Consider the following 121,592-nt stretch of genomic DNA (forward strand, 5'->3'; position numbering starts at 1 on the left):
AAGATATAAAACTGTATTTTTTTGTGAAGAATCAACAACAAGTGGGACACAATCATGAAGTGGAACGACATTAATTGGATATTTCAAACTTTTTTAACAAATCAAAAACTGAAAAATTGGGCGTGCAAAATTATTCAGCCCCTTTACTTTCAGTGCAGCAAACTCTCTCCAGAAGTTCAGTGAGGATCTCTGAATGATCCAATGTTGACCTAAATGACTAATGATGATAAATACAATCCACCTGTGTGTAATCAAGTCTCCGTATAAATGCACCTGCACTGTGATAGTCTCAGAGGTCCGTTAAAAGCGCAGAGAGCATCATGAAGAACAAGGCAGGTCCGAGATACTGTTGTGAAGAAGTTTAAAGCCGGATTTGGATACAAAAAGATTTCCCAAGATTTAAACATCCCAAGGAGCACTGTGCAAGCGATAATATTGAAATGGAAGGAGTATCAGACCACTGCAAATCTACCAAGACATGGCCGTCCCTCTAAACTTTCAGCTCATACAAGGAGAAGACTGATCAGAGATGCAGCCAAGAGGCCCATGATCACTCTGGATGAACTGCAGAGATCTACAGCTGAGGTGGGAGACTCTGTCCATAGGACAACAATCAGTCGTATATTGCACAAATCTGGCCTTTATGGAAGAGTGGCAAGAAGAAAGCCATTTCTTAAAGATATCCATAAAAAGTGTTGTTTAAAGTTTGCCACAAGCCACCTGGGAGACACACCAAACATGTGGATGGAATAAGGTGCTCTGGTCAGATGAAACCAAAATTGAACTTTTTGGCAACAATGCAAAACGTTATGTTTGGCGTAAAAGCAACACAGCTGAACACACCATCCCCACTGTCAAACATGGTGGTGGCAGCATCATGGTTTGGGCCTGCTTTTCTTCAGCAGGGACAGGGAAGATGGTTAAAATTGATGGGAAGATGGCTGGAGCCAAATACAGGACCATTCTGGAAGAAAACCTGATGGAGTCTGCAAAAGACCTGAGACTGGGACGGAGATTTGTCTTCCAACAAGACAATGATCCAAAACATAAAGCAAAATCTACAATGGAATGGTTCAAAAATAAACATATCCAGGTGTTAGAATGACCAAGTCAAAGTCCAGACCTGAATCCAATCGAGAATCTGTGGAAAGAACTGAAAACTGCTGTTCACAAATGCTCTCCATCCAACCTCACTGAGCTCGAGCTGTTTTGCAAGGAGGAATGGGAAAAAATGTCAGTCTCTCGATGTGCAAAACTGATAGAGACATACCCCAAGCGACTTACAGCTGTAATCGCAGCAAAAGGTGGCGCTACAAAGTATTAACTTAAGGGGGCTGAATAATTTTGCACGCCCAATTTTTCAGTTTTTGATTTGTTAAAAAAGTTTGAAATATCCAATAAATGTCGTTCCACTTCATGATTGTGTCCCACTTGTTGTTGATTCTTCACAAAAACATACAGTTTTATATCTTTATGTTTGAAGCCTGAAATGTGGCAAAAGGTCGCAAAGTTCAAGGGGGCCGAATACTTTCGCAAGGCACTGTACATGACATTGCAACAACATTTCCCCATGGAGACAATAAAGTCAGTAAAGTATGTGAAGTACGTGTGTGCAATAACTCAATTCGCCCTTGCACTCTTTCTAAACAATGCATTTTTTTTTTAAACAGTAAAGTCTACAAAACTTAGTCCATTCTGTTCGTAGCAGATTCTTGTTTTGGGACAGAAACCCGTATTGAGATTAAATGTTTCATTGATGAGAAAATTTGCAGAATGTCGGCCCAGTTCCATCTCGCTTCATACTCTCCCACTGCCAACCACTGGCCTTCCTCTCTTCACCATTTGGTGGTGAATGGAAATTTAAACCGGATGCTTCAGATTTAAATATCTGGTGAAACATCTGTCTCCTTGTTCTATCTGTGCCTTAACTGTCACGCCAAGAGGTCTGAACCTCTTGACGATGTCACTAGTTTAAGGTCACTACTTTACACCCTTTTTTTTGGGATCCCCTCGCTTCTCTATACCAAGTCCCTCAAGGGCACCATCCCGCTTCTGCCACCAATGTAGTGAATTCGAGGTTCCAGTGATTTTTTTCAAGCCAACACCTTAACTGTTAGCCCTTGACGAGGTTGCTAGGTGTTGGCTTAAGATCGCTACAATGTTTATTTTTGTATTTTTATTTGACCTTTATTTAACTAGGCAAGTCAGTTAAGAACAAATTCTTATTTTCAATGACGGCCTAGGAACAGTGGGTTAACTGCCTGTTCAGGGGCAGAATGACTGATTTGTACCTTGTCAGCTCGGGGATATGAACTTGCAACCTTTTGGTTACCAGTCCAACGCTCTTTCAATTTACCAAAGAGGACAGATAATTGACATTCATAGATTGGTCAGGAGATTAATGACAATGGGACAGACATTATAGAATGGGGAAATGAAATAGCACAATCAACTTATTGTTGAGATGACAAGTGTTTTTTCCCATATAGCCAAGGACACACCGAACAACATTGCCTATAGTTTATTCAGGCTATATGAAATCCTGATCACCTAAATAGAACAAGACAGTATGTAACTGAACTAATGAATAGCATTCACATTTTCTGGCACTCTCACAATTTCAAAGGTTGAGGTTTTCGACCTGTGAAAGTCCTCTTTACATGAACAGCTGATGCTCATAGGCCATGCTTGGGGTGAAATCTGCTGAATTGGCTGCCCTTGTCTAGGTCTGTGTGTGAGGATAGGGACCTTGTCACAGGTCTGTCAAAGAAGCCTAGAGGCTGACCTGAAGCATAGGCTACAACCATTACATTTACACCCTAGTTCTGAATCAAAAATATTACAAGGACAATTGAACACAACTCGTGCACAACTTAGAACAAAGTGTTAGTCTTTAACAGCTTTATCAAGAGGAAGGGATAAATAATGTATATCTAAATCAAAAGTAGGATACGTTTTTTTAAATCCAAGAGTAGCCCCTGGTTTATATTAGTATGGCCATTCAAGGAAGCTTTTGATAGGGAACCTACGTGGTTGTGGAAAATGTAGAATCACAGCTTTAAAAAGCATATTCCGACTTATCATTCCATCCTGAGCTGAATTTCTATTAGCTATTAGACTCTTACCCTCAATATAATGGGAACAGAAAAATGACAAGAGACAGTTCTAGGAAGTGGTATAATATGATCACAGAGAAATTAATGTAAAGTGTCTCGCCTTCTAGCGATGATTAAGAGGTGCCCTGATCCCATTTTAAAAGAATGCACTATATTTGGCTCCAAGTGGCCACCTGGGTGCCTCTTTGGCCCCACCCTTTCCCTTTACCCAGCCCAGTATTGTGCCTAGGATTCAGCCTAGGTCCCACCCCCTCTGTTCACCCGACCAACCAGAACTGGATGTGTCTGAGCTGAGGTACTCCATGGTGATTCATTAGTTAATTATGGCATATTGTGGGGTCACCATGGCAACGGCTGCTATAAGGAGTCAGCGTAGATGTTAGAGTCCCCTTCAGCACAAGACATGTCATTGTAACTGAGCAATGTAGAGACTAGCACCAGTGCCCTGGCACCCCTCCCCCAAACCCCTCAGAGAACCCCTTTCTACTTACACACACACCAAGTGCAGATCAGATAATTTCTCAATGATTCAAAAGGCCTCCTCAGCTAGACCTGGCAATGATCATTACAAACATGTCATGGACTCAAACTCAATTGCAATGAGCCAACTTCTAGATTAGAGCTGTTAAGCCCCTGGCACAATCTTACACATGTTTCTGAATTCCCCTCCATTAACGATAAGCAGTAGTGTCAAAGCTTCCGTCTGGAGAGAATACTCCACTAGCTAAAAAGCATCTTCTGACAATGTGGATTCACTTTGATCTTTTAATGTGCACTATGCCTCATGTTCTTGAATAATGGTGTCTTAAAGCAGGACTTTTGATGACTAGTCATGTGAATTAACTATTAAATAAGTACTGATTTGTAATTTATTTTAATTAACCCCTAATCACGATCCTTGAAATGTCATACTGTGGCATGAATATTTAGCTGCTTAACTCACTCAGACATTTAACATGATTTTCACTGGATGAATTCAGATTTTGGTTGAATAAGCTACAGGAAAACTAGCCAGAAATAATTGAGTATCCTCAAGAAGGCGTACATAATGTTTGTTACCATTGAGATCAAACATAACCTACCCACTGAGTCTTACACATTAGTGAAATGCTACACCTGAGATGAGTGAAATGTGTGATACCCTGAGGTGAATTTCTGTCCCAACATAGACACTTACATGGGGACCAGGACCATACAGATCCAGCTAATGACATGCATGACTGACTTTGTTAATATTCCTTTAAAGGCAGAACAACGAGAGGTCGAGGTCACTTTTTGTACCCTATGACCTATAATTAAGGTATTAGGAACCCAAAACCTTCAGTAAGACCTTCAGAAATAACCTTAGACTATCTGAACAGGGAGGAAAAAGGACCTTGATATTGTCCTCAGCTCTTGCATGTCATCTTCGCTTTTGGCTCTGGCGAGTCTGACACCCCCGTGGACACACACTCGGTTCCCAATCTGTGTAACCAGACCTGCCAGTGCAAGCTACAACTCCCGGCAATAAGGAGGAGAATGCTCAGGCTAATCACGTTAGCTCTGTATCACTAGCTTATACCAGCCGCCTGACATTGAATGTCTACAAACAAAAACCTGTGCCATATTGGGTTAGGTGCTCCACCCTAACTGGTGTAGTGGTGAATTTGTTGTAAGAACTGATCTGGAACTATCTACAGTCAACATCTTGAGTGCTGTGGTTTGGAAATTGCTTTACAGTGGTGCCAAATTTAACAGCAAGGCAATGAGGGAACCAAAGAGTAATAAGAAAAAGAATGGAGGTGTAAAAGATGCATGCTACTATAATATTTTAATTTAAATGTACACCAAATGCAGCCACAGCCCATCACTAATTAATGATATTTGTCATCAAATCAATCAACCCAGTAGAAAGTGAAAATCCAACAATACAGTTTTTTAAAACTCACACTCACACAGTCATAGATATCATCACACCAGCATTCCCTAGCGACAGAACGCCTCCAGTTTTGGTATAAGATTACTATCCAGGTGGGATCTGCAGGTGCCTGTGGCAATGGAGGTGTTTTTTGTCAGGAGAAGAATACACATTCCTGATGCTGCATCGTTACCATGAGTAAGCCCATACAGTGGGGGGTCTTATTCAACCAGACAGACACCAACCACCAAAATCAAACATTGTAGGAGAGAAGATCCCTGTACTGATTGCAGGTTTTGTCAGGAGAGAAGCGCCTTTAACTTGACTTTGATCCCCGCAGCTCTTCTCCCGTAATTCTCCATTCACTATTTCTCATGATTGTTTTGGATGGTGTGTGAAACAAATAACTTTGTTAGGGATTTTCATGGTGACTGACTGCAATCAGTAAGTAATCAAAGCGAGTGAGATGGGGGAGCATTGTATTCTGTGATCTTAATGATAGGGAGTTCTGTGCAGGCAGCTATGGAAACCAGTCACACCTCAGGCAGTGTTTCCCCTAGGAAACAACTTCGTAAAAGGGGGAAATGAAGCGGTCTTCTGGTCAGACTCCGGAGACAGGCACATCGTGCACCACTCCCTAGCATTCTTCTCGCCAATGTCCAGTCTCTTGACAACAAGGTTGATGAAATCCGAGCAAGGGTAGCATTCCAGAGGGACATCAGAGACTGTAACGTTCTTTGCTTCACGGAAACATGGCTCACTGGTGAGACGCTATCGGAGTCGGTGCAGCCAGCTGGTTTCTCCACGCATCGCGCCGACAGAAACAAACATCTTTCTGGTAAGAAGAGGGGCGGAGGCGTATGCTTCATGGTTAACGTGACGTGGTGTGGCCACAACAACATACAGGAACTCAAGTCCTTCTGTTCACCTGATTTATAATTCCTCACAATCAAATGTCGACCGCATTATCTACCAAGGGATTTCTCTTCGATTATAATCACAGCCGTACATATTCCCCCCCAAGCAGACACATCGATGGCTCTGAACGAACTTTATTTGACTCTTTGCAAACTGGAATCCATATATCCGGAGGCTGCATTCATTGTAGCTGGGGATTTTAACAAGGCTAATCTGAAAACAAGACTCCCTAAATTGTATCAGCATATCGATTGCGCAACCAGGGCTGGAAAAACCTTGGATCATTGCTATTCTAACTTCCGCGACGCATATAAGGCCCTGCCCTGCTCTCCTTTCGGAAAAGCTGACCACGACTCCATTTTGTTGATCCCTGCCTACAGACAGAAACTAAAACAAGAAGCTCCCGCGCTGAGGTCTGTTCAACGCTGGTCCGACCAATCTGATTCCACACTCCAAGACTGCTTCGTCAGACAACAACATTGACGAATACGCTGATTCGGTGAGCGAGTTCATTAGAACGTGCGTTGAAGATGTCGTTCCCATAGCAACGATTAAAACATTCCCAAACCAGAAACTGTGGATTGATGGCAGCATTCGCGTGAAACTGAAAGGGTGAACCACTGCTTTTAATCAGGGCAAGGTGACCGGAAACATGACCGAATACAAACAGTGTAACTATTCCCTCCGCAAAGCAATCAAACAAGCTAAGCGTCAGTATAGAGACAAAGAATCTCAATTCAACGGCTCAGACACAAGAGGCATGTGGCAGGGTCTACAGTCAATCACGGATTACAAAAAGAAAACCAGCCCCGTCACGGACCAGGATGTCTTGCTCCCAGGCAGACTAAATAACTTTCTTTGCCCGCTTTGAGGACAATACAGTGCCACTGACACGGCCCGCAACTAAAACATGCGGACTCTACTTCACTGCAGCCGACGTGAGGAAAACATTTAAACGTGTCAACCCTCGCAAGGCTGCAGGCCCAGACGGCATCCCCAGCCGCGCCCTCAGAGCATGCGCAGACCAGCTGGCTGGTGTGTTTACGGACATATTCAATCAATCCCTATCCCAGTCTGTTGTTCCCACATGCTTCAAGAGGGCCACCATTGTTCCCGTTCCCAAGAAAGCTAAGGTAACTGAGCTAAACGACTACCGCCCCGTAGCACTCATTTCCGTCATCATGAAGTGCTTTGAGAGACTAGTCAAGGACCATATCACCTCCACCCTACCTGACACCCTAGACCCACTCCAATTTGCTTACCGCCCAAATAGGTCCACAGACGATGCAATCTCAACCACACTGCACACTGCCCTAACCCATCTGGACAAGAGGAATACCTATGTGAGAATGCTGTTCATCGACTACAGCTCGGCATTTAACACCATAGTGCCCTCCAAGCTCGTCATCAAGCTCGAGACCCTGGGTCTCGACCCCGCCCTGTGCAACTGGGTACTGGACTTCCTGACGGGCCGCCCCCAGGTGGTGAGGGTAGGCAACAACATCTCCACCCCGCTGATCCTCAACACTGGGGCCCCACAAGGGTGCATTCTGAGCCCTCTCCTGTACTCCCTGTTCACCCACGACTGCGTGGCCACGCACGCCTCCAACTCAATCATCAAGTTTGCGGATGACACAACAGTGGTAGGCTTGATTACCAACAACGACAAGACGGCCTACAGGGAGGAGGTGAGGGCCCTCGGAGTGTGGTGTCAGGAAAATAACCTCACACTCAACGTCAACAAAACTAAGGAGATGATTGTGGACTTCAGGAAACAGCAGAGGGAACACCTCCCTATCCACATCGATGGAACAGTAGTGGAGAGGGTAGTAAGTTTTAAGTTCCTCGGCGTACACATCACAGACAAACTGAATTGGTCCACCCACACAGACAGCATTGTGAAGAAGGCGCAGCAGCGCCTCTTCAACCTCAGGAGGCGCAGCAGCGCCTCTTCAACCTCAGGAGGCTGAAGAAATTCGGCTTGTCACCAAAAGCACTCACAAACTTCTACAGATGCACAATCGAGAGCATCCTGTCGGGCTGTATCACCGCCTGGTACGGCAACTGCTCCGCCCACAACCGTAAGGCTCTCCAGAGGGTAGTGAGGTCTGCACAACGCATCACCGGGGGCAAACTACCTGCCCTCCAGGACACCTACACCACCCGATGTCACAGGAAGGCCATAAAGATCATCAAGGACAACAACCACCCGAGCCACTGCCTGTTCACCCCGCTATCATCCAGAAGGCGAGGTCAGTACAGGTGCATCAAAGCTGGGACCGAGAGACTGAAAAACAGCTTCTATCTCAAGGCCATCAGACTGTTAAACAGCCACCACTAACATTGAGTGGCTGCTGCCAACACATTGACTCAACTCCAGCCACTTTAATAATGGGAATTGATGGGAAATTATGTAAAATATATCACTAGCCACTTTAAACAATGCTACCTAATATAATGTTTACATACCTTACATTATTCATCTCATATGTATACGTATATACTGTACTCTATATCATCTACTGCATCTTTATGTAATACATGTATCACTAGCCACTTTAACTATGCCACTTTGTTTACATACTCATCTCATATGTATATACTGCACTCAATACCATCTACTGTATCTTGCCTATGCCGCTCTGTACCATCACTCATTCATATATCTTTATGTACATATTATTTATCCCCTTACACTTGTGTCTATAAGGTAGTAGATTTGGAATTGTTAGCTAGATTACTTGTTGGTTATTACTGCATTGTCGGAACTAGAAGCACAAGCATTTCGCTACACTCGCATTAACATCTGTTAACCATGTGTATGTGACAAATAAAATTTGATTTGATTTGGATTTATTTTCAGCAGTTGTGGCAAAGTTACAGGGCAAGGGCTTTGGTAGTGGGCGTGGCCAAGTGCACAATTTTAGAGGCCTTCCTCTTGGCCGCAGAGTCAAAATGTTGCTGTTTTAAAGAAAATATATATTTTAGAGCTTGCAATAAAGGCACTACAGTGTGCTTGTGCACGTGATATTAAAACTTTTAACTTTAAACATTTTACAGTTTATAGCTAGTTTCCTGCAATTCTACACATTTGTCATGGGGCTGTGAGAAAAATTGCAGTTTAAAAGCTAATTACCAGCAATTTGACACATTTTGCCATGGGTTGAGAGAATTTTCCCTTTTAAAGCTTATTTCCTGCAATTATACACATTTTGCCATGGCTTATGCCTTGTTCTTATGCTATCGGAGTGACTCAAACATAACAAAATCAACATTTTTGGAATTTCAGATCTCTCTGACTGTCTAGTTTTTATTTTGGTCATTGTTAGTTCTGAAAGATGATCTTATTAAATAATGTATTTCTCCATTATCTTTTTTACATACTTTACATCTGGTTTTAGTCATTTAAGTTTACACTGAAAAAGTTTTACCATCTTGAAAATGACCCCCCCCCCCCCCCCCCCCAAAAAAAAAAGAATAGTTGTTGCAGTGGAAGCCACGATTTAGCAGCGGCAGGGGCCTCAGGGCTACTCCTAATCCTCTGTTGGTTCATCTCTCCCTCATGTCCTCCACATCGTCAGCACCCACCCAGTAAGCCCAACGGGAGTGGATTTGTCATATGATACTAGGGTGAGGAATAGAGATATCATGTGTTTTGTGAATGTGATGATTAGTCATAACGGTCATCATTCTGGTCTTTGCAGAATATGCATTACATTAATCTAGCAAGATAATGACTTTTTGTCAACCATTCTACAAAAATATGTCCAAGAAACAGGAAAGCACAAATACTGTGTGTTTTTGACTGAGTTTCAACCTCTTGTTAACCTGTCTGTTTCAGACTAAATAATTAATTGATATGAGGTATCCACCCAGCTGTACTTTGAAACCCATTTTAATGAAGTGACAACATGCTTTGTCATAGTGATCTTGACTTGTTCATGAGACACTTGTAGTTGAGTCGACAAAAGTCCTGCTTGTCTTTCCAGACCACAATCATTCTGGAAAAGTCAACTTGGAGACTTAGCGAGAGTGTGCAGATCATCTGAACTGGCACCTGTCTCTTGGTAAAGTAATTTGTGTGTGTTAATGGTGTTTGACCATTAAATCCTTACTGTCACCCCCATCTCTCCCCACCCTGTTTGCTCTCCGGTGACACAACAGTGTGAGAGACAGATGGGAAACTGATACAAATCAAATGTTATTTGTCATATGCTTTGTAAACAACAGGTGTAGACTAACAGTGAAATGCTTAATTACTTATAACAGGGAGAGAGAAAGAGAGACAGAGCAAGAGCAAAAGGTACAATCAATTTGAGATAGAGAAAATGAAATGTAAGCATGGAATCGTCTTTTTCTGCCTTCTCTCTATCACATGGAAAATAAAGTATTTGGGGCTCTGGGTCCACATCAATGGCATTTTCTCATTTGCTTCAGACTTGCCTTCTCTGCTCTATAGTCTGGACTTTACTGTACCCCGGCCTCAAGGGACTGTGCTACATGCTGCCTTTGTGACCTTCTTTCTAAATCCACTGGACCAGATTTAGCGCACTTGCAGGGGTGGTAGAAATGTCAATTCCTACTGTGTACAGTGATGACTGTTTGTACCCGCAGGTGAACACACCCACATGGGGTAATGCATGCAGAGTGTGTGATGGATGCAGGTGACCTTGACTACACTGACAGTGTGGTACCTGTAGAGACCATTTTGTAAGCAGAAATGATTGAGTAAAATATTAACACTAATTGTTCACCATTGTTTCTGATGTGGTCCTTGTTAGATTTGGAAGTCTAAATATACCACCATTGAGGAGATTGAATGTGTAATTCACCAAAAAGAAAACATATTGCCGAACCAGATATCCTGCACAACCTAAAATAATGTAAAAACAGAACATATGTGTCCTGTTACATCTATTGTTCATCATAGCTCAACGTAGCTCTATAACTGCCACTGTTTTTTTATTTCACCTTTATTTAACCAGGTAGGCTAGTTGAGAACAAGTTCTCATTTGCAACTGCGACCTGGCCAAGATAAAGCATAGCAATTCGACACATACAACAACACAGCGTTACACATGGAATAAACAAAACATAGTCAATAATACAGTAGGAAAAAAAAGTCTATATACAGTGAGTGCAAATGAGGTAAGATAAGGGAGTTAAGGCAATAAATAGGCCATGGTGGCGAAGTAATTACAATATAGCAATTAAAACACTGGAATGGTAGATGTGCAGAAGATAAATGTGCAAGTAGAGATACTGGGGTGCAAAGGAAAAAGATAAATAAATAAATACAGTATGGGGATGAGGTAGGTAGATAGATGGGCTGTTTACAGATGGGCTATGTACAGGTGCAGTGATCTGTGAGCTGCTCTGACAGCTGGTGCTTAAAGCTAGTGAGGGAGATATGAGTTTCCAGCTTCAGAGATGTTTGCAGTTAGTTCCAGTCATTGGCAGCAGAGAACTGGAAGGAAAGACGACCAAAAGAGGAATTGGCTTTGGGGGTAACCAGTGAGATATACCTGCTGGAGCGTGTGCTACGAGTGGGTGCTGCTATGGTGACCAGTGAGCTGAGATAAGGTGGGGCTTTACCTAGCAGAGACTTGTAGATAACCTGTAGCCAGTGGGTTTGGCGACGAGTATGTAGCAAGGGCCAACCAACGAGAGTGTACAGGTCTTCATGTCTGCCCTATGGGTTGATCTTACATCCATTTGTAACCGTATATCTCCCTGCACTGTGTCCCAGGCCCGGCAGCCTTGCTCTGGAGCACCTCTCTGCTGCAGCTGTTAGCGGAGGTGACAGTCAAGTGATGAAAACAGCCGAGGTCATTAACGACCTGCAAGCTAAGACGCTCCGGAGAATCCCTTTTTCTAGGGTTGAGAGTTGGGGCCACTACTGTGTTTACAAGGGCACATAAAAAAAAAAAAAGTTATTTACAATGACGGCCTACTCTGGCCAAACCCCGACGACGTTGGGCCAATTGTGCACCGCCCTATGGGACTCCTAATCACGGCCGGATGTGATACAGCCTGGATTGGTGGACATGGCATCTCTTCCAATATTCTTCCAATTTACAGTAGGCTATTTCTTTACCTATCGAGAACAAAGGGTCATGTAAATAGGATAGAATGTTAATTCCTTGTTCAAATCCTTTTATGTCATGGCATTACCTTATTGGAATATTACATGAGCTGATGATATTCATGCTAAATAAATCATAATCATATAAATCATATTTTCTCATTTCATTTATCAGTCCTAGTTCGTGATACAGCCACCCTATTGTGAATGTAACCAATGTGAACTGGCTAGGTAGTTAGCGGGGTGGGTAACGATGCTTCGAGGGTAGCTGTCGTCTATGTGTGCAGAGGGTCTCTTGTTCGAGCCCAGGTAGGGGCGAAGAGAGGGACGAAAGCTATGCTATACATAAAGATAGCAAAATGAGATACCGTGTTAGCCAATAGGTGTTATTCCAGGCATGATGTAAATTTACCATCCATAATAGATACAGTTTTTTTCTCCCAAGAAAAAAACTCGTGTTTCTCACTAAATACAAAAGGGAAGGGGGAAGGAATTTGGAAATCCAAAATGTTCTCCTACAGACAGTACAATAGAGTAGACGACAGACCTTTTTCTGCAACTCCACGCCCTCACCCCTCCCTCCCTTGCTCGCTTTCCTTCCCTACAGTCCAGACTGGCTTGCGCTCTCCTTGCGCGGCAAACGAACTAGTTTCATTCTAAAGACTGGATAAGACGAGAGAAACAGCATGGCTTTCCCAAAGAACTCGTTCATATTGTTGTTTGTTCTTATTTGTTCCCTCAGTTTGAATGGTAAGTAAGACAAATACAACCATTTTGCTTTGTTTTTGATATTGGGAAACTTTTCTCGAGGGGTTGACAAATGTTTACAACGGGGAGAGTTTGAATGCACTTCGGCATGCATCCCGACTGAGTGAGGGATGGATGCTGTAGCAGCCCAAAATTAGGCTGTTTTGAATGTAAAGTTTCATTTATTTCAACACAGTCACATTAAAACCAAATAGATTTAGACTTTTTTTGAAGCCTTGGCCATAATAGACACTTTGAGGCAAGATTTTGTAGCGTATTTCCAGATTCGGAGAAGCAAGTGCCAGTGTGAAAATATTGAAACGTGAACGGTTGGAGCATACCCCGAGTGAACAACGTAATATGAACACCTGCTCGTTCTATGACATAGACTGACCAGGTGAATCCTGGGGAAGGCTATGATCCCTTATTGATGTCACTTGTTAAATCCACTTCAATCAGTGTAGACGAAGAGGAGTTAAATAAGGGGTTTTAAGCCTTGAGACAACTGAGACATGGGTTGTGTATATGTGCCATTCAGAGGGTGAGTGGGCAAGACAAAAGATGTAAGTGCCTTTGAACGGGGAATGGTACTAGGTGCCATGCGCACTGTTTTGAGTGTGTCAAGAACTGCAACGCTGTTGGGTTTTTCACGCTCAACAGTTTCCCGTGTGTATCAAGAATGGTCCACCACCTAAAGGACATCCAGCCAACTTGACACAACTGTGGGAAGCATTGGAGTCAGCATGGGCCAGCATCCATGTGGAACGCTTTCGACACCTTGTAGAGTCCATATTACGGCCCAATGAATTGAGGATGTTATAAGGGCGAACGGGAGTGCAACTCATTACTTGGAAGTTGTTTTGGGGAAATAAAAAATCGTCCATATTTCCAAACGAGTAAAAACCTGCCATAGACAGAGTTAACTGTACATTTTATTGACGTCTCAATATTAACATGGTAATTTAAGTGGCCTATTCATTAGGTATAGGCTAAGATTTGAAATCACGTTGCCAATTATCACAGCAAATATCCATGCAGTGTCCATTCTGGAATTCTGGGTAAACCTTGATGTGTTTTTGCATTATAAACACAATTTTCTTACCAATATTATCATAGGATATGTGTTGGACCGCCAAAGTCCATGGTGCTAACTGTTGGACACCCCTCTCCAACGACCAAGAGGTTTACATTGTTTAATCAAGAGCTGACTGCTGTCAATGGAATATCTCTGTTTTTCATCTCCTGGACCAGGGGCCTTCTTTTAAGTATAAACTATGTTAGGTGTTCACTGTGCCTGTTTTGATAAAAAATCATAAGACCAGGACCATAAAACCAGGACAGAGTTCTGCAGATAAAATATCAGGCATAAGTCAGGTATTAGTCACATTTTGAATCCATTCTTTTCCCACAGTTGTGACTGAAAATGCATAGGTTTGGGTTACTGTGGTCATATGAATGTAAAGTTAGGATATGGTCACCTGACACTGTGTTGTAAATACTTTGCATGAGTAGGCCTACTTGTGTGTATCTACATTATTGTGTGTGCATGTTTGTGCACTCTAAACTAGGATGGGTGGAGGTTGAGTGTTGCTTTTACTAAGTGCAACTCCCATTAACAGTGTGTGTGAGTGTCGTTTTCATCGTCTGACCCTGCTGGTCACAAGGCACAACGTTTCCTCTCCACCCACTAAATCCTCCACTCATAGTTCAGCGGACACTCCCTGTTCATTTAACTATCTCTGAGTATGGTGTGGCATTCCCTCTCCTCCTCCCCATGTCCTTCTCTCCCTCCATCACTTCACAACAGGACAACACTCACTCTGCCCTGGCCTTATCCCTAATTTAGCCTCCAATCCCTGTTTTTTCCTCTTTTAACCTTGTCTTAATTGGGTCACCTCCACTTAATCCTCAGCTCCTCCTCATCCCCCTGGGAGATGGAGTAAAGCTGTCTGTTTTGGGATTATTGACTAGAGATAGAGACCCTTGGCCCATCTGGAGCCTCTAAACAGAGACTGTTGTGAGTATGATACCCCTCCTCATATAGGCATTTTGAAGGCACTTGTATCTTAAATTCTTAAAAGTAGATAACAGCATTTCCATATGAGGAATTCAACAAAATACTTGAAATTATATTGAGCATGCATGCCTAATCTATTCCTGCCTTTTACTGTAACTCCAAAACATGAAGGCATTTCACTACTAACCATCTATAATCAGGCTCCTGAGGTTGGAGATTCTCTAATCAAGTTTTAGAGAACAAAATCATCCCAAAAAAATGAAAGTAGTGCTGCTCCCTGAGCAGAGAAATCAGGCCTGGCTTTCTTTGAATGACACAAACACTGCCATTATTTATGAGGTTGCATTATATCTCTCCATATTTCTTGATGCATTGGCCCATTCCCCGCATACATTTTTATATTAATTCAGATTAAGGAAATAATAGACTTCAAATTAAGCCTTCATTTGAATATGGAAGTATATTACTGTCCCCGTCCATCATAGGAGCCTCAGTAGGCCTATGCCCACTCAGTGAGCAGCCCACTTCCTGCTTGATGGAGCATCCCCTGACCTCTGCTGATGGAAGCACAATGGGATGCTGTTCCCTCTCAGAGACCAGTCTTTGCACATTGCTAGGTTCATCAACAATGGAGCCCTGCTTTTCCTGCAGCTTAATATTCAGAAGTATTACAGTTCTTTAAGTATGTATTCGGGACTGAACTCAGATGACCCAAAATATTAAATTAAAGAAGGCATCTGAAAGGAAGCTTTTAAAACGACTGAAGGAAATTCTATGGACATATTTTAAGCATCTTTGGTAGAGGAAGATGTTCTCTTCACATCTTCAATGATTTCCTCTTCTAGAAAGAGGGGGAGGGAACGAGAGAGAGAGAGAGTTTTTCAAGACTGAATATAACCTTAGTTTTGGCAGTCATTATTTTACTGAGGAACGGAGCACTCAGCCCTTCCTAAAAATCTATATGAAGAGCTCCCCAGATTACACACTATTCATCACGAATGGAAACATTCATGGCATAATAATACACAGTTGCTAGTGGTTCTCTGACATGTGCATCTAGATAAGATGTAATGCCATTAACCAGAGCCCCTGGCTGAGATATCAACCTGTCACTTACTGATGGGGGAACTCTGCATGCTCATGAGAGTATAATGCAATTGAATGTTAATCATCACTTGTATATGATGATGTAATGTCATAGACCTCCAACAGGGGGCAGCAAGAGGGTAAATTATTATGGATGGTCTATTAAATGGATAAAAATGCTTAATCCTAAAGCAAACTCTCAGGCTCCCAGCAAAGCTTTAGATTAATTATTATATTCAAGCCATGCTTTCTCGCAGAGGAAAAACATATTCTATAAAATTAAATATTTTTTTTGAGGCCAAGACTGAAAGAACAGAAGTCTGGCTGAACAATAGTATTCTAGCTCCAGCAGCCAGACACTTCTCAATACCATGAGAACATACTGTACCCATAAGCTCATACCTTTTGTGACTTTCCCCCTCTTTTCTTCACAACTCCTCCGTTACAGAAGTGAGCAGCTGTGGAAATGAGGTGGATTTGCCGTGTGACGGTCCAGAGGCAGCTGGGATGTGTGCAGCTGCGGGCCTCGTCCATACTGTTAGTGCATGAGTGACAGCTAGCCACGGCACATACTCAAACATACTGACTCTTTGTGTTCTTTAGAGAGAGGGTGATAGCTGAGCCCAGAGGCTTAAAATAGGGCCTTGAAATAGTGCTGATGATTTTTATTTGAATCCCCATTAGCCGACACCAATGGCGACAGCTAGTTTTCCTGGGGACCGACACATAACGAAAAAGACAATACAGACAAAAATACTTTATAATTTGCATACATTTAAAACATTAACATAGAAATTATAGATGTATATACAGTTGAAGTCGGAAGTTTACATACACCTTATCTAAATACATTTAAACTCAGTTTTTCACAATTCCTGACATTTAATATTTGTAAAAATTTCCTGTCTTAGGTCAGTTAGAATCACCACTTTATTTTAAGAATGTGAAATGTCAGAATAATAGTAGAGAGAATAATTTATTTCAGCTTTTATTTATTTCATCACATTCCCAGTGGGTCAGAAGTTTACATTCACTCAATTAGTATTTGGTAGCATTGCCTTTAAATTGTTTAACTTGGGTCAAACGTTTTGGGTAGCTTTCTACAAGCTTACCACAATAAATTGGGTGAATTTTGGCCCATTCCTGACAGAGCTGGTGTAACTGAGTCAGGTTTGTAGGCCTTCTTGCTCGCACGTGCTTTTTCAGTTCTTCCCACAAATCTTCTATAGGATTGAGGTCAGGGCTTTGTGATGGCCACTCCAATACCTTGACCTTGTTGTCCATTTTGCCACAACTTTGGAAGCATGCTTGGGGTCAATGTCCATTTGGAAGACCTATTTGCGACCAAGCTATATCTGATGTCTTGAGATGTTGCTTCAATATATCCACATAATTTTTCTTCCTCATGATGCCATCTATTTTGTGAAGTGCACCAGTCCCTCCTGTAGCAAAGCACCCCCACAACATGATGTTGCCACCCCCGTGCTTCACGGTTGGGATGATGTTCTTCGGCTTGCAAGCCTCCCCCTTTTTCAGACCAGAGGACATTTCTCCAAAAAGTACGATCTTTGTGCAGTTGCAAACCGTAGTCTGGCTTATTTATGGGAGTTTTGGAGCAGTGGCTTCTTCCTTGCTGAGCGAGCTTTCAGGTTATGTCGATATAAGACTCATTTTACTGTGGATATAGATACTTTTGTACCTGTTTCCTCCAGCATCTTCACAAGGTCCTTTGCTGTTGTTCTGGTATTGATTTGCACTTTTCACACCATATTACGTTCATCTCTAGGAGACAGAACGTGTCTCCTTCCTGAGCGGTGTGACGGCTGCGTGGTCCCATGGTGTTTATACTTGCATACTATTGTTTGAACAGATGAACGTGGTACCTTCAGGCGTTTGGAAATTGCTCCCAAGGATGAACCTGACTTGTGGAGGTCTACAATTTTTTTTCTAGGCAGATTTTTTTAAATTTTCCCATGATGTCAAGCAAAGAGACACTGAGTTTGAAGGTAGGCCTTGAAATATATCCACAGGTACACCTCCAATTGACTCAAGTTATGTCAATTAGCGTATCAGAAGCTTCTAAAGCTTCTGGAATTTTCCAAGCTGTTTAAAAGCACAGTCAATTTAGTGTATGTAAACTTCTGACCTACTGGAATTGTGATACAGTGAATTATAAGTGAAATAATCTGTCTGTAAACAATTGTTGGAAAAATTACTTGTGTCATGCACAAAGTATATGTCCTAACCGAGTTGCCAAAACTATAGTTTGTTAACAAGAAATTTGTGGAGTCGTTGAAAAACGAGTTTTAATGACTCCAAGCTAAGTGTATGTAAACTTCCGACTTCAACTGTACACTGAGTATACTGAGTGTATATATTTACACTACATTGCCAAAAGTATGTAGACATTCTCGTCGAACATCTCATTCCAAAATCATGGGCATTAATATGGAGTGGGTCTTCCCTTTGCTACTATAACAGCCTCCACGTTTCTGGGAGGGCTTTCCACCAGATGTTGGAACATTGCTGCGGGGACTGTGTGTGTGTGTGTGTATGTATGTGGACACCCCTGCAAATGATTGGATTTGCCTATTTCAGCCACACCTGTTGCTGACAGGTATAAAAGATTGAGAACACAGCCATGCAATCTCCATAGACAAACATTGGCAGTAGAATGGCCTTACTGAAGAGCTCATTGACTTTCAACATGGCACTGTCATAGGATTCCAACAAGTCATAGGGTTCCAACAAGTCAGTTCGTAAAATATCTGCCCTGCTAGAGCTGCCGCGGTCAACTGTAAAGTGCTGTTATTGTGAAGTGGAAATGTCTAGGAGCAACAAAGGCTCAGTTGCGAAGTGATAGACCACACAAGCTCACAGAACGAAAAAATCGATATTCCTCGGTTGCAACACTCACTACCAAGTACCAAACTGTCTCTGGAAGCAACATCAGCACAATAACTGTCCATCAGGAGGTTCATGAAATGGGTTTCCATGGCTAAGCAGCCGCACACAAGTCTAAGATCACTATGCGCAATGTCAAGTGTCTGCTGGAGTGGTGTGCAGCTTGCCACCATTGGACTCTGGAGCTGTGGAAACGTGTTGTCTGGTGTTTCTTTTTTTCTTTTATTTATTTTATTTCACCTTTATTTAACCAGGTAGGCTAGTTGAGAACAAGTTCTCATTTGCAACTGCGACCTGGCCAAGATAAAGCATAGCAGTGTGAACAGACAACACAGAGTTACACATGGAGTAAACAATTAACAAGTCAATAACACAGTAGAAAAAAAGAGTCTATATACATTGTGTGCAAAAGGCATGAGGAGGTAGGCGAGTAATTACAATTTTGCAGATTAACACTGGAGTGATAAATGATCAGATGGTCATGTACAGGAAGAGATATTGGTGTGCAAAAGAGCAGAAAAGTAAATAAATAAAAACAGTATGGGGATGAGGTAGGTCAAATTGGGTGGGCTATTTACCGATGGACTATGTACTATGTTTCCTGAAGTCCACAATCATCTCCGTAGTTTTGTTGACGTTGAGTGTGAGGTTATTTTCCTGACACCACACTCCGAGGGCCCTCACCTCCTTCCTGTAGGCCGTCTCGTCGTTGTTGGTAATCAAGCCTACCACTGTTGTGTCATCCGCAAACTTGATGATTGAGTTGGAGGCGTGCGTGGCCACGCAGTCGTGGGTGAACAGGGAGTACAGGAGAGGGCTCAGAACGCACCCTTGTGGGGCCCCAGTGTTGAGGATCAGCGGGGTGGAGATGTTGTTGCCTACCCAGGAAGTCCAGTACCCAGTTGCACAGGGCGGGGTCGAGACCCAGGATCTCGAGCTTGATGACGAGCTTGGAGGGTACTATGGTGTTGAATGCCGAGCTGTAGTCGATGAACAGCATTCTCACATAGGTATTCCTCTTGTCCAGATGGGTTAGGGCAGTGTGCAGTGTGGTTGAGATTGCATCGTCTGTGGACCTATTTGGGCGGTAAGCAAATTGGAGTGGGTCTAGGGTGTCGGGTAGGGTGGAGGTGATATGGTCCTTGACTAGTCTCTCAAAGCACTTCATGATGACGGAAGTGAGTGCTACGGGGCGGTAGTCGTTTAGCTCAGTTACCTTAGCTTTCTTGGGAACAGGAACAATGGTGTCCCTCTTGAAGCATGTGGGAACAGCAGACTGGTATAGGGATTGATTGAATATGTCCGTAAACACACCGGCCAGCTGGTCTGCGCATGCTCTGAGGGCGCGGCTGGGGATGCCGTCTGGGCCTGCAGCCTTGCGAGGGTTAACACGTTTAAATGTCTTACTCACCTCGGCTGCAGTGAAGGAGAGTCCGTATGTTTTCGTTGCAGGCCGTGTCAGTGGCACTGTATTGTCCTAGCCAGACACCTAGGTACTTATAGATGTCCACATATTCTAGGTCGGAACCATCCAGGGTGGTGATGCTAGTCGGGCGTGTGGGTGCAGGCAGCGAACGGTTGAAAAGTATGCATTTGGTTTTACTAGCGTTTAAGAGCAGTTGGAGGCCACCGAAGGAGTGTTGTATGGCATTGAAGCTCGTTTGGAGGTTAGACAGCACTGTGTCCAAGGAAGGGCCAGAAGTACACAGAATGGTGTCGTCTGCGTAGAGGTGGATCAGGGAATCGCCCGCAGCAAGAGCAACATCATTGATATATACCGAGAAAAGAGTCGGCCCGAGAATTGAACCCTGTGGCACCCCCATAGAGACTGCCAACTCTGTCTGCAAAGTAGTTGGTGAACCAGGTCCAGGGTGTCTCCCCCTTTGAAGAGGGGATCCTTGGGGATCTCAGACGATATGAAAGAGAGGTTGAACAGGCTGGTAATAGGGGTTGCGACAATGGCGGCGGATAGTTTCAGAAATAGAGGGTCCAGATTGTCAAGCCCAGCTGATTTGTACGGGTCCAGGTTTTGCAGCTCTTTCAGAACATCTGCTATCTGGATTTGGGTAAAGGAGAACCTGGAGAGGCTTGGGCGAGTAGCTGCGGGGGGGGGGGGGGGGGGGGGGGGCTGTTGGCCAAGGTTGGAATAGCCAGGAGGAAGGCATGGCCAGCCGCTGAGAAATGCTTGTTGAAGTTTTCGATAATCATGGATTTATCGATGGTGCCGTGTTACCTAGCCTCAGTGCAGTGGGCAGCTGGGAGGAGGTGCTCTTGTTCTCCATGGACTTTACAGTGTCCCAGAACTTTTTGGAGTTAGAGCTACAGGATGCAAATTTCTGCCTGAAGTATTGGTTCCTGACTTCCCTGAACAGTTGCATATCGCGGGGACTATTCGATGCTATTGCAGTCCACCACAGGATGTTTTTGTGCTGGTCGAGGGCAGTCAGGTCTGGAGTGAACCAAGGGCTATATCTGTTCTTAGTTCTGCATTTTTTGAACGGAGCATGCTTATCTAAAATGGTGAGAAAGTTACTTTTAAAGAATGACCAGGCATCCTCAACTGACGGGATGAGGTCAATATCCTTCCAGGATACCCGGGCCAGGTCAATTAGAAAGGCCTGCTCACAGAAGTGTTTTAGGGAGCGTTTGACAGTGATGCGGGGTGGTCGTTTGACTGCGGATCCGTAGCGGATACAGGCAATGAGGCAGTGATCGCTGAGATCCGGGTTGAAGACAGCGGAGGTGTATTTGGAGGGCCAGTTGGTCAGGATGACGTCTATGATGGTACCCTTGTTTACTGATTTAGGGTTGTACCTGGTGGGTTCCTTGATGATTTGTGTGAGATTGAGGGCATCTAGCTTAGATTGTAGGACTGCCGGGGTGTTAAGCATATCCCAGTTTAGGTCACCTAACAGAACAAACTCTGATGCTAGATGGGGGGCGATCAATTCACAAATGGTGTCCAGGGCACAGCTGGGAGCTGAGGGGGGTCGGTAGCAGGCGGCAACAGTGAGAGACTTATTTCTGGAGAGAGTAATTAAAAAAATTAGTAGTTCGAACTGTTTGGGTATGGACCTGGAAAGTATGACAACACCTCCCCCTTTGGCAGTTCTATCTTGATGGAAAATGTTATAGTTGGGTATGGAAATCTCCGAATTTTTGGTGGCCTTCCTGAGCCAGGATTCAGACACGGCAAGGACATCAGGGTTAGCAGAGTGTGCTAAAGCAGTGAGTAAAACAAACTTAGGGAGGAGGCTTCTGATGTTGACATGCATGAAACAAAGGCTTTTTCGATCACAGAAGTCAACAAATGAGGGTGCCTGGGAACATGCAGGGCCTGAGTATACCTCCACATCACCCGCGGAACAGAGAAGTAGTATGAGGGTGCGGCTAAAGGCTATCAAAACTGGTGTGATGAATTATGCTTCACCATCTGGCAGACCGACGGAGGAATCTGGGTTTGGCGGATGCGTATCCTGCCCCAATGCATAGTACCAACTGTAAAGTTTGGTGGAGGAGGAATAATGGTCCGGGGATGTTTTTCATGGTTTGGGCTAAGCCCTTACTTTCAATGAAGGGAATTCTTAACGCTACAGGATACAATGACATTCTAAACGATTCTATGCTTCCAACTTTGTGGCAACAGTTTGGGGAAGGCTTTTTCCTGTTGCAGCATGACAATGCCCCTGTGCACAAAGCAAGTTCAGTACAGAAATTTGTTGAGCTCTGCTTGAACTAATAACACACAAACAATTATATGTTTTCATGTCTTTATTGAACATACCGTGTAAACATTCACAGTGCAGGGTTGAAAATGTATGTAAACCCTTGGATTCAATAACTGGTTGACCCTCCTTTGGCAGCAATAACCTCAACCAAACGTTTTCTGTAGTTGCGGATCAGAACTGCACAACGGTCAGGAGGAATTTTGGACTATTCCTCTTTACAAAACTGTTTCAGGTCAGCAATATTCTTGGGATGTCTGGTGTGAACTGCTCTCTTGAGGTCATGATGTTGGTGTGCTATGACTTTTTCCCTCCACACATAGTCTTGTGTGTTCCTTCCAAACAACTCAACTTTAGTTTAATTTGTCCATAGAATATTTTGCCAGTAGCGCTGTGGAACATTCAGGTGCACTTTTGCAAACTTCAGACCTGCAGCAATGTTTTATTTGGACAGCAGTTGCTTTTTCCGTGGTGTCCTCCCATAAACACCATTCTTGTTTAGTGTTTTATGTATCGTAGACTCGTCAACTGAGGCGTTAGCGTGTTCCAGAGATATCTATAAGTCTTTAGCTGACACTCTAGGATTCTTCTTAACGTCATTGAGCATGCTGTGCTCTTGCAGTCATTTTACGGGATGGCCACTCAGTGCTGAACTTTCTCAATTTATAGACAATTTGTCTTACCGTGAACTGATGAACATCAAGGCTTTTTAGAGATACTTTTGTAACCCTTTCGAGCTTTATGCAAGTCAATGATTCTTAATCTTAGGTCTAAGATCTCTTTTGTTCAAGGTAAGGTTCACATCAGACAATGCTTCTTGTGAATAGCAAACTCACATTTTGTGAGTGTTTTCTATCGGGCAAAGCAGCTCTAACCAATGTCTCCAATCTCGTCTCATTGATTGGACTCCAGGTTAGCTGACTCCTGACTCCAATTAGCTTTTGGAGAAGTCATTAGCCTAGAGGATCACATACTTATTCCAACCTACACAATGTTTAAATTATGTATTCAATATAGACAAGAAAAATACAATAATTTCTGTGTTATTAGTTGAAGCACACTGTGTGTCTATTGTTGTAACTTAGATGAAGATGAGATCAAATTTGATGACCAATTTATGCAGAAATCCAGGTATTTCCAAAGGGTTCACATATGTTTTATTGCCACTGTATGTATTTGTGTGTGTGTGTATATATATATATATATATATATATATATAACACTTTTCTGGTTACTACATGATTCCATATGTGTTATTTCATAGTTTTGTTGTCTTCACTATCATTTGACAATGTAGAAAATAGTAAAAATAAAGAAAAACACTTGAATGAGTCGGTGTGTCCAAACTTTTGACTGGTACTGTATATTACAACTAAAGAGAAACACAAAATAAACAATACAGCTTAAGAATAATATTGTGTGGGGTGTGTGTACATACAATTACTGATGGAAATACTGACTAAAAGGTATTGGTGGAAAATATGCTCTTGAACTGATATTCGATTTAGAGTAGAGCTTAAAAAGTATAATCTGTTTGTACCGTGTCTCAGTAGACCTTTTTGGCCAAGCCATGCAGTTTACATTCCCAAATACTTTTTGCTTGGTGCTGGGACTCCCAACTTTACCAAAACATTAATTGAACCTTTAAACTTCCGGATCATTTATTCTGATTGACCTTAAACGTCCACAGCCCTGACAGCTGCATTCAGGAGCTCAGACGAACATGACACCTCTCATTCTGGAGGCTCATTGATCAAGGCCAAAGAGCCATGGAGTTAGGTCCTGAGCCTTGCTGTGCTAAGCCCCCTTGAGCAATGATGAGGTGAGACAGGACCACAGGGCCCGAGGGAAGTGCCAAAACAGTCCACCCCCCTGCACCATTTGAAGTTGTTCACTGAAGGGTGGACCAAAACAATGAGTAGGGGCTTATATGGGCCCCAGGTTGCTCCATCCAGGCTTTGATTAGAGGAGGGGGGTCTTCCGAATCCGAAGTGTATCTAGACCTGTATATAGGGGGTCTAGAGGCTGTGCTGATCTGAAGAAAGTCTCGGTTTGTTTTGATTCAGTTTCTTTAGTGGAGCTCTTTCATTGATTATGGTTACATACCCATGGCTTTAGATTTTGGTTGGACGTCTTTGCCACGTTGTTAAAAAAATAAACCAGGCACAGACAGTATATCAAAGAGGCATCCAGCAACCAGTGCATGAGCAGGCATCCACCCTGGGCCTGAGCTGAGGGCTTTGCCATACATACAGTATCTCCTGACTGTGGATTATTAATCTTAGTGTGGGTTTTCATATTGAACAGTTGGTCTATATAAAGTGATTAGAATTATTCCTGCCCTCTTGGAGGGAATTCCTCAGCATTGACTTATTCGTGCCAGAAAACAGAAAAAAACCCTCTTGAGATTAACAGTTTTATTCAGGGCATCTCTTTCATCAGAATGGAATGTGTTAGACCCAGGGGAGAATGACTGCTCCCTCTCATTGAAGCGCGGAAGTTCAATGCCGACCGTTGTACTGCAGTCATTGTTTGCAGAAAGCAACATCCCCCATTATAGGGAATGGGATCTTGGATGGCAATCCTCTTGTAAAAAGATAAAGTAATTAAAAGTGAATTATGGTACCAATAATTGCTTTTAATACACCAGATATACAGTGGGGCAAAAAATTATTTAGTCAGCCATCAATTGTGCAAGTTCTCCCACTTAAAAAGATGAGAGAGGCCTGTAATTTTCATCATTGGTACACTTCAACTATGAAAGACAAAATGAAAAAAAGAATCCAGAAAATCACATTGTAGGATTTTTTATGAATTTATTTGCAAATTATGGTGGAAAATAAGTACTTGGTCACCTACAAACAAGCAAGATTTCTGGCTCTCACAGACCTGTAACTTCTTCTTTAAGAGGCTCCTCTGTCCTCCACTCGTTACCTGTATTAATGGCACCTGTTTGAACTTGTTATCAGTATAAAAGACACCTGTCCACAACCTCAAACAGTCACACTCCAAACTCCACTATGGCCAAGACCAAAGTGTCAAAGGACACCAGAAACAAAATTGTAGACCTGCACCAGGCTGGAAGACTGAATCTGCAATAGGTAAGCAGCTTGGTTTGAAGAAATCAACTGTGGGAGCAATTATTAGGAAATGGAAGACATACAAGACCATTGATAATCTCCCTCGATCTGGGGCTCCACGCAAGATCTCACCCCGTGGGGTCAAAATGATCACAAGAACGGTGAGCAAAAATCCCAGAACCACATGGGGGGACCTAGTGAATGACCTGCAGAGAGCTGGGACCAAAGTAACAAAGCCTACCATCAGTAACACACTACGCCGCCAGGGACTCAAATCCTGCAGTGCCAGACGTGTCCCCTTGCTTAAGCCAGTACATGTCTAGGCCCGTCTGAAGTTAGCTAGAGAGCATTTGGATGATCCAGAAGAGGATTGGGAGAATGTCATATGGTCAGATGAACTCAAAATGTAACTTTTTTGGTAAAAACTCAACTCATCGTGTTTGGAGGACAAAGAATGCTGAGTTGCATCCAAAGAACACCATACCTACTGTGAAGCATGGGGGTGGAAACATCATGCTTTGGGGCTGTTTTTCTGCAAAGGGACCAGGACGACTGATCCGTGTAAAGGAAAGAATGAATGGGACCATGTATCGTGAGATTTTGAGTGAAAACCTCCTTCCATCAGCAAGGGCATTGAAGATGAAACGTGGCTGGGTCTTTCAATATGACAATGATCCCAAACACACCGGCTGGGCAACGAAGGAGTGGCTTCGTAAGAAGCATTTCAAGGTCCTGGAGTGGCCTAGCCAGTCTCCAGATCTCAACCCCTTAGAAAATCTTTGGAGGGAGTTGAAAGTCCATGTTGCCCAGCAACAGCCCCAAAACATCACTGCTCTAGAGGAGATCTGCATGGAGGAATGGTCCAAAATACCAGCAACAGTGTGTGAAAACCTTGTGACGACTTACAGAAAACGTTTGACTTCTGTCATTGCCAACAAAGGGTATATAACAAAGTATTGAGATAAACTTTTGTTATTGACCAAATACTTATTTTCCACCATAATTTGCAAATAAATTCATTAAAAGTCCTACAATGTGATTTTCGGGATTTTTTTCCTAATTTTGTCTGTCATAGTTGAAGTGTACCTATGGGGAAAATTACAGTCCTCTCTCATCTTTTTAAGTGGGAGAACTTACACAATTGGTGGCTGACTAAATACTTTTTTGCCCCACTGTATGTCCTTGAACCAATTATTTTATAATCACACACAGAATATATTTGAGTTTAGTTTCTAATAATTTAGTTGCTAATGGCAGCCTGCAATACCGCGGTCGGCCTTCAACTGGAGTTACTCAATGAGAGGAGGCAGCACTGAGCTAGCCTGCAACATCACTTCCTGGAGTAGCTCAAAATGCGCATATTATGTCTGCATGAGTCTTCATATTAATAGACTTCATTTGAGCTCCCAAGTGGCACAGCGGTCTATGGCACTGCATCACATTGCTAGATGCGTCACTACAGACCCTGGCTCTGATTCAGAGGGGTTGGGTTAAATTCAGAAGGCACATTTCAGTTGAATACATTCAGTTGGACAACTGACTATGTATCCCTCTTTCCCTTTGGTTCGATCTCGGGCTGTATCACAACCGGCAGCTGCCGTCGGTTCTATAGGCCAACGTGCAATATTGGAAAAATAAAATCGATGACCTACGATCAGGATTATCCTACCAGCGGGACATTAACCTTTTCACACGTTCCAACACACTGGTGTGAGTGATCATTCTACAGTGGTCCCTGTAGGGTACGATCAAACCGGTGTGATTAGAATGCTTATTTAGAACTGCCTGTTTCAAATGACGCAACAATCAGCTTTTGAGCTGGCCACACAGTTTTTTCAGAAACATTTTGCACAAACACAGTCCTTACAAAGTTATGTCCAGAATGTAAGCTGTTAATTTTTTGATGCAATGTTCAGACATTCACAGAAGTATCTACAGCATAACACAGAAAAATGTAGGCTACATTTGTCCTAGTGCTATCTGAGGAAAGATTGACGTAACACAAGCGGTCATATTTTTAGAACTCTTGGCTGACATAAACAACAATATGAATGAGCTATTACTATTTATAATGAATCACATCACGGGTGAGCTCACCATTGATCAAAATAATTGAATAAAACACTCTAGAAATCGAAAGTAATTTGTTGATGGGCAGTTTTTGCACCGCTGCCATGCTTTTCTCTCTCTCACAGAAACCAAAGATAATAAGAGAAGACGAGGAGTTTGGTCTGTTTATAGTATGCATGTTGAAGGGGGTGTGTCGTCTACCATTGTTCACATCCCACCATTCACTTCCGGAAGTTCGCAAAAAATTAGTGAACCCTTACTCACCTCATTTTGTTATTACATCTTTGGTCCAACAGACGATTACGTGAAACCCAGAATGCATTGTATGTCAACAAACATGGCTCCACACACAGCTGGAATTAGCTTAGCTCATCATACAATCAGTACAACCTTCAAAAAAGTATTTTACACACATAATATGTGCCCATTACAATCTATGCAAGAATCGGAATGCATGATTTGTCACCGGTACTTGAAAACATGTGAATAAAACAGTAAATATATAAATAATTCCCACACAAAATATTTTCTGATAGTGATTTATTGATACAAGTGGCGCTTGCTGGCAGTCAATCAAAATAAAATCAAATCAAATTTTATTTTATTGGTCACATACATATGGTTAGCAGATGTTAATGCGAGTGTAGCGAAATGCTTGTACAGTTGAAGTCGAAAGTTTACATACCTCAGCCAAATACATTTAAATTAAATTTTTCACAATTCCTGACATTTAAAATGTCCCTGTCTTAGGTCAGTTAGGATCACCAGTTTATTTTAAGAATGTGAAATGTCAGAATAATAGTAGAGAGAATGATTTATTCCAGCTTTTATTTCTTTCATCACATTCCCAGTGGGTCAGAAGTTTACATACACTCAATTAGTATTTGGTAGCATTGCCTTTATATTGTTTAACTTGGGTCAAACGTTTTGGGTAGCCTTCCACAAGCTTCCCACAATAAGTTGGTGAATTTTGGCCCATTCCTCCTGACAGAGTTGGTGTAACTGAGTCAAGTTTGTTGGCCACCTCGCATACACTTTTGCAGTTCTGAGCAACACATTTTCTATAGGATTGAGGTCAGGGCTTTGTGATGGCCAGTCCAATACCTTGACCTTGTTGTCCTTAAGCCATTTTGCCACAACTTTGGAAGTATGCTTGGGATCATTGTCCATTTGGAAGACCCATTTGCGACCAAGCTTTAAATTGATGTCTGATGTCTTGAGATGTTGCTTCAATATATCCACATAATTTTCCTACCTCATGATGCAATCTATTTTGTGAAGTGCACCCAGACCCTCCTGCAGCAAAGCACCCCCACCACATGATGCTGCCACCCCCGTGCTTCACGGTTTGGATGGTGTTCTTCGGCTTGCAAGCCTCCCCCTTTTCCTCAAAACATAACGATGGTCATTATGGCCAAACAGGACATTTCTCCAAAAAGTGTTACCTTTGTCCCCATGTACAGTTGCAAACAGTCTGGCTTCTGTTTTGCTCAGCGGCCTTTCAGATTATGTCGATATAGGACTCTTACTGTGGATATAGACACTTTTGTACCTGTTTCCTCCAGCATCTTCACAAGGTCCTTTGCTGTTGTTCTGGGATTGATTTGCACTTTTCACACCAAAGTACGTTCATCTCTAGGAGACAGAATGCGTCTCCTTCCTGAGTGGTATGATGGCTGCGTGGTCCCATGGTTTTTATACTTGCATACTATGGTTTGTACAGATGAACGTGGTACCTTCAGGCGTTTGGAAATTGCTCCCAAGGATGAACCTGACTTGTGGAGGTCTACAATTATTTTTCTTGGCTGATTTTTTTTTTTGATTTTCCCATGATGTCAAGCAAAGAGGCACTGAGTTTGATGGTAGGCCTTGAAATACATCCACAGGTACACCTCCAATTGACTCAAATTATGTCAATGAGCCTTTCAGAAGCTTCTAAAGCCATGACATCATTTTCTGAAATTTTCCAAGCTGTTTAAAGGCACAGTCAACTTAGTGTATGTAAACTTCTGAAAAAAAATACTTGTGTCATGCACAAAGTATATGTCCTAACCGACTTGCCAAAACTATAGTTTGTTAACAAGACATTTGTGGAGTGGTTGAAAAATGAGTTTTAATGACTCTAAGCTAAGTGTATGTAAACTTCCGACTTCAACTGTCATCGCTCACTCCCACTCTGAGCCATTCAGTGTTGTTGCTTATGTATGTAGCTAGTGAGCTAAGCTGTAGCATTAGCAATGTCTTTCAAAAGGAGACAATGCGGAAATTCTGGAGATTTTTTAAAATTCTGACAATGAGTCTGAGAATGAAAGTCCGGAATCAGATTCTGAAAGGGACAGTGAGGAGCTGCCCCTCATCTTGTAGCCATTGAGAACCACGAATCTGAGGACCCCTTGTCCACTGACGAAGTCCCAGGTCCCTTCGAAGATGCTGGTGGTGAAGGAGGCAGACCGACAATCAATCTAATGTAGTCTCCCCTATTTTCCTCTCTGTTTCCCTATTTTTGTTCTCCTTTATCCCTGTCATTATGTTCCTTTTTTGCTAAAAAATTTTTTCCCCAGTTTCAAACTTGCACAATACCAAAAGTTTTCAGAAATCTAGTGTGACCGATTGCATCACTGCCTGGTATGGCAACTGCTCGGCATCTGACGTAAGGTGCTACAGAGGGTAGTGCGTACGGTCTAGTACATCACTGGGGCCAAGCTTCCTACCATCCAGGACCTATATACTAGTGGGTGTCAGAGGAAAGCCCCAAAAGTTGTCAGACTCCAGTCACCCAAGTCACAGACTGTTTTCTCTGCTACCGCTTGCCGTGCAATTTTTTTTTTTTTGATTTTCCCATGATGTCAAGCAAAGAGGCACTGAGTTTGATGGTAGGCCTTGAAATACATCCACAGGTACACCTCCAATTGACTAAAATTATGTCAATGAGCCTTTCAGAAGCTTCTAAAGCCATGACATCATTTTCTGAAATTTTCCAAGCTGTTTAAAGGCACAGTCAACTTAGTGTATGTAAACTTCTGACCCACTGGAATTGTGATACAGTGAATTATAAGTGAAATAATCTGTCTGTAAACAATTGTTGAAAAAAAATACTTGTGTCATGCACAAAGTATATGTCCTAACCGACTTGCCAAAACTATAGTTTGTTAACAAGACATTTGTGGAGTGGTTGAAAAATGAGTTTTAATGACTCTAAGCTAAGTGTATGTAAACTTCCGACTTCAACTGTCATCGCTCACTCCCACTCTGAGCCATTCAGTGTTGTTGCTTATGTATGTAGCTAGTGAGCTAAGCTGTAGCATTAGCAATGTCTTTCAAAAGGAGACAATGCGGAAATTCTGGAGATTTTTTTAAATTCTGACAATGAGTCTGAGAATGAAAGTCCGGAATCAGATTCTGAAAGGGACAGTGAGGAGCTGCCCCTCATCTTGTAGCCATTGAGAACCACGAATCTGAGGACCCCTTGTCCACTGACGAAGTCCCAGGTCCCTTCGAAGATGCTGGTGGTGAAGGAGGCAGACCGACAATCAATCTAATGTAGTCTCCCCTATTTTCCTCTCTGTTTCCCTATTTTTGTTCTCCTTTATCCCTGTCATTATGTTCCTTTTTTGCTAAAAAAAAATTCCCCAGTTTCAAACTTGCACAATACCAAAAGTTTTCAGAAATCTAGTGTGACCGATTGCATCACTGCCTGGTATGGCAACTGCTCGGCATCTGACGTAAGGTGCTACAGAGGGTAGTGCGTACGGTCTAGTACATCACTGGGGCCAAGCTTCCTACCATCCAGGACCTATATACTAGTGGGTGTCAGAGGAAAGCCCCAAAAGTTGTCAGACTCCAGTCACCCAAGTCACAGACTGTTTTCTCTGCTACCGCACGGCAAGCGGTACCATAGCGCCAAGTATAGGACCAAACGGCTCCTTTAACAGCTTTTACCCCAAGCCATAAGACTGCTGAATAATTATTCAAATCACCACCGGACTATTTATATTGACACACCCCCCCCCCCCCCCCCTCCATTTGTTTTTACACTGCTGCTACTTGCTGTTTTATCTATGCATAGTCACTTCACTCCTACCTACATGTACAAATGACCTCGACTAACCTGTACCCCCGCATATTGACTCAGGACCGGTACCCCTCGTATATAGCCTCGTTATTGTTATTTTGATGTGTTACTTTATTTTTTACTTTAGTTAATTCTTTCTTGAACTGCACTGTTGGTTAAGGGCTTGTAAGTAAGTATTTCACGGTGAGGTCTACACTTGTTGTAGTATTCTGCACATGTGACAAAGTTTGATTTGATTTAAGATTTGATTTGATATTAGCCATCCTGCCTGTCTGTACTGTATGCCCCCTCATATTGGGAGCGTCCGTCTGTGGGACACATGACACTCTCTTGGGCCAGGATCCGGGATAACCAAAAGATGTGTGGAGATCAAAAACTGCTGCCAGTAATGCTGCTTACGTGCCAAGTGTTACCCCTGTCTTCGACCCTTTAAGAGTTATATATTAGTAAGCAGGTTTACCTTAAAAGGTGACAGTATCTTTGTAATGACGATTCCAAAGGGACTCTAAGAACCTCTCTGATGTTGTCTTTGCTGAAACTTCCCCCCCGTTCTTCTTCCTTTGCCCCAAACCTCTCTATTCCTCCGAACAAAAAAGTTCAACAAACAGCAGCTGCACACACCTGGCACCCAATTCACAGACAAGGCAGATTTTTGTGGGGGAATGGGCAGAGGTTGGGGTGCTACACTGCTCAGGTTACACAGAAATCTTATACTACAACGCCCCCCCAATCCTAGCCACCGCCATTCTTCTCAGTTGAAAATGTGTCCTCCCACACCTCTCTCATGCCTCCCCCCTCTCTTGTGGCCACTGTCGACCCCCCCCCCCCCCCCCTTGTCTTTGTTTGACTGGTGGATTGAGCCTGAGACTGCCAGGCCTCAATGTATTTCTGTTTCTGTAGGAAACTGTATTTATTAACATAGAAATACCAATAGCAGAATAAAACACCAGTGATTTTTAGATACAGGGAGAGACAGGGTGGAAGTGTGGGGCAATGTGCAGTCCTGTCAAAGAAAGATTCATTGTTGATATGAATTGTAATTTTAAATCCTGTCATTTATTCAGTCTATTCAAGGCCATTTATTTTCTACATGGCACTTTCAGGTTGTTTTGGCCCGGGATTATTACTCCATCCCTTTGTACTGTGAATGGATAGAATAGAGAAGATACAGTGCCTTGCGAAAGTATTCGGCCCCCTTGAACTTTGCGACCTTTTGCCACATTTCAGGCTTCAAACATAAAGATATAAAACTGTATTTTTTTGTGAAGAATCAACAACAAGTGGGACACAATCATGAAGTGGAACGACATTTATTGGGTATTTCAAACTTTTTTAACAAATCAAAAACTGAAAAATTGGGCGTGCAAAATTATTCAGCCCCCTTAAGTTAATACTTTGTAGCGCCACCTTTTGCTGCGATTACAGCTGTAAGTCGCTTGGGGTATGTCTCTATCAGTTTTGCACATCGAGAGACTGACATTTTTTCCCATTCCTCCTTGCAAAACAGCTCGAGCTCAGTGAGGTTGGATGGAGAGCATTTGTGAACAGCAGTTTTCAGTTCTTTCCACAGATTCTCGATTGGATTCAGGTCTGGACTTTGACTTGGCCATTCTAACACCTGGATATGTTTATTTTTGAACCATTCCATTGTAGATTTTGCTTTATGTTTTGGATCATTGTCTTGTTGGAAGACAAATCTCCGTCCCAGTCTCAGGTCTTTTGCAGACTCCATCAGGTTTTCTTCCAGAATGGTCCTGTATTTGGCTCCATCCATCTTCCCATCAATTTTAACCATCTTCCCTGTCCCTGCTGAAGAAAAGCAGGCCCAAACCATGATGCTGCCACCACCATGTTTGACAGTGGGGATGGTGTGTTCAGCTGTGTTGCTTTTACGCCAAACATAACGTTTTGCATTGTTGCCAAAAAGTTCAATTTTGGTTTCATCTGACCAGAGCACCTTCTTCCACATGTTTGGTGTGTCTCCCAGGTGGCTTGTGGCAAACTTTAAACAACACTTTTTATGGATATCTTTAAGAAATGGCTTTCTTCTTGCCACTCTTCCATAAAGGCCAGATTTGTGCAATATACTTGTATAGATTGTTGTCCTATGGACAGAGTCTCCCACCTCAGCTGTAGATCTCTGCAGTTCATCCAGAGTGATCATGGGCCTTTTGGCTGCATCTCTGATCAGTCTTCTCCTTGTATGAGCTGAAAGTTTAGAGGGACGGCCAGGTCTTGGTAGATTTGCAGTGGTCTGATACTCCTTCCATTTCAATATTATCGCTTGCACAGTGCTCCTTGGGATGTTTAAAGCTTGGGAAATATTTTTGTATCCAAATCCGGCTTTACACTTCTTCACAACAGTATCTCGGACCTGCCTGGTGTGTTCCTTGTTCTTCATGATGCTCTTTGCGCTTTTAACGGACCTCTGAGACTATCACAGTGCAGGTGCATTTATACGGAGACTTGATTACACACAGGTGGATTATATTTATCATCATTAGTCATTTAGGTCAACATTGGATCATTCAGAGATCCTCACTGAACTTCTGGAGAGAGTTTGCTGCACTGAAAGTAAAGGGGCTGAATAATTTTACACGCCCAATTTTTCAGTTTTTGATTTGTTAAAACAGTTTGAAATATCCAATAAATGTCGTTCCACTTCATGATTGTGTCCCACTTGTTGTTGATTCTTCACAAAAAAATACAGTTTTATATCTTTATGTTTGAAGCCTGAAATGTGGCAAAAGGTCGCAAAGTTCAAGGGGGCCGAATACTTTCGCAAGGCACTGTAGGCACTGTAGGTCCTGATCTTGCGATTCATCAGAAATTCAGAACATAGTCTGTGTGACAGGCATAGGCAAACACCTTGAATAGATTGTCTTACTGTCGGTTTAAAACGGAAAAATCAAATATTTGATTTGTCACATGCTTCGTAAACAACAGGTGTGGACTAACATTGAAATGCTTACGTATGGGCCCTTCCCAACAATGCAGAGAGAAAGAAAATAGTTAAATAGAAAAGTAAAACACGTAATAATAAAAGTAACAATAGATACACAATGAGTAACAATATCTTGGCTATATACAGGAATACCGAGTTGATGTGCAGGGGTAAGGGGTAATTGAGGTAGACATATACATACAGTGCATTCAAAGTATTCAGACCCCTTGACTTTTTCCACATTTTGTTATGTTACAGCCTTATTCTAAAATGGATGAAATAAAAACATGTCCTCATCAATCTACACAAAATACCCCATCATGACAAAGACATGTTTGTAAATGTAAATGTACATTTTTAAAGAAATCCTTATTTACTTAAGTATTCAGACCCTTTGCTACGAGACTCAAAATTGAGCTCAGGCGCATCCTGTTTCCATTGATCATCCTTGAGATGTTTTTACAACTTGATTGGAGTCAACCTGTGGTAATTCAATTGACTGGACATGATTTGGAAAGGCACACACCTGTCTATATAAGGTCCCACAGTTGACAGTGCATGTCAGAGCAAAAACCAAGCCATGAGGTCGAAGGACTTGTCCATAGCCCTCTGAGACAGGATTGTGTCGATGCAGATCTGGGGAAGGGTACCAAAAAATGTCTGCAGCATTGAAAGTCCCCAAGAACACAGTGGCCTCCATCATTCTTAAATTGAAGAAGTTTAGAACCACCAAGACTTCCTAAAGCTTGCTGTCCGGGCCAAACTGAGCAATCGGTGGAGGACATTTTTCAGGGAGGTGACCAAGAACCCGATGGTCACTCTGACAGAGCTCCTGTTTTCCTCTGTGGAGATGGTTGTCCTTCTGGAAGGTTCTCCCAACTCTGCAGCAATCCACCAATCAGGCCTTTATGGTAGAGTGGCCAGACGGAAGCCCCTCCTCTGTAAAAGGCACATGACAGCCACTTGGAGTTTGCCAAAAGGCACCTAAAAGACTCAGACCATGAGAAACAAGATTCTCTTGTCTGATGAAACCAAGATTGAACTCTTTGGCCTGAATACCAAGCGTCGCGTCTGGAGGAAACCTGGCACCATCCCTATGGTGGTGGGGGATGTTTTTCAGCGTCGGGGACTGGGAGATTAGTCAGGATGGAGGGAAAGATGAACGGAGCAAAGTACAGAGAGATCCTTAATGAAAACCTGCTCCGGAGTGCTCAGGACTCCGGACTGGTGCGGAGGTTCACCTTCCAAAAGGACAATGACCCTAAGCACACAGCCAAGACAACGCAGGAGTGGCTTCGGGACAGTCTTTGAATGTCACAGCCAGAGCCCGGACTTGAACCCGATCAAACATCTCTGGAGAGACCTGAAAATAGCTGTGCAGCGACAGAGCTTGAGAGGATCTGCAGAGAAGAGTGGGAGAAACTCTCCAAATACAGGTGTGCCAAGCTTGTAGCATCATACCCAAGAAGACTCGATGCTGGAATCGCTGCAAAAGGTGCTTCAACAAAGTACTGAGTAAAGGTTCTGGATACTTTGGTAAATGTGATTTTCAAGTTTTTAAAATATTTTTAATACATTTGCAAAAACATTCTCAACCAGTTTTTGCATTGTCATTATGGGGTATTGTTTGTAGATTGAGGGGGAAAAAACTATTGAATCCATTTTAGAATAAGGCTGTAATGTAACAAAATGTGTAAAAAGTCAATGGGTCTGAATACTTTCCGAATGCACTGTATAACTAGGAATAAAGTCGTGCCTTGCGGTTGGTGAAGGGGCTGTAATGTGAGCTTGATTTGACTTATACACGCACATAGCTTCACCTATTGTCCTTAAAGGGTAGGAAAATAGAAATTGAGAAATAGTGCATTGTAGGTAGTTAAAAAACCCCAGAAATAAGTAATGAATAAATATGTAAAAATACTGAAACATAATTATGTTTTTAGTAACCAGATCGTGACTACAACTAAGTTACTAAGTCTCTGACCACACTATGTTGTTACTTTGGTTAGTAAAAACTCATGCTTCCTACCTTTTAATGCTCAAGGGACACACTTGAGGAATGGTGAAATTCTAACAAGGCAATATGTCATAAGATTGAAGTTCTACTTTCATCTTTGGTCTGGACTCTATATTGTAACAGATATGGTAATGTTTCGTCATAGAACAATGCAACTGCCAACCTTCTTCTCTGAATGCTCTCTCTGAACATACCCTCAAACCTTATCAATGACTTGAGGAATGTGCCTTTGCTAACTCCTTTTGTTCTTGGGCTTATGTCAAGATGACAGTTTAACCAATGACTCACTTTCTTTCACCTTTGAATGTGCTATCAGATTCGCAAATAGTCTCCAATTCCAATTTTAGAACAGTATTTGTTTGAGTATTTTTACCAGAAGTTGCTCGGCTCAAAATGCTGAATTTTCTCTCCCCGGTTCATTGCAGGTTTGTACTTCATGAATATTCTATATCTGAACATAGCCCTGGCAGTGGTTTTCCTCAGTTCTGCACTCAAAAGGCAGTTTTTCAAATAAACATTAGGAAATCTGCTGAACTTTGATTTGATTTATTAGGATTCCCATTAGCCAACGCCAATGGCGACAGCTAGTCTTACTGGGGTCCGACACATAACGACGAAGAAATGACAGACAAAAGACTTTACAATTGACATACATGTAGTGTGTGTGTGTGTGTGTGTGTGTGTGTGTGTGTGTGTGTGTGTGTATCAGTTACACATACATCAGTACATACACACAACCTAAAGTCACAGAACTCACAGAAATTGCCCACTTTTTGATATCGCCAGCCAAACCAAACTTAGAACTCTATTCAGCAAGGGTACGGTGAGTTGTCAAGAACCCCAGAGGGAAGAGTTTTGTAAAGGCTAGAATAACAATAACCATGCTAACCTGCTTCTTAGATGCTAGCTGGCTCCGTCTTAAGCCCTTGGTAGATTGGCTGTCGGTGCAGAGCCTGAGCAGAGACAAATGAGGAGGAGAAGCCAATTGGTGAAACATATTATGCTTTTTCTGGCACCATGCCAACCTCCTGCCACTAGCAGCTCTCATCCCATGCATTCACATGCATCCCATCTAATTAAAATGAGTCCCTGGTGAGTATGTAATGGCAGCTTTGGCAGCAAAATTAAAGATGGGCATAAAGGCTGTGCATATGCACATAAATATTCATGTTTACGCTGGCTCTTTGAAGAAGGCCTACTGTCCTTACCATTGACAAGATGATTAGGGTTATGGTGTTTGGTGGGTGGCCCCTTAGGAATGATGATATGAAGTGACCTTATTCATTGGAATGAGACTGCAGGACACCTAGAATCTGACATACTGTATCTTAGTGACGGAATGTTTGGGGATAGGGTGCCAATTTATGAGATGCTCCATCGGTTCCTTTGTTGTCAGAGATGGGATTGGTCTGTTATTAGCAAATGCTGCTTATAGTACATTCATTACAGTCATCTGTGGAATGGTGTTGCCTCAAAGTGACTATTTGTGACAGCAGAGGGATCGGTTTTCCAGAAGTAAAAAATTGGACATCCACCATGATCTGACACAAATGGTCAAAATAGTTAAATCATTCAGTGTCTGCAATAGATTTGCTTGTTCAACACAACTTGTATCCTGGTAGACCATAATATATTGTTATGTTATGTATGTAATAGAGCAAATTATCCTTAAATAGTGGAACAAATGGCACAACATGACACTAACTACAGCAGGACAAGTTCAAAGAGGGTTGTGCAGACTCTTGTAGAGGAACCACCTACCCTGATTCAAAGGTAATTGCAGCCTGGATTGCACTTGCATGCCATGCAATCATGGGCAGGAAGTAAAAAACAGCAGCACCGTGGTGGTTAGATGTTATTGCTAACTCTAAGGTTGCCCTATGGTTTCTTGACTAGCACACATGCAGTGAAAAAGGGCAAAATTAGGCTGAACAACTTTTTGTTTTGTGTGTGCCTTTACCCTTCAGGCGGCTCATGGGATAATTATTCAAGGACTGGCTGGGTGGACGTTCTATGAGTTTCAGGGCATTTATTCATCCACCATGTCATTGGCTCAGGCACCCATGGGAAAGACCTCTTTGTTTAAGTGTGTCACAAGAGGCTCATGAGAAAGAGGACAGAGATGGGGTAGGATGGAATAAGAGGGGGGGGGGGGGGTGTTGATGATTAAGTAATATCATTAATTCAAAATATTACTGCACTCAGTAATTTGTTTGTGTTTATACACTAAAGGTCAAAAGTTTTAGAACACCTACTCAGGGGTTTTTATTTATTTAGACTATTTTCTACATTGTAGAATAATAGTGAAGACAAACTATGAAATAACACATATGGAATCATGTAGTAACCAAAAAAGTGTTTTAACAAATCTAAATACATTTTAGATTTGAGATTATTCAAATAGACACCCTTTGCCTTGATGACAGCTTTGCACACTCTTGGCATTCTCTCAACCAGCTTCACCTGGAATGCTTTTCCAACAGTATTGAAGGAGTTCCCACATATGCTGAGCACCTGTTGGCTGCTTTTCCTTCACCCTGCTGTCCAACCCATCCCAAACCAACTCAATTTGGTTGAGGTTGGGGGATTGTGGAGGCCAGGTCATCTGATGCAGCGAACAACTCTCCTTCTTGGTAAAATAACTCTCCTTCTTGGTAAAACAGCTCTTACACAGCCTGGAGGTTATCCCAGAAACCCTAGACCCACTCCAATTTGCATACTGCCCCAACAGATCCACAGATGATGCAATCTCTATTGCACTCCACACTGCCCTTTCCCACCTGGACAAAATTAACACCTATGTGAGAATGCTATTAATTGACTACAGCTCAGCATTCAACACCATAGTGCCCTCAAAGCTCATCACTAAGTTAAGGATCCTGGGACTAAACACCTCCCTCTGCAACTGGATCCTGGACTTCCTGATGGGCCTCCCCGAGGTGGTAAGGTAGGTAACAACACATACGTCATGCTGATCCTCAACACGGGGGCCCTCGGGTACGTGCTCAGTCCCCTCCTGTACTCCCTGTTCACTCATGACTGCACGGCCAGGCACCACTCCCAACAAAACCATTAAGTTTGCCAATGACACAACAGTGGTAGGCCTGATCACCAAGAACGATGAGACAGCCTATAGGGAGGAGGTCAGAGACCTGGTCGTATGGTGCCAGGACAACAACCTCTCCCTCAACGTGATCAAAACAAAGGAGATGATTGTGGACTACAAGAAAAGGAGGACCAAGTATGCCCCCATTCTCATCGACGGGGCTGTAGTGGAGCAAGTTGAGAGCTTCAAGTTCCTTGGTGTCCACATCACCAACAAACTATCATGGCCGATTAATTAGGGCCGATTTCAAGTTTTCATAACAATTGGAAATGTTTTTGGACACATTTGGCCATTTTTTAATATATATATATATATATATTATATATATATTTTACACCATTATTTAATCTTTATTTAACTAGGCAAGTCAGTTAAGTACACATTCTTATATTCAATGACGGCCTAGGAACGGTGGGTTAACTGCCTCGTTCAAGGGCAGAACTACAGATTTTTACCTTGTCAGCTCGGGGATTCAATCTTGCAACCTTACAGTTAACTAGTCCAACGCTCTAACTGCCTGCCTGTTACGCGAATGCAGTAAGCCAAGGTAAGTTGCTAGCTAGCATTAAACTTATCTTATAAATCAATCTTATAATCAATCAATCATAATCACTTGTTAATTACACATGGTTGATGATATTACTAGTTTATCTAGCGTGTCCTGCGTTGCATATAATCGGTGCGTATTTGCGACAAAGGAATGTCGTTGCTCCAACGTGTACCTAACCATAAACATCAATGCCTTTCTTAAAATCAATACACAGAAGTATATATTTTTTAACCTGCATATTTAGCTAAAAGAAATCCAGGTTAGCAGGCAATATTAACCAGGCGTCACGCCCTGACCGTAGAAAGCGTTTTATGTCTTTATTTTGGTTTGGTCAGGGTGTGATTTGGGTGGGCAGTCTATGTTCTATGGTTTTCTATTTCTATGTGTTTGGCCGGGTGTGGTTCTCAATCAGAGGCAGCTGTCTATCGTTGTCTCTGATTGAGAACCATACTTAGGTACCCTTTTCCCCCACCTGTTTTGTGGGAAGTTAACTTTGACTTTGTTCAGGGCACATAGACCAAAGCTTCACAGTTTGGTTTTGTTCTTTGTTTTGTCGCCGTCATTTTTAATAAAGACAAAATGTACGCTTACCATGCTGCACCTTGGTCCAGTCCTTCAGGCAGCCGTGACACCAGGTGAAATTGTGTCACTTCTCTTGCGTTCATTGCACGCAGAGTCAGGGTATATGCAACAGTTCGGGCTGCCTAATTTGCCAGAATTGTACGTAATTATGACATAACATTGAAGGTTGTGCAATGTAACAGGAATATTTAGACTTATGGATGCCACCCATTAGATAAAATATGGAACGGTTCCGTATTTCACTGAAAGAATAAATGTTTTGTTTTCGAGATGATAGTTTCCGGATTCGACCATATTAATAACCTAAGGCTCGTATTTCTGTGTGTTATGTTATAATTAAGACTATGATTTGATAGAGCAGTCTGACTGAGCGATGGTAGGCACCAGCAGGCTCGTAAGCATTCATTCACTTTAGTGCGTTTTGCCAGCAGCTCTTCGCAATGCTTCAAGCATTGAGCTGTTTATGACTTCAAGCCTATCAACTCCCGAGATTAGGCTGGGGTAACCGATGTGAAATGGCTAGCTAGTTAATAGCGTTTCAAACGTCACTCGCTCTGAGACTTGGAGTTGTTGTTCCCCTTGCTCTGCATGGGTAACGCTGCTTCGAGGGTGGCTGTTGTCGATGTGTTCCTGGTTCGAGCCCAGGTAGGGGCGAGGAGAGGGACGGAATCTATACTGTTACACTGGCAATACTGAAGTGCCTATAAGAACATCCAATATTCAAAGGTATATGAAATACAAATGGTATAGAGACAAATAGTCCTATAATTCCTATAATAACTACAACCTAAAACTTCTTACCTTGGAATATTGAAGTCTCATGTTAAAAGGAACCACCAGCTTTCATATGTTCTCATGTTCTAAGCAAGGAACTTAAACTTTAGCTTTCTTACATAGCACATATTGCACTTTTACTTTCTTCTCCAACACTTTGTTTTTGCATTATTTAAACCAAATTGAACATGTTTCATTATTTATTTTAGGCTAAATTTATTTTTATTGATGTATTATATTAAGTTAAAAGAAGTGTTCATTCAGTATTGTTGTAATTGTCATTATTACAAATACATTTCTAAAAAAAAATTGGCTGATTAATCGGTATTGGCCTTTTTGGTCCTCCAATAATCGGTATCGGCGTTGAAAAATCATAATCACTGCCTGGTATGGCAACTGCTCGGCCTCCAACCGCAAGACACTACACTACACTGCGTACGGCCCAGTACATCACTGGGGCCAAGCTTCCTGCCATCCAGGACCTCTATACCAAGCAGTGTCAGGAAAACCCTAAAAATTGTCAACAACTCCAGCCACCTTAGTCAGACTGTTCTCTCTGCTACCGCATGGCAAGCGGTACCAGAGTGCCAAGTCTAGGTCCAAGAAACTTCTTAACAGCTTCTACTCCCAAGCCATAAGACTCCTGAACAGCTAATCAAATGGCTACCCAGCATTTCTGCATTGTACACTGCTGCTACTCTCTGTTTATTATCTATGCATAGTCACTTTAACTTTACCTACATGTACATATTACCTCAATTACCTTGACTATCCGGTTCCCCAACACATTGACTCTGTACCGGTACCCCCTGTATATAGCCTCGCTATTGTTATTTTACTGCTGCTCTTTAATTATTTGTTACTGCTATTTTTTACTTAACACTTGGTTTTTTTAACTGCATTGTTGGTTAAGGGCTTGTAAAGTAAGCATTTCACCTGTTGTATTCTGCACATGTGAAAAATAAGATTTGATTTGATTTGTTAGGTCATTGTCCTGTTGTAAAACAAATGATAGTCCCACTGAGCCCAAACCAGATGGGATGATGTGTCACTGCAGAATGCTGTGGTAGCCATGCTGGTTAAGTGTGCCTTGAATTCTAAATAAATCACACAGTGTCACCAGCAAAGCCCCCCCACACCATAACATCTCCTCATCCATGCTTTACGGTGGGAAATACACATGCGGAGATCATCTGTTCACCCACACCACGTCTCACAATGATACGGCGGTTGGAACCAAACATCTCTAATTTGGACTCTAGACCAAAGGACAAATTTCCACTGGTCTAATGTCCATTGCTCGTGTTTCTTGGCCCAGCAAGTCTCTTCTTCTTATTGGTGTCCTTTATAAGTGGTTTCTTTGCAGCAATTCAACCATGAAAGCCTGATTCACACAGTCTCCTCTGAACAGCTGATGTTGATTTGTCTGTTACTTGAACTCTGTGAAACATTTGGGCTGCAATTTCTGAGGTGCAGTTAACTATAATGAACTTATCCTCTGTAGCACAGGTAACTCTGGGTCTTCCATTCCTTTGGCGGTCCTCATGAGAGCCAATTTCATCATAGCGCTTGATGGTTTTTGCGACTGCACTTGAAGAAACTTTCAAAGTTCTTAATGTTCTGTATTGACTGACCTTTCTTGTCTTAAGGTAATGATGGACTGTCGTTTCTCATTGCGTATTTGAGCTGATCTTGCCATAATATGGACTAGGTCTTTTACCAAATAGGGCTATTTTCTGGAAACCCCCTACCTTGTCACAACACAACTGATTGGCCCAAGCGCTTTAAGTAGGAAATAAATTCCGCAAATTAACTTTTAACAAGGCTCACCTGTTAATTGAAATGCATTCCAGGTGACTACCTCATGAAGCTGGTTGAGAGAATGCCAAGCTGTTGTCACGCCCTGACCTTAGAACTTTTATGTCTCTATTTTGGTTTGGTCCGGGTGTGATTTGGGTGGGCATTCTATGTTCCTTTTTCTATGTTTTTGTATTTCTTTGTTTTTGGTCAGGTATGGTTCTCTATCAGGGACAGCTGTCTATCGTTGTCTCTGATTGGGAACCATACTTAGGTAGCTTTTCCCCACATGGTTTTTGTGGGTAGTTCATTTCTGTTTAGTGTTTTCACCTTTCACCTTCACTGTTTTGGTTATTCTCTTGTTTATTTTTGTTATAGTGTTCAGTTTTAATAAAACAAGCATGAACACTTACCACGCTGCACTTTGGTCCGAGGATTCCTCTTCTTCAGACAATGAATACCGTTACAGCTGTCATCAAGGAAAAGGGTGGCTATTTGAAGAATCTCAAAATATAAAATATATTGATTTGTTTAATACTTTTTTGGTTACTACATGATTCCATATGTGCCATTTCATAGTTTTGATGTCTTATTCTTAGATGTCTTAGAAAATAGTATAAATACAGAAAATACCTTGAATGAGTAGGTGTTCTAAAACTTTTGACCGGTAGTGTATATTGAAGTCTGTCCCTAAAATCTGTAGGAGTATGTAAATACATGAATTCTAGACAGGCTTCCAGTTCCACAATGTTTGCTGACGTGTTTTGTGTGGTTCTTTTTAGACCTTTCCTGTAGGTATTCCATTCAGCATTTGGTGACATTTAGCATGTGACGCGTTGATGAATATGGGACAATGCACCCTCTTATCCATCCAGTGCAGCTGATTTTCCAAGGGGAACCAGAATCTTACATCTTATAATCAAAATATGCATTCATTCATCCCACTCATCCTAGGGAAGTAATTGATAAAATACCAGCAGAAATACCACACTATTTGGACCTAAACAGACTTATAGTGGCAAAAATTGAAGGAAAGGAAAGAATGAAATAGGATGAAGAAAATAATTGATTATTTTCAGAATTTAGCCGCACACTGTCTCTCAGATGCAAATTATTTATTGAAAGTCAAAACACAGATACGGCAGCCACCTGCCTTCGTGAAGGTTTCCCTGTGTTAGTCAGTTCAGAGCTCATCCATGACCCTTTACTGATAATGTATCCTAGTGTATTTCCAATTACATTATGGAGTCCATGTCACTAAGTGTGAGGTGGAGTCACTAAAACTTAGCTTTTAGAGAAGACTTTATGTAACCATATTAGTAACCACTTTAGGTTATGACAGACTTGGTAATGTGTTGTATAGTATGGCGTTACTAATGGAGTTTATGTAGACAACTGTTCAGGGGTGCTTCAGAGGTTCTGTGCACAAAACTACTCTCAACTCAGCCAGTTTGGAGTAAACTTGAGGGGACATTTGCCATCCAAGTGTGTCTGTTTTTCTTCAGAGTTCCATTTAAGTTTAAAGTTTTTTGAAGTGTTCAGGAAATGTTATAATAAACTGAGGCAGGTGGTCTTAACAGATTAGGCCTAGACACAGAGAAGCAGCCTGGAAGTGACACATGGGTTTTGTTAAGCAGATGGAACTTAGTGCATTCGTAAAGTATTCAGACCCCTTTTTCCACATTTTGTTACATTACAGCCATATTCTAAAATGTATTTAAAAAAATAATCCTCATCAATCTACACACACTACTCCATAATGACAAAGTGAAGACAGTATTTTTTTGGGGGGGGGCAAATTTATATAGAAAAAAACATACCTTAATTACATAAGTATTCAGACAATTTGTTTTGAGACTCAAAATTGAGCTCAGGGGCATCCTGTTTCCATTGATCCTCCTTGATGGCACATGTTATGTTTGTTCCTTATATAATGACAAACCGGGGTGTAGGTTTAACTACTTTTAATGAACATATACTTCAGCTAGAAAACTCCTTGTTTAGCCATGCAAGGCATTCTTCAACCACCTGCCCCGCCCGCATTTCAACAAATCAAGCTTTTCACATGCATTGATTCCTAGAATAGGCTGTACACTCTTTTCCACGATCATCAGCTGTGCTCTGAATGGTTTTCCTTTGTGCTGTAAAGTTACTATGCAGTTTCCTTTGACTGGTATGTTCTCCCCAGTATAACCAGTAACCTTAATTTTCACCGGGTGTATTTTGCTCTTCACCTTCAGTGTTTTGTAGTCATCCAGCGACAACAGGTTAACCTGAGCTCCAGTATCAAGCTTGAATGGTATTATAGTTTCATTCACAGTCAATGGCACACTCCATTCTGCTTTTACTGTATTTCATATTTCCACAGAATCAAGTAAGAATTCTTCAATCTCCTCCTTGATTGTGTGAACCTTTTTCTTTGTAGCCTCAGCGTTGCAGCATTTTGATAAATTATTATTTTTTCCACAGTTGTTACATCATCTGCCATATTCAGGGCATTTTTTGGCTTGTGGACAAATCCACATTTTCCACATGTAGTGTTTTGATTTCTCTCTTTTTCTTGTTTTTGTTTTGTAAGGCGTTGTGTGTGGTGCTCCTCTCTTTTTATTGCATGTACAGACATCTCATCCCTGCGCAGCTCTTTAGCTTGTGCTCTGGTGGTTTCAGCTGCTCGACACATATTCACTGCTTTATCCAAAGTTACATCTTGCTCACGCAGCAATCTCTCCTTGAGTCCATTATCAAGTATGCCACAGACTATCCTGTCTTTCACTAGGGAATCTTTCAGATTTTCAAATTCACACGTTTTGCTCAGTGTGTTCAGCACAGCCAAATACGGGTCAAAACTGACTCCCTGTTTCTGATCGTGTGAGAAAAACTTGTATCTCTCAAACGTGACGTTCTGGCTTGGTACAAAGTACTCCTCAAATGTAGCCATTAGCACAGTCAATGTCAAGTTTGCCTCGTCTTGCTGAAAGCTATTGTAAATGTCCAATGCGTCCTCTCCAATAACATGCAGAAAAATGGAAACTTTCAATTTGTCATCATCTCCCCCTGCTCCACTGGCTGCTAGGTAGATATTGAATCTCTGCTTGAAACGTTTTCCAATTGTCAGCTAGATTGCCTGTTAACTGCATAGGAATAGGAGAACTAAGCCTATCCATGACGGAGAACAGGAACAGTGTCAATTTCTCTTACTTCAGTATGTTGCTCATCAACTTGCTCGTCAATCAGATTCCAATGCAGCCTCGCTCTCACTGCTGTCACTCTCGCTGCTGCGGCTCGTTGCCCTCGCTCTGTCAAGCTAGCATCTTCGACTACTCACTTCACTTGACTTGTGGTAGAATGTTACATTTTCATCGCGGAAATTTGCAGAGTTACTCCTTTCTTTTCTCTGTCTCATCATAGTGACTACCAATCTGACACCATGTTATGTTTGTCAACTACTTTTAATAAACATATACTTCAGTTAGAAAACTCCTTGTTTAGCCATGCAAGGCATTCTTCAACCACCTGCCCCGCCCGCATAGCCTGCTGGGTAACATAGTCTAAATGTTATTAACACATAACAACACAGTTCACCTGTCTATATAAGTTCCCACAGTTGACAGTGCATGTCAGAGCAAAAACCAAGCCATGAGGTCGAAGGAATTGTCCGTAGAGCTCCTAGACAGGATTGTGTCGAGGCACAGATCTGGGTAAGGCTACCAAAACATTTCTGCAGCAGTGAAGATCCCCAAGAACACAGTGGCCTCCATTATTCTTAAATGGAATACGTTTGGAACCACCAAAACGCTTCCCAGAACTGGCCGCCCGGCCAAACTGAGCAATCGGGGGAGAAGGGCCTTGGTCAGGGAGGTGACCAAGAACCTGATGGTCACTCTGACAGAGCTCCAGAGTACCTCTGTGGAGATGGGAGAACCTTCCAGAAGGACAACCAACTCTGCAGTACTCCACCAATTAGGCCTTTATGGTAGGGTGGCCAGACGGAAGCCATTCATCAGTAAAAAGGCAGCCCGCTATGACAGCCCGCTATGAGTTTGCCAAAAGGCACCTAAAGGACTCTCAGACTATAAGAAGACAGATTCTCTGGTCTGATGAAACCAAGATTGAACTCTTAGGCCTAAATGCCAAGTGTCATGTCTGGAGGAAACCTGGCACAATCCCTACGGTGAAGCATGGTGATGGGAGCATCATGCTGTGGGGATATTTTTCAGCGGCAAGGACTGGGAGACTAGTCAGGATCAAGGGAAAGATGAACGGAGCAAAGTACAGAGAGATCCTTGATGAAAACCTGCTCCAGAGCACTCAGGATCTCAAACTGGTAGTCTCTGGAGAGACCTGAAAATAGCTGTGCAGCGACGCTCCCCATCCAACTTGACAGAGCTTGAGAGGATCTGCAGAGAAGAATGGGCGAAACTCCCCAAATACAGGTGTGCCAAGCTTATAGCGTCATACCCAAGACTAGAGGCTGTCATCACTGCCAAAGGTGCTACAACAAAGTACTGAGTAAAGAGTCTGAATACTTAGGTAAATGTGATATTTCGTTTTTTTTATTTATTGTTTTTGCAAATAAAAATGAACAACCTGTTTTTGCTTTGTCATGATGGGATATTGTGTGTAGATTGATGAGAGAAAAATGTGGAAAAAGTCAAGGAGTCTGAATACTTTACGAAGGCGATGTATATACTTGGCTTATTCTCAAATATACCTAAGTTGCTTATGGACCTGAGGCACTTCTCATTGGTACTTTTGGAAGACCAGTCACCTAAGAGGTAATTTAATTTATCCTGCAGGGGACACCTGAATTTGTCATAGAAACGGCTTACGTCCTAAATGAATACGTTCAATAGTGCATTTTTGAAAGCAGAGACCAATACTTTGTGGTCACCAGACGCTTTGTATCCATTTGTCTTTAGCAATGCAAGCACTCACTGCTTGGAAATACAATGCTTCTAAGTTCCAATGAGAACTGACAACTTCAATCAGTTTATTTGGTTTCATGTCATAGCTGCTTGATGTATTTTACCTCTGTGTCTTTTATAATTTGGAATGAAAATAGATTTGCATGCTGCTTGAACAGCAAAGGTAAAACATACGTTTACAATTTTTTGGGACTTAGAGAGAGCAGCTCCATGTAACTGATCTTGAGTTTCCTCCCAGCGGTCTCCCAGATTTCATATCTGGCTTGTCTTTCCTGACAACAGGACTTGAAGGGAGGTCTTGTTTTGCTGCGGTGGGTCAGGGCACACTGAGGGAGTGTGGCACTTAATCACACACTCAAGCCCGCCTTGTCAAACTTATGAACGGCTTCACACGTCTCTTAAGTACACATATCAGAATACACATACAAATCAAGCCCAGGTCTTAGGAGATGCATATACATATAGCCTACATTCAGTAAGATGTTGGCATGTCTACTTATCACTGTGTGACGTGATTAATGTCTGACGCTGTTGCAGTCCGTCTAAATGTGGACGACGTATTAGTACTGTATGTCCTACATGTATGTTTTAGGCTTAGTCACACAAGTCTCATATGTCTTTGTTAGTATAAGAAGGTTATCAGTTAAAACATCTTGTAGTAATGTTTCAAAACATTTAAAAGGAAAATGCAGACTCAGTATAGTTGTTTTTAAACAATGCCAATTGCATTTTTAAACAACTATACTGAACACAAATATGGGACCAACATGTAAAGTGTTGGTCCCATGTCTCATGAGCTGAAAAAAGATTTCATAAATTTCCAAAAGCACTAAATGTTTCTCTCAAATTGTGTGCACAAATGTGTTTACATCCCTGTTAGTGAGCATTTCTCCTTTGCCAAGATATTCCACCCACCTGACAGGTATGGCATATCAAGAAGCTGATTAAACAGCATGATCATTACACAGGTGCACCTTGTGCTGGGGACAACGAAAGGCCACTCTAAAATGTGAAGTTTTATCACACAACACAATGCCACAGATGTTTCAAGTTTTGAGGGAGTGTGCAATTGGCATGCGGACTGGAGGAATGTCCAACAGAGCTGTTGCCAGAGAATTTAATGTTCATTTCTTTACCATAAGCCACCTCAAATGTATTTTTTGAGAATTTGGCAGTACATCCAACCGGCCTCACAACCGCAGACCACGTGCAACCACACCAGCCCTGGACCTCCACATCTGGCTTCCTCACCTGCGGGATCGTCTGAAACCAGCCACCCTGACAGCTGATAAAACAGGTGTATTTCTGTCCGTAATAAAGCCCTTTTGTGGGGAAAATCTCATTCTGATTGGCTGGGCCTAGCTCCCCAGTGGGTGGGCCTATGCCCTCTCAGGCCCACCCATGGCTGCGCCCCTGCCCAGTTATGTGAAATCTATAGATTAGGTCTGTGTGTGGCAGACACGGAGAGGGAGAGAAGAGATAGACGTGTGATTGATAGGGATAGTGCAGTTGCTTCGCGAAGTACAGTATCTCTACCTGAAAATACATGATCTAAGTGATGGATAGGTGGTATTCATCTTGTCATAAAAGTATGCCTTTTTTTTTAACTATAAATAAGAACTACTCAAATAGTGATTTTGACAGACAGCATAGGAAACAGCTCTATAGAGATGACATGATCAAATCAAATTGTATTTGTCACATGCGTCGAATACAACAGGTGTAGTAGACCTTACAGTGAAATGCTTACATACGATGCAGTTTTAAGAAAATACCTAAAAAATAAAAAATAAAGAAAAAAGTAAGATGATAAAAACAAATCATTAAAGAGCAGCAGTGAATAACAATAGCGGGGTTATGTACAGGGGGTACCGGTACAGAGTCAATGTGTGGAGGCACCGGTATGGAGGTAATTGAGATAATTATGCACATGCAGGTAGGGTTGTTAAAGTGGCTATGCATAGATAATAACAGAGAGTTGTAGCAGCCAGGGGGGGTGCAAATATTCTGGGTAGCCATTTAATTAGCTGTTCAGTAGTCTTATGGCTTGGGGGTAGAAGCTGTTTAGAAGCCTCTTGGAACTAGACTTGGCGCTCCGGTACCGCTTGCTGTGCGGTAGCAGATAGAACAGTCAATGACTAGGGTGGCTGGAGTCTGACGATTTTTAGGGCCTTCCTCTGACACCCCCTGATATAGAGGTCCTGGATGGCAGGAATCTTGGCCCCGGTGATGTACTGGGCCGTACGCACTACCCTCTGTAGTGCCTTGTGGTCGGAGGCCGAGCAGTTGCCATACCAGGTAGGGATGCAACCCGTCTGGATGCTCTCGATGGTACAGTTGTAAAATCTTTTAAGGATCTGAGGACCCATGTCAAATCTTTTCAGTCTCCTGAGGGGAAATAGGTTTTGTCGTGCCCTCTTCGCAACTGTCTTGGTGTGCTTGGACCATGTTAGTTTGTTGTTGATGTGGACGCCAAGGAACTTGAAGCTATCAACCTGCTCCACTACAGCCCCAACGATGAGAATGGGGGTGTGCTCGGTCCTCTTTTTCCTGTAGTCCACAATCATCTCTTTGCTGTAGTCCACAATCATCTCTTTCCTGTAGTCCGCAATCATCTCCTTTGTCTTGATCACGTTGAGGGAGAGGTTGTTGTCCTTGCACCACATGGGCAGGTCTCTGACCTCCTCCCTATAGGCTGTCTCATCGTTGTCAGTGATCAGGCCTACCACTGTTGTCATCAGCATACTTAATGATTGTGTTGGAGTTGTGCCTGGCCGTGCAGTCATGAGTGAACAGGGAGTACAGGAGGGGACTGAGCACGCACCCCTGAGGGGGCTGTGTGTTGAGGATCAGCATGGCGGATGTTTTGTTACCTACCCTTACCACCTGGGGCCGGCCCGTCAGGAAGTCTAGGATCCAATTGCAGAGGGAGCTGTTTATTCCCAGGGTCCTTAGCTTAGTGATGAGCTTTGAGGGCACTATGGTGTTGAACACTGAGCTGTAGTCAATGAATAGCATTCTCACATAGGTGTTCATTTTGTCCAGGTGGGAAAGGGCAGTGTGGAGTGCAATAGAGATTGCATCATCTGTGGATCTGTTTGGGCAGTATGCAAATTGGAGTGGGTCTAGGGTTTCTGGGATAATGGTGTTGATGTGAGCCATAACTAGCCTTTCAAAGCATTTCATGGCTACAGACGTGAGTGCTACGGGTCGGTAGTCTTTTAGGCAGGTTGCCTTAGTGTTCTTGGGCACAGGAACTATGGTGGTCTGCTTGAAACATGTTGGTATTACAGTCTCAGACAGGGAGAGGTTGAGAATGTCAGTGAAGACACTTGCCAGTTGGTCATGCTCGGAGTACATGTCCTGGCCCAGCGGCCTTGTGAATGTTGACCTGTTTAAAGGTCTTGCTCACATCGGCTATGGAGAGCGTGATCACACAGTCATCCAGAACAGTTGATGTTCTCATGCATGTTTCAGTGTTACTTGCCTCGAAGCGAGCATAGAAGTGATTTAGCTCGTCTGGTAGGCTCGTGTCACTGGTCAGCTCTCGGCTGTGCTTTCCTTTGTAGTCTGTAATAGTTTGCAAGCCCTGCCACGAGCGTCGGAGCAGGTGTAGTATGATTCAATCTTGTATTGACGCTTTGCCTTTTTGGGGTAGGTACGTACAGTCATTGTGGGGACGACTTCCTCGATGCACTTATTGATAAAGCCAGTGACTGATGTGGTGTATTCCTTAATGTCATTGGAAGAATCCCGGAACAGGTTCCAGTCTGTGATTGCAAAACAGTCCTGGAGTTTAGCATCTGCTTCATCTGACCATTTTTTTAAATAGACTGAGTCACTGGTGCTTCCTGCTTAAATTTTTGCTTGTAAGCAGGAATTGTTGTTCGGATTTACCAAATGGAGGGCGAGGGAGAGCCTTGTACGCATCTCTGTGTGTGGAGTACAGGTGATCTAGAATTCTTTCCCTCTGGTTGAACATTTAACGTGTTGATAGAGATTTGGTAGAACTGATTTAAGTTTCCCTGCATTAAAGTCTCCGGCCACTAGGAGCGTCACCTCTGGGTGAGGGGTTTCCTGTTTGCTTATTTCCTTATACAGCTGACTGAGTGCGGTCTTAGTGCCAGAATCTGTTTGTGGTGGTAAATAAACAGCCACAAAAAGTATAGCTGAGAACTCTAGGCAAGTAGTGTGGCCTTCAATTTATCACAATATTTACTTCAGACGAGCAAAATCTAGAGACTTCCTTAGATTTCGCTCACCAGCTGTTGTTTACAAATATGCACAGACCGCCCCCCCTCGTCTTACCGGAGTCTGCTGTTCTATCCTGCCGGTGCAGTGTTTATCCCGCTAGCTGAATATCCATGTTGTCATTTAGCCACAATTCTGTGAAACATAGGATATTACAGTTTTTGATGTCCCTTGGTAGAATATTCGTGATCGTACCCCGTCTAGTTTATTGTCCAATGATTGCACGTTGGCGAGTAATATTGACGGTTAGGCAGCTTTCCTACTCGCCTTATGCGGGTCTGGACGAGGCATCCGGCTCTTCCTCCTCTGCATCGCTTCCTTTTGCGAATAATTGGGATGTCTGCCCTGTGGGGTGTTTGGAGAATATCGTGCGAGTCCTGCTTGTTGTTGTTGTTGTTGTTGTTGTTGTTGAAAAAATCTTTGTCTAACGGGAGGTGAGTGATCGCTGTCCTGATGTCCAGAAGCTGTTTTCTGCCGTAAGATACGGTTGCAGAAACTATATGTACAAAATCATTTACAAATATCGCGGAGAAAAAAAACATAATAGCACAATTGGTTAGGAGACCTTAAAACGGCGGCCATCTCCTCCTGCGCCATCTTGCCATACCATGAGTTTTAATGCTCGGAGCGAGACCGCCCAGTATTTGCTTTGAGTCAGGAACCAAAGCTCCTCCATAGTGACCCGTGTGAATGCGTTGTCTGCAGCATTCGGTCACATGACAACTGTTCGATTTCACTTACCGGCATGTCAACTGAGGCAGGATCACAGTCAAATGGATTTCGAAAATTTGGTCACTCATCTGTATATATTTTTTGTATTTCCCCTGCATGCTTGCGTTCAGTTCATTCAGTTTCCCAAATATGTCTGTTACATAGGCAAGGAGTCGTATTTTCTTTTCATTACATAGAAAGTCAACAGTTTTTTTTTTTACATCCATTGCGAATGAAAACAGTGTCTCTCAATTAAAAAAATCTTTCCAACACTCCCCCTTGATAACCGCCAAACCTCGATGTGAAATAGATCATTGTCATGCTCTGATCCCATATCTCCACATAGTTTTGCAAACAGGCGTGCACGATGTAGTTGTCACGCCTGATCTGTTTCACCTGTCCTTGTGATTGTCTCCACCCCATCCAGGTGTCGCTAATTTTCCCAGGTGAATTTATTCCTGTGTTTCCTGTCTCTCTGTGCCAGTTCGTCTTGTCTTGTCAAGTCAACCAGCGTGTTTTTTCCGTGCGCCTTCTTTTTCTTATCTCTCTTTTGCTACTCCTCCCGGTTTTGACCCTTGCCTGCCTGAACCCGCCTGCCTGACCATACTGCATGCACTGACCTCGAGTGTGCCGGCCACTCTGTACCTCCTTGACTCTGACCTTGTTATGATCTTTTGCCTGTCCACGACCATTCTCTTGCCTGCCCCTTGGATACTAATAAATATCAGAGACTCGAATCGTCTGCCTCCCGTGTCTGCATCTGGGTCTCAACCTGTGCCCTTATAAGTTTGCAATCAAAGTTACCTGCTGCATATCTCAGAGTTCTGCGCTCAGCTCTATTGCCGCCAGTTATGTATCCATTATAGCTCAGTGGGTGTATCATACAATCTGTCGATATAGCAGAGGGAGACACATTCATAACTAGATTGTGCAGAGGCCTGCCCTCAGTCCTGTGCAATAGCCCACTATTCGATCCCATGGAATCTGTTTTTCGTCAATATAGCCACGCAGTGCACTGAACATCACCTGAGCCGTTTCATGCTCGGGAATCGTGAGACTGAACAATATGTCCTCGTAAAGAGCATCCCCCGACATGGAGCGAACAAAAGTAAATGCATGGGCACCTCGTTCCTCACAGCTAACGTCCATTTGGAGAGAGAGAGCATAAAGTGGGGAGTTTTTGAGTTGTTCAGACAGTGTGAATGATTCAAGTGCAAAGGTCAAGTGCGGCCTTTTCCACGATCCACAATCTCTGATTGAATTTTAACTTTTCTATTTTAATGATAAAAATATATATTATTATTTATTTATTTATTTTTACCAGGATTTTGGAAATTCTCCCATTATCCCATTATCATATCAGGTGACCCCACAAACTTCATACAAATAGGTTTTGTAATGATTCATATGTTGATGATGTAAAGAATATTTGCTGGTCTGTGGTGTGTAATGAGGAGCAACCAGATGCTGGACTTGACACATTTATGAAATTGCTTATTCCAGTTACTAATAAGCACGCACCCATTAAGAAAATGACTGTAAAAACTGTTACATCCCCTTGGATTGATGAGGAATTTTAAAAATTGTATGGTTGAGAGGGAGGAGGCAAAAGGTATAGCAAATAAGTCTGGCAGCCCAACTGATTGGCAAACATACTGCAAAATAATAAATCATGTGACTATACTAAAGAAAAATAAACTATACTGCGAAACAAAAATAAATTATATAAAGAATGATAGTAAAAAGCTTTGGAGCACATTAATTGAAATTTTGGGGGAAAAGGCTAACTCAGCCCATCATTCATTGATGGCTCATTCATCACAAAACCCACTGATATTGCCAACTACTTTAATGACTTTGTCATTGGCACGATAAGCAAACTTAGGTATGACATGCCAGCAACAAACACTACACTTCCAAGTACAGTATATTTGACCAAATTATGGAAGACATGAATTGTACTTCTGAATTCCGTAAAGTCAGTGTGGAAGAGGTGAAAAAAATGTTTGTTGTCTATCAATAATGACAAGCCACCAGGGTCTGACAATCTGGATAGAAAATTACTGAGGATAATAGCGGATGATATTGCCATTCCTATTTGCTACATCTTCAATTTAAGCCTACTAGAAAGTGTGTGCCCTCAGGCCTGGAGGGAAGATAAAGTCATTCCACTACCCAAGAATAGTAAAGCACCCTTTACGATCATAGTCTGCTGCTGGAAAAACGTATGTGTTATGGCTTTACACCCCCTGCTATAATGTGGATAAAGAGTAACTTATCTAACAGAACACAGATGGTGTTGTTTAATGGAAGCATCTCCAACATAATCCAGGTAGAATCAGGAATTCCCCAGGGTAGCTGTTTAGACCCCTATCTTTGTTCAATCTTTACTAACAACATGCCACTAGCTTTGAGTAAAGCCAGTGTGTCTATTAATGCGGATGACTCAACACTATACACTACTCAACACTATATCAGCTACTACACTAATTGAAATGACTGCAACACAAAGAGCTGCAGTTAGTTAGTTCTAAATATTTCCAAAACTAAAAGGATTGTATTTGGGACAAATAATTCACTAAACCCTAAACCTCAACTACATCTCGTAATGAATAATGTGGAAATTGAGCAAGTTGAAGTGAATAAACTGCTTGGAGTAACCCTGGCTTGTTAACTGTCATGGTCAAAACATATTGATACAACAGTAGCTAAGATGGGGAGAAGTCTGTCCATAATAAATCGCTACTATGCCTTCTTAACGCCACTATCAACAAGGAAGGTCCTACAGGCCCGAGTTTTGTCTCCCCGAGACTACTGTTCAGTAGTGTGGTCAGGTGCCACAAAGAGGGACTTAGGAAAATTGCAGTTGGCTCAGAACAGCCTTACACTGGCAATACTATAGTGCCTATAAAACATCCAATAGTCAAAGGTATATGAAATACAATTGGTATAGAGAGGAATAGTCCTATAAATACTATATCAACTACAACCTAAAACCTCTTACCTTGGAATATTGAAGTCTCATGTTAAAAGGAATCTCCAACTTTCATATGTTCTCATGTTTTGAGCAAGGAACTTAAACGTTAGCTTTTTTATGGCACATATTTTACATGGCACACATTTTTACATGGCACATATTACTTTCTTCTCCAACACTTTGTTTTTGCATTATTTAAACCAAATTGAACATGTTTCATTATTTACTTGAGGCTAAATTGATTTTATTGATGTTTTATATTAAGTTAAAATAAGTGTTAATTCAGTATTGTTGTATTATTACAAATAAAAGAAATTGTCCGATTAATCGGCATCGGCTTTTTTGGTCCTCCAATAATCGGTATCGGCGTTGAAAAATCATAATTGGTCGACCTCTAATGCACACCCCACAAGTCATGTCACCAGAGGTCTCTCCACTGTCCAGAACAGACTATGGGAGGCGTACAGTACTACATAGAGCCATGACTACATGGAACTCCACATCAGGTAACTGATGCAAGCAGTAGAATCAGTTCTGATGCAAGCAGTAGAATCAGATTTTAAAAACAGGTAAAAATACACCTTATGGAACAATGAGGACTGTGAAGAGATACACAAAGGTACAGACACATGCATACATCGTGATATTGTTGTATGGTGGTATTAAACATTTATTGTAGAAATGTAATGGTGTAACAATGTTATATGATGTAATGTTTAACTTTTGTTTTATATGTAATGTAAGTGCTTTAATGTAAGTGCTTTGGGCTCCCGAGTGGCGCACTGGTCTAAGGCACTGCATCTCAGTGCAAGAGGCGTCCCTGGTTTGAATCCAGGCTGTATCACATCCGGCTGTGATTGGGAGTCCCATAGGGTGGCCACAATTGGGCCGGGGTAGGCAGTCATTGTAAATAAGAATTTGTTCTTAACTGACTTGCCTAGTTAAATAAAGGTTAAATAAAATATATATATATATTTGGACCCCAGGAAGAGGCAGCAGCTAATGAGGATCCCTAATAAATACATGGGGACCCCTAGTTTGGGAACCGATGTAAGTTTGACTTTTTGCAGTACTGAAGGAAAGAATCTTTGCGAGTGTGAAACTAAAGAATAATAGGAACAGGTGCACTCAGTGGCGTAACTCAAACCAGGCTGAATTAACTCAACAAATTCAGAGACTGATAGACTGAATTTGTTCATGAGTTCAGTAGTATTGAAACGGATATATAATGACTAGCCCTTATCCTATGACTGCGTAAGGACATATTCAAACAGAACAGCAGCTATGCATTATGTATGCAAATGCTACAAAACAGAAGGCTACATAATGTTGCTCTTAAATCAAAGTTATTGCCTAAGGTGCAAAAGGCATATCCAGTTAAAGGCACCAGAGCACCTGCTGTTGACATCCCAGCAGGGACATTACCCAGAGACAGTTTCCATGACCCAGACTTCTGCAGAGAAACTTCAGAACTGAGCCCTCTGAATGAGGAGGAAAGGAAATGCAAGATTTGTTATGGGCACAGGTGGGGCAGGCTTGGGAGAGATAAATCAAAAATTGATAAAGAACAGTGTGTCGTTGTGTGTGGTCTACTGCCTCTCCTCTATTTTCTCACCTTTGTTCCCCCTCTGACCACCCCCAATCCCCCCTCTACCGTTTCCCACTAAATCACTTGACAAATGGCCAGGCGGCAGGTGTCAATAAGAGAGTTCCCTGTCCCCAGCTGTGCCTATCTTTAGCATGTGAATCTGACAGATGTTCCCTTTGTTGCAGCTGCCCATGTCAGCGTGAACTACACCTCTCTATCTAACCCAGGACTACTCTGTCCTCTTTCCCGGCACAGCGTGACACGGGTCACCCAGCGGACACCCAGCAGACCTCTCAAGGTCTTGGCACGGCACTCAGTCAATAAAGAGCTGTTATTATTATTCCCTCCACAGAGGATTTAGTCCCAATCACAAATCTAGATGTACAGTAGATAGGAAAGGGAAAGCACTCAACATTCTGATATGAAAGTCCATGGCTTGGAGTTATGAAAACAGTTGATATGTCATTGAGCTTGACTTTGTTTGACTGGTGGTGGATTTAGTCGAGGTAAAGGAGGCTGTGTTTTTTGTTCCTGGAGTTGAGAATCTGTTTCAATGGGAAACATGGGCAGTTGGTACTTGGTTGTGAAAACAGAAGTGGTTGTAGGATTTCTAGTCCTGTCGTTTAGTGCTAGGCTGTTTGTGGCTGCTGTAAACAGTGCTTTAGAGAGATGACAGTGCGAACTGGGGACGAAGAGTATAATACACTGAGGGGTGTGAGGAGGAAACCAACAGTTGTTTTTTCACTTGCTGGTGCTGGTGGGGAGAGAGGCTTGGGATTGGTGGGCAGCTGAAACTACTCCAGGCAGTAGGATTTCACACACAAACCTTTCCCGTGCCAAACCTCAGAACATTTACAACACTGAATTCTCCTGTCGAGCTTGAGCTACTATTCCAGTCCAAATCGAGGCCCTGTCTCCCAAAGCACAGTTTGGTTTGGGGCTGTGTACCTCTAAATCTGCACATCTTAATTTAAACACGAAAATAACTCATCTACTCAAATCAAATCACATTTTATTTGTCTCGTGCTTTGTAAACAACAGGTGTAGACTAGCAGTGAAATGCTTACTTACGGGCCTTTCCCAACAATGCAGCGCATTTGTTGTTCCTTGACCACGAGACTCTTGCATTCAGTCTGCATGGTCAATGCAGTACATACAACAATTTTGATGACAACGATGCTGTTTTCACTTTGCTTCTTAGTATAAATCCACTAGCGTTCTATAATTACACTATTTGTTTGTGTTTCTTACATCTGCAAACAGCTAGTCTTTTCTTAGCAAGTTGGGCCTAAATCGTGTTAGCCACTAACGCTAATCGCTAGCCTAAATGTGTCAGCGCAAAAGTAATTAGCTAAATTAGCAACTGTATCTTCTAAATCAAAGAGGAATACGCAAAGCATGAATATAGCTTTTGAACATGAAGTAGCTAAGAGAAAAAAACTTCAATGTAGCCAAAGATTATAGGGTCTCCTAGGAAACACTTATCAACACTTCAGTTCCTACCCTGTCACAATAACTCTTCCCTGGCATTTTCATTTGTTGTCATGTCAAACAACACTGTATTCAAAGTGCCCACTATTATATTCTAACTTTAGAATGAGAATAATCATTCTATTTCTATGATTCCAACAGTTCACCACGGTGTTTTGCTCTACATTGCAAGTCAAATCGCAATTGCAACATTTGTTTAAAACAAGGCCTAGATTGTTTGCCCATATCGTGCAGCCCTACGTGGCAATGTGGAAATGATCTCAAATGAGTGCAGGAAATGCAGAAATTGATGAAAATGCTGAACATTTTTTGGGGTTGAATTGAACGGTATAAAATGATCACTTAGAATGTATGTGTTGCCACCCAAGGGTCACGTACTACTCATAAAGCAAATTTCTAACTTTTATTATTCAAAAACATAAAATACCGTGATATGATATTTTGACCATATCTCCCAGCCCCACTTGGCTATATACACAGGGTACCAGTACTAAGTCGATGTGCAGGAGTACGAGGTAATTGAGGTAGATATGTACATATACACTGAGTGTACAAAACATTAAGGACACCTCCTCTTTCCATGACATAGACTGATCAGGTGAATCCAGGTGAAAGCTACAGTATGTTCCCTTATTGATGTCAATTGTTAAATCTACTTCAATCAGTGTAGTTGAAGGGGAGGAGACAGGTTAATGAAGGAATTTTAAGCCTTGAGACAATTGAGACATGGATTGTGTATGTGTGGCATGCAGAGGGTGAATGGGGTGGCAGGTATCCTAGTGGTTAGAGCGTTAGACTAGTAACTGAAAGGTTGCAAGATCGAATCCCCGAGCTGACAAATATAAAAAGTCTGTCGTTCTGCCCCTGAACAAGGCAGTTAACCCACTGTTCCTAGGCCGCCATTGAAAATAATGTTCTTAACTGACTTGCCTAGTTAAATAAAGTAAAAAATATAAAAAATGGGCAAGACAAAATATTTAAGTGCCTTTCAACGGGGTATGGTGCCAGGTGCACCGGTTTGTGTCAAGAACTGCACCGCTGCTGAGTTTTTCATGCTCAAAAGTTTCCCATGTCTTATCAAGAATGGTCCACCACCCAAAGGACATCCAGCCAACTTGACACAACTGTGGGAAGCATTGGAGTCAGCATGGGCCAGCATGTCTGTGGAACGCTTTCGACACCTTGTAGAGTCCATGGCCCGACGAATTGAGGTTATTCTGATGGCAAAAGGGGGTACAACTCAATATTAGGAAGTAATTCCTAATGTTTTGTACACTCAGTGTAGGTAAGGATAAAGTGACTAGGCAACAGGATAGACAATAAACAATAACAGCAGCGCATGTGATGAGGTAGTGCAAAATCCATAATCCACAAAACCAGGTTTATCTCAAGTCCCATTTAAAGAATCCCTTTAAAATAAAAGATTAGAATTCAGACTAGCCAAGGCTCTCATTAGCTGACAGCCGGGAGTTTGAAAATGGGGGGGTTGGGTTGGGGGTACCCTTATTAACGTTGTAGTGCACGTGTGATCACTCTGCTATTCTCTTTGAGGGCATTAAGCCCTCGTTGCGGGGGGTTCAGAGGACTGCAGAAATGCTGCTGGTTGATCCTCGTCTCGGGTGTGGCTCTGCCTGGCTGACAGCATCTTGACGTCTGATCGATGGGATAAAAGAACGGGTAAATGCAGATGGGCCTTTGTTGTGTGACTTGTAGAAGTGGGCTGAGAGTTCTGTCAGGACAAGAGGGTTTAGTTGGTTGATGTAGCATCACACACAGGCAGACAGCAGTGTGTGTGTGTGTGTGTGTGTGTGTGTGTGTGTGCTGGGAATGTTGGAGAAGTGCTAGAGGGGTTGGAGTCAGATTATTGGCAAGGTTGTATTGAAAATCATAGTGCTCTTTAAATCTGGTCCATTTGATGGTTTTCAGTGTATTTCCTGCCAAAAAAATACATAGAATACTCATTCCAAAGTAAAGATAAAGCCACCTAAGGCCAGTGGGATTTATTCCCCACCTCCACCCTTTGCTTTCTCCTCCTGGACCTCTCTGAGAGTAGCTATTATGTTGCTAACCACTGGCCTGAGGGCAGACACAAGGATCTCTTTTGTCAGTTTTCTGTGAGGCTGCTGTCAAGAGAGTTGATGTGAAGCAGGGATTCTATTTATAGGGTTGTAATAACATCACAAGCCAACGTCTGATATGTTGTATCTTTGCAATGGGACACCTGACCTTTCTGCTTTAATGTCAGTCAAGCTTGTCTGTCATTCCTTGTGATTTTAATTCAAGATAGAATCACCTTAATCAGCTTCGGGTCGTCTACCTGGAAACGCATGTGAATGTCACTCTTGACTGCCGTACATTTTTCAGCCCCTTTTTGGATCATATGACCTGTGGCTATATTTATGATCTCTGGGGAGACTATGCTTTGCAAAATGTTGAGAAAAGCCAAAAGGACCAAGAAGCTGGAGAAGAAAGTCCATTCAGAGTCAAGGTTTAATGATGAATGATGTAAGCCTATCAAAGATGTCAACCAATTTACACTTAAACAACCTTAAAAATGTTACTCAAACATATTATGGACATACATGACCTTTAATTATAAGCACCCGCTGATAGTTAACCAACATGCATGTCTGACCTCAGAAACACTGGGGGTTTGATAATGATGAGGCCTGGAACCCATCGTTCACAGTGGAGCATGTTAGTTAGAAGTGTAAATAAAACATTATTTTACTCCTTCAAGGAGGAGGGCTTCGCCACGGGCAAGAAGCAATGTCGAGGCTTAAGATGTTACTAACCCACCGGGAGTAATTACAGCTGTTTAAAAAACATTAGGATCCGCAATATTTGTTGAAGGCAGGAACACATTTGAATATGCGTAACAAGTAGCAAAACACATTGGCACGGCATTGTGTTTTGGTATTCCACGGTTCAACCGTCATTGCATGGTATTCCACGGTTCAACCGTCATTGCATGGTATTCCACGGTTCAATCGTGATTGCATGGTATTCCACGGTTCAATCGTGATTGCATGGTATTCCACGGTTCAATCGTGATTGCATGGTATTCCACGGTTCAATCGTGATTGCATGGTATTCCACGGTTCAATCGTGATTGCATGGTATTCCACGGTTCAATCGTGATTGCATGGTATTCCACGGTTCAATCGTGATTGCATGGTATTCCACGGTTCAATCGTGATTGCATGGTATTCCACGGTTCAATCGTGATTGCATGGTATTCCACGGTTCACCCGTCATTGCATGGTATTCCACGGTTCAATCGTCATTGCATGGTATTCCACGGTTCAACCGTCATTGCATGGTATTCCACGGTTCAATCGTGATTGCATGGTATTCCACGGTTCAATCGTCATTGCATGGTATTCCACGGTTCACCCGTCATTGCATGGTATTCCACGGTTCAATCGTGATTGCATGGTATTCCACGGTTCACCCGTCATTGCATGGTATTCCACGGTTCAATCGTGATTGCATGGTATTCCACGGTTCAACCGTCATTGCATGGTATTCCACGGTTCAACCGTCATTGCATAAACCCTTTACTGACACCCAGGTTCATGACAAGGGTTTATGTGCACGTCGAGGTTGATGTTTACATTTAAGTTGTGAAAAAGAGTCTGTTTGTGGTGTCCCTTGCATAAACACATGTGAAGTGTTCCAAAAACACATTTTTATGTGATCACATGATCTTATGTGACGTTAATGTGTTAAGCAACGTGATAACATGAAACTACACATGTGAAATGTTCCAAAAACAGATTTTCACATGATATCACGTGAAAATGTAATGTGAAAATGTGATTTTCTATGTAAAATCATGTGTTTTTTCTGTAAGGGGTGTGACTGAGAAGGATGTTTGGTGTGTGTGACAGAGAGTGTATGTTTGTGCTGTGTTGGAGTGTGTGTTCGTTTGGCTCTGGCATGGGGGCTGCAAATGTGCTTGCCTGCCTGTGCAAGGGGATTCTGTGTGTCAAGTTCATGTGCACACACAGCGGCCTGCCCGCTTTGAGGGATTTACATGTTTGATGTAGACCACCACTTCCAGTATTTTCTCTTGGAAAGAGTTGACGTTAACCCTGTCTTTGCTGCCATCTGAATGAATGCCCCTCCTGGGGAGATTTGTGCCAGAGTGTAATTCACAAAGCCAGGGGAGCTCAGTAGGTCAAGGGGTCTTATTACTCCAGTCTAGGGATATGTGCTTTCACAATGTGTGTGTGCATCACACAGCACTCAGATTGCAGAGCAGAGCTCAGGCTCTCTTTGATCTCAGGTGGGTACTATGTGGACTCCCCCAGGTGTTTCAGAGGAACCAAGGGGTGCTGTTCATAGTTCTGAGAGGGTTAGCACTGCCTAACTGTCAGCCCAGGTTACATACCAACCCCACCGACTGACCCCTTTGAATCCCTGAGATGGTTAGAACTACCAGGGCTGCCATTTTCAAACCACACCACATAGAACACCTGGTGTTTGAAGAACGACAGAAGGAATCACCATTGCCTGGATAGGCTTTGGTGACTCTAAAGATGTGAGTGTTAGAACAATGTTTTGTAATTAAGTGGATCACACGTCAATAGGAATCAATAGAAAGCCTGAGCACAACAACTCCTCTTTGGAAGGTGTGTCCATGATCTATATGAGGAGTTGATGCAGGCAAGGCCTCTAAGCAGAAACAGGCTCAGAGTCAGGGCCAAGGAAAACCAACATGAGACCCCAGGCACATAAACGTTATAGGCCTACCCCCACATACATTCCTTTCCCTATGTTAGCAAGATTCCACATAATATGGCACTGTTTATCAGCCACAACATACATAGGGCACTGTTTATCAGCCACAACATACATATGGCACTATTTCATGCCTGCCTAGACATGTAGGGATTATGCTATATCTCCCATTTAAATAACTTTAATTTCTCTTGTTACAGATGATTGTGTGTGTTGTTGTCAGCGGTTGGCAGAGGCAGAGTGGGTCTGTTGCCGTGGATAAAGAGGATGACAAGGAACAGCTGGAGCTTTAGTGGAGCTCAGCTGGGCCTTCAACCCAAGCTGATCTGCTTTGTCAGCGAGAGAGGGGCGGTGCACATAAGCTAATGTTGTGACTACTGTGATTAGTGTCTGATGCTATTGTCTGCATAATGACCGACTGTAAGACTCCCCTCAAACAATCCAGGCAGCACTTCCAATTGTCTCAATGCTATAGTCTGCAAGGCCCCATCCGTTAACAATGCAGGTTGGACTCAATGGGCAACATTCTCTAAGAACGGGACAAACTGTAATTCTCCTCGATACACACACGCACACAAACACCCCCTCCGCCTCTGTGACAGCCTAGCAGTTTTGGGCTTCATTACGGGCCCTGTCAACACATCCGAATATCCTGTGGCTGTTTCCAGACTGGTGGAGTGTTCGTCAGCCAGCAGACTCTGGCTGGGGAGCTGTGATGCCCCATGTCTATAGGTCAGGTATTCTGCTGGTGTGTCTGTAGATAAGGCAGCTCGTGTTGGCTTTGGAGTCAAATCTCCAGATGAGTAGATATTCTGTCCCCATGTTAACCGGATTAGTCCCAAGAGACACAATCTTTTACATCAACTAAACCACCACAGTTCAGGAGATAAACAGCAAACAACCTTGGTGGTACATTTTTTTTTCTCCCTTTATTTAACTAGGCAAGTCAGTTAAGAACAAATTCTTATTTTCAATGATGGCCTAGGAACAGTGGGTTAACTGCCTTGTTCAGGGGAAGAACGACAGATGTGTACCTTGTCAGCTCAAGGATTCGAACTTGCAACCTTTCGGTTACTAGTCCAACGCTCTAACCACTAGGCTACCCTGCTGCCGTACATGACAAACTCCCTCTAACCTCTGAGATGGAAAAATGCATTCTGAAGAGCACAATGGCATGTGCGTCTTAGGGTCACGGCTGGCTGAACACGGCCTTGAGCCTCAGAGCTCTTAGCAAAGGACAGAGAGAGAGAGAGACCAGAGGAGAGACAGAGAATGGACACAGTGCAAAGCCCCACCAAGCAGGGCCACAAAGAGCAGACTGGTTGCATTGCGCTCTGGATGAGATAAAGAAGGGGTAGTCAGGGAAAAGCAGGCTGACAATGCTGGTGGGAGAGCTCAATAGGATCACCGGTATGTGACTGTGAGTTTAATAAGGGGTGTGTGCGTGTGCGCCTGCGCGTGTGTGCGCGCTTGCGCGCGTGTGTGTTTGCGTGATCTATAATGACAGATCTGAATATACAAAACAAGTTTGAAAATAATTCCAGAAAGTGCAAATCTTCAACATTCTGTGGCTTATGGGCCTGGACACAGACAGACATACTCAGACACATACGCCCCCGCAACACACCCCCTGCCCACACACCATACAAACAATGAACGAGGCCGATTCCAATTCCATTCCCTCTTGCTCACCCAGGACCCCCCTGGCCCCCCTAGTCTTTGACATTGGCATTCCTACTCTTAGACTACTCACTGTACCAACTTCACCCCCTAACCCCTGCCAATGTCTGCTCTTCACGGCACCCCACCAGCACCAGCCCCCATCTCCCACGTTACCAATTAACAGGAAGCCTCTCTCAAGTCTCTACACCTCTCTCCATGCTGAAGTGAAGATGAAGGCAAGAGAGGGTTGGGGGAGGGGAGGTAGGGTTGAGATGGAGAGAGGGGGGTTGAGATGGAGAGAGAGAAGAATTAGAAGAAGAGGGGGTGTAGAGGGGCATGGGGGCCCCAGTGGACTAGGATCAGGCTAGATATATGTCTTTGAGCTAGAAAGAGGGGGATGTAAGGGGTAGAGAGGGAGAGGACAGAGTAGGGGTCCTATCTAAAAAGTCAGTCTGTTGGATTACTGTTGCACCAAGGATATCTCTCCACCATGAATGGGAGGCTTCATTTGGGGCATGTCTCCATCTGTCTGGCTCAGACAGGGTATCACTGTAGATAGAGATCTGGGTGGAGGAGGCTACCTACTGGAGAACACAATAACAATGTGGTAAACAAAAACAACACGTATTTTAAGCCTGTCTCAGAGAGTGTTTGTGTGGCTCAGCTCCAATGTCGTGGGAAGAAGCTTGAGAGCAACATTACCAGCAAATGTTTTAAGTGACCTTCAAACCAGACACAATTCAATGACTATTGCGTATTTCATTGTTACTTCAAATTACAAAACCCTGCAATAGCAACCCATAGAACTTTTCTTTGGGTAGCTCTGTGACCCTACACAACTTCCCAGATCTGGCAAGAACAGTGCTAGATTCCACATCCTATAAAAACAGTTGTCTTTATAACACTGTTATAGGTCAAACTCTGTCTTGTGTCTGGTGGTTCCCATGACAATTCTGATGGGACAGTATTATGCTAGTTTGTTGGCTCTGTTGCAGGTTAACAGGGAACATTGCAGTAATTCTTCAATCTGTGTGTAAATCAAGCCTTTTCTATGTGCTGGCAGCTGACTCGCTTAAGTGCTGGACACTGCCCAGTGCTGCTGGAGGGACCAGGGTGGGCCCTGCTTCACACATTCCACACATTGTAACATCTCTCCTCTCTGCTAGCCAGCCACATAGTCTAGTTCTCACACCGTTAGAGCAGTTAAAACACTGGTCCCACTGATCCATAGATGATCCATCAGTTTGCAATAGAGTAAACATTCTGGCTCCCACACTGCCTGTGTGTCATTATAGTATGGCACAAAAGTGGCAATAAATAATAGTATTTTGAAATCACTTTTTTGGAGATAAAACATTGAACTGAATGCTAAAACATGAATATTCAAAGCCTGCTTTTTGCCTGCCAGACATGTTGTTGTGGTCCTTGATGAGACAAGATACTGACTGGGTTGTTGTGTTTGCTCTTTGCAGCCTGGGCCAAGGTGGACATGACCATGGAGGAGAGTGTGGAGGTGTACCTGGGCGACTCAGCAGGCATCCCCTGCCAGTACGTCTTCAGTGAGCAGCCCAGAGCGTTCATGATCCAGTGGTTTGTGGTGAGTACTTCTGGACCATTATCTGCACCCCCCCCCCCCCCCCCTGACTCACCCAGCCACCCACTCAGTCTATCTCACACACACACCAATTTGTTTCAATGTACGGTGCAAGGTGTTTTTGCCATTCAACCTAGTTCATCTTCTAAATTGAATGAAATTAACTCAACCTATGCCTGGTGGCCCTTTCGCTTGTACAAGTGTATAACAGAACAAATATCAGCACTGCCCAAATTATTATTACTATTATTATTATTATCTCCTTCCCTACAGAGGAATCACAGTAGCCGGGAGCGGATCTACTACGGTGACAATGCACAGCAGATAGTGGACGATGGTACAGACTTCACAGGCCGCATCACGGTGTCCAACATCGGGGACAAGGAGGGTGTGCTGCTGACCATCCAGGATGTCCAGCTGACTGACGAGAGGGAGTTCTTCTGCCAGGTCAACGGCATGGCTGCAGGCAACGGAGAAGGCAAGACCCACCTCAGGGTGTTCGGTAAGACATTGGAGCATCAATCTCTTCCAAGCCTGGGGGAGGGGGGGGGGGGGGGGGGGGGGGTCCAGATCTGTTTGTGCTTGATCCAATTCATCTCTCTACTGACCATTTGACATTTGAGTCATTTAGCAGAAGCTCTTATCCAGAGAGACTTACAGTAGTGAGTGCATACATTTTCATACTTCTTTCTCCTACTTGTCCCCTTTGGGAATTTAACCCTCAACCCTGGCGTTGAAAGCCACACAGGAGCCCCAACTCATCTCTGTGTGTTCATTTCTTGTTATCCCAATGATAGAGGATTTGGTTACAGCACATACAGTATGAGTACATGCTCTGCCCATTACCATGTGTTTCAGTGGTTATTGATAGAATGCTTGTTTGCATTGATAATGCCATTTTATATTTTATTCCAGATCCTCCAATGGCCCCAGTAATTGAAGGTGTCCATGCTGGAATCTCTGTGACCAACGAGCTGCCATCAAGGGTAGGCATTAGGCAGTCCACTTGAGTACATCTCAATTTCGCTCTCAGTCCATGAAAGCACCATTGAACAAGCAATCTTATTCTCTGTGTGTGTACAGATTGCATCGTGTGAGGCAAGGAATGGCTTCCCCAGACCCAACATCACCTGGTACCGTGGCATCAGCCCACTGACCCCCACGCATGGCCGTGAGTAGCAGGAATACCAATACAAAATAACCGATCTTAGAGCAGTTTTAACATCTTCACTGCCACTCTCACTAATGGACTATTGGAGAAAAACTAGTCAAGCAATTATCTTGTTTTGACTCCATGTGGTGATACTCACAACTGTCACTGAAATACTACATGTTGTCGTTACATGAAGAATTGTTTCCGGATATCATCTATCTATCAGCCTGTAATGGTAGCTAAATCAGTGTTTTCTCACCCCTCCCAGAGATCAACGTGTTAATTCTGGTGACCCGTGAGTCCAGTGGCTTCTACACGGTCCAGAGTAAGCTGCAATATAAAGTTGCCAAAGAGGACAAGGATGTCCTGTTCTCCTGTGAGGTCAGCTACTACGTCCCAGGAGCTGTGAGGACGGCTGAGTCCAAGGGCATCAACATCACTGTGCACTGTAAGGACCCAACTAACTCAATATCTTATACCCCAGACATGCTATTTCTAACCACATAACTTATGCTGACTCAGCATGCTTTCGGGCAGCAGGTAACCAAGTGATTAGAGCGTTGGGCCAGTAACCCGAAAGGTTGCTCGATTAAATCCCCGAGCTGACAAGGTAAAACATCTGTCGTTCTGCCCCTGAACAAGGCACTGTTCCTAGGCCATCATTGTAAATAAGAATTTGTTCTTAACTGACTTGCCTAGTTAAATAAAGGTTAAATAAAAAATAATGAATTGACTGTAATGCTAACTAGAGCTAATACTACTTCAGTGTGTTAACGGTGCTCTCCAATTGTTTTTATGACTGTCCCTACCATGAAACTAGTAGGATGGTCACTGATGTTTCCCTCTACAACACCCAAGTTAAAGCCTATGAAATGATATCAGCCTACCTCAAACAAGTCAACAGCTTCTGGGCTGTCAAAGTAGTAGGCCAACTAATGTAACCCAAACCCACCCATCTTTGGCGCTCTTCAATTTTAGCCCACAATATTTTCTCAATATATCTAGTGTTGTTTGAACCAATTTTGCATACCATGACAGCAATGACAAAACACAAACTCTGCTGTTGTCAATGCTGAGTAAATGACTGGCTTGTAAAGCTGATTAGCCTAGTGACTACCAGGCATTGCATAGCCACGTAAATTTATGGGTTTTGTCCCGCAGACCCCACAACCGTTGTCGAGCTGTGGAAGGAATCCCCCCAGGGCCTGGTCAAAGAGGGGGACACTGTGGAGATCCGTTGCCAAGGCGATGGCAACCCCCCACCGCCCTTCACGTTCAACCGACAACAAGTAAGAAGGGCCCTCCTTTCTGTGAATGTTTTTTTATATGCAGACTCAGGCCTTGGAGTAGAAGTGTAGGCCTTGTGAACAGGACCGCATCATGTCTGACCCTGTGGCTCTGGGATACATCTTTAGACCCTTTCAAGGTCTGTGACTGACTGGAGATCAACATTTCTCATTCCTGTGTGTTCATTTGACCACAAAAAACACATTTGGGGGGTTCCCCTGTTGGGTCTCAAGACTGGGATGTGGATAGAGGCATGGTTTGGTCATTTAGAGGGTCACAGGAACATGTTAAAGGGTTTATGTAGCTCACAGTAACCAGACTAATTCAGCTGTTGGTTGGGTGTGACTTAAAAGGCTAGTTCATCCCAAAATCAAAGATTTCTTAGCCTAAATGTAGATCCTGTAATATGACAGTGTAAACCTGATGTCGTCCCCTCTCAGGAGCAGGAGACAGCGTTGGAGGCCAGCGATGACACATTGGTGCTGAGGGAGGTGACGCGTGGGGACAGTGGGGTCTACCAGTGCCGCTCACTGGATCTGGACACTTACGAGGAGGTCATGGGAGACATGCAGCTCATTGTCCACTGTGAGTTAGCTAACACACACACACACTGAAACATGTGCATGCACACACATGTATTTATGCTCTTTTGGTTTGGACTGGAAGTGGTTGAATTTCTCTGAGATTGATACTAAGAGTATTAATGTCCGTCAGCTGCTTGACTGAGTTTCACACCATCGATAATTTGATTACCAAGATAGACAGCTCTGCTGTTGTCTTCCACTCACTCACTGTCACTGCATCACTTAACTACTCATTAACCTTTTATTGCAGTGGGCTAAATCAGGGTGACACAGAGTGTTTCTTGGTAGTCTTAAACAAATCTACTTTGAAACAAAAGTATACACCTTAGGGGCTTACAAAAAAGAAGACAACTGTACCATGTCAGCTATAGAGCTGAAATGTATTTAATTTAGAGTGTGCATCCCAATATTACACTTTATATACAGTACCAGTCAAAAGTTTAGACACACCTACTCATTCAAACGTTTTTCTTTCTTGTAGTATTTTCTGCATTGTAGAATAATAGTGAAGACATCAAAAACATGAAATAACACATGGAATCATGTAGTAACCAAAAAAAGTGTTAAACAAATCAAAATATATTATACATTTGATATTCTTTAAAGTAGCCACCCTTTACCTTGATGACAGCTTTGCACACTATTGGCATTCTCTCAGCCAGCTTCATGAGGTAGTCACCTGGAATGCATTTCAATTAACAGGTGTGCCTTGTTAAAAGTTAATTTGTGGAATTTCTTTCCTCCTTAATGCGTTTGAGCCAATCAGTTGTGTTGTAGGGTTGGGGTGGTATACAGAAGATAGCCCTATTTGGTAAAATACCAAGTCCATATTATGGCAAGAACAGAGCAAAGAGAAATGTCAGTCCATCATTACTTTAAGACATGAAAGTCAGTCAATACGGAACATTTCAAGAACTTTGAAAGTTTCTTCAAGCACAGAAGTAAAAATTCATTAAGCGCTTTGATGAAACTGTCTCTCATGAGGACCACCACAGGAAAGGAGGACCCAGAGTTACCTCTGCTGCAGAGGATAAGTTCATTACAGTTACCAGCCTCAGAAATTGCAGCCCAAATAAATGCTTCCCAGAGTTCAAGTAACAGACACATCAGGCCTTCATGGTCCAATTGCTGCAAAGAAACCACTAATAAAGGACACCAATAAGAAGAAGAGACTTGCTTGGGCCAAGAAAGACGAGCAATGGACATTAGACCAGTGGAAATCTGTCCTTTGGTCTGATGAGTCCAAATTTTAGATTTTTGGTTCAAAAGTGAACGGATGATCTCTGCATGTGTGGTTCCCACTGTGAAGCATGGAGGAGGAGGTGTGATGGTGTGGGGGTGCTTTGCTGGTGACACTGTCAATGATTTATATAGAATTCAAGGCACACTTAACCAGCATGGCTACCACAGCATTCTGCAGCGATACGCCATCCCATCTGGTTTGGGCTTAGTGGGACTATCATTTGTTTTTCAACAGGACAATGACCCAACACACCTCCAGCCTGTGTAAGGGGTATTTTACCAAGAAGGAGAGTGATGGAGTGCTGCATCAGATGACCTGGCCTCCACAATCACCTTACCTCAACCCAGTTGAGATTGTTTGGGATGAGTTGTACCGCAAAGTGAAGGAAAAGCAGCCAACAAGTGCTCAGCATATGTGGGAACTCCTTCAAGACTGTTGGAAAAGCATTCCCGGTGAAGCTGGTTGAGAGAATGCCAAGCGTGCTCAAAGCTGTCATCAAGTCAAAGGGTGGCTACTTTAAAGAATCTAAAATATACTTTGATTTGTTTAACACTTTTTTGGGGGGATTACTTCATGATTCCATATGTGTAATTTCATAGTTTTAATGTCTTCACTATTATTCTACAATGTCTAAAATAGTATTTTTTTTTTTTTTTTACTCTTGAATGAGTGGGTGTGTCCAAACTTTTGACTGGCACTGTACATCACTGAACACTGAAATATAACAAAACTGTTGGACATAGAAACACCGGATTTTCAGTGTAAAAAAACCCAAATGTTTATTAATTATGAAATTATGAAAAATATGAATAACATTCCACCCATGAGTCCACTAGGTAATTTGATTGCAGGAAAGGGCTATGATAATTTAATTGACGTCAACATTTTCACAGTCGATAAATATTATGATTTGCAGTGGTGTAACTCAAATCAAGAAAACATTTGATTGGAATAAGGTTGCATGGACCACACACCAGCATGTCACTTAGCCATTGTTTCTTTTTCACATCATGTTTCTCTCTCCAGATCTGGACCCAGCCCTGGTGGTGCCCAAAGACTCAGAGATCATGTTCAAAGGAGAGAGTCTGACTGCTACCTGCAACGCTCTGTCTTCTCTGCAAACCTTCACTGTCTGGTTCAAGGTACAATGCACCCTGTAATAAGCACCAACTTAGTGCTTTAAATGCAACACAATTATAAGACTGACATAAACATGTCGCTTGCCAAATGTAGCTAATCATGTGTTGTTATTCAGTTGTGGACTTAGTCTATTTTTTTTCCTGTGTGAAGAATGGGCAGCAGGTTGGCACAGGCCACATGCTGTTTCTGCAGGACGCCACCTATGACACAGCAGGAGAGTACGTGTGTGAGGTGACTGTTCCTTCTCTGCCTGGACTGCACACCTCTGGTTCTGTCCACATCATCGTCCAGGGTTAGTCACCAAACCATCATTTCTGAGGAATTCCCCTATCAGGGGGTACGCATCTTTGCTTTAGCCCAACACTATCACTCCTTGGTGATTAGTTGTATCAGGTGTGATTAGTAAAGGCATACAACAAAAATGTGCTTCCACCTTGGGGTTCCCACCAGGAATAGATTGAGAAACACTGAGTTTGTCAGATCAGATGTTTTCATACCTAACAAGCGGTCTTTAGCAGGGTCTATAATATGTCCCCCAGGTGCTCCCCAGATGAAGGATGCTGACAAGGAGGTGGAGATGGAGGAGGGAGCTGGGAAGTGGATGAACCTAAGCTGTGAGGCACATGCACACCCCCTGCCCACCATCTCTTGGACTGTCACTGGCAGCCAGGTAAAACAGGGCATGGCAGAGCACTGGGCAGTTAACGTACACTACATGACCAAAAGTATGTGGACACCTGCTCATTGAACATCTCATTTCAAAATCGATTAGGCCTGGCTCGATGTCGGCGTTCCAATTCATCCCAAAGGTGTTCGATGGTGTTCAAATCAAATCAAACTTTATTTGTCACATGCATCGAATACAACAGGTTACCGTGAAATGCTTACTTAAAAGCCCTTAACCAACAGTGCAGTTCAAGAAAGAGTTAAGAAAATATTTACCAAATAATAAGGAAAAAGTAACACAATAAAATAACAATAAGTTTGCCAGCCAAAGCTTGGCATTGAGCATGGTGATCTTAGACTTGTGTGCCGCTGCTTGGCCATGGAAAGCCATTTCATGAAGCTCCCGACGAGCAGTTCTTATGCTGACGTTGTTTCCAGAGGAAGTTGGGAACTCGGTAGTGAGTGTTGCAACCGATGACAGACGATGTGTACGCACTTCAGCGGTCCAGTTCTGTGAGCTTGTGTGGCTGACTGCTTCGGGGCTGAGGTGTTCTTGCTCCTAGACGTTTCCACTTCACAATAACAGCAGTTACAGTTGACCTGCTCTAGCAGGACAGAAATTTGACGAATGTACTTGTTGGAAAGGTGGCATCCTATGACGGTGCCACATTGAAATTCACGGAGCTGTTCATTAAAGCCATTATACTGCCAATTTTTGTCTATTTTATACCCCTGTCACCAACAGGTGTGGCTGAAATAGTTAAATCCACTAATTTGAAGGGGTGTCCACATACTTTTGTATTTATAGATTATGTGGGCATATTTACAGTTGAAGTCTGAAGTTTACATACACTTAGGTTGGAGTCATTAAAACTAATTTTTCAACCACTCCATAGATTTCTTGTTAACAAACTTTAGTTTTGGCAAGTCGGTTAGGACATATAATTTGTGCATTACATAAGTCATTTTTCCAACAATTGTTTAAAGACAGATTATTTCACTTATAATTCACTGTATCACAATTCCAGTGGGTCAGAAGTTTACATACACTAAGTTGACTGTGCCTTTAAACAGCTTGGAAAATTCCAGAAAATGATGTCATGGCTTTAGAAGCTTCTGATAGGCTCATTGACATCATTTGAGTCAATTGGAGGTGTACCTGTGGATGGATTTCAAGGCCTACCTTCAAACTCAGTGCCTTTTTGCTTGACATCATGGGAAAATCAGCCAAGACATCCGGAAAAAAATTGTAGACCTCCACAAGTCTGGTTGATCCTTGGGAGCAATTTCCAAACGCCTGAAGGTACCACGTTCATCTGTACAAACAATAGTATGCAAGTATAAAAACCATGGGACCACGCAGCCGTCATACCACTCAGGAAGGAGACACATTCTGTCTCCTAGAGATGAACGTACTTTGGTGCGAAAAGTGCAACTCAATCCCAGAACAACAGCAAAGGACCTTGTAAAGATGCTGGAGGAAACAGGTACAAAAGTATCTATATCCACAGTAAAACAAGTCCTATATCAACATAACCTGAAAGGCCGCTCAGCAAGTAAATGTATTTGACTAAAGTTTATGTAAACTTCTGACTTCAACTGTACATGGCATGAATGTATGATTTTAAAACATTAACATCTAATTTTCTTGGTGTGTCTGTTCCAATGCATATTGGTGTGACTGGTGACATGACATTGGTGTGTATGCTTGTGTGTTGACAGAGCTGGCGCGAGGTACTCACCAGCGCCACGGAGCACAGCACAATCAGCCTGGTTTCCATCAAAGTGACCTCTGACATCACAGCCTTCTGCAACGCCACCAACGAGATGGGCACAGAGGCAAAGTCTTTCAGCATCAGTGCCAGTAAGCCACCCTGCCATATACTGTACACTACATAGGAATATATAGGCATACACACGTGAGTGTACAAAACATAAGGAACATCAAATATTGAGTTACACCCCCTTTTGCCCTCAGAACAGCCTCATGGACTCTACAAGGTGTCGAAAGCATTCCACATGGATGCTGGCCCATGTTGACTCCATTGCTTCCCACAGTTGTGTCAAATTGGCTGGATGTCCTTTGGGTGGTGGACCGTTCTTGATACACACAGGAAACTGTTGAGTGTGAAAAATCCAGCAGCGTTGCAGTTCTTGACACACTCAAACCGGTGTACCTGGCACCTACTACCATACCCCATTCAAAGGCATTTATATATTTTGTCTTGCCCATTCACCCTCTGAATGGCACACAATCCATGTCTCAGTTGTCTCAAGGCTTAAAACCCATTATTTAACCTGTCTCCTCCCCTTCATCTACACTGATTGAAGTGGATTTAACAAGTGACATCAATGAGGGATCATAGCTTTCCCCTGGATTCACCTGATGTCATGGAGAGAGCAGGTGTTCCTAATGTTTTGTATTTAGAATGTATGGAATACTGTATATGGGCATATTATGTGGAAATATATTTGATGATGGGAACCTCTTACATTTTAAGTGTTGTTTTGCTTGTCCACAGTTCCCATGGTCACTTCAACTGCACCCTACTCACCTGGTAAGACAGAGATCTTGCTATTATTGTATTCTTGCTGATTAGAACAGGAGCGTGTTTGATCACGCAAGGAGGATAACCCTAACCCTAGACAGTTGGAAGTTAGATGGAGTACAGAGTATAGAGAGGAAACAGCATGAACTTGTGGGGTGGGATTCGTACCCATGCCACTATGGATAACGCTCCAGCACTGTTTCTCTTCTTCTTGACCTTTGAATCACTCTGATCCAGTTGAGAAGCACTTTTAAAAATGATTTCTGAATCCACACCAATCCAGACCATGAAGGATTAGCCAACAAGGCAACTAAATAATTCATGATTTTCATACGGGCATAGTGTTTGCAGGAAAAGGCGGGAGAATTGGCTCTGCTCATACATTGAAAATTATGTGACAGAAAAATAGGGAAAAAAGAACAAGACAACACTTAGGAAAATATAAGGATGTCCAACACCTAATGTTTTTTACAGTTTGTCTAGCATTTCGAGAAATGTTTTGAAGTGGTTGAGTGCCAAAAGCACATATTTTGAGTTACATTTTGGGGAAGTTAATATGCTGTCTCATTGCTTTTATTGAGCTGCTGCAATAGAAGTTCTCATAAACCCATATTGTTCCTTTTAACAAGGGCTTACTCCATGTTTAAAGAGAGGAGTTAGTAGTTCTGGTAGGGAGGAGCACTAACTAATTTCCTCCTGGGGGGATTGCACTGAAGTGTTGATGGCTCTGTCAGAGGGGCAGGCCAAGGCTGTTTCACATCGCTCTCTGCCCAGTGTCTGGAGCACTCACTCACAAGCATGAGAGTTGAAGCTGCTCACTGGGCACATTTCAACATAGATTATTGGGTAATATTGGGTTGAGACATTATGAGATTACAACAACCTATATTCACCCACTCAAAAATATAGCCAAAAGTTTGTTGTATTTCCAATGTTCAACTATCTAAAAGCACAACCAAATTCCAATGGAAAAACAAGGTCTCATTTTTGGTTTAATTGTCACCCAAATGTCTATCACTGCGCTTTCAACCATTTTAAAAGCACAGGAAAGTTCAAATGGGAATACAATGTCAGATAATTCGTTTATTTATACAACAGATTGTGATATCGTTGAGATTACATTAAATGTACATGGTGCAAGTTTAAGATTCTGTGCAGATTATTACATTAATTGTGACGATCTCTACAGCCCTGCGATGTATGCTCTCTCGAACATGCACACTTTACTGATTACTTAATAAGAAATGTATAGTTATAGTAACTTAAAAATGTGGCCATGGATGTGTTACACATTTTAAGGTTGAACGTTACATTCGTTTGTAAGATAGCCTTAACTTTATGCTATTTACTGTAATACAAAAGTTATATTGAATTGTTTTGTTGACAACCCAACCAAATATCAACATTTAACTAATATTTTTGATTCTGCATATACATTTAAAGGTCATTTCCGATTGTGCTGACATATGCAGCGTTTACCGTGAATGTTTACCGTGAATGCAGTCACTGCTTAAACTTTAAATTTCAATCACCCTGTAAAGCTGAAGCTCCGCGATGTGGATTGAATAGAGCCCTTGATCTGTTTCCCATCTGCTTCTTATGACTTGACCCATACATCATGACCAATATCATCATACTCTAACACTGTTCTACAACCTGGATCCCAGGACTCCCTGGAAAAAATGTAATATGTTACTGAGTGGACTGTCCTGGCTAGTGGTTATCCTCCACATCTTCCTATGTTTTGTCCTACTAGAAGAGGATGGGCTTCCCATCTGAGCTGGGTTCCTCTCTGTGTTTCTTCCTTCTAGTTTTTTTTCCTGGCCACTATGCTTCTGATTTTGCTTCTACTAGCTCTTTGGGGTCTTGGCCGGGTTATTTACTGCAAACACTTTGTGACAATTGCTGATGTAACAAGTTGTCACAACTGCTTTGACAACTGCTGATGTAGACAAATCTGAGTCATTTTGGCCTTATGTTGTCTGTCAAGGGATGTTTTCACTTGTTTTGTATGCTAGGGGCACTCTCACATGGGGTTATGGGTCACTGGTCACACATGTATAGGCAGCACAGGTAACCAGGAAATGTTTACACATATCATGTCCGGATGATTCTCCATGATCTGGTATAAGCATTAACCTGAGTTTTCCCTCCCCTCTCCCTGTCTGTCTGTGTGTATAGCTGAAGGAAATGGTGTGATCATCGTGGTTGTCATCATCTGTGTCCTCCTGCTGGCCGTCCTGGGCAGTGTGCTCTACTTCCTCCACAAGAAGGGCAAGATCCCCTGTGGCCGCTCTGGCAAGCAGGAAATGTGAGTTTTCTACTTCAACAACTGGTCTAGGGCCAGGTTTTGTGTCTAGTTCTATAAGGTGGGTGCTACACATAGGTAGTGGATGAGGGTAAATTACAATGTAAAGCACTCTGAGCACTTGAAAAAGTGTTATGTAAATGTATTCCATATGTTCATCCATAATTGAGTCTTTCTGCCTCCAAGAATGTGATACTGTCCTCACTGGAGAGGAGTATTGAGAGGAAACTGAGTTTGTGCTCTCTATCCACAGCACTAAGGAGAACCCTAACAAAGATGGCATTGTGGTAGAGATGAAGACTGACACCAAGACCGAGGAGGCTGTTCTTCTGAAGGGCGTTAACGGTGACAAGAATGGCCCCAACGACCAGGTAACTATGAATATGAAAGCTATACGCTAAACAGAAGTAGCTTACTGTCTGTCTTTCTTGAATCTTGCATTGCCCACTGTATTGACATTTGTTGGTGTTTTTTCTCCCTTTCCTCTTTCCCTGTGTGCTTTTCCCTGGAGTAAAGTACATGGACCTGAGGAAGTGATATATGCAGAGTGCTGAGCTCTGACGTAGCCAGCCGAAGCTCTTCGCCACCCCACCAAATCCACCCACAAGCCAAGGCTAGACTACTGGAAGCCTTGGGAAAAATGAGTTAGGACTCTAATTAGGAGTCAACCAATCAATCACTTTCCCCACATTTGTGTTCAGCAGTATTCACCATATCTGGCCAAAACCACACAGGAACACACACAACTGATTTTAAGGTGTTTGGAGGATGTTTTGATTGCTCCATTTTACCCATTGTAATTTTACACTGTTTCCCCAAAGCCTTTTTACTCTCTCGTTTGCCGGTTTCAAGTGTACGATGATGACGTTCATTAACTGTGCGTTATAAACTGTATATATTATATATATTTCATTATTTAAGATATTTTGACACAGACCTTTCAAATTCAGACTTGGTATGGTATTATCTGTTTATGGTCTCACTTACTTTAGCTATTCATCCATGGTCCTTGATTTGGCGATTCTACATTATTTTATGGAGGTAATCTGGCCATAAATGACCACCAATATGTTTGTGGAGAAACACCACTTCAACATTTTCTCAGCAAAACTCATAATTTCAGAGTAATTCTCTTGAGAATTACTGTCAAGCTCTTGTACTGTTTGTAAATAATCGTGGCATAAGAACCGTTTGTAGCTGTGGCCTTCGATCGTCTTTTTTGAAATGGCCTATTGTGTTATCTGCAGCGCCTGTGGAAATTTGTCTCACTTTGATGTAAGATACACTGAAATGTTTCCTTATTTTATGATTTGCTGTTTATTTCTTTATATTTGGGTGAGGGCCAAGGAGACCTGAAGCTAATTTTGTGTGTGATACATTTTGGATGCTTACTGTAAGTTATGTGCATGGAAGAAGCTGTTGCTAGCGCAAAGACTGCCTGACGTGCATCATTTACAGAATGATATGTTAAAGGTATTATGATTTTTGATATTGTACACAAAGGGGAGAGTTCAATTGGTACAAATACTGTATGTTGTGATCCAAATATTGTCTTCAAGGTAATATTTTAGTGGTCATTGTGTTTAGTTGAAATGACCCATTTTGTTCAGCCTGCTTACATCCGGCCATAGGACTGCAGATAGTGGACTTTTGGTAGTATGACTCCAGTAAAGACACTGCTCTCAACTGTGTGCCTTTTATGTTCAGTCTGGTTTAGTTGTGTTGTAGTGTTCTGATGCTTATGGAAGGAAGAGGTCTGGACTTAATAACACTGTTTGAATTACATTCATGTTGCCCAAAGACAGATCCCAACACGGGAAACACTTTTTCATGCCAGTATGTGGATGACTGGCCATCATGATGTGAAAAAGGTTCACTGTTGTCCACCACCAACAGTAAAAACAGCTTGTTGTGCAGTTGGCTCAGAAAACAGAAACTTGAGGGGACAGTTATACCGGCTTCCTCCCACCCTAACCGCTTTCTTTGAGTGATGTGTTTTTGTTGACAATGTAAAACAGCTACCGTTAGACAGGAATGTTTGGACCTGCACAGTTCATTATTGGTTTATAATGGTCTGATCTTGCAAACGTGAATTAAGTACAGTTCTTGTGATTTGATGCTTGCCTTTTTATAATTATTTTTTGCAAGAAAATGCCAAATAAAAAAGCTACATTTGATCTTTTTCATTATCTTTACACTAAATATTTAAAGAAAAGTTCATAGCTGAGAAGTGAAAATGTACAAGTGCATTTCAATGGCTAAGGCACGACTGAAAATACATATTTCCACTGATAGATTTAATTCACAACAGCCAAAATTGATCATAACGCACACTACACCTCACTATGGTCTATAACAGAGACCCAGAATGTGATCGAAAGGGGTGAGTTCTCCCATCTAACCACTTATGCTGTCTCCTGGAGTGAGTAGCACAGTAGCTTCAGATTTCCAGAGTGCATGCTTGGTGGGAAGAAGAGGATGTTCAACACAATAGTCTAGACATGTTGGAACAGCATGCTCTTCCAGTCTTATGATATTGGGCGGGAGGTTAGTGTTAGAACATAGACGGATACACTTCCACACTACATTCCCCCAGGAGCCGGCAGCAACCTTGTCCTGGTGCTGAGCCTGGTTGATAAGCACATCAGGTTCTGGTGATCGTCAGTCTGTCCCAGCTTGCAAGCCTTGAGGTTGTTGGTTTTGTTTGGCCATGCCTTTAGAATTTTTCCTTTTTGTACATATGTTTTGACACCATCTGAACGAATAATAATCTGCTTTTACAGGCAAAACAAGAAGACAGAGCTGGCCCTGAACTCAGTAAGTTGCTGTCTCCTGGGCACATTTGGGGGGGGGGTTAGTGAGGACCAACACAGTCCTCAAATTGCTGATTAATCCCAAATGTGCACATTCATTCAGGTGACAGACCATGTAAATAGGCCTGGGACCCCTAGACAAAGTAAGTGCAAAACAATATTATTAGGTTTGTAACAAGAGCTACATGGACCATATCTTACAGTAAAACATTTTCTATAAAATATACCAATCAAAATGTTAAAGAAAATATTGTTTATTTGAAAATCTTTAATGGCTGAGGAATGAACACATGGCAACATAATGAATGTTGAGTACATTAAAATGAATAAATAAAACACTTTAACTACACATGCAATAAGGCAATGAAAAAAGTTTGTTAGTTCTCTCTGTATGTACAGGTGAGGCGCACAATGAATTCTAACATACAATTTCACATTGTTATCTTCGATCGAACGACAAAGTACCAACTGTGCTTCCGTACACCAGTAAATTCTGCAACTATTGAGCAATGACTAGTGTGGCGTATGAGACCACAGCAATCTCTTATGACAGAGTGTCCTCTTGTGGCGAGTCCACATATGAGCGACACTGGAAAGCAGAGGCCTGAAGTCAATTCTCAAATGATTTTACAAGGAGTGGCACTTAAGTTGATGATCAAGGAATTGCAGTCAAAGTACAGCACAATTTGAAAGAAGTTAAAACCGTATTAAACTCAAGCGAAACAGATGCAGAAATATCATGGCCATTCTTTACAACTAGAAGTATCTACAACTAATAATGTGATTTAAACCTGTATTTAAATACTTTTGGCTTTGAATCCAACACATTAACACCTAACATTTCTGGTGTGAGTCCCCAAATAACCTTGGCATATTACTGCACATTGTCCAGTCTGTTGTACCCGAGTCCAGAGGACAATGACAAAAACGCAGTGTTCAACGGGGTTTCAAATTCAAAAGGAAAGAGATTTAAATGATTCATATATATGTCGAAGCCACATCATTGGGAGAGAAAAAAAACAATCCTAATCAACGTAGGTACAAAGAAAATACATTAGTTCAAAACGCATACTGAGCCACATTCTGTTTGTAACGTATGAACAAAGTGTTCTTTCCCAGAGGAGGCAGCAAAGCAAGTCTGAGGTAGTGCCAATTAAGTACTTCAGTTCACTAAATATCATGGTATATACATGACTTGGATCACTTTGTCTTCTCTGCCCAATCAATATATTATTGTCTGGAAAATGAATAGTATGGATCCGAAAAAAACAAACCCTTACAAGCAGCAGTCCAATTGCACACTGATTAGCAGAGAGCAAAATTCAGATAGGGCAGATATACTCCCTTTATTTTTAAGTATGACATTAAAAAAAGGACACTCACTTTAAAATATAAGCTATTCACAGAATTAACAATAAGGCCTAACAGTGAATGATGACAGAAATCATCATGATCAGAAATGTTACATTAGTTCACCAGTCAATGTTAGCACTACACTGAATACATTCTGAGATTACGTACACGTCATTCAGGCTTATATATTATAAGTAAACCAGGAACTAAAGCAATTTGGAGTTATGCTTACTTTAAAAAAATAGTTACTTCACCTACTGCAATTACAGTGAAATGCATGACATGGAGCCCTGTAATACTGCAATCCAACTAAAATATTCACATTCATTGGCTTTAGCACAAACCACAGAATCAAATGGTTTAGTCTCCACCTGGCGTATCTAGCTACAAACTGTATGTACGACTATGACACAATCAAGACTAACATGGTCACCATTAGGGTGAAGAGGGAGTGGGAATCATGAGTCAGGTATGCCCCAACAACAGTTACTGCTGCTGCACAATAAGTCCATAACTATTCCTTACTGTAGCCTAAGCACACCGTGTGAATTTTGGCTTACTCTACCTTGCACTCAGAAACAAGGAAATGCTTAGAGCCACACAATAAGACTGGAGGCAAGCACAAACGACCATACAAGGGTCAAAGGCTTGGCCATACAGAGGCCACGTCAAGCATTCTCCCTCTCCCTTTAGATTCTCTCACTTAGATGCCTGTGCATGGGACCGAGTCCTCTTCCCCTTCCAATTTACAGTGCTTCCAGACAGGTCACAACCAGCACAGTAGAAATGCTATCCATTATGGCACAGTGGGTAAAGGATATAGGGTGTTGTGTTGAGGCTGCTACGTGAGGATGTGGGCCGTGGAGGGGATGGACACAAACTCGCGCAGGATGTTCTTAGCCGTCTCCAGGTTGTTCTGGGCGATCATCAGGGCCTTCTGAATGTCCTGGAACGAGTAGCCCTGGCTCATCAGATGCTCTATCTCCCCGTTGATGGGTAGCGCCACACCGGGAACGGGCCCCCCTCGGGAGCCAGCTGATGGACTGGCGGCAGGGAGCAGGGCTTCTGGGGTAAGGGGGCGGGGCCGGTGGTCTGAGTTGACCCGGCGTGGGAGAGGCTTAGGGGGGCACTCGGGGTCCTGACCTGATGAAAACGTAGCTGGGAGAGAGGAAAGAACATGTTCGTGGTGTTTGATAAATATAACTCTTAACATGACAAAGCAAGAGAGGAAAAGGACTGAAAACTCTAATGCTGATTTACATACAGGCATCTATGGTAGGGCTGTCCATTGATAGGCAGCTGAAGGCTGCCGAGGTGCCGGTGACGTCAGAGAGGGTGCGCCTGGCGGGTGCTGGGGGAGCCTGGGGTCGGGGGTAGTCATACTCATCCTCCATCTCCTCTACCATATGGTGCAGGGGAACCGCAGGGGGAGGGATGAGGTAGTCTGGAGGGTGAACAAGAGGATTAAAGGGATAAAAATAGTGATTTGAATACCTGAACACAGGATATACACTACCGTTCAAAAGTTTTGGGTCACTTAGAAATGTCCTTGTTTTCCAAGAAAACATACATGAAATGAGGTGCAAAATGAATAGGAAATATAGTCAAGACGTTGACAAGGTTATAAATAATGATTTTCCATTGTAATAATAAGTGTCCTTCAAACTTTGCTTGCATCAAAGAATCCTCCATTTGCAGCAATTACAGCCTTGCAGACCTCTGGCATTCTAGTTGTCAACTTGCTGAGGTAATCTGAAGAGATTTCACCCCATGCTTGGATCGGCTTGATGGGCACTTCTTACATACCATACGGTCAAGCTGCTCCCACAACAGCTCAATAGGGTTGCGATACGGTGACTGTGCTAGCCACTCTGTTAGAATACCAGCTGACTGCTTCTTCCCTAAATAGTTATTGCATAGTTTGGAGGTGTGCTTTGTCCTGTTGTAGGAGGAAATTGGCTCCAATTAAGAGCCATCCACAGGGTATGGCATGGTGTTGCAAAATGGAGTGATAGCCTTCCTTCTTTAAGATCCCTTTTACCCTGTACAAATCTCCCACTTTACCACCGCCAAAGTAACCCCAGACCATCACATTGCCTCCACCATGCCTGACAGATGGTGTCAAGCACTCCTCCAGCATCTTCATTTTTTCTGCGTCTCACAAATGTTCTTTGTGATCCGAACACCTCAAACTTAGAAACTTGTCCATAACACTTTTTTTCAATCTTCCTCTGTCCCGTGTCTGTGTTCTTTTGCCCATCTTTACCTTTTCTTTTTATTGGCCAGTCAGAGAGGGCTTTTTCTTTGCAACTGCCTAGAAGGCCAGCATCCCGGGGTCGCCTCTTCACTGTTGACGTTGAGACTGGTGTTTTGCGGGTACTATTTAATGAAGCTGCCAGTTGAGGACTTGTCCTCTTGCTCAGTTGTGCACCGGGGCCTCCCACTCCTCTTTCTATTCTGGTTAGAGCCAGTTTGCGCTCTTCTGTGAAGAGAGTAGTACATAGCGTTGTACAAGATCTTCAGTTTCTTGGCAATTTCTTGCATGGAATAGCTTTGATTTCTCAGAACAAGAATAGACTGACGAGTTTCAGAAGAAAATTTTGAGACTGTAATCGAACCCACAAATGTTGATGCACCAGACACGCAACTAGTCTAAAGAAGGCCCATTTTATTGCTTATTTAATCAGAACAAGTTTTCAGCTGTGCTAATATAATTGCAAAAGGGTTTTCTAATGCTCAATTAGCCTTTTAAAATGATAACCTTGGATTAGCTAACACAACGTGCCTTTGGAACATAGGAGTGATGGTTGCTGATAATGTGCCTCTGTACCCCCTCATGTAAATATCCCAATAAAAATGAGCTGTTTCCATCTACAATAGTAATTTACAACTATGTCTACACTGTATTTTTGATCAATTTGATGTTATTATAATGGACAAAAAAAATGTGATTTTCTTCCAAGGACATTTCTAAGTGACCCCAAACTTTTGAACAGTAGTGTGCATTTTCCACTTGCTGAGATACATAACTGTAATCGGATTGTGGCCACATTCATTGAGATAGTATGTTTCTTGGCAGGTGTAGACATGCAAAAGACGCCAGTGTGATTCAAGTTTCATGATGGTTTTCTGATTGTACAAAGGGGATGACTTATGTAACTTCATGTGCAATCAGAAAAGTGAGAATAGAGATCCTTCATCCATCTCCATGTACCTGACTCTGGTGGCTGCTGGGGCAGGGAGGGCAGAGGGAGGGGCTCCGTAGCACTAGCCTGGATGTTACACATGGACTCATACACCTGAGGGTCCTCACAGTCCACATCACACGCCACAGTCCTAGGAGAGAAGGGGGAGGGGAGAGAGAGGTAGGGATGGAGGAAGATAAAGGGCAGAGGGAGAGGCATCAGAAAAACCTTAGTTAGGACCCTGTACTGATCATAATCAACCTGGTCACCTCATAGTGACAGTGTTGAGCACTCACCGTGAGTCGCGGTTAGTGGGTTGGAGTGGTGGTGGTGAGGGCACGACAGCACCTGCCATGGCCCAGGAGGGTCCTGCTGCAGGGAGAGAGGTGGGGCTCATGTACTCATTCTCCTCATCACTCCCAGATGACTTCTCACCAGTAGACTCCTGTTGAGGCCTAACAGAGAGCAAGACAGACTGAGCCAGGTAATACATACAACACATTGAATTACCAATCAGTCACTGAGTTACTACAGGGTATACAGACAATCTAAGTCCCAGAGAGCCTCTGATTCAACCAATCACGTCAGGAATGGAAGGCCACCATTACATTTGGGGTGGCAGGAAGCCTAGTGGTTAGCGCGTTGGACAAGTAACCGGAAGGTTGCAAGATCGAATCCCCGAGCAGACAAGGTAAAAATCGGTCCTTCTGCCCCTGAACAAAGCAGTTAACCCACTGTTCCTAGGCTGTCATTGAAAATAAGAAGTTGTTCTTAACTGACTTGCTTAGTTAAATAAAAGGTCAAATCATTTTTTAATGTTTTTTTATCTATTGTTTTAGTGCTGGACTAGAATAAAAATCAGCATTTCCCATAACTCTTCAGGGCAAGAGTGACTTCTCTCTATTGAACATCTACATTACATCCATACCACATTTTATCAATTTCTATACAAATGCCATACCCGACTGCCAGGGAGTAGATAGCGTTGGTCGCTGCTAGCGGCTTTGCTCTGTGGATGCAGTCACTGTCACTGGGTCCGTTGGTCTGTGGGGGGGCCTTGGCTACGTGCCGGGGAACCATGTAGTTGGAGGCCCAGTTGGGCTCTGGAGGGGTGCTTGGCAGAGGTCTCCTTTGAAGCCGGCCCTCTGGGGGTCCAAGGGGAGAAGGGCGTTCGGGTGGGGGAGGTGGGGGTAACTCTCGCAGGGCAGGAGGGAGGGGCAAAGGTTTGTCTCTGTGGAGGGCTGCAATCTGGGGAGAGCAGATATTAATGACTGTATGCAATACTATCTCTGGATTAGAGTGTCTGCTAAAATAGTCAAATGTAAAAATCACATGACATGCATGGGCACACCATTATATACATAAAGAAAGCTTGAATTTGATTAGGTCTTCCACTTGCCTTGGTTGTTGCTCCTTGGCCCGGGGCCCCTGGGGAGCTGGGGGGCCTCTGCTGCAGCAGGTCCAGCCTGGGGGGCACAGGGGGCAGGGGCGTCACAGGGGAGGGTGGGCGCTCCACCTGAAAACACAGGGGAGACATCAAAACAAGTAATACGTGAGCTTGTTTCTACAACATGTAGATGGAGGGAGATGGTTTTTTAGTTGTTGATTTACTGGGTGGTGTATCTAATTGGCAAATTCTGAAAACTACCAAGTCTTTTATAGATCGTCTTTTCACTTTTACCACAAGGACACAATGATGATGTGAGATGGTGTGTGTAGGAGAAATAGAGAGAACATGACAAAGCCTTGCTGGTCATAGATGGTGGCTGGTGGCCTTGCCTTGGTGCAGGCCAGCCTGCTCATAATGAGGTGGGGATCCTCCAGGCGCTCGTCATCATCCTCGTCGTTGCTGGGGGAGACTGACAGGGAGCCACCTCCTTCCACCCCGTAGGGCCCCTGGAAGCTGGCAAAGGAGGCCCCGCTGCTGCTGTTCTTGGGGTGGAAGGGGTCTACCACGATGGGCTCTGTGCCTTTAATCTCACAGCGGCAGAATGGGCAGCCCTGCCCCTCCGATTCCTGGGAGAGAGCAATACTGCAGTTTAACATAAAATCGGGCAAAGGGCTGATATCCACAAAGCATCTCAGAAAAGGTCCAAGAAATCCTGTGAACCTGTTTTAAGAAGGAAAAAAACCTCCCAGCTCAAGAGTAGGTTTTAGGATGATGTTAAGACACTGCTTAGACATGCGGCATCGCCAGCGTGAATTCTATATAGCATGCTTCAGACCACAGTGAATGTGACTGTACATCAAATGTAATGGTAAAATGTTTTATCATTTTTGCCTGACAATCACTTTGCCTACTCTTAATTATCACCTAGTGTTAACATGCACAACATTTATTTTAATCAAATGTATATGGTTAAAAGTGGAATTTTCACAATATTATTGTTATCAACACACACTCGTTGTCACTCCCGTTGAACAACTAAATCACTTTGGGACAGTAGGCATCAAGTCACTTGGCGATAATGTTGCATACAACACTATCAAAGTTAACACACGCACTATATATGCCTTCAATTGCACTACTTTTAGGCATGCCCAATTTAGAGATTTTTTTTTACAACATGTTGCGTTCCAAACGGATAACTTTAAATAACATGTAGGTAGTTAAATAATCAAGTGGTTAAGTATTTAGGCACATCATATAAAACATGTCTTGTGAAATTGTCAAAAGTGCAAGCGATACTTTTACATGTAGGTCTAGATTATTTATGGATTGATAAAATATCAAAACATTCTGAACAACTCAAAAGCAATTGCATGTGACACAGGAAACACTGACTCACTGAATCTTTCTATTATCAAGGCACCTGTTGAACTCTTAACTGGTCAGGGCAGCTTATGATGCGTCCTAAATACACTGCTCAAAAAAATAAAGGGAACACTAAAATAACACATCCTAGATCTGAATGAATGAAATATTCTTATTAAATACTTTTTTATTTACATAGTTGAATGTGCTGACAACAAAATCACACAAAAATTATCAATGGAAATCAAATTTATCAACCCATGGAAGTCTGGATTTGGAGTCACACTCAAAATTAAAGTGGAAAACCACACTACAGGCTGATCCAACTTTGATGTAATGTCCTTAAAACAAGTCAAAATGAGGCTCAGTAGTGTGTGTGGCCTCCACGTGTCTGTATGACCTCCCTACAACGCCTGGGCATGCTCCTGACGAGGTGGCGGATGGTCTCCTGAGGGATCTCCTCCCAGACCTGGACTAAAGCATCCGCCAACTCCTGGACAGTCTGTGGTGCAACGTTGCGTTGGTGGATGGAGCAAGACATGAAATCCCAGATGTGCTCAATTGGATTTAGGTCTGGGGAACGGGCAGGGCCAGTCCATAGCATCAATGCCTTCCTCTTGCAGGAACTGCTGACACACTCCAGCCACATGAGGTCTAGCATTGTCTTGCATTAGGAGGAACCCAGGGCCAACCGCACCAGCATATGGTCTCACAAGGGGTCTGAGGATCTAATCTCAATACCTAATGGCAGTCAGGCTACCTCTGGCGAGCACATGGAGGGCTGTGCAGCCCCCCAAAGAAATGCCACCCCACACCATGACTGACCCACCGCCAAACCGGTCAATCTGGAGGATGTTGCAGGCAGCAGAACATTCTCCACGGCGTCTCCAGACTCTGTCACGTCTGTCACATGTGCTCAGTGCTTTCATCTGTGAAGAGCACAGGGCGCCAGTGACGAATTTGCCAATCTTGGTGTTCTCTGGCAAATGCCAAACGTCCTGCACGGTGTTGGGCTGTAAGCACAACCCCCACCTGTGGACGTCGGGCCCTCATACCACCCTCATGGAGTCTGTTTCTGACCGTTTGAGCAGACACATGCACATTTGTGGCCTGATGGAGGTCATTTTGCAGGGCTATTGGCAGTGGTCCTACTTGCACAAAGGCGGAGATAGCAGTCCTGCTGCTGGGTTGTTGCCCTCCTACGGCCTCCTCCACGTCTTCTGATGTACTGGCCTGTCTCCTGGTAGCGCCTCCATGCTCTGGACACTACGCTGACAGACACAGCAAACCTTCTTGCCACAGCTCGCATTGATGTGCCATCCTGGATGAGCTGCACTACCTGAGCCACTTGTGTGGGTTGTAGACTCCGTCTCATGCTACCACTAGAGTGAAAGCACCGCCAGCATTCAAAAGTGACCAAAACATCAGGAAGCATAGGAACTGAGAAGTGGTCTGTGGTCACCACCTGCAGAACCACTCCTTTATTGGGGGTGTCTTGCTAATTGCCTATAATTTCCACCTGTTGTCTATTCCATTTGCACAACAGCATGTGAAATTTATTGTCAATCAGTGTTGCTTCCTAAGTGGACAGTTTGATTTCACAGAAGTGTGAGTTACATTGTGTTGTTTAAGTGTTCTCTTTATTTTTTTGAGCCTATGACTAAAGAAGCTTCATGCATTGCTTTTAGTTTTACCCATAAGAGTAGGATGTGCTATGTAGGTATAACCTCTCGTTCTCTCAGAGAATCTGTGAACATAAATTCAATCAGGAGAAACGACAGGGATTATCCAGTCGCAGTACATTTTAATGACCTAAAACATTACATTTCTACCTTTAGATTTTGTGGCATAGACAAAGTTAAGATATGAGGCAGGGGAGGTGATCAAAATAATACTCTGAGCAAAGGAGAATGTTTTGGGATTTTCACTCTCCAGACATTATTTCCTGAAGGTCTTAATGATGAAATGCCTATGTATGTTATGTTGTAAATGTGAACATGAATTATTCCCCTATTTCAGATTACTCTGACGTTTTTCTTGCGCTGTACACAGCGATTTATGAAAACTTGCTTGGTAGGTCGATGTCCTCATTGTGGTTTTACAGACGTCTTTAATACGTTTTATGTAGACACTTTATTTAAATATTTATGAAATGCATATTGTTATATTTGGTAGCACTTATTTGTTTTCCCTCAACTCAAACCCAATTTTATGGGTGAAACAGATGTGGGTGGGGCTAGGTCTACATGAGGGTGCCAATTTTAAAAAACTCAAAAGCTCTGACGAAGGCCATGGAACCGATACATAAAGCTTATTAAAGAGCAGAGTGCGGGTTTCTTTTTCTCATTTTACCCAGAGTAGGAGTAAAATGTCTATTCTCAGCACTTACGACCAATAAAATGTACAAAATGAATGTGAAACAATAGACACTCTTGCAAGATGACATAATTCTGGGAAATACCTGCCAGGCAGTGAGACAGGAGGTGCACATGAGGTGGCTGCAGGGCTCTATCTTCACATCCTTGTCATTCTCGGCACAGATCTTACATAGCTGGAATGTGGAGCCCATCTCACAGTAGAGCTCATACTGCTCCTGTAGCACAGAGAAGAGAAAGGATGAGTATCACACAAGTAAATTATACATCAGAATTGTCATCTCAGTGTATGAGATACTTCAATAGGACAAATATTTTTCTGGCCCAATTCTGATTTTAGGAAACATCTATCTAAACAGACAGTATTCTGACAAATATACAAATGTATGTTTAGGGCATTGTAAGCAATTGAAAATTACATTAGGCAAAAGTTTGAGTCACAAGTGCATCTGAAGTCTGAATTACGAACTGTAGTGAATGTTATGAACTTAGTGGATGTGAGAATGTGTCTGACCTGTGTGACTTTAATGTGGTCCTGTGGGGAGGGCTCACACAGCCCTGTTAGGTCTGGGTTCTGGGCCCGGCCGTCTGGGAACAGGTAGCTGGAGAGCGAGCAAAAAGTCTAAACATTTCAATGGCCAGTTGAAGCCAGAGGCTAATTAAATGAGCAATTATGTGATGATTGAAAGAGGTTGAAATCGGTTTGACTACAAACTACAGAGGAAACGTCACACAACAGATTTTACAAACGCCTTGACTGAACCAGAAAAGCTAGTATTTGGTCATTCTTTCATCTTAACTATGTGTAACAGTATAACTTTATACCGTCCCCTCGCCCATACCCGGGTGCGAACCAGGGACCCTGTGCACACATCAACAACAGTCACCCACGAAGCATCGTTACCCATCGCTCCACAAAAGCCGCGGCCCTTGCAGAGCAAGGGGAACCACTACTTCAAGGTCTCAGAGCAAGTGACATCACCGATTGAAACGCTATTTAGCGCGCACCACCGCTAACTAAGCTAGCGTTTCACATCCGTTACATATGTCATACTCACAATCCCTCCCTGAATCCATCAATGAGGGCCTGAAAGAGGGGCTTGTTGTGGGGGATGGTCTGCAGAATGTTCCCATCTGCAGTGACGTAGCCAATGGCCCACTGGCCCAGCCGGGTGCAACTCAGTCTGAAGATATAACTGACAGAGGCAGACCAAAGATGTGTGGTGTGAGAGAAGTTGTGTACATGTTGATGTACTTGGATGGCCTGTGATGTTTTTTTGAATGTAAGTGTACATGTCAAAATATTTACTTCAGCGTCAAGTGTATGTGTCATTGTGTGTGTGTGTCTCACCTGCCAGGCTTGTGGATGAACCTTTGCAGTCGGGCCTTAACCTCGTCGTAGGTGAGGAAGGCCATATACCCTGGGTGTGTGACAGCCAGGCTGTTCCAATTCCTCAGGAGAGATGACCACGGCTGCACAATACACACACACCACAGTCAGAACCCTTATGCAACAACAGCTTGTCTTTGTATTGACAACAAATCTTTATCCTAGTTAACAAAGAAGAACTTGTGTTCTTCACCTGATATTCACGGCAAGTTCTGGAGAGTTCTGGAGAACTACAGGGCGTGCATAATTTTGTTTCAGCCCAGCTCTAAAATCTCCTCAGTGCCTTAATGATCAATTGATTTCTAGTTGAAGCTGATGTGTAGTGATTAGAGGCTAACCGATTATGATTTTTCAACGCCGATACAGATTGGAGGAACAAAAAAGCGATACCGATTAAAATCTGACTATTTTTTTATTTGTAATAATGACAATTACAACAATACTGAATTAACACTTATTTTAACTTAATATAAAACATCAATAAAATCAATTTAGCCTCAAATAAATAATGAAACATGTTCAATTTGGTTTAAATAATGCAAAAACAAAGTGTTGGAGAAGAAAGTAATATGTGCCATGTAAAAATGTGTGCCATGTAAAATATGTGCCATGTAAAATATGTGCCATGTAAAATATGTGCCATGTAAAATATGTGCCATGTAAAATATGTGCCATGTAAAATATGTGCCATGTAAAAAAGCTAACGTTTAAGTTCCTTGCTCAGAACATATTAAAGTTGGTGGTTCCTTTTAACATGAGACTTCAATAGTCCAAGGTAAGAGGTTTTAGGTTGTAGTTAATACAGTATTTATAGGACTATTTCTCTCTATACCATTTGTATTTCATATACCTTTGACTATTGGATGTTCTTATAGGCACTATAGTATTGCCAGTGTAACAGTATAGCTTCCGTCCCCCTCCTTGCCCCTACCCGGGCTCGAACCAGGAACACAGACAACAGCCACACTCGAAGCATCGTTACCCATCGCTCCACAAAAGCCACAGCCCTTGCAGCGCAAGGGGAATAACTACTCCAAATCTAAAAGCGAGTGATGTTTGAAACCGTATTAGCGCACACCCAGCTAACTAGCTAGCCATTTCACATTGGTTACACCAGCCATTAGGCTGATAGGCTTGAAGTCATAAACAGTGCTGTGCTTGTGAAGAGCTGCTGGCAAAACGCACAAAAGTGCTGTTTGAATGAATGATTACGGGCCTGCTGCTGCTCAGTCAGACTGCTCTATCAAATCAGACTTAATTATAACATAATAACACACAGAAATACGAGCCTTTGGTCATTAATATGGTCGAATCCGGAAACTATCATTTCGAAAACAGAACGCTTATTATTTCAGTGAAATACGGAACCTTTCGGTATTTTATCTAACGGGTGGCATCCCTAAATCTAAATATTCTTGTTACATTGCACAACCTTCAATGTATGTCATAATTACGTAAAATTCTGGCAAAATAGTTCGCAATGAGCCAGGCAGCCCAAACTGTTGCATATACCCTGACTCTACGTGCAGTAAACGCAAGAGAAATGACAATTCCACCTGGTTAATATTGCCTGCTAAACTGGATTAGTAGTTATAACTAGAGATTATGATTGATTGTTGTTAGATTTCCTATTGTTATGAAAACTTGAAATCGGCCCTAATTAAATCGGCCATTCCGATTAAATCGGTCGACCTCTAGTAGTGATGGTTGAGAACAAAACGCCTTCACACCCGGTCTCATTTAGAACCGTTGTGTACATTTTACACTAAATATTGAGATTTATACATTTGGCACATGCCATGAACACGCATGTTTTCTGTTTATAAAATCAGACCTGTCGTCAAACTGTATCCGTGAACAAGCATAAGAACTCTGCATGAAAAACACCCTTCAGTTTTTATGGTGACAAGAAGGTCCTTATTTTTTGTATACTTTGGTAGTATCTAAAGGGAATAGCAATGGCAAACTTGATTAAATGCCTTCAGAGGTGTTGGCAGAATGTTTTCTTTTGCAGTTACATTTGCTGTAGCTTGACAGTTTCTGAAAGACAAAAACAATTAAATTGTTGTGCACCTGTAAACAGATCATTCAAATTCAATGATGTTTTGCATTTACTTTTTCCAGAACCTAAATAAGCTGCACTGCCCACAAATTCTGAAACATTCTCTACTCAGAAAAAAAACAGTCTGTTCTACTGCGCTTTGGATTGGACAGCATAGACCAAAATACTTTAAAATAGATTATCTATTTCCTACTGTGAAGTGGGTTCAATTAAATGAGAGATGGGACGAATGGTAGCCCATCTTAAATTGTTGTAGGCCTATTGGCTATTTTGCGAGTATGAAACCATCAGAAGAGTTGAAGAACTTATTCTGCAATGATCGTGGAAAAAAAACAAACAGGAAATAGATCAAATTAGGTTTTTGCTCTTCTCACTAACAGAAAATGATTGCATCTGGTTATAACACTGAACAAAAATATAAATGCAACATGCAATGTGTTGGTCCCATGTTTCATGAGCTGAAAAAAAGATCACAGACATTTTCCATATGCACAAAAAGCTGTGCAGCTTCATTAAATTGTACCCGCAAAACACCAGTCTCAACGTCAACGGTGAAAAGGCAACTCCGGGATGCTGGCCTTCTAGGGAGAGTTGCAAATAAAAATCCATCTCAGACTGGCCAATAAAAATAAAAGATTAAGACGGGCAAAAGAACAGACACTGGATAGAGGAACTCTGCCTAGAAGGCCAGCATCCCGGAGTTGCATCTTCACTGTTGACGTTGAGACGGGTGTTTTGCGGGTACTATTTAATAAAGCTGCCAGTTGAGGACTTGAGGCGTCGATTTCTCAAACTAGACACTAATGTTCAGTCGTGGCCAAGTTTTGAGAAATGACACGAATATAAATTTCCTAAGTCTGCTGCCTCAGTTTGTATGATGGCAATTTGCATATACTCCAGAATGTTAAGAAAAGTGATCAGATGAATTGTAATTAATTGCCTCTTTGCCATGCAAATGAACTGAATCCCCAAAAAACATTTCGACTGCATTTCAGCCCTGCCACAAAAGGACCAGCTGACATGTCAGTGATTCTCTCAACACAGGTGTGAGTGTTGACGAGGACAAGGCTGGAGATCACTCTGTCATGCCGATTGAGTTTGAATAACAGACTGGAAGCTTCAAAAGGAGGGCGGTGCTTGGAATCATTGTTCTTCCTCTGTTAAACATGGTTACCTGCAAGGAAACACATGCCGTCAACATTGCTTTGCACAAAAAGGGCTTCACAGGCAAGGATATTGCTGCCAGTAAGATTGCACCTCAATCAAACATTTATTGGATCATCAAGAACTTCAAGGAGAGCGGTTCAATTGTTGTGAAAAAGGCTTCAAGGCACCCAAGAAAGCGCAGCAAGGGCCAAGACCATCTCCTAAAGTTGATTCAGCTGCGGGATCTGGGCACCACCAGTACAGAGCTTGCTCAGGAATGGCAGCAGGCAGGTGTGAGTGCATCTGCACGCACAGTGAGGCAAAAACTTTTGGAGGATGGCCTGGTGTCAAGAAGGGCAGCAAAGAAGCCACTTCTCTCCAGGAAAAACATCGGGGACAGACTGATATTCTGAAAAGGGTACAAGGATTGGACTGCTGAGGACTGGGGTAAAGTAATTTTCTCTGATGAATCCCCTTTCTGACTGTTTGGGGCATCTGGGAAAAAGCTTGTCCGGAGAAGACAAGGTGAGCGCTACCATCAGTCCTGTGTCATGCCAACAGTAAAGCATCCTGAGACCATTCATGCGTGGGGTGGCTTCTCAGCCAAGGGAGTGGGCTCATTCACAATTTTGCCTAAGAACACAGCCATGAATAAAGAATGGTACCAACACATCCTCCGAGAGCAACTTCTACCAACCTTCTAAGAACAGTTTGGTGACGAACAATGCCTTTTCTAGCATGATGGAGCACCTTGCCATAAGGCAAAAGTGATAACTAAGTCTAAACATACAGGCTCCAGCTCAATTCTCAAGGCTAATTTGAGAAAGTAATTTTGGTTTCTGTCTGCCCAGACAGACTGTGCCAACACTTGTAGCCTCTGTGCACACAAAGTCGAAGGAACTACTGTAAAGGCCCCGCCCAGTTGAGAGACATCCAATAGAGGACGTACTGACTGTACTTTAACCACCCCACCCTAAATTATGATAGCTGCTCTATCTCTAGCTTTGTACTCAAACGTCTTTATTGCCTCTGATGGAATAAAAGGTACCCATGTTTTGTTAGCTTCTACAATTAACTATCTACACAGCAGTTGAGCTCTGTAAACATTTGGCTCCTCAGAGAACTTTGACTGCATGAAAGGTAGTTCATTACTTGCGATACGATATGAATACGATAACTGCTACAGTAAGTGGTCCTGAATTGACTTAATGTAAGTCACTTTGTATTAATTTAGGAGATGCTCTTATCCAAAGTATTATGATAGTGAGTGGGTCAGCAATGGGAATTGGGAGCAGTGAAAGCAGATTCCCTACATATTGGTGGTGGAAGGGGTGTAAAACTATTTTGGTAGTGGATGAGTTGAGTTTCCACCATTCAATCTAAAGTGCTTTAGGCACCTGGAAAAGTTATTAAAACCCATCCATCATTATTTGCGTTTGAGAAATCATTACCTGGAAGAGCCTGGTGAAGATGTCAAACTCGAAGACGGAGATGTAGTCGTTGCATGTGAGGTCGATGGTGGACTTCAGAGCCATGGCCTCCAGGCCTGAGCTGATGGGGTGGAACTCATGAAGAGCCTGGCGGAACATCCTCCATGGAACAATGGTCCTACAGAGAGGAGAGGGTTTAGTGATACAAAAGTAGTAATTATCCCCAGGCTTGTTTTTAGTTGAGCGTTTGTTTAATTTTAACCCCTTTTTAAATATGGCATCCCAACTAAGGACATTTTATAAGATAACGGAGGCCCCCCAAAAAAACTCACTTGTCACCAAAAGACCTCCTCCAGAACTCGGCGGCGTCTGCTTTGGTGATGCGGAAGTTGTCTCCTTGGAATAGGCCATTAGGAAAGATGGCTTTTAGCTCAGCCAGCATGTGGCTGAATATCAGCGACAGCTTGGTCAAGTTCCGCCTATGAAGAAAAGGTATGTCATCTTAGCGTCCTCAGACAAACCTCATCCCTGAAGTTGACCAATGTATTTTCTTGACTTTGGTACCCCCAGGTCAAACATTTAAGGCTAGGTAGTATAAGCCTAGTCTTTCAGGACTGGATGCCTTTGAGTTGGGGTTGGTATTCAATCATTCAGTTGTAAGAATGTGTGATGAGCTTCTTAGAAGTGTCATCTGCTGAGAACCCATTGCAAAGGCACACAACACCAAACTACTAATCAATGTGTATGTTAACCTTATTTATGACCAAACTATTGCATGCGGTATATGAGTACTAGCATGTCAGTTTATTATAATGGCACATGCATTTGTGCTACTTGTGAGTCAGAAGAATCCCTGATAGCATCATTGCTTCCACAGAACTAGAATGAGATATTTATGATAGCTAAACTGAAACTAAAGTAAACAGGATGGGTTTTAGCAATGTATTTCTGAGTAGAGGAAATATACCCTAAAAAGAGCTGTTTGTTTAGCTTAAGGCGGTTCTTACATCCCCACTTTCCTTTATGCAACATGACCTGCAACTAAATAATAAATGCCCAATTCATATTTTCTAGTCATTTTTGTTGTGGCTAAAATGGCAAAAAATATTTTCAAATAACACGTGCCTAATTAATGGAACATTGGTTTGAGGTGTGAGGTAGTTTCTTGGAAATCGTAGTCAGCATGCAGCACTCTGCCTATCACAAACCAACATGGAGATTCAAAACACTGATAACAAAGCATCTCCCACCAGGGCCATGGGGGGGGGGGGGGGGGGGGTCCTGTTTTGAAGCTTAACTGCGCTTACACTTCCCCGCAAGTGGTAGAAATGTTTAACGACCCACATTAACTAAAAAACCAAGACATCATATGAGAAACCCCACCGAAAATAAGACATACCAGTAATCTTGACAACAAGAAAGGAAACATTTGATAGGATCACCTAGGCCTACTTTTCAAGTTGGGTTCTAGCCGTTGCGCTAATTTTGACCTCACCTAGTTATACAAATCAACAACTATACTGAGCAAAAATAAAACGCCACAATTTAAAAGATTTTACTGAGTTAGTTCATATACAGTACATTCGGAAAGTATTCACACCCCTTCACTTTTTCCACATTGTTACATTAGCATGAATTATTTTTTGCTCCTCAATCTACCCCATAATGACAAAGCAAAAACAGGTTTCTATATCTATCCATCTATATGTATATGTATATATATAGTGCCTTGCGAAAGTATTCGGCCCCCTTGAACTTTGCGACCTTTTGCCACATTTCAGGCTTCAAACATAAAGATATAAAACTGTATTTTTTTGTGAAGAATCAACAACAAGTGGGACACAATCATGAAGTGGAACGACATTTATTGGATATTTCAAACTTTTTTAACAAATCAAAAACTGAAAAATTGGGCGTGCAAAATTATTCAGCCCCCTTAAGTTAATACTTTGTAGCGCCACCTTTTGCTGCGATTACAGCTGTAAGTCGCTTGGGGTATGTCTCTATCAGTTTTGCACATCGAGAGACTGACATTTTTTCCCATTCCTCCTTGCAAAACAGCTCGAGCTCAGTGAGGTTGGATGGAGAGCATTTGTGAACAGCAGTTTTCAGTTCTTTCCACAGATTCTCGATTGGATTCAGGTCTGGACTTTGACTTGGTCATTCTAACACCTGGATATGTTTATTTTTGAACCATTCCATTGTAGATTTTGCTTTATGTTTTGGATCATTGTCTTGTTGGAAGACAAATCTCCGTCCCAGTCTCAGGTCTTTTGCAGACTCCATCAGGTTTTCTTCCAGAATGGTCCTGTATTTGGCTCCAGCCATCTTCCCATCAATTTTAACCATCTTCCCTGTCCCTGCTGAAGAAAAGCAGGCCCAAACCATGATGCTGCCACCACCATGTTTGACAGTGGGGATGGTGTGTTCAGCTGTGTTGCTTTTACGCCAAACATAACGTTTTGCATTGTTGCCAAAAAGTTAAATTTTGGTTTCATCTGACCAGAGCACCTTCTTCCACATGTTTGGTGTGTCTCCCAGGTGGCTTGTGGCAAACTTTAAACAACACTTTTTATGGATATCTTTAAGAAATGGCTTTCTTCTTGCCACTCTTCCATAAAGGCCAGATTTGTGCAATATACGACTGATTGTTGTCCTATGGACAGAGTCTCCCACCTCAGCTGTAGATCTCTGCAGTTCATCCAGAGTGATCATGGGACTCTTGGCTGCATCTCTGATCAGTCTTCTCCTTGTATGAGCTGAAAGTTTAGAGGGACGGCCAGGTCTTGGTAGATTTGCAGTGGTCTGATACTCCTTCCATTTCAATATTATCGCTTGCACAGTGCTCCTTGGGATGTTTAAAGCTTGGGAAATCTTTTTGTATCCAAATCCAGCTTTAAACTTCTTCACAACAGTATCTCGGACCTGCCTGGTGTGTTCCTTGTTCTTAATGATGCTCTCTGCGCTTTTAATGGACCTCTGAGACTATCACAGTGCAGGTGCATTTATACAGAGACTTGATTACACACAGGTGGATTGTATTTATCATCATTAGTCATTTAGGTCAACATTGGATCATTCAGAGATCCTCACTGAACTTCTGGAGAGAGTTTGCTGCACTGAAAGTAAAGGGGCTGAATAATTTTGCACGCCCAATTTTTCAGTTTTTGATTTGTTAAAAAAAGTTTGAAATATCCAATAAATGTCGTTCCACTTCATGATTGTGTCCCACTTGTTGTTGATTCTTCACAAAAAAATACAGTTTTATATCTTTATGTTTGAAGCCTGAAATGTGGCAAAAGGTCGCAAAGTTCAAGGGGGCCGAATACTTTCGCAAGGCACTGTATATATATATATTTTTAAAAAATATATTACATTTACATAAGTATTCCGGCCCTTTACTCAGTACTTTGTTGAAGCACCTTTGGCAGCGATTACAGTCTTGAGTCTTCTTGGGTATAACGCTACAAGCTTGGCACACCTGTATTTGGGGAGTTTCACCCATTCTTCTCTGCAGATCCTCAAGTTCTGTCAGGTTGGATGGTGAGCATTGCTGAGATGTTCGATCGGGTTCAAGTCCGGGCCAATCAAGGACATTCAGAGACTTGTCCCGAAGCCACTCTTGTGTTGTCTTTGCTGTGTGCTTGGGGTCGTTGTCCCGTTGGAAGGTGAACCTTCATCCCAGGCCGAGGTCCCGAGCAGGTTTTCATCAAGGATCTCTCTGTATTTTGCGGTGTTCATCTTTCCCTCGAGCCTGACTAGTCTCCCAGTCCCTGCCGCTGAAAAGCATCCCCACAGCATGATGCTGCCACCACCATGCTTTACCGGAGGAATGGTGCCAGATTTCTTCCAGATGTGACGCTTGGCATTCAGGCCAAAGAGTTCAATCTTGGTTTCATCAGAACAGAGAATCTTGTTTATCATGATCTGAGAGTCCTTTAGGTGCCTTTTTGCAAACTCCAAGTGGGCTGTCATGTGCCTTTTACTGAGGAATGGCTTCCGTCTGGCCACTCTACCATAAACGCCTGATTGGTAGAGTGCTGCAGAGAGAGTTGTCCTTCTGGAAGGTTCTCCCATTTCCACAGAGGAACTCTGTTAGTGACCATCGGGTTCTTGGTCACCCTGACCAAGGCCCTTCTCCCTCGATTGCTCAGTTTGGCCAGGTGGCCAACTCTAGGAAGAGTCTTGGTGGTTCCAAACTTCTTCCATTTAAGAATAATGGAGGCCACTGTGTTCTTTGAGACCTTCAATGCTGCAGAAATTATTTGGTACCCTTCCCCAGATCTGTGCCGACACACTCCTGTCTTGGAGCTCTACGGACAATTCCTTAGACCTCATGGCTTGGTTTTTACTGTGCTATGCACTGTCAACTGTGGGACCTTGTATAGACAGGTGTGTGCCTTTGCAAATCATGTCCAATCTACTGAATTTACCACAGGTGGACTCCAAGTTGTAGAAACATCTCAAGGACGATCAATGGAAACAGGATGTACCCGAGCTCAGTTTCAAGTCTCATAGCAAAGGGTCTGAATACTTATGTAATTCAGGTATGCTTTTTATAGCTTTCTAAAAACTTGTTTTCGTTTTGTCATTATGGGGTATTGTATGTAGAAAAAAATATATTTAATACATTTTAGATTAAGGCTAATGTAACAAAATGTGGGAAAAGTGAAGGGTCTGAATAGTTTCCGAATGCAATGTAAGAAAATCAGTCAATTGAAATAAATTAATTTGGGCCTAATCTGTGGATTTCACAACTGGGAATATATATCTGTTGGTCACAGATACCTTACAAAGGTAGGGGCGTGGATCAGAAAACTAGTCAGTATCTGGTGTGACCACCATTTGCCTCATGCAGTGTGACATCTCCTTCACATACAGTTCATCAGGGTGTTAATTGTGGCATGTGGAATGTTGTCCCACTCCTCTTCAATGGATGTGTGAAGTTGCTAGATATTGGCAGGAACTGGAACACGCTGTCGTAAACGTTGATCCAGAGCATCACAAACATGCTCAATGTGTGACATGTCTGGTGAGTATGCAGGCCATGGAAGAACTGGGACATTTTCAGCTTCCAGGAATTGTGTACAGATCCTTGCGACATGGGGCCGTTCATGCTGAAAAATGTGATGGCGGCGGATGAATGGCACGTCACTGGGCCTCAGGATATCGCCACGGCATTCAAATTACCATCAATAAAATGCAATTAATGTTCGTCGTGCCTAGTTTATGCCTGCCCATACCATAACCCTATCGCCACCATGGGGCACTCTGTTCACATGAGCAAACCACTCACCCACCCAACACCATACACATCGACTGTGGTTGTGAGCCGGTTGGACATACTGCCAAATTCTCAAAAATGATGGAGGAAGCTTATGGTAGATAGAAGAACAGATTCTCTGGCAACAGCTGTGGTGGACATTCTAGCAGTCAGTATGCCAATTGCACGCTCCCTCAAACTTGAGACATTTGTGGCATTGTGTTGTGTGACAAAACTGCACATTTTAGAGTGGCCTTTTATTGTTCCTAGCACAAGGTGCACCTGTGTAATGTAATGTTCATGCTGTTTTAATCAGCTTCTTGATATGCCACACCTGTCAGGTGGATAGATTATCTTGGCAAAGGAGAAATTCTCACTAACAGGGATGTAAACAAATTTGTGCACAATTTGAGAGAAATAACCTTTTTGTAAACACCAGGCAAAACAAAGAAATGAGCCAACATAACATTGCTGACTGTACACATTAATATTTATATAAATATCTGTACTGATTCATGCTAGCTGTGTATGGAACATTTCTGGGATCTTTTATTTCAGCTCATGAAACATGGGACCAATACTTTAAATGTTGCATTTATATTTTTGTTTGGTTTATAAACTATTGCCTTGAAGAAACAACATGTTGGCTATAGCAGAAACAGACTGGCTATCAGCAGGCGCAATATACCCCTCCATTTTACCTGGGTTGAGAGTTCTCCTCATACATGCGCTCCTTGGCCTCCTTGAACAAGCTCATGGTCTGCTTGATCTTATTGGTCAGGTTCTCCATCACCACCCGGAAGTACTCATTCTCCCCGAGCGTCTCTATCTTGCCCTCGTAGCGTGACAGTATGGTGCGGAGGTGCTGGTAGGTGTCTGGCAGTAGGTCCAGGATGTATGGGGGGCTGTTCTTCAGGGCCACCTTAGGGTTCTGGCACAGACGCACCACCTGTGTGGGAAAGGGAGGGTGAGACGAGGTCGGAGGAAACTGGAGAAAGCAGCGCATACCAGAATGACTGGTCATATAACAATGGGTTCTCAGATGTTTCTTTTTCCCCACCCCTTTATTGCTTTTTTAAAAGCTTACACTCTCTGCTCTACATCTGTCTATGCATGGGCTGTGTCAACACTTGATCTTTGTCAAGACAAAAACAAACTGTATTGGGTCATAATAATTGCTCAAGGTAAGTGGTTAGGAGAGCAAGTCTGGCCCTAGAAATTACAAGAACTGAAAGTGTCACTAGTAATATCATGCGTACACTGGGATGGAATTAAAACAACGACACAGGATACAGATGCACTTGTTTTGTTCTGCCTTTATGATTTATGATAATATGTTCTATTGCTTGTGTGGGCCAACTGCATGAATGGGGAAGATGGATATTTGAATGTAGAGACAGAATAAGCAGTCAGGACATATCATGATACACAGTGTGAGAGTAAATTTGGGGTATGAGTGACCTGGATATTTACATTCAAGTGGAGAATTCAACATTTACATTGTGGCTCCTGCTTGTGGTTAAACCAATTATTTACAGTCTGGATGATGTTTGTAATTCAACTGGTTCATTCAACCAGGCCTAGCCAGTCCCTTGTTATGGTCTCAATTGTCTAATGACAGTACACCAAGTAGTCCTCATCTTTGTTTTTAAGAAAATATAATTCAAAAGTGTTGATATTTTTACCACACCAGTAGTAGGAAAGGGAACATACAACCTCAAATGATAGGCCTACACGATTGTATGACAAATATATAAAACATGACAAAATAATTTGGTATTGTTGTTCTGGTTGAATAGGCCATTTGACACAGGGATCAGGTACAATTGTGTTAATTCAAGCCGAGTCAGTGAGCAAAAAAATAAATATTGAAAAAAAATTGAAAATAGACTTAGTTGTGAAACTCAATAGCCAAGTGTCTGCCTGCCAAAGACAACTTGTACACTGTTGAAATCAAAATACTAAACATTGCTCAATTAGCATAATTTGTGAAATTCGCGACATTTGGGGGAACAACGTATTGGGATACCATTTTATGAAGAAAAATAACTAATGTCTGAAAACATGCTTCATTTTGCAGAATAAATAGTATTTACATGATTAGTGGTGGTAATTGTTCCCCTCATTTAGAAAAAAAATACTGTCAAATTGTATCTCTTATATTCTGTGACCTATTGTTTTGCTATTGCTACACTATGGACATTACAGTAAACCTGGCATTTCATATGTTAAGTATTCTTGCAATTTAAATGCACTTCCCATAAGACCAGAGAGGAAATTGGATGGCTTGTTACCTACCTTATCCATAAGTTTCCAGCATTTCTCCACCATTTTCTTGTCTACCACTGCAGGTTGGTGAGGCTGGAGAAGCTGGTGATGGGGCTGAAATGCGTCCTTCATCAAGCCGATGAGACCTGCGCCCCTCCTCGGATTTCCTGCCATGCTTCTGTCGTCGGCCGGGGGAGAACCCCGAGGCGGTCAATGAATGACAATTCTGGGCACGTATTTACAGACAACTGCCGTGATTACTGTCTCTATTGTTATCTGATAAAAATAGTAATAATCACACAAACCTTGCTAGACGAAGAAAATCGTGAGCTTGCTAACTAGCTAATTTAAAGTCCTCATCCGCCTTCTCATTTCGCCGGAAAAGACAGGGGTTTGCATAACTCAACCTCCTGCCTGTTTTTTATTTTATTTCTGACCCGTCTGTTATCTTTGGAGACAGGTAAATACAAAGGCGTACATCTTCAGACATTCAGCTAAATAGGAAAGTAACTACTATTTGTCTGTTTTCTTCCTATGTTTCAGCCTTTTTTTTTGCCTGTAGAGTGAATTGGCTAACTTCCGGCTTGGAATGATCTTCAAATGTCAAAATAAAAGTCATTTTGAAACCCATGAAATAATGCTCTTCTGACAATTACGTTTTTAATGAATACAAACATTACAATGCAATCAAAACAAGAAAAAAAATGTAAAAAATACCAAATGACAAAAATGTAGGCACATTCTTCATGCTTTATTTAAGCAATAAGGTCCGAAGTGGTGTGGTATATGGCTAAGGCTCCGCACAACACGGAGTGCCTGGACACAGCCCTTAGCCATGGTATATTGGCCATATACCACAAACCCCCGAGGTGCCTTATTGCGATTATAAACTGGTTACCAACATAATTAATGCAGTACAAATAAATGTTTCATCACACCCATGGTATACGGTCTGATATACCACGGCTGTCAGCCAATCAGCATTCAGGCCTCAAACCACCCAGTTTATAATGAGAAATACATTTTTATATATACTGAGTTCAGTAATTCAACAAAGATGTGTTGTCAGTCATAATTGTTGGTTTGGATGTACTGTAGTTATGTGCCTTGTAAAAGTTTTTTTTTTTTTTTTTTTAATGAATTTTTACCCCTTTTTCTCCCCAATTTCATGGTATCCAATTGTTGTAGTAGCTACTATCTTGTCTCATCGCTACAACTCCCGTACGGGCTCGGGAGAGACGAAGGTTGAAAGTCATGCGTCCTCCGATACACAACCCAACCAAGCCGCACTGCTTCTTAACACAGCACGCATCCAACCCGGAAGCCAATGCGCCGGAGGAAACACTGTGCACCTGGCCACCTTGGTTAGCGCACACTGCGCCCAGCCCACCACAGGAGTCGCTGGTGCGCGATGAGACAAGGACACCCCTACCGACCAAGCCCTCCCTAACCCGGGCGACGCTAGGCCAATTGTGCGTCACCCCACGGACCTCCCGGTCGCTGCCGGTTACGACAGAGCCTGGGCGCGAACCCAGGAACTCTGATGGCACAGCTGGCGCTGCAGTACAGCGCCCTTAACCACTGCGCCACCCGGGAGGCATGTTCCACATATTTTACATGTTACAAAATCACTAACAAAGGAGGACTACGACAGCACTATGTCTGTGTTGGCAGCTGTTGGGTCACCTAACCTACTTTTTAGGATTCCAAGTGCTGCAGTGCAATATATTATTCTATTCTGCCTCAAAGCCAAGAGTGACTCCCATAGGCTCATAGACATATGTGTTACAATGTATGTAGGAACTGTATAGGACGGTGTTCTGGATAAAGCATTCAAGAGCAAAACAAGTTGACAACAGGCTCTGACAGTCAAGCCAGCAGTGTGTGCTGGCTCTAGTCCACATCTACCCTCAGAGAGAGTATGTCCTGCTCTCAGCCTGGCTAAAGAAAGACGTCTCATCTTTTGCTGACCAGTAAGGTTCGTAGTGTTCAGATGGAGGAGGTACAGCTGCCCTCCAAACGTAATGTTCTCATCCAGCATTTTGACTAGGCCTCCATTACAATAACTTACATTCCATTGAACAAGGAGCGGCACACCAACACATTGGTGAAGAACTAAAAACGGATATGCACAAAAAGCCTACCAGACGAGACAGTGCGTTCAAAGAGCCGGGAACCCTCAAGGTGCACTCCTCCATTACTGTACTGGAGCTTATCGCATCTCACCTGTGGGCATCATCAAAAGTCTACCCTCTTGGGCGGTCACTCAGTGCTCCTGTAGCAGCCAAGGAAGTCTGGGTCAAAGGTTATCAGTCACATGCTGAGGGTGCGGCAATTTTCTTGCACATGCTCAGTAGTACCTGGACCACCCAGGACGACTCGTCCTTCATTAGTGAGGTTAACAGGGAAGGGTCCTGCTGAGGCTTCTGGGAAGCCCTCATCTGGGAGGGCCAAAAGCCAGCTGGAGTGCAACACTCGGTAACAACTTTAACAAGTATGTAGTGGATGCGTTTATGTTGAGGACACAATGACCTGCTAGAAGACCAACATATTGGGCAACTCCTCCTGCAGGTGTTAACAACTGGCAACTTGCACATGACCAGTACTCGCCTACCAGTCGAGGCAGTGTGTTCAAATAGACAGTACCCTCAAGTGGTGCACTCCTGCACTACTGGAGCATGCAGTGGATCCACTTAAGTGCTGAGGACGACATGACCTGCCAGAAGACCATTTCAAATCCACAGTATAACCTGGTGGACATAGAGAGGGAAAATTACCCTCAGCCTATCTCCAATTTGGGCACAAGGGGCAATAGCCCCAAATGGGATATCTGATGTTCACTTACAAGATACAAGCCCTAAGAGGAACGAGCACCACATCTCCATCCAGTGAAAAAACATGTCAGAGACAGCAAACGGCATGGGGACAAGGGGTTTGCAATGTATGAGCTACCGCTGTGACAAACCCAATGAAGAGAAACTTCCACTATAGGATCAACCTCCCCACATATAAATTGAAGCAATACAGTATCGGGGAAAACATAAAGAGCAATAATACAAATACAGCTGAAGTCGGAAGTTTACATACACCTCAGCCAAATACATTTCAACTCTGTTTTTCACAATTCCTGACATTTAATACAAGTAACAATTCCCTGTCTCAGGTCAGTTAGGATCACCAATTTACTTTAATGATGTGAAATGTCAGAATAATAGTAGAGAGAATAATTTATTTCAGCTTTTACTTCTTTCATCACATTCCCAGTGGGTCAGAAGTTTACATACACTCAATTAGTATTTGGTAGCTTTGTCTTTAAATTGTTTAACTTGGATCAAACTTATTGTGGGAAGTTTTAAGTTTTCATAACAATCTGTATTTTTGGGCACAGATCATGGCCGATTACATTGCACTCCACGAGGAGACTGCGTGGCAGGCTGACTACCTGTTATGAGAGTGCAGCAATGAGCCAAGGTAAGGTACTAGCTAGCATTAAACTTATCTTATAAAAAACAATACATCTTAACATAATCACTAGTTAACTACACATGGTTGATGATATTACTAGTTTATCTAGCTTGTCCTGCGTTGCATACAATCGATGCGGTGCCTGTTAATTTATCATTGAATCGCAACCTACTTCGCCAAACGGGTGATTTAACAAGCGCATTCGCGAAAGAAACACTGTCGTTGCACCAATGTGTACCTAACCATAAACATCAACACCTTTCTTAAAATCAATACACAAGTATATATTTTTAAACCTGCATATTTAGTTAATATTGTCTGCTAACATGGATTTCTTTTAACTAGGGAAATTGTGTCACTTCTCTTGCGTTCTGTGCAACAGAGTCAGGGTATATGCAGCAGTTTGGGCCGCCTGGCTCGTTGCGAACTGTATGAAGACTATTTCTTCCTAACAAAGACAGACAACTTCGCCAAACGGGGATGATTTCACAAAAGCGCATTTGCGAAAAAAGCACAATCTTAGAACGAATGTACCTAACCATAAACATCAATGCCTTTCTTAAAATCAATACACAGAAGTATATATTTTTAAACCTGCATATTAAGCTAAAATAAATTCATGTTAGCAGGCAATATTAAACTAGGGAAATTATGTCATTTCTCATTGCATGCAGAGTCAGGATATATATTCAACAGTTTGGGCCGCCTGGCTCGTTGCGAACTAATTTGACAGAATTTTACGTAATTATGACATAACATTGAAGGTTGTGCAATGTAACAGCAATATTTAGACTTATGGATGCCACCCGTTAGATAAAATACGGAACGGTTCCGTATTTCACTGAAAGAATAAACGTTTTGTTTTCTAAATGATAGTTTCCAGATTTGACCATATTAATGACCTAAGGCTCGTATTTATGTGTGTTATTATATTATAATTAAATCTATGATTTGATAGAGCAGTCTGACCGAGTGGTGGTAGGCAGCAGCAGGTTCGTAAGCATTCATTCAAACAGCACTTTACTGCGTTTGCCAGCCGCTCTTCAAGCATTGCGCTGTTTATGACTTCAAGCCTATCAACTCCCGAGATTAGGCTGGCAATACTAAAGTACCTATTAGAACATCCAATAGTCAAAGGTATATGAAATACAAATGGTATAGAGAGAAATAGTCCTATAATAACTACAACCTAAAACTTCTTACCTGGGAATATTGAAGACTCGTGTTAAAAGGAACCACCAGCTTTCATATGTTCTCATGTTCTGAGCAAGGAACTTAAATGTTAGCTTTTTTACATGGTCACATATTGCACTTTGACTTTCTTCTCCAACACGTTGTTTTTGCATTATTTAAACCAAATTGAACATGTTTCATTTATTTGAGACTAAATTGATTTTATTTATGTATTATATTAAGTTAAAATAAGTGTTCATTGTTGATTCAGTATTGTTGTAATTGTCATTATTATAAATATATATATATAAAAATTGTCCGATTAATCGGTATCTGCTTTTTTTTGGGTCCAATAATCGGTATGGCGTTGAAAAGTCATAATCGGTCGAACTCTAATGGAAACCATATGTTTGAAGTGTTTAATGCCGTTCCATGTACTCTGTTCCAGCCATTACCATGAGCCTGTCCTCGCCATTTAAGGTGCCACCAGTGACACACAAATAACGTAAAAGCCTACCAGGCTACATTCTAAAACACCAACTCACCTTGCACAGTGCTCAAACATCTATCCAACCTTTTCCAATAGTCTCTGCACAGCGTCAGGTAGGGCAGGCTATGCACCATAAGCTGGCTGGCTGGTGTGTTTACGGACATATTCAATCAATCCCTATCCCAGCCTATGCCAGTCTGTTGTTCCCACATGCTTCAAGAGGGCCACCATTGTTCCTGTTCCCAAGAAAGCTAAGGTAACTGAGCTAAACGACTACCGCCCCGTAGCACTCACTTCCGTCATCATGAAGTGCTTTGAGAGACTAGTCAAGGACCATATCACCTCCACCCTACCTGACACCCTAGACCCACTCCAATTTGCTTACCGCCCAAATAGGTCCACAGACGATGCAATCTCAACCACACTGCACACTGCCCTAACCCATCTGGACAAGAGGAATACCTATGTGAGAATGCTGTTCATCGACTACAGCTCGGCATTCAACACCATAGTACCCTCCAAACTCGTCATCAAGCCCGAGACCCTGGGTCTCGACCCTGCCCTGTGCAACTGGATACTGGACTTCCTGAAGGGCCGCCCCCAGGTGGTGAGGGTAGGCAACAACATCTCCACCCCGCTGATCCTCAACACTGGGGCCCCACAAGGGTGCATTCTGAGCCCTCTCCTGTACTCCCTGTTCACCCACGACTGTGTGGCCACGCACGCCTCCAACTCAATCATCAAGTTTGCGGACGACACAACAGTGGTAGGCTTGATTACCAACAACGACAAGACGGCCTACAGGGAGGAGTTGAGGGCCCTCGGAGTGTGGTGTCAGGAAAATAACCTCACACTCAACGTCAACAAAACTAAGGAGATGATTGTGGACTTCAGGAAACAGCAGAGGGAACACCCCCCTATCCACATTGATGGAACAGTAGTGGAGAGGGTAGTAAGTTTTAAGTTCCTCGGCGTACACATCACAGACAAACTGAATTAGTCCACCCACACAGACAGCATCGTGAAGAAGGCGCAGCAGCGCCTCTTCAACCTCAGGAGGCTGAAGAAATTCGGCTTGTCACCAAAAGCACTCACAAACTTCTACAGATGCACAATCGAGAGCATCCTGTCGGGCTGTATCACCGCCTGGTATGGCAACTGCTCCGCCCACAACCGTAAGGCTCTCCAGAGGGTAGTGAGGTCTGCACAACGCATCACCGGGGGAAAACTACCTGCCCTCCAGGACAACTACACCACCCGATGTCACAGGGAGGCCATAAAGATCATCAAGGACAACAACCACCCGAGCCACTGCCTGTTCACCCCGCTATCATCCAGAAGGCGAGGTCAGTACAGGTGCATCAAAGCTGGGACCGAGAGACTGAAAAACAGCTTCTATCTCAAGGCCATCAGACTGTTAAACAGCCACCACTAACATTGAGTGGCTGCTGCCAACACACTGACTCAACTCCAGCCACTTTAATAATGGGAATTGATGGGAAATGATGTAAAATATATCACTAGCCACTTTAAACAATGCTACCTAATATAATGTTTACATACCCTACATTATTCATCTCATATGTATACTATATACTGTACTCTATATCATCTACTGCATCTTTATGTAATACATGTATCACTAGCCACTTTAACTATGCCACTTTGTTTACATACTCATCTCATATGTATATACTGTACTCAATACCATCTACTGTATCTTGCCTATGCCGCTCTGTACCCTCACTCATTTCTATATCTTTATGTACATATTCTTTATCCCCTTACACTTGTGTCTATAAGGTAGTAGTTTTGGAATTGTTAGCTAGATTACTTGTTGGTTATTACTGCACTGTCGGAACTAGAAGCACAAGCATTTCGCTACACTCACATTAACATCTGCTAACCATGTGTATGTGACAAATAAAATTTGATTTGATTTGAAGCTTGACCTGAAACAACCTGAGTAAAGAAAGCATATGTACGGATTTTTATCAAAGCAGTTTATCTAGTAAACTAATACTTGCATGTTACATTATACGTCTCTTTGGCTGCGCACATAATACGTCTCAACTACCAAGAAAGGCTCATGGAACCCGATTTGTAGTTGGTTCAAGCACCTAACATATTTGAATAACAACGAAACAATGGCGTGAATAGGTCTACTGAGTAATGGTCGTATCGTAGACCGTTGAAGGTTGTGATAGTGAACACTAGATATGTTGATAGCCCACGGGACATGCATATGAAATAAACCACTCCTTGTCAATCCAATTGGACTCTTCAGGCACAAGCAAGTAAATCAATTAGGCAAGATAGTTTCTAGTTATAATTTAATCCCAGTGCAGTTCCTCATTTACAAATCTTATAACCCCGAGTGAGCACTATATTCGGCATATATAAACCGCTAAACACATTTGATAATTCTTTCGTTTCTACGATTTCACTTAAGATTCAGATCTTGAAAAATCCCTTTATTTTGAAATCCATTCATAAAAAAAACACTACAGGAAGTTGGTCCCACCAGCTATTTAGCCCCTCTCTCCAAGACTGCAGCGTGCAATTCGGGGCCGGGCTCAATGTGGGCGGAGTCAAACGTTTGACCCCGCCCACCCTTTGTCCATTTGAGGTTTGACAGTCACACACCGAATACAACAAACACGTATGCGCAAGGCACACGTTGAATACAAACGCATTTTTGAAGATCGTAAGAAATATTATATAAAGTGGTACCTGCAGATGTGTTGTAACACTTTTAGCTTCATGCTATATTGGAGATAAGCTACTAATATTGTTGCAGTGAGCAGACTTGTGTCCTGTTAAAATTGTGTTGATAAGTGTTTAATTATATTATGTAATTGAGCATATATACACACAGTTACTACCCATCCTGATTAATAATGCTATTTACTTTCCTAATGAGAATGGAGACAGACTATTCCATATAGACATACTGACATGCTGAATGTGCTTTGTACATTAAGTTATACCAGCGCCAGCAAAGAGATCAAAGACTCGGGTGACTACTACATCATCTTTACTAAAAAACATAACACATTTAACAATTGACAAAGCTGACAAAAACAAGGTTTGACCACTCAAACATGGCTTCATTCCTGCTCCTCAAAAGAGGCAAAGACAGTTATTTTCTTGTCATCAACTACCTCCACGTCTCCTATGAATGGTTCCATGAGGAGAATATTATCTTCTTTATCCAGGCCATCATACAACCGTAGTTCTTTAAGGGTTGTAATGCGGTCTTCCCCGTCCCTCCCAACTACACTGGGGAAGGAAACAGTGCCTTTAAAATGTTTGGAGTTTGCACCACCTTGTTGCCCCCACGTTGTCCCTTAGAAAAACATCTGCTTCCTTGAAGAATACATATTAAGAGTAGTGCCTCATTGGGTGATGAAGTCAAATTACACCCCACTTTCACAATACCACCATGCAAATGAAAGCCACTATTACTAAAGGGGTTTTCAGTGATATTTATAACTACTCAACCAGTCATCACAACTATTATATCTTCAAATCAAAGTTTATTTGTCATGTGCGCCAAATACAACAGGTGAAATGCTTACTTACAGGCTCTAACTAATAGTGCGGAGAAGAAAAAAAAGTGTGTGTGTGTGTAGGTAAGTAAAGAAATAAAACAACAGTAAAAAGACATTTGAAAATAAAAGTAGCAAGGCTATATACAGACACCGGTTAGTCAGGCTTATTGAGGTAGTATGTACATGTGGATATGGTTAAAGTGACTATGCATATATGATGAACAGAGAGTAGCAGTAGCGTAAAAAGAGGGGTTGGCGGGTGGTGGGACACAATGCAGATAGCCCGGTTAGCCAATGTGTGGGCCAATTGAGCTGGTATGTACATGAATGTATAGTTAAAGTGACTATGCATATAAGATAAACAGAGAGTAGCAGCAGCGTAAAAGAGGGGTTGGGGGGCGGCACACAATGCAAATAGTCCAGGTAACCATTTGGTTACCTATTCAGGAGTCTTATGGCTTGGGGGTAAAAACTGTTGAGAAGCCTTTTTGTCCTAGACTTGGCACTCCGGTACCGATTGCCATGTGGTAGTAGAGAGAACAGTCTATGACTGGGGTGACTGGGGTGGCTGGGATCTTTGACAAATTTCAGGGCCTTCCTCTGACACCGCCTGGTGTAGCGGTCCTGGATGGCAGGCAGCTTTGCCCCAGTGATGTACTGGGCCGTACGCACTACCCTCTGAAGTGCCTTGCGGTCACAGGCCGAGAAATTGCCGTACCAGGCAGTAGAACCTTTTGAGGATCTCAGGACCCATGCCAAATCTTTTTAGATTCCTGAGGGGGAATAGGCTTTGTCGTGCCCTCTTCACGACTGTCTTGGTGTGTTTGGACCATTCTAGTTTGTTGTTGATATGGACACCAAGGAATTTGAAGCTCTCAAACTGCTCCACTACAGCCCCGTCGATGAAAATGGGGACGTGCTCAGTGCTCCTTTTCCTGTAGTCCACAATCATCTCCTTAGTCTTGGTTACGTTGAGGGATAGGTTGTTATTCTGGCACCACCCGGCCAGGTCTCTGACTTCCTCCCTATAGGCTGTCTCGTCATTGTCGGTGTTGTGTCGTCAGCAAACTTAATAATGGTGTTGGAGTCGTGCCTGGCCATGCAGTCGTGGATGAACAGGGAGTGCAGGAGGGGACTGAGCACACACCCCTGGGGAGCTCCAGTGTTGAGGATCAGCGTGGCAGATGTGTTGCTACCTACCCTCACCACCTGGGGCCGGCCCGTCAGGAAGTCCAGGATCCAGTTGCAGAGGGAGGTGTTTAGTCCCAGGTTCCTTAGCTTAGTGATGAGCTTTGAGGGTACTATGGTGTTGAACCCTGAGCTGTAGTCAATGAATAGCATTCTCACATAGGTGTTCCTTTTGTCCAGGTGGGAAAGGGCAGTGTGGAGTGCAATAGAGATTGCATCATCTGTGGATCTGTTGGTGCGGTATGCAAATTGGAGTGGGTCTAGGGTTTCTGGGATAATGGTGTTGATGTGTGCCATTACCAGCCTTTCAAAGCACTTCATGGCTACGGACGTGAGTGCCAGGGGTCGGTAGTCATTTAGGTAGGTTGCCTTTGTGTTCTTGGGCCCAGGGACTATGGTGGTCGCTTGAAGCATGTTGGTATTACAGACTCAATCAGGGACATGTTGAAAATGTCAGTGAAGACACCTGCCAGTTGGTCAGCACATGCTCGGAGCACACGTCCTGGTAATCCATCTGGCCCCGCAGCCTTGTGAATGTTGACCTGTTTAAAGGTCTTACTCACGTCGGCTACGGAGAGCGTGATCACACAGTCGTCCGGAACATCTGATGCTCTCATGCATGCCTCAGTGTTGCTTGCCTCGAAGCGAGCATAGAAGTGATTTAGCGCATCTGGTAGGCTCGTGTCACTGGGCAGCTCGCAGCTGTGCTTCCCTTTGTAGTCTGTAATAGTTTGCAAGCCCTGCCACATCCGATGAGTGTCGGAGCTGGTGTTGTATGATGCATCTTGCCATGTATCAAGCCTTCAGCATTACACACAGTAGACTACATACCCAGTTCACAGCTCCCAGTTTGCCGTGAATTTTGTTTTCAGTATCGTCTAGAAAGAAAAGATTGTGGTCATTGAGTAATGGAAGGGAACCTATAGGGATGTGTGTACAAGAATGCACCTTACTTGAGCTAACAGCCTATACAGTACCTGATCCTGCAGAGCTGAATGATGTGACTTCTTGTAGTGGTAGTGGGGGGGATGTCTTCTACAAAATCAAATGTATTTATATAAACCTTCATACATCAACTGATATCTCAAAGTGCTGTACAGAAACACAGCCTAAAACCCCAAACAGCAAGCAATGCAGGTGTTGAAGCACGTTGGCTAGGAAAAACTCCCTAGAAAGGCCAAAACCTAGGAAGAAACCTAGAGGAACCAGGCAATGAGGGGTGGCCAGTCTTCTTCTGGCTGTGCCGGGTGGAGATTATAACAGAACATGGCCAAGATGTTCAAATGTTCATAAATGACCAGCATGGTCAAATAATAGGTCTGGGACAGGTAGCACGTCCGGTGAACAGGTCAGGATTCCATAGCCACCATCACCTAATTTGCTGCATGTTGTCCTTTTGAAATAAAAAGTATAATTTTTTCATCACACAATCAGATGAGTATCCCAAAAAACATATCCACTAGTGATGAGAATTTCATAATTTATACGTACCTAAGTGAAATCACACTGTGCTTCCATTGCAATGTACAGAGCGAACTGTAAATTAAGAAAGATTAGGTTAAGTTTGATAACAATAATAGTAAATCATAATAATCCCCCCCCTCAGCATCCAGCTCTGCAGGAGTTTGATGTATGTAGTGTAAAAACTGAAGGAAATAGGTCCCAAAAAGTGTCAAGAATAATAAATAAGAAAAAGTATGAGCAATAACAATAGAGTGCTTTGCAGGCTGCAAGCACAGAAATAATAACTTTTCATACATTATAAAATAAGACTAATATAATATACTGAATAGCCAGCTGAATAGCCAGCATCTTACCATCAAAACAAACACCCCACAGTTGTTTGAGAAACCTTGCTTTGATAAGCCCTGTGGTGTGAACAAGGTACAATTTTCAATAAAGGAATGACAATCAAATGGTACAGTTCAGTGTAATAATGTAGGAATATCTAACCTGAACATCCACACCAAAAGTCCTCCAAGGTCCAGGGGACCAGATCCGAGAATGTTTCTGTTTACACGGTGCATTTGAAAGTAAAAGAAAATAAAAATTCAACAGCTTTTTATACTGCAGCATGCATAACAGTTTTGAACACAGTTGGAACTGAATTAGCCAAACTATTTTTCACAACATGTATGGGTGTTGCTGGACCAGAAAATGTATTTTCGATTGCAAACACACCATTTCCTCACATCAATGCTCTCACATGCCAAAATATTTCCATGGACACTGTTTCAAAGCAATGTGTATGCTTTCTTCGTAAATGTGTTTTGAAGTTTATTTAACTTCACTTATTTAACTTAGTTTGCAACGTAGACAAGTTACAATGACTTTTCTTGACTAGTCATGTATGTTGGGACCAGGTGATTTTATTATTGTATATACTATGTGTAGGCTGTGTAGACTCGCTATGTGTAACTAAGGGAATGGCATCAACGATACACATTTAGAGCCAGCCAAACAGAACAAGGCATACATTGAAGAAACACAGACAATCAACGATCAAATCGAATACATAACTGTACATGTAAACCTAGGCTTACTGCTCAAGTAGGCAAATTTGTCAAAATACGATTCCCTCACTGTGAGCAATTAGCTAGCTCACGTGCAAATAGGTTCGGAAGTTGGTCATATAAAAATATACCACTGCACTGGTATAACATGAATATTACAAAGTACAATATGCATAATGACAGTCTCACTTACTGCCATGGTATACATGTAGGTTTGGTTCAATTAAGATTCGATGTCGTTGACATCTTTGACGTTTACCTCAACTTGGGTGACCATGAAAGACATGGGACGGCTTAAACCCGTTTGACTCCGCCAACTGCAGTCAGGGTCTTCTCGCTCATTCAAGTACTCTGCGGTGTGTGTTCGCTGTTTCTTAGTTTTTGCACCCTTGTCTATCGCTATGTAACGTTAGTTATCAAATATGAACGCGCCACCTGCATTTGAGTCATTTCTGTTGTTTGAATGGAAAAGAAGTAAGATTTACATATAGTTAGCTACTGTAATTTATTACGAGATCCCTTGCTGACGTTTCACTCCAAGAACGTTTAGCTAGCTGGCATTATCTATTGTTGTTACTCTGGTTAATTTATGGTAACGTTAGCTAGCTAGCTATACATTAACTGTCAGGGAGGTAGCTAGCTAGATCGCTGCACAGCATGCTGCCAGGTTAACGTTATGTTTGTGCTTTGACAGTTATTCATAGCTTCACAGTAGCTAGAGTCGTAGAGACTCAAGACTAGTTAGTATTTCAGTCTTAAACGGCTAGCTGGCAAGTTAGCATAATACTGGCTACTACAGCGAAATAACGCAAACTAGCTAGCTGAGAATTCTCAACTCCACGATTATATAGCCGATTAAACCCAACTCTACTATTTACAATGCCGGCATTGTCATGCTGAAACAGGAAAGGGCCCTCTCCAAACTGTTGTCACAGTTGGAAGTACAGAATAATCTAGAGTAGCATATAATAGGCCGACTGGATTTCAGCGCTCAAAGAATAGTCTCAAACTACCGTTTACCACGACACGGTTATGTATAATTGTGCGCTATTCTTTGGGTGCTGAAATAAGTAGTTTATATTTTCATATAAAAAAAAATGTATGTGACGTCGGCGCTCTAGTTCGCCCACACTAGTCGCCGCTTAACTAATCGTGTAACGTTAGTTGAGTTTAGTTGGCCACGATCATAGAGATCTTATTAAATTACTAGGAGCTAACTATGTCATAAACCCTCAAGGTTCCAGAATGTTATGAAAATGCTTGTGGTCAGTGAGAAATCCAAACCAGTCTTCAATGAATTACAGTAGATGCATGTCATGCTTTTAGGAAAATTAAAGTAAGGCTTGACACTTGATGTTGAAACATTGCTACGTGGACTTGCAACCATTCAGCCACGAGCATTAGTGAGGTTGGGCGATCAGACATGGCTCGCAGTTGGTGTTCGAATTCATCCCAAAGGTGTATGATGGGGTTGATGGAGTTGAGGTCAGGGCTCTGCAGGCCTGTCAAGTTCTTCCACACCGATCTCGACAAACCATTTCTGTATGAACCTTGCTTTGTGCACAGGGGCATTGTCATGCTGAAACAGGAAAGGACCCTCTCCAAACTGTTGTCACAGTTGGAAGCACAGAATCATCTAGAATATCATTGTATGCTGTAGTGTTAAGATTTCCCTTCACTGGAACTGGAAGAGGCCTAGCCCGAACCATGAAAAACAGCCCTAGACCATTATTCCTCCTTCACCGAGCTTTACAGTTGGCACTATGTAGTCGGGCAGGTAGAGTTCTCCTGGCATCCGCCAAACCCAGATTCGTCCTTCAGATTACCAGATGGTGAAGCGTGATTCATCACTCCAGAGAATGCGTTTCCACTGCTCCAGTTAAATTTTTTTTAAATTGTAAAGCCTTTATTACAGCAAAGGCTAAAACCAGTAGCATTCGTGATTGCAATTTCCAGAATATAACTGTTTATTGTTTACACTAATTATTCATGGGTCGCTTTGTTTTATTTTAAAAGTAAAATGCTTGATTGCATTTCAAATCATGAATGACTCGTGTGTGATGACATGAATGATTGTTACTGTAGCTTATGTAAGTATTGAAATACTGGCCTAAGTAAGTTACAGTATTAAGACCAAACAGGATGCACTCTTAGTGCTACAGCTTGATGGTGGTTATACAAGGCTGCTATACTAAGCCTACTAATGATAATGACATTACTTATTATAATAATGATGATCATAACAATAATAATAATAACATTACAGCATAGCAAAGATTAAAAACAGCCAAAATTGTCTATCTGACATGTTGTGTTTGTTGCTCATGGAGGCTTGGTGCTAACAGAATCAGAAGGCTATTAAACAAACATTCAAACAGGCAACAGAAGTAGAATTGTCTTATTTCTGTAGATGTATATGGATGATTTATAAAACCAGGCACATTTAACAGTCAGGGTATTGATTATATAATTAATGAAGTTGGTTTCCTCTCCTTACTTTTCTTAGACAATTAAGACAAAGGCTGTTTTCTTGTCTCCTAATACCGCTGCTGCCTCCATCGCATTGTTCTCAACACCAATATATTGGTTAAAGTTGCTATTATGCACATAGCAACATGGTCTAGGAAAAGGCCCAATTCAACAGCGCACTGATGTGTTTCAGAACCGATTATTGCGACTGCTATCCAATGCGGGAGAAAGCGTATCTGTAATAAAATATTTTTTTTTATTAGTGTTGCACCATTGTTTTTATGTAATGTAACCATATACTATTTCAGTAGCACATGTTTTAGAGTGATGGACTGTGCCATCCCCATGGCCTCCACAATGGATTAGTCCACTCAGACAATTGCAAATCCTTTTACTGCAAGAAATGCTTAATTCTGCAGTAATTCATATAAACGCTTTGTGTGAGTTTATAGACCTACAGTCAGTGTTCAGATTTCAGTTTCCATTTAACCCATCTGAACAGTAGGCTACAGTGATTATTTGAAGTACCTTCTTGTGACTGCCAAATTTGTATAGCCCTCACAATCATCACACAACATGATTCTACACCTGCATTGCTTGCTGTTTGTGGTTTTAGGCTGGGTTTCTGTACAGCACTTTGTGACATCAGCTGATGTAAGAAGGGCTTTATAAATACATTTGATTTGACAACATGGCATTGCTCTCATAGTATTTTACCACTTCATCAAATCCTTCCCAAAATTTACATTTCTGGCCCTATTTTAAACTCTCCATTTCTTAGCTTTTCTCTTATGACATTGTCCTTTTTGCCTCAGTGCATGGAAATATCTGTATTTCATTTTCAATAATCTGCTACAAATTCGCCAAATATTTTTTAACTGTCATTATGGGATATTGTGTAGATGGGTCAGAAAAAATATACATTTAATCAATTTCGAATTCAGGCTGTAACACAAAATGTGGAATCAAGGTGTATGCGGGAGGGTAGCGGCAGGGTAGCCTAGTGGTTAGAGTGTTGGACTAGTTCAAGTTCAAACCCCCGAGCTGACAAGGTACAAATCTGTCGTTCTGCCCCTGAACAGGCAGTTAACCCACTGTTCCTAGGCCGTCATTGAAAATAAGAATTTGTTCTTAACTGACTGGTTAAATAAAGGTAAAATAAAAAAATAAAAAATACTTTCTGAACGCACTGTACAGGACACACATTAAAGAATGACATTTTAGCAAGTATCAACTGATACTGACTCGGTGTAGTCAGAGGTACACTCTGCCAACACTCATCGCCATTCAACTCCATTGAGTATCGTGGGGTTGAGAATTCTCAGCTACTAGCTAACTACTGTGATTGTGTACCTGCCATTGATTGTGCACCTGCCATTGCCACTGTAAGTGAAATACTCTTACTTAGAATGTTTTTGTTTCTAGAATCACAATCATCAAGGACTCAAAAGTCCCTAACGCCTGCCTCTTCACGTTGAACAAAGAGGATCACACACTTGGCAACATCATCAGGCTGTAACGTCCGTCGTTAAATAAAGACCAAGGTGCAGCATGGTAGGCGTACATTTTCTTTTAATTATAAATGTTCCACCAAAAAACAATAAACAACTCAACGAACGTAAAGCTAGGAGTGCAAACACATGCAACAACCAAAGACAAGATCCCACAACTGAAGGTGGGAAAAAGGGCTGCCTCTGATTGGGAACCATACTCGGCCAACAAAGAAATATAAACAGATTTCCCACCCTGGTCACACCCTGACCTACCAAATAGATAATTTAAAGGATCTCTAAGGTCAGGGCGTGACACAGACAGTGAGTTCAACTATTTAATTTCATTTAGATTTTTAGTGCATTAAAATATAATTGTAAAACTCTTCATAACTTAATTTTCTTGTTTTTGCAGACAACCTCTGAAGGACCCCGCAGGTGCTCTTTGCTGGCTATAAGGTCCCTCATCCTCTGGATCACAAGATTGTGATCCGTGTTCAGACTACAGTCCTCAGGAGGCTTTCACTAATGCCATCACTGACCTCATCAGTGAGCTGTCCTTGTTGGAGGAGAGATTTAGGGTGAGGACATGAGATACCGTCAACACATTTCATAATATCTCTCAATATTGGATTGACAAGGGTTTGTCTGTGTATTTCGTGGAACAGTTCTAGTGTAGCTGACTGTCAATATTTAATAACATTATATTTATCGTTCTCTATACTAGAATGGGTTGTGGAAAATGATAATTTTTGACAAAAATGTATGTAAGCACCATCTACGTTCCATCAATCTTCACTTGCAATAACTAGCAATATACCTGAAACACTCATCTTCAATACTATTTT

The 121,592-nt window shown here is 42.5% G+C and overlaps 2 protein-coding genes and 1 long non-coding RNA gene across 5 annotated transcripts; 1 reads left to right on the plus strand and 2 right to left on the minus strand.

Moving 5' to 3' along the window:
• The first annotated feature begins 12,554 nt into the window (after positions 1 to 12,554).
• Positions 12,555 to 80,539, plus strand: LOC110533570 (cell surface glycoprotein MUC18). 2 transcript variants are annotated; one of them, XM_036989978.1, is made up of 16 exons: positions 12,555 to 12,766; positions 67,311 to 67,435; positions 67,706 to 67,934; positions 68,348 to 68,418; positions 68,516 to 68,603; positions 68,854 to 69,033; positions 69,747 to 69,874; positions 70,313 to 70,457; positions 72,726 to 72,841; positions 72,990 to 73,131; positions 73,379 to 73,509; positions 75,228 to 75,369; positions 76,028 to 76,063; positions 78,236 to 78,365; positions 78,616 to 78,733; positions 78,874 to 80,539. In XM_036989978.1, the coding sequence occupies exons 1-16, from the start codon at positions 12,703 to 12,705 to the stop codon at positions 78,874 to 78,876; spliced, it is 1,848 nt and encodes a 615-aa protein (XP_036845873.1). In that variant the 5' UTR covers positions 12,555 to 12,702; the 3' UTR covers positions 78,877 to 80,539. The 2 variants fall into 2 exon arrangements, with proteins under 2 accessions (XP_036845873.1, XP_036845872.1); XM_036989977.1 differs by having other exon boundaries at positions 12,556 to 12,766; positions 78,879 to 80,539.
• An 874-nt stretch (positions 80,540 to 81,413) lies between these two features.
• Positions 81,414 to 104,991, minus strand: LOC110533571 (E3 ubiquitin-protein ligase CBL). The gene is made up of 16 exons (XM_021617915.2): positions 104,708 to 104,991; positions 104,433 to 104,580; positions 102,836 to 103,083; positions 97,204 to 97,350; positions 96,893 to 97,049; positions 92,195 to 92,316; positions 91,902 to 92,039; positions 91,358 to 91,445; positions 90,930 to 91,061; positions 87,493 to 87,729; positions 87,113 to 87,229; positions 86,675 to 86,961; positions 86,010 to 86,168; positions 85,743 to 85,864; positions 83,793 to 83,972; positions 81,414 to 83,686 (listed from the first exon to the last, which is right to left on the minus strand). Exons 2-16 carry the CDS (start codon positions 104,574 to 104,576, stop codon positions 83,370 to 83,372), a joined length of 2,595 nt encoding a protein of 864 aa, XP_021473590.2. The 5' UTR covers positions 104,577 to 104,580; positions 104,708 to 104,991; the 3' UTR covers positions 81,414 to 83,369.
• Positions 104,992 to 115,522: 10,531 nt separating this feature from the next.
• Positions 115,523 to 117,953, minus strand: LOC110533573. 2 transcript variants are annotated; one of them, XR_002474984.2, is made up of 5 exons: positions 117,045 to 117,953; positions 116,226 to 116,282; positions 116,090 to 116,140; positions 115,764 to 115,808; positions 115,523 to 115,665 (listed from the first exon to the last, which is right to left on the minus strand). It is a non-coding gene; the product is annotated as an uncharacterized LOC110533573 (long non-coding RNA). The 2 variants fall into 2 exon arrangements; XR_005053607.1 differs by having other exon boundaries at positions 116,979 to 117,953.
• Between the last annotated feature and the right edge of the window lie 3,639 nt (positions 117,954 to 121,592).

The sequence above is a fragment of the Oncorhynchus mykiss genome, chromosome 10 (genome assembly GCF_013265735.2).
Source record: "Oncorhynchus mykiss isolate Arlee chromosome 10, USDA_OmykA_1.1, whole genome shotgun sequence".
In the NCBI taxonomy this organism is placed as follows: Eukaryota; Metazoa; Chordata; class Actinopteri; order Salmoniformes; family Salmonidae; genus Oncorhynchus; species Oncorhynchus mykiss.

Coding starts and splice junctions, on each gene's coding strand:
- LOC110533570 (XM_036989977.1), top strand. CDS start 12,703: ATGGCTTTCCCAAAGAACTCGTTCATATTGTTGTTTGTTCTTATTTGT. Junction 72,842..72,989: donor CCTTCACTGTCTGGTTCAAG/GTACAATGCACC, acceptor TCCTGTGTGAAG/AATGGGCAGCAGGTTGGCAC. Junction 73,132..73,378: donor TGTCCACATCATCGTCCAGG/GTTAGTCACCAA, acceptor TATGTCCCCCAG/GTGCTCCCCAGATGAAGGAT.
- LOC110533571 (XM_021617915.2), bottom strand. CDS start 104,576: ATGGCAGGAAATCCGAGGAGGGGCGCAGGTCTCATCGGCTTGATGAAG. Junction 97,050..97,203: donor AGGAGGTCTTTTGGTGACAA/GTGAGTTTTTTT, acceptor TCCTCTCTGTAG/GACCATTGTTCCATGGAGGA. Junction 92,040..92,194: donor TTCATCCACAAGCCTGGCAG/GTGAGACACACA, acceptor TGCCTCTGTCAG/TTATATCTTCAGACTGAGTT.